Genomic DNA, 144,179 nt, shown 5'->3' on the forward strand with positions numbered 1-144,179 from the left:
TGGCGATGCTTTGCCTGATGCCCCCCCGGACACGGTTGGCCCTCCTGGCTGCCAGGGCACTGCTGACTCATAGTCAACTTGCCAGCGACCAGGACCCCCAGGTCCCTTTCCATGGCACTGCTTTCCAGCATCTCATTCCCCAGTCTGCAGAAACATCCAGGGATCCCAGGTGCAGAAGATGGCATTTTCTTTGTTGAACTTCATGTGGTTGATGATTGCCCAGCCCTGTAATTTGTCAAGGTCTCTCTGCAGGGCCTCCCTGCCTTTGAGGGAGTCAACAGCTCCTCTCAGTTTTGTGTCATCTGCAAACTTGCTCAGTATCCCTTCCAGTCCTGTGTCCAAGTCATTTATGAAGATGTTGAAGAGCACAGGGCCCAAGATGGAGCCCTGTGGAACCCCATTAGTGACGGGTCACCAGTTCGATGTTCCCCCATTCACTGTTACCCTCTGTGCTCGACCCGTGAGCCAATTGCTCAACCCCTACATGATGTGTTTATTCAGCTGTGCGCTGCACATTTTGTCCAGAAGGATCCTGTAAGAGACAGTATCAAAAGCTTTACTGAAATCCAAAAAGATTACATCATCTGGCTTCCCTTGATCAGTTAGGTGGGTTACCTTGTCATAAAAGGAAATCACGTTGGATAAGCAGGACTTTCCTCTCATGAAGCCGTGCTGGCTGTGACCAATGACTGTGTTGTCTTTCAGATGGTTTTCAGTAATTCCCAGAATAATCTTCTCCATAACTTTACTGGGCACTGAAGTGAGACTGACTGGCCTGTAGTTTCTGGGGTTCTCCTTCTTTCATTTCTTGAAAACTGGGACAACGTTCTCCAGCTTCCAGCCAACTGGGACCTCTCTGAATTACCAAGACTGATCAAAAATCATAAAGAGAGGTTTTGCGATGACATCAGCTAGTTCTTTGAGGAGTCTGTGATGAATCCCATCAGGGCACATAGATTTGTAGGGATCCAGCTGGAGCAGCAGATCCCACACAATTTAAGAGTTACCTAGGAGTTGATCATTCTCTCAGTCATGGCCCTCCCGCTCAGGTCACTAAGACCCCCTTGGTCCATCATCCATCTTGAAGACAGAGGCAAAGCAAGCATTAAATGCCTCTGCCTTGTCTCTGTCCCTGTTTGTGAGGTGACCATCCTCATCCTGTAAGGGGTCAAATGATATTTCTATACTCCCTACTGCCTTTAATATACTTGAAAAAAACTTTTTTTTATTGTCCCACACATTTCTGGGAGCTTCAACTACAGTTGAGCTCTGGCCACGTGCATTTTCTCTACAGTGGCAAGCAGAATCTCTGTGTTCTTCCCATGTCACTTGACCTTGCTTCCACTGGGCATACACCTTCTTTATTTCCAAGAGAAGATCCCTGCTCAGCCAAGCTGTTAGGGCTGTTCCACAGGTAGTGCAGTGGAAGCTTGTGATCACCTTCTGTTTGTGCAGAAAAGCTAATCCTGAACTCTGAATGGCAAATTATAAAGGTTGGTTAATGTTAGTGCCACATGTTCATCAATAAGCTATTTGTGACATGAATCAAGTTTTCAGTTTGTAACAGTTTAGTGCTTAGTGCAATGACGCTCTGGCTTTTAATGTCTGCTGCTACAATGCTACAGTAGTTAAACCCTATTGAGCCAAATTAATCCCTGATAAAATGCTACTAATCTCAACTGGATTTCAGCGCAGTCACAGGGTCTCTCTCTTGTCACACATAAACTGTGTGACAAAGTTACTCAAGAGTCCAGCTTCAAATAATGCGCTAGTGTGATTATATCACGTCTGGTGAGCAGCGAAGACATCATGAAGCATTCTGTATCTTTCAGTGATTAAGAATTGATGGTGTGTCGATTACAAAGAAGGAAAAAATATGTACGTATGCAGCTTTGTCTCTTAATTTCAAAATGGCAAATTTTGCCAAATGTTATTTATAAAACAGCCTGAAGTCAAGGACTCAGACATGAAGATGCTTGCCATTTTGTCAAGTTAAAAAAATCACTACACACAGCATACATATAAAAATCTATAAAAATATAGTATATTCCAGATGACATTATTTAGTATTTCTTTACTGCCTTAGTCCAAGTAGGTACATACTGATGACATTCCCTGATGTCATGAAGTTAAGATGTACAATTAATTAATGCAGGAATCAATTAGGATACCACACAGGAAGAAAGGATCACCTTAATGCTGAAAGATTAATAAAAATAGGTTATAATTCAGCAGCAACTGATGTGCAAGGTCATATGCCCCAGAATTAATAGCAGTTATGTCTATTGTCATCCAGGACTCTCCTTAGCTGGACAACACAAGCTGAATCATAGGATCTTACAATCATAGAAGAGTTTTTGTTGGAAGGGACCTTTAAAGGTCATCTAGTCCAACCTCCCTGCAATGAGCAGAGACATCTTCAAATAGATTAGGTTGCTCAGAGCCCTGTCCAACCTGACCTTGAATGTTCCCAGGAATGAGGCATCTACCACTTCTCTGGGCAATCTGTTCCATGCCTCACCACCCTCATCATAGAAGAATTCTTCCTTACAACTAGTCTAAATCTACCCTCTTTTAGTTTAAACCCATTATCTCTTGTCATACTGCAACAGACCCTGCCAAAAAGTTTGTCTTCATCTTTCTTACAGGCCTTCTTTAAGTATTGAAAAGCTGCAATAAGGTTCCCTGGAGCCCAGAAGAAAGATAACATACTTCCTGACAAAGGATAACTATGAGACATCAACCTAAAATGCCTGTGAACACATGTGATTCTAGGAGACTGTAGACAAATTATTTCCAGCAGCTGTGCCATTGTACAAGTTCTCATAAGGCAGCATTTAAATGCCTGCATATAATTCTCGGTGGAAAGATCACAAAAAAGACATTTGCATGGTACCACGTGGGGATATCTGAAATCCTGGGGAAAGGAGAAGCTGCCTGCTAAGAGATACCTTAAAGAGCTTGGCTAGGTGATCCTATTTATCAAAACTGAGACAAGAACATGGTGGTCATTTATGAAATCACACCATAGAGTCCAGTGGAGCGTGACCATGCTGGTCAGGGGCTGGAGCACACAATATACAAGGAAAGGCTGAAGGAACTGGTTTTACTCAGCCCAGAGGAGAGAAAGCACAGGGGAAACTTTATTACAGCCTACAGCTGCCTGATGGAAGCACAGAGAGAAGTGCTTGACTCTTCTAAAGGCTGCACAGTGATATAATGAAAAGCAATGGATTAGCCATGAAGAATTTTTATATTTTTATATTTTTTAACATTAAAGATTGCGCAGAGGAGTTGTGGGACATCTATCCTTGGAGGGTGTCCAATAAACAACTTGAAACAGCCTTGAGCAACCTGATCTGATTGGACCTGCTTTGAGCAAGGCTTGGACAAAATGAACTCCAGAGGACCCTTAAAATCCAAATTATTTTATGATTCCATGAAAATGCATTAAAAAGGAGAGGATGCCCTCCCTTCCCCCCCCCCCCCCCCCCCCCCAAAACACACACACGCACACTAGTTAAACCCCAAAAATATTACCACAAAAAAAAAAAAAAGGCCATGGTTAGCTTTAGGGAGCAAAAGGAGCATGTCTACAATCAGGAAAGCGCTAAAATAAAAGGACAACAACAATCTGCTTACCTTTGAATTAATTAGATCAGTTTTTGAAATGGAGTGGAATGAAATGGATTGGACTAGCAATGCTGAAAGCAACACATTCCTATGAACTATGTCAATGCTTAGCTGTGACAATCCTAAATTTATTTTTGGAACTTAATGGTTCCAAATCACTGATGACATTTTTATAAATTCAGAAAACAACCAAGGAATACGTACCAATACAACAATTCATCCTGTTTTTTCCCCCAGTATGAAACAGTCAAACCCCACAGTATTTGCAGCACCAGAGCAGCGCTCTGGTCCCACTCTCTGGGCTGCCAGAACGAGAGCACAAGTGTGAGTACCACACAGGGACAAGTTGTTGTCACCCACCAACAGTGTAATTCAGCCTACAGCCTACCTCTGAGCTGCCCTCCAGAGTGGGTCCATGTGCTAAGTGAATTGGTCTCAGAAACCAGATTTTTCTCCTATGGACAACAGATTAAGCTTCTGATACTGTGTTTCTGAAGCTGTTTCTCTGCAGTCTGAGGAAAATGCCTGTCTTGGTTTAATAGTGAAGTGAAAGAAAATATTTCCTTAATTTTGTTGGTTTAGTCTCTCTAGTTCAGCACAGAAAGCTTCATATGTGCTTCAACTGAACGGGTAAGTTTCCAAAATGGAGCAGTTATACTCTTTGTATGTGACAAACAGATGAAAATTACCTACATCGGCTTGGAGAATGGAGGTTGCTGCTCCTTGGTCACTGAAAAGTTTTACCAGACGCTCTTATGAAAGCCTATTTGCCACTTGGAACTGAGAGCTTTTGCTTTGGCTGCCTCTCAAACACAAGACTACAAAATGTTTTCCAGAAAGGTTCAGATGGGAGAGATTATTCACAGTTTGCCTTTGTCATCATTCAAGAGAAGAACTGTGTCTAGCTGGAAATATTTCAGAGATATTTATTGTATTCTGAAAACTTCATTTTATTTCTAACTTTTTTACAGTTAAACATTCAGAATCATAAAATATGAAGTATAAAATATTTAACAAAATAGATGCAGTTCATGTTGTTCCGATGCACCATAGGTATATGATGAAACAGTAAACAGCATATGAATTTCCTCATGGTCCTCCCTCTCTCATTTACCAGGGAAATGGGTGCATAGACCCGCTCCATACATTTTGGTCTGACCATTATGGCATCAACCTTTCATTTTAGAGAGAAAACCACAACCACTCTGGTTTCTGTGTCCTTAGTCTTCCGCAAGTACCTTCACTGTCTAAAATACCAACACTAATGTTCAATACATCAAATACCGTCTGAAGTTGGTATATTCAAGAGTTTGTTTTTTTCTTTTTTTTTTTTTTTTAAGTACAGAATTTCCTAGAAAAGAAGAATCAGGTAATTCAGTCCATATGAACAAAAGAGTCATTTATTATATATATATTCTCTAGTAAGTTATAATAGTCTCTTGGATTTTAAATGTCTTTTTGCTATTTTCAATGCTTAAAAATTATAATTTTAAAACATTAAATATTGTGTTATATACATTATGATTTAATTTATCATTTCTAAACATGGAGCATTCTCCAAGTGAAAACTTGGATGAAACAGAAAACAACTTCATTGACATAACAGGCTTTAGAAGTTCACTTCATACAACCATAAATTTGACTATATGAAAAATAGTCAAACATCAACTTGCTCCTATATGGGACTTTTTCTGTTTCTTTTTTTCTGGTCTTGGGTAGAGGGTTTTTTTTGGCTTTTGTTTTTGTATAAACAGAAGGACAGATCTACTAATTACTTTTGTCAGTGTTCAGTATTTTAACTTTTTTTTAATCTCATACCTATTTTATATAAAATAACAAAATATACAGAGAAAGCTGAGTTTGTTACACTAGTTCATACACATACAGTAAATAAAAGGTTTTTTTATGTATGGCTTTGCAAAGGTAGATTATGAAGTGATTTTTGAATTTTATTTGTTTAAAAGCATTTTAAGAGAACGTGTTAGTGTGCTTACAATAGCGGCCATGGTAGTCGAATGTCGAGCCAAGAGTTTAATGCTAGGATCACCGGAGGTCTTGCCTGACACTGCTTCTGCAGCCCTCAGAAGACAAATGTAGTTTATTACAACCTCATCTATCTTAGCTATAATTTCCTGCTGCTGTGTTTCAGAGTTCATTACTTTAACTAAACGCATGCAGGCTTCTGTTAAGCAACAGAGTACTTGAAAGCTGGAAGTCATAGCTAAAAGCATTTCCTCAGGGCTTTTATCAGCCATGGCCATTTTCCTGCAGGCACTTCCCAACTGTCTCGATTCCAAAGATAACAGTTGTTTGTACTTAGAAAGTTTAAGGTCATATGTTTCTGGATGTAAATCTTCTCTCTTGCCCATACTTGCTCGGACCAGTGAGAGTAGCTCACTGGCATCCTTTTGTGCTGCAATAAATCCATCAGGCATTGCATAAGTTTTCTCTTTCATCACATTTATTCGTGTGATTCGTGCATCAAAGGCCACATCATTGAGATTCACATCAATTTGGCCACCTTGGGTGTCGGCACTGCTCTTCTCATTGACTGCCTCATCTTGTGGGGGCTCAGCAGCTTTCGGAGACTCCAAGACTTTCTGCTCATTGTCACTGGACAACGACTGACCAGCTAGTTCTGTGAGCTCACAGGGGGTCTTATGTTCGAAGAGATGTGAGAGCTGATGGCTGTCTTGGTCATCTTCATCATCGTTGTCATTATTTCCTCTGCTTAGGAAGCAATAGCTAAAGGGGCCACGACACCTCCAGGTGCTGGTGTCCAGCTTTCGCAAAGGCAACGTTCGACATGGCTTGGAGTCCTTCTGACTGGCACCTGTGCCCGAACACTTCTTACTGTCCTTCCTATCAGTGCTGACGTACACACAACTCTGAGAATAACTTTTTGACAGCTTTTTGCCCAGGGAAAATTCCACTCTTCTCTCTGATTTGGATTCATCCTTTCGGGTGATGTCCAGGTATTTCAAACTGGCCGTGGCTGCCTTCTTTTCAAACAGCATCTCAATGCCTGCAGATCCTCCAATGATGCTGCTGCTGCGTCTCAGCACTTTCCTGCTCTGTGGCATCCTGAGGCTTCCTCCTATCATGTCATATGGCCGTAAACTAACTGTTGCCCCACAAGCCTGATTTACTTTGGGAATGTCACAAGAGTCTTGATTTTGACTTGGCACCTTTGATTCTGATAGCATGGATGATAGCATGATGGAGTCAGCTAGAGGCTGTCTAGGAAAAGCTGTAGGCATGCCTCCTTGTCTTCCCTTTTCAGGCTCTGTGAAAGCTACACTAGGGGTAGTAGAAGAGCAGACAGAATAATTAAGCATCACCCTGATAATATTTGGACACTGAACTTTTAAATATCTATTATCAGTCAGGAAAAATGGATTCCTGGTATTTCCCAATGGTTTACATTCCTCAAAATATTCCATAAAAAAATTCAATACTAGTCTTTTGTATTTCACTAAAATGCCTCTTAAAATCTATCAACAAATTATAAATTATGAATAATTAATTGTTCATTCCAGTACAGCAAATTTATTTTAAAAAAGGAATAGAAAATTATCTATAAAACATCCTAAATCTCCCTCAATATATGGATTTCATATTTTCTAGCATTAATTAGATGAATTCTTTCAGATTAAAATACCTCCTTTAACTACACCTGAGAGAGTATGGAAAGATGCGTTCATGGTAATTCTGGTTTGGTTACATGGGGGGGTTTTTTTGGCAGAGAAAGAGTATTTCTCATTCTAGCTCCTAGTTTGTTGCACTTTTGGATTCTTATGCGTTCGCACACAACTGCTACATGTGGGTTGCAACCACAGGAAGAGAGAAACATTTAAAATACAACTGAAAGAATTTCCAATGCTATCTCTGAAAAACTGTGCATTTTTTTAACTTTGAAGAAACACTTACTGTCAGATTGTGAAGTAAATACATGCTTAATAAAGTAGTGACATTTTCTCATCCTTACATTTAGAGCTTTTTATTCATACTGGCATGCTTTTGACAACCTGCTGAAATAGCATATAGGATACATAAAAAATGAATCACAGGTTTTTCTCTCCTACATTATTATACCTTCTGAAGTCATCTTATAATCTAGCAAGTATCCTGGAACTCAAGTGACTATGGATTTTGGAGAGGCTTCCAAAGAGTGGAAGAGGCCTCTCCATCAGTGTCCCTCCAAATATTTTTAACTGTAATGAGAGGGGTTTTTTAAAAGTCAATCTCTGTATGCAGCTCTTAAGAACATTTCAACACGTACAAGTAGAATGAATAGATAAATAAAGTTCTAACCCCATTATCTGCTACAACTTGAAGATATAGTTCAAGGTAAAGATAATAGAAATGTCTTACCTAGTCCTCAATGCTAACATATAGCTTTAAAAATAAACATAAGAAACCCTTTATTACTGCTGTACCTGTAGTTTCTTTTATCTTGGGGATCCGATGACATCCTTCTCTCAAAGTGCCGAACAGCGGTTCAGCATTAATTGCTGAATGCACAACAGGCACTGTCATTCTGTGACACACGGCTTCCGGCTGCTGGTGCAGGTCCTTGTATGTAGTTCCATGGTTTGGAAGAATGGCAGCTCTTTCATCTGCTGGAACATAGGAAATGCCCTTCACTGATGGGTCAGACATGATGTGCTTAACATCAGAGGTACAAAGAGGAGATTCAACAGGGGTAGCACACGTGCTACTGCCTGTGCTGCATCCTGCATCCACTGAAGAGCACTGAGAGCTCTGCAGTGAGAAATGGCCTTCACTTTGCAGAGATGACATGCGCTTAGCCAAGTGATATTCACAAAGCCTAGCCACACTCTGCTCTGCTTCTGGAAGCTTTGAAGGATGGTCATCTGCAGATAAATCGGTATCTTCTGCATCGTTTAGGTCTTTGGCTGAAGACACAGGAGTCATATCTGACAGGAAATTTTCACCTTGGCTAAGCCCTGAGGTATCATCCTGATCCACCTCAGGATCCACTTCATCCTTACAGTCAGTTTCTGCTTTACTGATGACAGGAACTCTTGGAAAAGTTTTCCCATTCACTGTTTCTGGGCTTGGCTTATCTGCTGCCCCATCATCAGCAGCATACCATCTTTGGCGAAAGGCAGTTCTCTCCACATTAAAAGTGCTTAGGCGTTGACTGTCTCTTGCTGAAAGAGTTCCAAATTTAGCTTTTAGATCTTCATCAGTCTCTGCTTTTTTATTTCCCTGTTGCTTTTTCACAGTAGCATTGCCATCAGAGGGTGCTTTTACTTCGCTATCTGTCATCTTATTTTTCCTTTTACTAGTACAAGAATATACCAAGGATCCCATGTGCAATTTGTTAAAATAATCAGTGACAGATTTTGTTTCCATGGTCTCTGGCTCCATTTCCATGTTATCAGAATGAAGAATCTGCTTTGAAGGCACAACTTTTGACTGTAGCTCTGCAGCCTGATGACCAGACAAAGGCTGTGAGGGCTTCATGCCTGGCCCTCCAGCCTGATTCTTTGCAATAGGAAATTCAGTCTGCTCTTCCACAAGGGGTTGGTAGCCTTCACTTGTGGTCAAAAACATACGCGCAGTGTTTTCTGACTGTTTCTGTGCTGCGGCTAGTTCAGAGCTTTCAGTCATTTCAGAGGAATTTGTTTCATTGCCAGAATCTGAAGATGACTCAGGGCTATATGCTCGCAGGATAGCTACACCTGCAAGCCACAAAAAATAAGACTCAATTAAATGACAGCAGCTGAAGCACCTGGATAAGTGAAAAGCAAAAGGGGGTGTATTAGAGACAAAAATATGCTTTGTAAGAATACTTTGACTTTATTGCACAGTTCCCGAAACAGGTAGTTTAATAACATAATGGTGCTCCATTAAATATGGAATACGATATATGCAAAATGATGGCAAAAAATAAAAGGAAAACTAAAAAAAAACAAACCAACCCTCATGAAATGGAGTATTTCCAAAGCTAAATGGATGAGATGGAATGATTTTCAATGAATAAATGTAACTATGGTGAAAGAACCTGAATTGTCATTCGTCTGCTGTTCCTCTGAAGCAGCCAAAGCTTCTAGTGCTTGAAGTGTAGAGACTACAGCATCATCTAGCCCCTTTTCACATTTCCCCTCTGTATTAGTAGGGACAGCATCGATAAGCGACACTGGAATGTCATCATTGCCTAGATTACTGTCTTGCTCCTTGTTGTCTCTAGGCTGCGTTGCTTGATTCTGAGTGTCTTCCTCATCTGAACTGTCCCTGAAGCCTGGTGGAGGAGCAGCAATGGCCATGTTTAAGGTATGCAATAGGAAATCATCTTCATTATCATCACCTTCTGGAGGTGGAAGTGAAGTCAAATCAATAATGTCATCACTAGAACCAGAAAGGCTGAGAAGAGCAGGCCTATTGATTTCTCCTACCATAATGTCTTCTTCACAGCTTACTTCATCTTCATCTTCAGCATCATCTGTGTTTTCTGCATAACAAATATCATGCAGCAAAGGCTCTTCTATCCCTTCCGCAGCTCCGAATATTTTGCCATCACTTATAGTTGCGTAAACAGAATTTGTAGCAAACTGAATGCTTTCAGTGTCTGGTGATAACTCCAGGCCTTTAATATCACTGGCATTACTAATATAAATGGCTCTTTGTTTTTCTAGTACTTCTGGACTTTCATCCAAAAGCCTTTCATAGCCAAGAGTCTGGGGACTGATACCATCCAAGTTGTGATCTCCAAATATAAATGAAACTTTTGCTCCCCTGGGGGAATCCTGTGCTTTCTTGCTAGATTCCAAACCTGAGAGTGACAACAGTGAAGGCTGGTTAAAATTTCTGCTTTCTTCTGTTTCAGCAGGGTCACTTTGCTTGGCCAGATGTTGATCAAATCCACCTGAATTATAAGTATTTTCTATGTACAGATGTCTGTGTTCTTTTTGACATAACAGACTTTCAGAAACATCTACAGTCTTCTGTTTTGAATCAGCAAAGCATATTTGAGTCTCCTGATCTCCTTCAGCCAGGAAAGTGGTAGTTTTTGGTATACAATTCCACTCAGAAGCAAGGATATTATGCTTTCCTCTGTTTTCAGGTCCTGTGGCACAGCAAAATAAAATCAACATTGTGAAATCAAAGAACAAAATCATGTAATTTTTAAACAATAATTTGTTAATGCTGAGCATTAAACATTCTGAATAGGACAGCTAAGCCACCAAAGACTTCAAAAAAACTCTTTTAAACTCACCTCTGTTCTAAGTGAAATACCTGTTGACTTAATGACCTAAAGTTTAACTGGTACTTTTCTACTCTGGAATAAAACTAAACCTCATCTAGGTACAAATACTATAGCAGGAAGAATAACACAAAATCAGCTGGTTTCTCCACATGTATTCTTACAAAAGATATATGCATATAAAATAATAACAATCACAGGGAGCATGCATCTATTTTACTAGTGTAGGAAAGAAATTCACCATTGGTTTATTTTACCATTAAGATGCTATCATAGGCTGGATATTAGAACATTATAAAGCTAAACTGATACACTGTGATGCTAGGTCTGAGCCAGCAATCAGATCTTATTGGCATAGCCTTCTATTTATCTGGAGGTGCTCTGGCTTAAGCTGGCTTCTTTATACATTGGACCATTGTTAATGTACTGTGAAATGAATACCTGTTTCTCGGCTCCCTGTATTTTTCTTGTTGGCCATGTTAAATATGGAACGCCTTGAGTCAACCAGCAGTCGGTAGTATCCAGCTGTTAGGCAAGCAAGATTCATTGCATCTGATGACTCCATCAGAAGAGTAATAGGCTAAGAAGAACACAATCAAGTTAAGGCCGTTCCTCCTCAATTTGTTTACCTGCTGACAATACTAGTACATTGAAGCAAAAGGAATTACATCACAAACACTACATTGAAAAATACACGAGAATTTATTTTCCTCACTACCAATATCAAACAGCATAAACAATCTAGAAAAGGTAGAACTCCAACTGGACATCTTAACAGCTGATTGCTCTCTTTCTGAATGAGCCTAACCATTTTAAGACTCTTGCTCCATCTTTTTCTTGCATAGATATTTATCCTTGCCAAACCACTATTTAATGTTACATTGAATCTGCCACGGATTAAGAACCTGGTACATTAGGCATTGGAGTCTTGTAGTAGTATGAGAATCCACAGATTCAGAAAATAAGGTGCACTAAGCATATGTAATGAAGCAAGACATGGGAAGCAAACACTCAGGGAAAGCTGAGGTTCAGAAAACACAGTGGCAGGTTGTAAAGCTGTCATTACAAAGCAGAGACAGTGCCAGGCTAAAAGATTTCAGTGTTTGTGGCCTGGCATTACTGAAAAGACAAACAGTGAAAAATAAGCAGATAAATAGAGACAAAGAGAATGGAGAAAGATCCTCAGAATGTAGAAAGATCCTCAGAAGGGAGATCGGCAAAGAAAACAAACACAAAGCACTGTAAAAAAAATCCAGACCAACAAAAATGAGAGACCTCAGAGCTCTGAAAAACTATGGCTGCCAGGCTAGCAAGCACAGAACCTGAGATATCCATATGAAATATATTTTCTTTAAATCCCTTTTCTTTTGCCATCATGTACACATTTCTTTTGTCTAAAATTTTGTTCATATGTCTGCAGCTTTTAATACCGAAAGCTGTTCCCCTCAAATTTATTTTAAGGTGTCTAGCCTCTATAATTCCTAGACAGGAAATAAAAATGAAGCCCTTACTATGATGCATAGATAGAAATTATACTGTAGACAACCCATCTTATCACTCACATTTTGTAGTGACTCATAGCTATGTGGACATTTGTGACAATTTATCATAATCTAGCATGCAGAGCCCACTGTCACAAGACATATGCAAGGACCTGCATCATTCTTTCCAGGAAGAACATTACATGCAACAAGGATGGGTCTCCAACCTACTCAGCCCCTTACTAGTAAAAAGACAACTGATTCTGGTAGAAGCTGTGGCCAAAACATAACTGATGATCATAGCTTACTACCAAACCCAGAATAGGTCTGATGAGTTTTTAAATGCCTGTGCTGTAGTATCTTAGGCCAAAATGTCCCGGCTGCCCTGAATGTTCTATAAACAGTTTTCAGGAATGCAGAAAAATTTATGTGGTTTTTTTCCTTTAACATATTTTTTGCTACAGCTTGAGCTTCCAATCAATACATGCTTCTTTCAAGATATTCAACTACAGCCATTAAAGTTACTCTAAATTATTAAACCCACATTAGGTCAATTAACCTCTGTTCTTTTGAGCGACTACTAAAAACTAAAACTTGAAATGATATATTAATCTCAAATTTTCTGCAGTGATTGGCAGAAATAGATGAACTCTACAAAAACCTCAAATTGCTGAAAAGTTATGTGAACCACTGTTAATCTGCTGAAAAGTCTTGTGACAGCTAAACTTTTTTGCCTTCTTCTGCCAAGTGACACATAATTAAAAATGTATTAAAAGAAACAAACAATAAAAATCAGAACTGTCCCTTCGTGAAGAAAATAATGGCATATACGACATATACTGGCATATTCAGAACCTGGATATATGAACCTGTTACCTTAGGGTAAGTTAAGGGATGAAAACATTAGTTGAGAATACCTACCTGTGTGTGTGCCTGCATCTGCTTCACAGGACATAGTGACAACCCCTATCCGTGCCCCATAGAGAGGTATTTTTTTTTCAAATTCCATCCAGAGCCTCCTAGATTTGTAACTTTAAGCCAATCTCACTGACTTTAAGACTAAATGTGTTGAAATGCAAGGAGATGTGGATATACACAATTTGCAATAAGACAGTAACAGTATTATAATATAAAGCAACATAAAACCATGGTAATAAAAAATACTATGGCATACTGTGCTGCATATGAGCAGATGGGAAGGATTTAATTTCTCCATCTGTAAAAGGGTGATAACAGCTTTCTTACAAGAGCTATGAGTTTAGCACAGCAGTGTTAACAGGTAAAGAAGCCTGAGATCCTCAAATGTCACCACTGCTAAGTAAGGTGAAAGATGCTATGTTTACCAACCTGTAAATTTCTCTTAGGTTGCTGTCAAAGAGCATCTCGATTAATTTAGAGCAATTTTTTTTCATTAATGTAAATACATGGAAACAGTTCCAGGTCAATATATATAAAACATTCAAAGCAAAAGCTTAGTAAAACATTCCTTGCGTATGCTTTTTCTGTATAGCTGGGTAAGCAGAAAAAAACTGTTAGGCTCTATTTATTTTAATCAAATACATACGTTTCAAGAACTATACCTTCAATCTCTAGTTATCCTTATTAATGTCCTAGAAAGTCCATGAAGCATTTCACTTCAAAACCAAATAGAAACCACACTAAGAAGAACCAGGACAATATAACATACAAAACTCCACTCATTTTGCCAGTAGATGCCACAGATGCAAAGTATTACGTGGGATTCAAGAGAAATTAAACTAGAGGTAGATGATGAGCATCTGCGAATACATTATGCAGGGCAAAGCACTGAACTAGAATTACAAAAGCTAAGAAGAAAACCCGTGCTTTTTTACAGTTTACCTAATTGGTAACTGCTATATGGTTGCTTGCAGTGAACTTTGCAGATGTAACACTGGATTACAGGGGACACTGGTTTGATGCAGCTGGTGATTCTCTGTATGTATGGCTAGTCTTCGCGAACGAAGATTTGGGAAGGGTCTTTACCCTTCGAGCCTGCGCAGTGGATTTTTTAGGTGAGACACAGTGTGCGCTGAGCTGAGCCCACCCTTTAATCCTGAGGTTCATCTGCCGGGGCCGAGCAAGCTTGGACAGTGGCAGTGAGGTCCTCAGGACGTAGGTTTTTGTTTAGAGTGACCTTCTCCTCGATGGATGGCCTTACAGGGCTAACGAGCTCCATCTACCCGGGGGGACTTTTCTCTGACCGGGAATCGAACCCGGGCCGCGGTGGTGAAAGCGCTAATGGTAATAATATTGTCTATTACACTTCCAGTGGTAATAATATTGTCTATTAGAAGGAGCTTCAAAAGAAGACCAATTTCATCATCATCTCTTCTAACCATGGAAATCCAGGAAGACAACAACAAAGCCAGTTGCCTGGGGTCAGCCAAGAGAAAAATCAAAATAGGATAGAAGTGCTGCAAAGTACCGGCCTGGTACGCTGTAGGGCCCTCAAATGCCCAAGCCATAGTATACATGCACTGTCCAAATAAAGAGCTAAAAATGCACCCTCAGAGTATTACTGGTATGAAAATATTCAGAACAGTATGGCTTGATATAATATTCAAATAAAGAGAAAAATATTATTTATAGATATTATATCAAAATAAATTAGTAACAAACTTACTTTTACATCTAAGACATGCAGCTCAACTCTAACATTGCTTTCATCTTCTGTAAACATCTCAATTCTGTTCACATGGCTGAAGTCTGCCAGGAGAGCCACAAGGTTTGTTTTGGTGTTTATCACATGGCTGATTCCGTACCGTGGCCCCACTAACAGCGTTACTTCTGAACGCTTTTCTCCCTGCTTCAGCAGAAGAAATGAAAAAAGCAGAAGTAAGAAACATGATAGCTATGGCATAGTGACAGAGATCACTTTCAGTGATAACTTGCAGTTACATAGGACTACATTTCCATGGCATTTCTACATTAAAGATTATTATGTTTTTTCTAAGAAGATACACAAGAGCATACTTGATTCATAATTAAAAACAAAGAGTAAAGGAATTTCCTGCTGGATGTTGATTGTACTCTAGTTTTTAGATGGGCAGTTAGATGGACAGACAGATGGATGGACTCTCCTTCTGTTGAAAGAAAAACGTTGTCATTAAGATTTTTCCAGAGTAATAATTTTAGCATTCGATAGTTAATTGGATGGTGTTATTTGCTAGAAAAGTGTTACCTATCTCCAAATTCCCAGTAAAGTTCAAATTATATCAGGTATGTTATTTTCAACATGAAAATTTAAAAAAAGTGATTTGATTCAATTAACAATGATTTTTAAGTGCATGAATAAAACCTAAACTTCTAAAGAAAATTATAATCCAGCTTTTGCAAAAAAAAAAAAAAAAGCATCGATGAAAAAATCAAGAGAAGAGAAAGACTATTTTAAGAGAAATGTTACCACTAGTGTTGCTTTGAAAACACGCCCTCCATATAATCGCAGATCACTGAGGAACTTTAGATAATGCACCTTGGCTTGCAGAGCAGAGAGCTGAGAAAGGAGAAACAGGTGTAAGAGGCAGTTGTGAAATTCATCACATTGCAAAATTCAGAAAGAAAACGTATTTGTGTAATATAAGGAGAATGGACTGCAAAAACCGCTCTTTGGAGCCTGAAACTAAATCTTTACATGCTTGAATTTCAGATGAGGAGAAACTGTTTCATTCTTAACATTAATATCTGGCGTGTTTAGTTAAAATGCACTGAGGACTTGAGAATGGGCAGATCAGAGCACTGCAGTAACATCATAACTGTTTCAATGAAAGGAAAATGTTAAAAGTGGTCAGATTAAACATCTGTTCATTGAGGGATTTCAAGGCTAAGCAGTTCTCCATTCATAAACTCCATCAGTTCTTTAATGTTTATGCACCTATATAGAGAAAAAGAACAAAGAATTTGCTTTTGTCAGTTATGTATATTACATCTTGCTAGGTACTTTTGGTACTTGGCATATTATTCCAACTCGTTACTGTATTTCCTACTTTGTAAAATGAAACTCTTCCACTATATTTAGTAGGTAATAAATCTGAAAGCTAAATACAGCACATCAATACATATGATCATATCATGTAATACATGTCATAATTTGTCTCCTTTTTTTCTCCTCTGAACTTAAACTCCCTACCTAGGAAATAAAACTTGGAAATACTTTATGAGACAGAATGGAAACAAGAAACAGTTCATTTCACCCAAACAGTCTGGATCCAAACCTTTTACCTCCCTGGTGGTGAAGTCCTTATATCTAGACTTTTGAAGGATAATATAAAACAGTCTCATCTCATTTGCTAGTCTCCTTTCAGCCACTGGAATTCTAATTCAAAAAATTATTTGATCTTGAACAACATTTTAAGAGCTCCTATCCTAAGTTTTTTCTAGACACCAAGAAGGAAATGGACCTGAAGCAGAGCAACTAGTGATAGTGCTTTCCCTTTTCCTTCACTATGTGTTCACTCAGTGGAGAAATACATAGGGGTTGTAAAAAACAGGAGAATCCTGAGAATGAGAAGCTTCCCTTCACGAGAAGGAAGAGAAGACCCCAGAAAGAAATCAGTTCCTGTGTTAGTACCTACAAGTGAGACAGAAGGTGATGATGAGCTCTGATGCTTTGTTTATGAGACCTACCTGGTAAAAAAAAAGCAGATCGGAAACAATATATTTCCAAAGGTCAAATCAAAAAGAAGTGAAGCAAACCCAGAAAGACTGCTTGCTGCAGGAAGGGACTGTTGCAATATCTCTCCTAACCAATAACTGATACTGTATGCCACTGTAAGGCATACCTTACACCTGCAAGGTCTCCAGCAGTGATGGCTTCCAAAATGAACCCAAATTTACTCTACCAGAATAAATAATAAACAATTGGCATAATTTAGCTTTAGTTTCAGCAGTATAGGAGACATGCAATGCTTCAGAGAGGTGACCTTTCTTCCTGAGCTTCGCAGGTCAAACATGTAGAGCTATGTTCACAGTCATGATGTGATCTGAAACCTCCGAGAAGGATTTCTGCTGATTGCAATGAACCTCAGCTCAGGCACCAGCTATTTTGAAGTTTTTTTGTTCAGAAAAAAAGTGTCATGAAGCAGGATTCAAATCATTTCATGTCTCAACTAGTCACTCTTAGATTCTTTTTACAGTCCATGAAGAGAAATAAGCATTTCTAGGACACAACTAATCTGACCTATTTTTGGTTCCTAATGTGGGATGGGATGAATCGCTCCCTCGAAGTGCCTGTTTCTCTCCATTGACTACAAAGACAGACTAGACGACCTGCATTAAGAAACCTCATTTCTGTGTCTAAAAGCAGACTTAGTTGTATGCATGTTACAAAGATATTTCTCAGAGATCTGTCTTCTCCATGTTTTTTTCCAGCTGAACTGAAAGCTTAGCGCTAAGAAAAGCATTTTACAACAGTAAAGAGGGTCATTTACTGTAAGGACCATCATCTATCCAGTGAGATCTCGGCCAGCAAAAAGTCCCTCTCTACAGTGTAACAGAAAACAATCTGAAAAACATTTATGTCCAGCACATAAGTTAATGTAATTCAGATGAGAGCATCATAGAGAGAACAATAACTTTCCTAACGAGTCTGCTATTCATAGAAAGCACTAAATTAATTTTTAAAATACATATCTTTATCATACATGATATATTAATAACCAGTTCTCTGTCATTCTCAAGATAAGAAGATAGTTTAGTTTGGGGCATAATTGATTATATATAATTGTTCTTGGCTATGTTGTACGAGCACCCGAAGTTAAATCTCTGAAAATATAATGACTAGGTGTTTCTCCGAAGGATTAGCCTTAAATGTTTCTCATATACGCAACCCTTTCTCTTCTTTAAAACATATTTTCCATTAAGATGCAAATTTAATACCTTTTTTCCTGGAGGAACTAGGTTTGATTTGCTTTGACAAGATGGGAAAGTGCTTTCTTTATGTTCTTTTCTTTCATGCTTGCAGCACAGCAGATGGAAGAAAAAGTCTCTAATCCCCATTCTTTTCTGCAATAAAAGGCATATATTTAATTTCACATTTCTGTGATGATTATTATCTAAAGACTGGTGACTATGATGTCAAGTGAACGATCACTTGAAAACAGAAGGAGAGTTGATCAAGTACAGGGTTCTGTAATAATGTATTATTTTTCTATAGATTCAAACGATATTTATTATGAAAAGATGTTTTAAATGATAAATAATCTCTCTTCTATCCCTACCACCTCTTCAATCATGCCATTCAGAAAAAATGTTTAAGTTTGATGTTTAAAGTCTATGTTAAACACCACTTAATTATATAGGCAGCACCATTACAGAATTAAATAGCAAATAATTTACAAGATAACGTCAGATGTAATTTATTTGTGAGGCTTCCTTTAGAACACGCAAACCATGAGAGTCATTTTCTTTACCACTTACACTTTTTTTTGGCGAGGGGAGAGGGTTCTCTCTCAAAAACAGTCTCCCTCCTTTTACCAATTTTTTTTCTGCTTGAAGCACCCCTTTTGATAGAAGACTGGTTTCTCACTTCTAAGTAATTATTTTTGCTGATTCATTAATAAGATAGAATATAACATGATCTTCAATACGGTGGATAAACTCTACAGACTGAGTGTGTAACAGTTACTTTTATTCTGCAAATAAACTATGCAACAGTAACAAAAGTTTTAGGTTTGGGTTTTTATTTTGTTATGGATTTTTGTTGCAGGTTTTTTGCTGCTTTGTGTTTTTTTTACTCCAAGTAGATGTACGCATTCGCACTCTGGATTTTTCTTTTCTTTGTAGATACATATACATGTTGGCTAACATAAGACAGGTTCCTGCTGGGATACTTTTGCATTAAGAAATATTACACAATGGAATCTATGACCCTACTGTCTTCTGAATCAAGCCATTATCTGAATTTTACTATAATATCTCTACTAAAACCTTTGGATTTAGACCACATAAACTTAGATCTTAAATCATTGAAAGCAAATAAGTTAATCTTACTTACATTTATAAGCTATTTATTTACATATATAGGCTACTTCATAGGCCTAAACAGATGAACAAAAGGTAAATGCACCAAAGGACCACATATGCTGCTCTTAACACACTTGAATCAATTTCAGTGACAAAGATAAACCTAAAATTGGTGCATACATACAGACATATTAAACGAAACAACCTTAAAGAATCTACTAGTTACTACTAATGTTTCACTTTTTAAGGATACACAGTATTCTCAACTTACTCTATGTATTTGAGGGAAATTTTCTGAGTTTGCTTGGTGGTCACAGTTGCAATATACATTTGTAACGCAGCCAACCGCAGGGCAATGTCATATTTCAGTTCTGGTCCAAATCTTTCCTGAACCACATCGTTACAGCTCTGACAAAAAACCAGTAGAGGGAGCATGAAGTTAAAAAATCTTGCACTAAAGATAAATTATTTGGGCTTTTTTTGTTGTTGCTGTTTTCGGGTTTTGGGTTTTGTTTTCATTAACATTGCATGTAGAGTAACTCCAAACCCAGAAGCAGGACCATGCTGAGGTAGGACTGTTGCTCTCAGATTGGTCAGATGCTCACCACAACATGGGTACTTAGGAAGAATACCAGTACGTTTTCCTGAGAGCAGAAGGCATGAGTATTTTGACCTTAGCTCTTCTTCAATCCTTCCTGAGGAGAAGAGTAATCCTGCATCACAAAGAGTGCATCTGGACTCAGGATAGCAGGATTCTACCTGGTGAGATACTCAGGAGAACCTCATTGCTTGTGCATCAGTTTTCCCATCCATCTTACTGGAAGTTCCTTTTCAGACATCATTTCTGTCTGATATTACAATACCATAAATAAGTATTAGCAATTAATTCATCTTTGCTCTTTTCTAAAGCCAAATATACTTTGAAAGATATCAAAGCATTACTGTTGAAGAGACTTATGAAGAAAGGAGACTTTGCAGATGATAAAGATTTGCACATTCCCCAAGTGCATTCATTGGCTTTATGCAGCAGAAAACAAAGCCAGGATTTACGGTAGCCACACTTTCTATGTGAAGATGTAAATTTATATATACTATAAGTCCATTTCTTTATTTCTCCTTTACATTAACAGTGGCTGTACTTTCACTTACCTGTACATAGAGATATTCAAAAGCAATGGATCTCTTCTTAAAAGATCAATGGGATCCTTTGGGACAAAGCTAATCCTGAAAAGACATCTCATCTTGTGCGAGCTTGGCCTTTGGGTCACCTAGGATAGTGTATAAAAATATTAGAGGTTGGCAACCCTAGTTTAGCCACGTGCTCTGTAGTCTCAGGCAATGTGACCTTGCTTCAGAGCCGTGTGGTAGCAAGAAAAATAATTCTATCCATCAAACAGCTGTGCCATGGGCTACTAAGTTCTTCACCTAAAAACATCATATTTATAATCTTTTGGAAAGACTTTTAGACTTGTATAGGCATGACTGCATGATACAACTTATCCTCAAAGCAACAGAATTCACTCAAAAACCAGAGTGAAAGGACAAAGAAAAACACCTTAATGAAAACCATCCAAGTGAAATACAAACTGAGTGAGCTTCAGCAGGACTAAAATGAGAAGGTTTTTGGGGAGAAGTCACATTTTATTTCTTAGACTCCCTGAGAACACAGGTAGGCCCAGTTTGAACACTTTCCTCACTTCCTCTTGCTTATTTTAACCCATTAGGCAATTTGCAAGAAATTGGGTCTTTTTCCTGGACTGAGAGATCTACTTCATGACTTCTGACTGAGGACCCAATACACTAAAAAATACAAAGACCGCTTTGCTTGTTGGTCAGCAAAACTTTGTAAAAATCTAACACTCTATTCTGGGTATATTCACAGGAGACCACCACATAGCTAATGAAAAAATGGATGAAAGGGTAACAATCCAATAACACCATTGTAAGTCATGGTCAGCAGGAACATCATAATGGCAAATAAAAGTATTTTGCTGATTTTACAGAAACTTCAAAGAAGACCCCCCCAGAATTAATGCAGTTTATCTAACTTATTCAATTAGGCTAATACAGTTAGAGAGTTAGGGTACTTTATAGCCTACAGCTTTACTTTATAAAACTATACTTTTAAAAATACCCAATGAATTCTCTGTCTTGCCCTAACAATTTTCAAAAGGTGTATTTATCTCATATTGTCTCTGACCTCATTCTTAAGCATCTAGACATACTCTGTATATATAAATAAAAGCTCGGGATGGGAGTTTTGAAAGCTCGCTGAGTTGGTTTATTCTGATCCTTCTGATTTCAATGAGAATTTTACCAATTACTTCAAAGGAGTGAGCTAGGCCAGGACAGCCAGTATTGAGTACTTTTGGATATTGTGCAATTATTGGGTAGCTTATATCCACAAGAAAAGAATGTTAACATGGCAAAAGCAAGTGCTTAAAGATTAGAAAATGCTAGAAAGACTGTTAGCTGCAAACTAAGCTCCATCATACCATTACATGGACTCTAGCTATAGGATCAAGGAGATTCTATAATTTCAATATTTTGCCCCATTTCATCTAAGAATCCATTTCTACTTTTTTTTCTTTTTCAAATTTATTTGAAATTAAAAATATGCTAATGTTTTCCTAGAACTGAGAAATACAAGGGAAAATTTCAGTCTTAACAATTTGGCAAAATGATAAGCAGCTAAAATCAGTGTACTCTGCTGGTCACTATGAAGCAGCTTCACCTTTAGTCACACCTCCCTGATCTAAAGAAGAAAGTCACACCACTGTTTTCTGGGTCACAATTCATCATCACTGAAAGAGACATAAGGTATTACCGTGTAAACGAGACAAACCCGACTTCCTCAGAAAGAGGAACATTATTCTCTGTCACCCAGATACAGATCTATATAATCAGGACTGGAACCAAAGATCAAAATAAGGTTTTAAAGAAATTTGGACAGACTGTGGTTCTCAGAACTTCTTAATACTTCCGAATGGCCCAATGAAGCAATGAAATATAGACGTTTGTAACAGAAAAAATATTTGCTTCCTGTGAGAACCTGATTCTTACAACCACATCTAAATGCCGTTGCTGTTTGATAGACAGGATCAAACTATAATCTTGTTGATAACTCAACTGAGTAACTAAAAAGATGGATAATTTACTGATTAATCCATCTCATTAATATCTGTTTCACATAGCATTACACAAACCTGAGTTAGAGTCTCCTGTTCATGTAGCAAAAGGAGTTTTGTTCCAGATCCTTCAACCCCTCTGCTCCAGCATCAGGGAAAAGTGTTCAATACATTGATGGAAAGCTTTTCTTGGAGTGTTAAGATGACATCCTAATTAACAAAGGATTCATAAAATGTACTTAAATTCACAAAATGCTTGGGACTGAGTTATTCAGTGCCCCCCACCCTGAATGTACCTGCACAGAGTGGAAGCCCAGGCTTCATGCCTGTTCTGTACAAGTGTACAGACATCACACCTGCTCACCCAGTGAAAAGTCAGCACCTTTACAATCAAACGCCCCCAAGATGGTACCAGACATGAACGTTAAAAGTATATATATGGGATTGCTCCGATGGACCACATTCTCTGTGGTTTAATATGCAGATTATACTGGTGTGGCCTTTAAACCGTATCCCTCTCTCTCCCTGGAAATAAAAACATCAGGAAAGGAGAGATGATCTTGCCACTAGTCTCTTCACTTCATTGGGGCAAGGTCATCAAGCAGTACAAACCAAACTTATATGTCAACAACAACAAATAAATAAATAAATTAATTAATGGCCTTTATTTGTTCTTATGACAAGGTTTTTAAGTCCACTTCTTGAGTTTAAATGCTCACAGAAAAGTCAATGATGATACCTGTGCAGAACAATAGTTTGTAAATTGATAGACCATATCAATTTATAGTACAAACCCCCAATTTTAGAGACTTCTGATTAGTTTTCTTTCACAGTGGATTATGCCTAAGGGTAGTTAACTTGAGAAGACTGTTTCTAAAACACAGCTAAACAAACCTCTTCACAAAACCACTCAATTAATCCCTACTTTACTTTCATATAACACTTTGTAAATCTATGCAGATTATTAATATCATCTGACAAGGTATCTTTGCTTTAGTGAATGCTGTAGGAAGAAGAAATACATAATAGGCATCACTTAGAAATATTTTCACATTATGTTGGTGACAAGATTAAAACAGTTCTATCCCTCAAAAAAATTTTAGGTACACATAAGTATCCAGATGGATAGGACTTAACTAAGGAGATCATGATGAATTGTAATCCAAGAGTTTTAACCTAATTGAGGAAGATTAATTAATCAATTACAGTGTGCTTATGGAAAATCAAGACCAAGTTGGTGGAAGGACAAAAAAAATGTATGTGGGAGGATGGGACAACTTTGCAATGTAAAGAATATGAGAGTATTAGTGAATTGCAAGCAATCACTCTAAATAATGGAACCTAATATTATACTATTCTGACTAGTGGGGAATTTATTGCTTACACATTAAATCTACTTTTATTATACTCCTAAACTATGCTATAAAGACAAGGGGCATAACAGTAACATGAAGAAGCATAATATTAAATGTAACCTTTTAAGAGGGAGTAATAATAGCACTGTTTTCCACTAGCTGTCTTGAACCTTTTAAAATATGAAGTAAAGGCACATAGTGCTGAATTAGTGCACCAATTTTTTTGCTAGATATCCTCTCATCCAGTAACTTAAGAATCAGCCCAGGTGCTACCTTCCAGCAATAAGGAAAGTGAGAACTGCAGGTTAGGTGTTGCTTGCACCCTCCTTAATAAGTAGTGTACTACTGGCCTGCTAGGCATGGAAAAAAACTGCATTTACCTTGACTTGACTGGGGCATGTCTACTTCACCTCAGTTAAGCAAAGAAGCAACAATCCACACCCACCCATACACACACATGCAAGGCCTCAAATTATATAATTGCCTGAATTAGATGCAAAGGATATTATTCCTACAAATAGTCAAAATGACTAAGGTCAGAGCAGGTTTACAACATCAATACAGCTACATAGCTGAGCCCACATGGGTACCTGTGCAAATGACTTCAGATTTGACATACGGTCTTACAGTAAATGACACATCCATGACAGAACTACTAATGCAATGTGATGGCTAAAGACTGATCTTCAGGGTCAAAACATCCTGGAACAGGTTGGTTGTCTTTATGTTCATAACAGAAAATACTGGAAAGTCAGTTCGTGGGCCTTAGAAAGGTATGAGACTTCATTATCTACATGAATCATGCCTCCTATTTCTTCACCTAAACAAATTCTCAGATGGACTGAAGAAATTTAGTATCTCATGGATGTGGAGTGGAGGCTTGTATCCATTACCTGCACTTAACTTATGCCTAAGGTATATGTATGAACTATTAACAAATACTGCATTTTTAAGTGTGACTTCAGTATCTGTTTTACCATCATAGTGGAGTGAATTTCCTCTTGTCTACCTCAGCAAATCACTCTCTTTGCTATTCTAATTGATTGAGCATGTTGCTGTATCACAGTGAGCACAAAGGTAGCCTTTCTTCAAATATGCATAGTTTTAAAATCCCTTAAAACTAGCAAAAGCTGACAATGTAGCTGAGAATTGCATCCTCAGTCTCCACTGATCATTCCCACTCATGCATCTCTCATGTCTTGGTCTCCCAACCATGCACACTCCATGCAGTGAACTAGATTTGGTAACCAATCTGTGTTAAAACTAGTTTATCCAAACAGTAAGGCTTAGGAGACTAGCAGCATGCCCAACAGCTCTAGTCGTGTTGCTTACTATACTACTCCAAGGCTCTCACAGACACTGATGATGCCTCTGATTTGGGAACTTACACTGAACAGTGTCACAGACACTCCCTAGCAGCCTCAGTTGTGTGCCAGGGTTTCACTTTTCATTGTCTGTATGTGAAATGCGTTATGGAAAGCATAAAGTGCATTACACTGAAGTGAGCAATTCATCACTGACATAAACCTAAGATATTCCATCCTATTTCACTGGATGATAAGTTAGATGATATTCAATTAGCAACCAACATCTTAATCTTCTCAGCTCCTGACTTTTGCTGACAAATCATGCTTGTGTTTGGTAGCATATCAAACGATAGGACTACGCAATATTATTTGTTCTCCAGGCACATTACAATCATTACTCCTTCTTCATTGAAAATAAATATGTTTTAGCAGTAGAAAAACAAACCAAATCCTCATTATTTCTGAACTACGACTTTAGCCCCAACTGAGCACACCATTGTTCTTAAAGCATTCCAAGTAAATTATAATTACTGAAGGTCTCATACCAAGGTATATCCAGCCTACCTTTATTGAAGTGCTGCAGTCAAAACGGAAAGATTTGGTTTGTCCATTTTCAAGATACACCTTTAGAACATTTGGCATGAAAAGAAGCGAGTTGTCCTTAACTGTTTCCTGTCAAGCAAATTAGTGAATCAGATTACAACATGCAACAAGAGAAACCTAAACACTGTTCTATAGAGAAGTACATAAATCAGATGGAAAGGAAAGAACTGAAAAGGAAGGTGTTGGCCCAAACTGAATGCAGAAATATCAATGTTCTCCAAGGGTCTAGGCATGCTCATTACAGCTGCCCTCTATAAGTCTGTGTCGGGAAAAATAAAACCTTTCACATACATTTTATGTCTGGCTTATAGTATTGTCTTTCCCTATATACTATCTCTCTGACAATGAACGTTATCTCTGAAATTAAAACATTTTCAATAAAACAGAAAAATGGATTAGAGAGTTGCATAAGATATCAGAGTGGAATGATGCTCTGGGAAATTATGAAAATTATCTGGGAGTTCATGTTTAAGGAGGAGTTCAGTGCCTCTCAAAGGGAGGCTGACTTTGCCTAAGGCTTGGAAACAACAAGTTCAAGTAGATAAAACAGGTTTCAAAGAAGTCTGTAAGGTTATGTTTTCCTAATATGGTACTTCTCCTGAGCTTAGGGGTTCTAGTGATACAAAACTGGTCTGAAAAAACAAACAAATAACAAACAACAAGCAAGCACTATCAAGGACTATAAAGACAGATGCATATGCATTATCACCATAAAATGCATTCACTAGCATTTTAATTTTATTTTAAGAGACGAATTTTTCACAAAATTATGGGCCCAATGGACTTAAAAAAAGGTCTTTGGAAAACTTCAGAAACAAAAAACCCCTTTCCTTGCAAGTCTATCACTGTTATTTCTACCATATAATTCCCTCCCTTTCCAGCTATGAGCCATACCTTTGGATGAAATGCTCAGTCCTTTCTGAGGCTAAATAGCTAAATACTCACCGACACCTGGCCATTGATAATTACTTCTTCTGAGAAGCGCACTTTGACAGGATTGGACTTCAATCTTGCCTTTTTTGCAGCACTAATAAAAGCTGATTTAGGAGACTGGAAGAAAAGATGATGACAAGATATATCATATAATTTCAAATTAAACCCTTTCTTTCCATTTTCAGTTATTGACTGTTTCTCACACACTGGGAACTCCATGTATACTGCAATACTTTGCATGATGTTCACTGCAGAAGAGAAATACAGTCAAACCATAATGCATCCTCGGATAATACATATGTACATACACATAAGGAATCACCAATGCATACCGCAGTTACTGCAAGTTATCCTACTGTCAGACTGGAGTGATGAGGAGGGCTCTCAGTGTACACACAAATTCCTTGTAGTGCTTCCACAATGACTGCTGTCAGCAAAACTTGTCTGCAAGAATGTTCACTGACCAGTGACCTACCAGTGACCCTTCATCAAACACTGAATGGAAAATTTTTGATAATCTGTGATCCACTAGAGAGATATACACATTATTTTTGCCAAAAAAAGTGTCTGAGACCTCTCCAAATATAGTGGCATCTCACTGTATTAGTCCATTTCAAAACACAGGTGAAAAGCACCAAGAGGCACCTTGTAGGCCAGCAGGCTTCCCCAGAAGGTATCCCCTAAACACACCTTGTGCAGGGCTTGCCTTCAATAGGTCAGACACTTTGTAGGGCTTCATGGTTAGAAGTCTAGAAGCATTCCTAATTTTCTTCTTGGACCTGCTTGACTTTTACCTACTTTATTATACAATAGATTCTCCTGTGATGAAGTGTTCAGCCCTTGGAAGAAAAGAGTCGCTCCATTTGTGGAGTTTAGATAACAACTCTTTTTAGCAACAAATTAAATATTCATATCAATCAGGTCAGCTACAAATACAGCATTGCCTAACTCCATAACCTTGATAATAGTCAATGGAAGAAATTCCGGCTTTGTTTGAAAATCACTAGTCTCCTTTGGGCCAGGCTTTGACCCTTTATTTTCCAGTAAAATATGAATTAAGGTTTTCATAATCTAACTCCTTAGAAGTGGCCTGACTAGTTTTGGATAATGAAAAGACTAACTTATGTTGGTTTGCTCGGGAGAAATAAGGGCAGGCATCACTGGTGATGATCAATGCAGCACGACAGCAGTCCCTGTAAACACAGGAAGTCTTGTCGCTATCACTCAAATTTTGACTGAACTAACAATCTGCAGGAGTGATGGAGTAGTTCAAGGCCACATGCTCTTGTTGTCTCTGATCTCTGCTGAAACTGTTATAAAAGTTATTTTCTTGTGATGCAGAGGCCTTGTATTTAGTAAGTAGCTGGAAGAAGTCTCAAGCTCATTTCTCTATGCCTCTGATTTATTGTCACATTGAGAACATGGTAACTACTAACCATAGGCTCAGTATCAACAAGGAACAAACGATGTCACGTTCTCCTAGGAAATATCAGAAACATGCAATAATTCCTGGAGATCTGAAACAACCACCAAAACCAAAGTAAGTTAAAAAAAAAAAAAGAATAAAAAAAATAAAGGTCAGTATCTCAGGGTGAAGGACCCTGTTGACTTCTGCAGCAAGAGGGGACAAGGAAATGGCTGAAGCAGCTTACCTATTGTACTCCAGAGCTGATTCCTAGAATGACATAGTATACAACAGTGCCATGACTAATATAACAACTCTACAGATGTCTTCTCTAATTTCCCTCCTCTCCATGTATTCCCCCTCTGCAGTGTGGAAGGGGGATGGTCATGGTACCCAAGTGATGGACTGCAACCTGTTGTTTCCCACTGCCACAGGGCAGCATTGCTATAGGACCAGGTTACCAGCTTTCCCTTGCAAGGACACAGGGGAAAGAGTTGCTTTCACTTAATGTTCTTGCTGGAAGAAGCTTTGTACAGTTGTTTGCTCTTATTGCAGATGAGTCACCAGTCTGGGCACTCTTAATAGGCAGACTGCCAAATGCTCTCCGGATTCTGGCAAGGTTATTCCCACACAGCAAATCTGGCAAACTGCTATGTGTCTGTTGCTCTCTACAACCTCTCTTTTCCTCTCTACAACCTCAAAAGTCACTTGCAGGGGGCATAAATACTTAAATTATGCTATTGCAAAAATGCAATAGGGGAGTCAAAGACAACTGAAAGATTTGAACATATGTGAGTTCCCAAGAGCTCCTTCAGAACATGGAGTTTAATGTATATATTGCACAGTTACGCAAGCACACCATGGTCTATCATAAAAAAAGGGGCTCCCTTCCATTTCCATTTCTCCTGCAGCAATATGGGCAGGACTCTGGCCCTTTTCCAGACACTCTGGGTGAGCTTGGAAGCAGATTGCTTTCCAAAAGGCTTCAAACTATAAACCAGGGGTGTAAGAAAAACTAAAACAGCTGCGCTACGCATTTGGGGGAACGTTCTTTGCTGGTTAAAAGTTTGAGTAATAGCACAGATTTTGCATTTAATTGCACAATCTCATTGTTTCTACCTCTGCATCAACTTCGCACTTGAAGTTTTCTCTTTGAGAAAAGAAGGATTTCCAAAGAATGCAGCAAATACCTAGGAAAACAGTCGGGTTTGATTGTCGAAACTTGTTTGTCTAACAAAGCCTCAGCAAGATGATATGCTGCTCTATTCTATTTTAATGTCTTTAGGTTTGTAGAAGAATGTTATCAATTAATGATTTTCAGAGTGTCAGGTTCATTTGTTTCTAATGCTCTGTCTTTTAGCCAAATGGAAGCCATTATCCTCAGTTAATGACCTTAAGCAGGAGGTGTTTACACTAATGCGGAACATTTATCACTGCAAGTAAAGTATTTGCAATGTCACAGATAAAAAACAGCTTAATTTGAGTGACTTTTGCAAAACGAGGGCACACTTTTTAACAAGGAGTCAAAATAATTCAAAAACCTTCAAACTGCACTCTGTGTGACCTAAGCACTGTTTCCTATTAAAAGCTCAAAGTTATCAGGATTTTAAATAATTTTTACTTGTTTACACAGAATTCAGGAAAAAAAAACCCCAGCTAATCGTTTAAACAGTAGAGAAACTGCTAACAAGAAAAATGAAGCATTGTGCAGAGATTTGCCTGAAGGAAATGCCAGTGAAGATCAAGACCCTACTTTGAATCCTACTTACTACGGACTGCAATAAATGGGCATCCCATCAGCAGGGTCAAAACACAAGAGATTGCTATAACCAGAGGAGACTTTCTACAAAATGTGATTTTCTAATTTTCTGGACTCCTCAAAATTAGATACTATTTTTGTCAGCAGCATTATAGCAGGTCATTTTTCGATAGATCTTAGAAAAAAAAAAATCCTACATTTTGTGAGAAACTTTTCTGATGAAAATAGCAACATCTAGTACTTTGTGCACTTTTGCAGGTAGACTAAAATTTGGGGGAGAGTCTAAGGGAAGTGGTTTTTATTTGCTGAAAAAGCCCCTTTGAGTGCTCTTGCCAGTAGAAGTGCTGCAACAACAAAATCTTTATTCATGCTCAAGAAAAAGAAGGATTTAGTATTTAGAAGAGCACAGTGTAGTACTGAGCTACTACAAAGAAGTAAAATTATAGCACTATAGGACAGTCACAAGGTGAAAAGAAAACCTGCTCTGTGACAGTAAGTATCAAAATCAGAAATACTACATTTAAAACTACAGAAAATGTAGTTTTTAAATAGACACAGAGTGTAAATATACAATAACTTTTAAGCTTGTTACTCAAAAATAGTCATTAGTTTAATATAAAATACGTTTGCCAGGAAATAAGGAAAAAAATGCATGACTGCAAAAATGTGTTGACTTTTTGGTCCACTTCTAACAGCAATTATATAAGCCAAAATTTAAAAAGCAAATAAAATGTGAATAAGAGGAAGAATTAAATTTATTAAATGAAAAAGGACATAATGCCCAAAGGCAAACTAAATATGGTAATTCATAGCTCTGAATGAGGCTGAAACAACTACATTGGCTCACAAGAGCATTGCAGAAGAGCAGGTAGGGACATGGAAGATATAAAACAGAGAAGTTTTATAAAACAGTAATTTTTTATAACCACATGGCACTGACAGATCATCATCAGGAGTATTTCTTTGTTAAACGCTTGGCACAAATTTAATTGCTGAATTAGTGACCAGATCTGGGTTTTCTCTTAAAACCCAATGATCTATCATAGACAATTGTATTTTACTATTTGCATTACTTATATTTTACAATTTTTAGATAGCAATCATAGTCTGATCATTAGTCCCATAGACTCTCAGTAAGATTGTTGCCACAATCATTATGATCCATAAATGTTACTTATTGTAGTTTTTCTGCAAAGGTTCTGTCTCAGACATATAAGCATGTTATAACATGAAGCATGTCTTTCAAAACAGAAAAAGATCCTATCTTTTTCCCGTTGCAGAATTTAAAGCACAACAAAATTGCCATAGATCTCAGCTGGTTCTGGACTTCATCCAAGGAGCTTAAGAGATTAATCATGAAAGCAAGCTATCAAATGATCTCTGCACATAAAATCTGAAGAGATATCAAATAGGCAAGTTATTTGATTTGAGTAATGCTTAAAACTTAATAAGGCAACAGTCAGAATGATGGTTCATTCACAGAATAAAATGGTCAGAAATTATAATCAAATGCTACACTTCCAGAAATCTAAACTTTGAGCTGCTTCAACTGCTCAGTGACCTTCTTATAAACAATGGTGATAAGAACCCAGCAGAGATTTGTAGATTGATGGAAAGAAAAAGATGGCCTAATGCTTTGGTTTGGCCATAATTAAAATGAAATTTTAATGAGTTTCAGCATTAAACAAAACAATGCATGTAAGCAAAAATGATCTGTGAAAGCTTTCAAAGAGTACTGAGTGAACTACAGAGTACTATAAATCTAGATCATGTCTACTTTCACCTGCAATCTCAAAGCATGTTTAGCTGAATGCAAAACCAAAACACACTCTAAATAGCGCTAATAAAAACATTTAAGAAACAGTACTCTTGTAATTCATCTGGGTAGATATTTTTCATGCAATGGTAGAAGGAAAGTCACCATCAAGAAGAGAGATTGACGAAATGTTTGTAAAGACGTATTCCTGCCAAGAATGGGGAAAAAATTCAGTCTTTACTTAAAAGTTCTTACTTTTCCTTTGTCTGGTTTCTACTCCATCATTCCTGTTTCATTGGCAAAATAGTAAAAGGAAACACGGAGGAGGCAATATTAAAGAGATGGGGAAAATACATTGTAATTTTTGAAGACATATTGTTTCCAAACTGTAAGACAAACTGTATTTGTCAGAGGACCCCCTGTGCAGAAGACCAGGACAGGTACACAGTTGGAGTGCAGCAACACCCAGGACTTCAGAGCTGAAAGGGATGCGACCCAATAGGCTCAGGCACTACTGACAGCAATGTTGTGGCAGCATGAGGACCAGCGTGGACCAGATGTTCGAGATGAGTCAGGAATACCCAGGAGACTTTGCATCCCAAGCTTTGCACAAACTTGCATTGCTTCAAGGCCCAAACCCGGCTGCACACACTGGCAGCATCCCAACTACTCCACATCCCTATGCACACCTTTGTTTTCACTGCAGAAAAACTAGGAGTGAAATGTGGTAAGGGAAGGACGCTACGAATCAATAAAACACTGGTTTAGACAGGTAGGGAGGTAAAATAATACTGCACAAACAGATGAGATGTGCAGGGTGCAACAATACTGTGGTTGAGGCTCTCCCAACTAGCTCATTCCACTGAAGCATCCAGACTCTGGGGAAAAAATGGGTCAATCAAAGCTAGCATCAATATGCATACACCAATCTCGTCTTCTAACTGCTCTGTGCACATTCTTGGGGAGACAATCTTCATGCCTACATGAGATAAAATGTCCATCCTCCCCAAATACAAGAGTTCTTTGTCTGTTAAGGTAGAGCTGGGTGACTCTGACAGACATACCAGAGTGGAACAACACAAATATATGTATAAAATGGGTACATCAGTCCAAATGGTTGACTGGACAGTAAAGTGTTTCAGTGCCATCCTTAGCTCAGTGACATCTAGAGGAGATTCAGTTATTTTTTAGTTTTTGGTGCTACATAATGAGAGGAGCAGATTCTGCCTTGTCAGGCCTCACACAGAGCTTGGACCCAAAGAGCTGGGAATCATAGAATCATAGAATTATAGAATCATACAATGGAAGAGACCATAAAGACCATCTAGTTCCAATCACTCTGCCATGGACAGGGACACCTTTAACTAGACCAGGTTGCTCAGAGCTCCATCCAACCTGGCCCTGAACACCTCCAGGGATGGGGCATCCATAACTTCTCTGCACAACCTGTGCCAGTACCTCATCATCCTCAAAGTGAAGAACTTCTCCTAATATCTAATCTAAACCTACTTTCTTTTGGTTTGAAGCCATTCCCCCTTGCTCTGTCATTACATGCCCTAGTAAAATGTCTCTTTCTCCATCTTTCTTGGTACTGGAAGGCTGCAATTAAGTTGCTCCAAAGCCTTCTCTTCTCTAGGCTAAACAATCCAAATTCTGTCAGTCTTTCCTTATAGGAGAGGTGCTCCATCCCTCTAATCATCTTGGTGTCCCTCCTCTGGACTCACTCCAACAGGTCCATGTCCTTTTCGTGCTGGGGTGCTGAGGACCCCAGAACTGGATACAGTACTCCAGGTGGTGTCTCACCAGAGAGGAGCATGGCAGAATCACCTCCCTCACCCTGCTTGCCACACTGCTTTTGATGAAGCCAGGATATATTTGGCTTTCTGGGCTACAAGCACATGCTGCCAGCTCACATCCAGCCTCTCATCCACCAGCACCTCCAAGTCCTTCTCAGCAGGGCTGCTCTTGATGCGTTCATCCCCCAGCCTGTATTGATACCAGGAATTGCCCTGACTTAGGTGTAGCATCTTGCACTTGGTCTTGTTAAACCTCAGGAGATTCCCATGGGCCCACTTCTCAAGCTTGTCCAGGTCCCTCTGGATGGCATACCATCCTTCAGGAGTGTCAACCACACCATTCAGCTTGGTGTCATCTGCAAATCTGCTGAGGATGCACTTTGTCTATGTCACTAATGAAGATATTATATAACACTGGTCTCAACACGGACCTTTGAGGAACACCACTTGCCACCAATGTCCACTGAGACTCTGAGCCATTGACCACTACCCTCTGGATGCTACCATCCAACCAATTCCTTATCCACCTAACAGTCCACGAATCAAATCTCTCATCAATTTTTGGAGAAGGATATTGTGTGGGACTGTGTAAAAGGCTTTATAGAAATCTAGATAGATGACATGTATAGCCCTTCTCTTGTTCACTGATGTAGTCACTCCATCACAGAAAGTCACTAAGTTGGTTAGGCAGGACTTGCCCTTGGTGAAGATACCAGTCATGACTTTCCTTCTTCTCCAGGTTAAAGGTTGGAGCAGGACTGTAGCTGTGCTGTAAGGTCTTCCATTGAACATAGAGTGCACAGTTTATTTGGGTTTTAGCTTCCCTTACATTCAGTACATACAGCCTTGCTCTCAGACCAGCAGTGTAGTGATAACAGGCCACAGCACCTCATAGACATGTAACACCACACTTTACTGTCCACTTTAAAGGACTACACATAGCTGCACTAAAGCATATGCCCTTTCTTCACCTGACATTTAAAGAAAAGAATGAAGTCTGTCAATGGTTGAAACATGCATAAAAAAGAAAAGCGGGTGAGGATCTCTTTTCCCCCATATAATATATATGTTCACTGTGATCGAAACCACTGACTGTAAACCAGCAAGCTTTAAAGGCAGTTAATAAGACCATGTCTGCATTTTCATTTAAGGTGGCTAATGTTGCCCAGATCCCAGCTCACTTTCCTGACAGTAGCCTTATAGCAGAGTGGCAGCCCCTGCCTGTTTTTGCTGAGGAATGCATGCTTTTTCCCCATTAATTAGTTGCAGTGCAGACTGGCTTCTAGAAAGGGTGCAGGACCAGCAGAACTACATGGCCACCTCAAAACTAACCAGAAAGGCTAATGACTAGTACAAAGGCACACAGCACTGGCCAAGTTGCATTAGCAAGATGTACATTTTGGCAGCTTCATCAGATAAACTTGTTTTCACATCTTTGTGCCAAATTCATCTCCTATTCTTGGGTGAAAAGGTTGCAATTATTCCTTGCTAATAAAAACTACTGTTTATCAGGCTAGCCAACAGGTAGCTGAATGGACCTGCTGAATCTGAATCTCCTGATGCATGACTGAAGCCCCTCAGCAGCCCACAACATATGCATGGTTGTGCCTGGATGTATGGCAAAAGACGTATGTGCTTCCTCCCCTAGCTTGGCTTCTCTCCTTTTCTCATGGGAGATGGGTTTGAGCTGACAGGCCACGAATCCACTCCCACAAACCACAGAGGCACGTCACATAACCCAGCTCCAAAGTGGGCTGCAGTTTGTCCCAGTCCCTTCAAGCCAATCTCACACAAACGCCTGTCTGTCTCTTCTCTCCCCTCATCTCCACAAGTTCTGCACTGGAGATGCAGACAGAGCCCTCCCTCACACAGGGTACAGCTGGTTTGTTACAGCAGCATAACTCTGTGGGACCAAGGCAGAACCAAGAAAAACCCAGAAGCCGCAACAAATCAGAAACTGAAGCAAAACTCGGCATCCTGCTCTATTGATCTCCCTGGTATGAGTTTAAAGACACTACTGTTATTTAACTTACTAATACAGCCCTTGAGTGCAGGACACGGTAACACTGTCTTAAACATCACCTTTAAGAGATACAGCCCTTATTGCACTTATTTCTTTTTATTGCACTGATAAGGTAGAGACATGGACAGAATATAGGCAGAAAAAGAAGGTGATATGTTGCTAGGAAACTAATTGAGAAAACACTGACAATACTTACAGGGTAAGGTTGAACAACAGTAAGGAGGATTGATTCTTTGCAGCTTCTATAAAAAGAAAAAAAGTAAAATCAAGTAAAGATTCATACTTTTATTCACTACAGATAACCAGCTTTTCTTTTTAATGGAAAAAACTGCAGTAATATGGCAAAATTTTTATTACAATGACATAGCAGAGAATTCCAGAGATTAATAATAGACCAAAATAATAATGGATATTAAGAAATAAGTTTCTTCCAATCTAGAAAATCGAATTGACTTTACAGTCTATGCTACAAACTTTTTGCTTCATCAGAGACCTTCATGCTGCAATAATGGTTGTCTCTAGCAAGAATGAAATAACCTTTGATATAATCATACTAGTTCAGTATCTACAGACTACAAATTTCTTTCACCTAATTTACAAATACAAGTCACTTTTTATACCATCTAGCTCTTGTACGCCTAAAGCCAAATCTATTTGAAGACAGTAGTGGTTTTTTCAAAACAAAAATGTGGACAAAATTTAGTCCCCATTTCTTCTCTAGCTCACCTTTTTAAATGGGTGGAAAAGGACTAATGTTCACTGAATACCCCCATTAGAATGTTTACATTTTTACAAGATTGCTAAGGAAAGGTTTTTCTTTCATTTTAAAAAGCTCCTCCTTAGGATGAAATTAGTAAATGGAAAACATATGAGCAGCTCTAAAAAAGCCCAACTGATTTACAGGATAAAGAGAAGAAATTATTAGGAATCTTGATATGATCAAGAGATCTAGACAAATGGCACATGTATATTTTGACTACTGGTGGGTACTTGGGGGTGGTGGATAAGTGGGGAAAAGTAAAGTGGAAGAAGATGGAAGAAAAGCCAATACGAGTCAGTATCTTTTGAATTACCTTGTTGGTCAGATGGCTCCTGAGGGCAATATCAGCTAAGAAAAGTCAGTTGCCATTTTGTTGAGATGGAATTGAATTTCCGTTGGTTCTACTACTTTCAAACACGAATTGGTTATGTGACTTATTGCCTGGCTAACTGACAGGAAACTGATTTGGAATGTCTGACCTGTTCAGCAGAACTAAAAAAATCACGCTGTATTGGTATTATACAGTGTCACCTTATATGCATATTCACATCTCTGATATGCAAATTTAAAAGCCAAAAAGCAAAGAAAATAGAGGGGAGACAGAAGGCCCAGTCAGAACCTGGTCTGGAAGGCCAGGCTATACTTGATGAAGCCAACATATCACTGAATACCAACAGGGATAGCAAATTCGACTTTTGTCAAAGCCATCAGTCATGCAAGGGACAAGGTCTCACCAAATATGCCCTGCCTAAAGAAAAAATTTGCTAAGCTTCAATTTTTACTTGTCTTATTAGATATTTGTAGCATTACACTAAAAGATTATAGACAGACTTTTCAAAAGGTGAGACTGATGGTTTTGGCTGCCTGTCTGGCTCTGGAACAACTGAAATAAAAGTAATTTAGAAAGTTAAAAAAAATTAATGAGGAGCTATATGTGGTGAAAATTATATGTTCTGCCACAAAACAGTATAATTTTGTCCCCTTGAGATATAATTACAACTACTTTCAGGAATTTCCCACAATTATTTTTCATTTCAATAAAACATGTTCCAAAGTTAAATTCTAGACATTATTTATTCAATCACGAAACAGGTTTCATATACAGTGTTCATAATTCTGAAAATTTATTGTTCAATTTTAAGGTCCGCAAGCTAAAGTTTTGGAAATATTCACAATTATTCTTTATAATTCTGCATTGTTTTTTCTCTAAGATTTTATAGCTTAAAAAGAAAGTAACGCTCTTTCTGTTTTGGGTAACAACAGTCTACTGTCTACTTTATTGCCATTCTGCCTACCATATTTTTTGGGAATCTAAAAATGCATGATAGGAAATGCAATTTATTTCAAGAATCTCACAACCACACCTATGCTATCCACATCTATCCAACTGTGACTGCTATATTAACCTAGGCATACAAGTAGACAAAAAGCCCACAGTTAGTTATGGGATGAACTGCAGCCCTGGGATAACTACGCCATGCCCAGTTGACCTTTTCAATTACTTTCAACCCACTAATTTATGCTTCTCATGCAGCATAAGATTACCACCACCTCTGCCTCCTGTAGTTCAGCTACCTTAGAAAGTTGCCTTAAAAAATTAAAAGCAGCTTCTCCTGAAAATGTTTTACAGTTCTTCATTATTCTTAGATTAAAACTGTCCAGGTGCCCAGTGTAGGCAAGATTCATTCTAGATTAACAAATGCTTTTTTTTTAATGAAAGGTGAAAAGAATATATTTTGTGGACAAGACTTTCCTACAGGATAATCACTTGCATTGGAAGGATGTTAGACCCTGGACCATTCATTTAACATTTGAGGCTATAAGGCCCTTTGGAGTATCAGGACATATGAATGTTACACATACATAAAGTTGGTGTCAAGCACTACATACAGAACCCTCATCAATAGAGTAAACATTTTCTATAAAAGTCATGCTACAGGCAAAACACAGCACAGTTACAGAAGAAATAAACATTTAATTAGCAGTTTTTTTGATCTGCAGTACTGGGTCAAGACTTCCCCACTCGTTTTAAAACTTCCTCAACTAATGATGGCAAAACTCCACAGGACAGCACATCTTTTCTACTTCCAGTATGGTTAGCAAATCCTATAAATCTATATTATAAATCTTGCACAGCACTGGAGATGGTCAATTGTACCATGTACTGTAAATGTCACAATAATGAAAAAGCAATGGAATCACTGACCATGTGATCTATGAGTTTTGTAGCTTAAATGTACGTGGACATAGGCATGTCTGCATGACAGCAGAACATATAGACAGTACAGATTACATAAACTAGGTATGTTACCATACTTGAATGTGAGCTACTTCTTTTAAACAACTTCTGAAACCTAGTGGCAAAGGCTAAAAGAAACCCAATTGCAGTCTTAATTTCCTCCTGAAATGTCTTTTCTCCTCTAAAATGCGACTGAATCTTTTTTAAAAAATATATATATTATAGTTATTTTATTACCTTTCATACTCACTTTACAACTGCCTAATTATTTCTATCTTAAATCTATTCACACTTTTAGAGTCACTCAAGACAAAAAATCTGCAACTCCAAGCTTGGACAACAAGCTGAGGACTTTTTGGGTGCTCTGTCATCTGACCAGATAACAGTAAAATATCATCACATTCTTTTCATTTCCTGACATTACAATCAGACAGTGAGAAGGCAGCTAAAATCTGAAAACTCTGATGGGAATTTGTGATTCATCTCTCTGTCCTTCTCCGTGTCCCACGTGGTGATTATATTTGTCTGTTCTCTCTACTCCTTACATCTACCTAGGCTGTAACAAGGAGAGAATATAGATGGTTTGAGAATCAAATTATGTCATATTATAAAGGTTAAAGTTGTATTACTAAGTATCATGCATCTGGAGCTACATGAGGCGTTAACATTCAGCTGCAATGCGAGCCATTGACTTTATCTGTGAACTTGAGGTTGGAAATCACTGTCTCTCTTCTGTTTCTCGTGAGCTGGAAGAGAGGAAGGGCAAGGGACGTGGGGTAATCCCAGTGGCTGAGACAAATGGAGTAAGTGGGTCTGTTCTTTGTATGCATCCTACAGCAAATATAGTAAATGAATAAAGAGAAAGTGTGCATATATTGCCCTTAAGAAGGGAGAATGAAAAATTATTTTTTATGCTAATTTAAAAGCTTTCAGCAGTTTTACATACAAGAGGAGTACTCGATTTCTCTCAATTACATATCAATTTAAGAATTGATATGTAATAAATAATAATATGATATACAGGGAATGCAATTCAGAAAGATCTTTCTCTTAACTATAATTACTCTGTTTCACTTACAACGAACATCAAATTCTGAAAATCGTTTTGAAATGCTTTGTTCTCTGCTATTTTAGGATCATCTGTTTCACTTGGTTCTCACTATTAATGAGAAAGGTCTGAATTTCGCAATTGTGGAGTTTGATGCCATGACCTGCAGTATGTTTCGCACTACATTTTTGAAGTAAGGAAATGGAAATCAGTGGGTCAAAAACTAACTACAAAATGTAACAGGTTACTTCAAATGCCCTATTCAGAGCTGTGGAAATTATCTTCAAATTCTAAAATCTAGGCTAGAGAAAAATCATTCAATGTTTGAATGTCTTTCAATATTATGAAGATTAATGCAGGAATAATGAACAAAGATTTTGCAAAGTCACTCTATTGTATCACATTTCTAATTACTTCATAGAATGAATTACAGAATCATAGAAATTTTGGGTCTGAAAGGACCTTAAAATCATCTAGTTCCAACTAAGGATCATTTTGATTTGAGCTCTATATATACATTTTTACATAAAACCTGTTCTACAGTATTTATCTTCACCTAGGGAAGGTATAAATTTCATTTCTCCAGGCTTCTATCATGGCCAATAGTTCCTGTGGAAAAGAACAGTTTTCCCTAGAGATCCACGTAGATTTATTTCCAGGGCTGGAGACATCTGGTAGGACCTTGGTGGCACAGAGTAGACACATCTTAACCCAGAGCTTCCTCATTCTCAGCTGTTATCACACAGCACAAACACACACACAAACTAACAAGCACAACAGATTACACCATGCTGGAAGCTATGCTACTGTGGGCAAATCGCTTTTGTCCTCTTGGTTACACCTACCCATGGATAATCACTGTTTCAGCAGCAGGTGAAGCATCAGACCTCTCCAAGCCTAGGATGAGGATATTTTCCGGACAATTTTTAGGGGAACACAGAAAATTATCCTTTCTCAAGGGGTTGCCAATACCTGGCACAACAAACTGCTTGAAGAGTGTCAGTGGGATTTCAGTCTCTGCTTGTCCAGTTGGCTGCACTGACCTCTGTAGTCTCTCTGAAGATCCTGTACACAGCTAGAGATGGGAGTTCCTGACATCATGCTATGCAGGCAAGGCAAGGTATGCTACACATGGCATTACATCCCCAACTCCACCTCAGAAGACAGTTGCAGGAGTGCAGCAGGCACGAAGTGTAGCAAGAGGCTCATGAAATAAGGTAGGCCACCAGAAGAGAGATCTGGGGTCCCACTTTGGGGAGGAGGGGAAAGAGTGCATGGCATATAGATATAGAAGATGGGGACATGAGGCCAGAGTGCCAAGCTTTGGGTTCAGACACATGAGGAACAACTTAAGAGATGAAAGGGAGCATCAGTTTGGATGATGTTTTTTTTGGGGGGGATGACAGAGCACAGAACACAAAGATCATGGAGTTCAGGTGTTATTTTTGGAGATAGAGAGGGTGCATTGTAATCCTTAGTATCAGAAGGTAGAAAGAACACAACCACATTTGAAAACCTGTGGCTGCTCTGTCTACTGATGTTAATGGTATTACCTGTCCTTAGCCTAGTTGTCAATGCAGTGAAATACTCTTGACATCCAAGAAAATTCAACTTGTGAACTCCTGAACCCTTCAGCTTAATTTGCATAGTCTGCTGCTTTACAAGGTCCTTAAAATTTAAGTTTGCCATCGAGTATGTGAGGGCTTGCAGCAGCAAAAGCAATAACCTGGGAATTTTGCAAGATTCCTGTTTGAATGTCTGAGCCCTAAAAACTATGCAAGTAATGGATGTTTGAAATGACCACTGCCACATTAAGTATAAAACAAGATAAGCATGGGATTATTACAGCACTGCAGAATCAAACAGCAGCAGAAACACAGATGAGTGAAAAGATGCTCTGATTCCAACATAAATAACTTCAATAATAGCATACTGAAAATTTCTGTCAAAGCAAATTGTGTTTTGTATAAATGTTCTTCCTTATTTTAAAGGCCTGGTATAGCGTGAAAGTCAGTCTTTAAAATTGTCACAGTCTGCAGCTCACACTAATTGGAACCTTTGTTGGTAGTCTCCACAAGGGGTCGAGGAGAGAATGTGTCTGCAGGCTGAATTATGCTTGCTTCCTCTGAAAGAAGTGGTCCCTTCAGATCAGGGCCGTGGCACACTGGTGGGCTTTCATGCAGGAGATGCCACCGCAGATATCTCTGCAAATAAAGGCTTTGAGAATAAAAAAGCCTCCCATTCTCTAAGGCTGTCCATCTGTCAAGCTTTCACATGTACCAAATTCAGTCTGTTTTCTCCTTTATTAGCACTGTGACAAGATGAGCCCTATAAAGTTGTTGTTCTTGGAATTTTAGTGTTATATGAAGACCTGTATTTACCTCATCAACATAACCCTCCTCCAAACAAATACTCAGAGTTGTCCAGTTGCTTATATTCTCAACTTTAGAGTACTACCTTTATAGTTAAGGCTATTACTTTGCATTACCTTTGAGTTACCAAAATGTTGGTCAAACAGTTAATACTTGTACGTGCTGTACAAAAGTGTACAAGAACAAAACTACTTGAATAGCAACAGCAGCATTACACTGATATCTAACTGATGAGCAATGTTACCTGCTCCTTACTACACTGGCCTTCAATCAATTTTTGAGTGCACTTCTTAATATCAGCAATATGCAGAAAACTCAACATTGACTGAGGCACCTTCCTTAGACAACCATTTTCCTACTTACACAAATCTATGACAGCCTCATTCGGTTCCTGAGATCACTTGGGGTTAAACTTCAAGATGGAATAGAGGTACAAATACTGGAGTTGTCTGATCCAACATAATCAGTATTTGCTCATTTTGGCCAGCATAAAAAAACCCACAAGAGTCAGATGAGCATGTGTGTATATCTGATGGACTGAGACTTTCATCAAGTCAACTATGAGCATGCCACTGCTGCACCATCACAGCATTAATTACTTCATGCTGCATGAAGATGCCATACAGCCAAGGAAAAAATGTAGTGCTTACTCCCCTATTAATTAATTGTTCAGCTGTCTTCTTCTAATTAGACTTTCTGCACATTAGTTTTAAAGGATCAAAGATAGATAAAATGGGATAATATTGGTCTCTCAGGTCACTCATCCAGGCCAATGTTTCAGTGCTAGTTTTCCTATCATTAACTGCCAAAGTCTCAAAAGCTCTGAGGAAAAGTTAATTTTCAAAGTGTAATGAACAAAATGTAATATAAGCCAGTCTCAAGATGTCTATTGATGACACATCTTTAGAAATGGTGCTATGAAGCTATTATTCAATACTATCAAAGTAAAATATTTACAGAACAGGTTGATCTCACCATGGAAAGGTCAGTTGTACTCCCCTGAAAATTTCCTTTCTTTATTTGTCACACTACACTCCTTCCATCAGACTGTAATGACTTTTAAATGGTATTTTCATGGGCATTTTCTGTAAGCCCTTTCAGACAGTTTCTACATGAGCTAAGTTGTTCTCAAATTTAGTGCTCCCACCGAAACCCCACCAGCACTCACTTCCCCCCTGTCCCCTCCCTGCCTCCATCTAGAAACACAAAATGCAAAGATTATGGGTTAAGATAACAACAATTTACTGGAAATAGCAATGAGATAAGAAAATGAACAGTAACAGCAACAATACTAATCACAAAAGTGTACAAAGAGAGGTGATTTACACGCAAAATGCTCATCAAGCCCAGGACAATGAAAAACAATGGCAGACAGACCCTCCCCTTGGCACACTTTCCCCCAACTGTAAACTGTAAACTTCAGAAAAGCCAGTCCCTCACTTCCAACGCCCAGTAATGATGTGAGGTGATATAGAATAAGACAGACACAACCACACAGCTCCAGGTTCTGCCCCCTCACAGCTATTGCAAAAAATTAACTCTGTCCTGGCCAAAACCAGGACATGAGTGCAATTCTGTTTTCCCATTCTGCAGCTGTCCATACACAAAATCTGACAGGCCCACAACAGCTGCCCACTGCCCACACTGAGTACTACTCTGCTCAGGTAAGTTAAACCAATGCAATTACTTTGGGATCACTCATTCTTTGTGCTAACATTCTTATATGGGACATCCAGGAACTTGGACTGTACTGAAACACAAAGGCTGCAGAACAAATTGCACAACATGTTAATTCCTAACCACCCCTCAAAATCCAACCCAATGCTGACATGACAGATTATGCTTTGAAACAGTGGCATGAACCAATTCTCTGATGCAGCCACCACAGACTCAGCAATGGTTATGAAACCTATCCCAATTACTCCATCATTTTTTATCTTCAGTCTTCAAAAATGGAGCCATTATGATTTCACTACAGTAGTATTCATGGGCATACAAAATTTAATTTGAAAAATGCTAAATGTCATTACAACATTCTTCTATTTTCTAGAACAATTTCTAAATTTTTGTAAATACATCCGGATGGTCAAACTGAATTCACAGTTCACTTACCAGGGAGAAAGAAATGACTACAACACCTCAAGTACTTTTCTGTACAGGTCCCATATATTCCTCTATATTATCTGAATTAGATTACAAGAAGCTTTCTTATGCTGTACTGAATTTCCAGCAGCTGTTTAGACATCTTGATGCAGTCACATATTCACTTGAGTTTTTATTTCAAGTGTGGAAACAGACAAAATAATAAAGCTTAAAGACTGAAGGAAATGATGAGGCAACTTTCCAAACTCTGGAAATTGGTGTTATTCCATTCACTTATCTCAGCGTAAAAGAGAGATTAACAATATGATCTAGCAATTGAAAAAGATGTTTCAGGGAGTAAGTGTAAGTGTATTCTAATGTTCACATAATGAAGCCTTGTTGGCTTCCTTTTTTTTTCTTTCAAAGAGACACAATGTAAATTTTCACTTAGAAAATAAATTCTGTCTTCTAATGGTTTATTTTTAATGTCTGGTTTTGCTGACACTGTGTTAGAAAGTAACAATCATTGCTTTACTCTATAATTTTTTTCTCTAGTCTGGCTGCAGCAGATCTCTCATGCCCCATGAAAAGTGAAAGTTTTCATTTAATTGATGTTTGGTTACTTCTCTTTGTTTTAAGTGACAGAGCAGCATAAAGTTATCCCAGAAGTCAAAAACTTCACAGCATGTCTAATGGCTATTTTTACAGAGATGTGACTCTGTGCCCAGGTTAAAACTGCACCAGTGATTGAGTGAGGAACATGCAGCTCCGCTACGGCAAACCATCAATCCAAAGCTAGACTGGCAAGTGACTGCTTATGGATTTGAAGGAACCATTTGCTTGCTGGGATGGTCACAGCATCTTCTGGCAGCAGGAAAAGCAACACTGCTGTCTTCCACAATGAAACTCTGCCTCTAGCAGAGCTTGTTTGCCTTCCTAGTCTTGACAAAAGTTAGGCACTTGATATACTGATATTAAGATAATGCAAATATTGCTTGATTACTGTTTCTATTCTCCCAGCAGTTTCCTGCATTACTCTGATTTTTGTCATAGGAGGGCATACTTTGGTCAGAGAAGATCTACAGTATATGCTTATGCAGATTTTTGTATAGTGAAGTTTGGTCATTCTAGGTAGTATGGCAGATAATAAAAAGAGTCTTTCAATAAAATGCATTATCTAATGCCAAACACTTTGAATAAATAATTACAACAATGAATTAAAATAAACACTAGTGTTTCCTTGTCAAGAAACAAGGAAATCATGTGCTCTAAAATTATATTTTAAATTGGAAATAAGGAAGTTAAAGAAAAGATAGTTGAACATTTCAGAAACTGTAGAGAAGCAATGTCGGTATCTGTACTATTGCAAAAGAGATTTATGGCAGTTACATATTAAAGAGGATGAAAGATCACTAAAGATGAGAAAATCTTAAAGATATTTTTATTATAGGACAAATTAACCATAATCTTTTATGTTCAGAGTTTCATTTTCATTTCACTGAAGCATTAGAAATCATTACAGCTGCTATTCATAATCTTACAGCACTGGCATTTTCATTTTCAGGTTGGGGCATTGTGTACGTAGTAATGAAAGGTCAGGCATTCACATACATCCTTCATTCCTACAGTTATTAATTTTTTTTCTTTTCCTTGACGCTTTCCAAAAGCAGAACATGAGATAAATTTTGCTGATTAAATGTTAAATGCTTTAGGATCATCTTGTTTTAGAGAGTTATCTGAGTTTTTATTAATAATGCATAACATTCACTTAGGGCTATTTTGTATCAGAAGTCCTTCACAGCATTATCTTAGCTCTAAGTAACTCAGCCAATAAAGAAAAAAAGTTAAGAAGAGGAAGATGCATTCAGAAATGAGATGAAGCTCTTGAATTCTGAAGATTATTGTATTTTCAAGTACTATATTATATACTGTTCTCAGTTCAATATTATTGGCTTTATTATCATTCCTTAAGAAAAACACATTCATTTAAAGAGTAATGGTATTTTTCTTTCAGATGTCTGAACACTATTACTTTTGCTTTCCAGTCTTATCTGCTTTTTTGGAACTAGACTATCTGATCCAATCTATGAGCATCTCTGTTCCTTGTTATGGAACATAATGCTACTATTATGTTTTAAATAATTAGAGATTGATGAAATTGTTTTAAGAAATAAATGTTCCAACAAAGATTCACTCATTTCCTCATTAAGAAAAGTTTCTGCAGCCAGTGGCTTGAGATTTGTGGGGTTTATTATTAGTATTACTGTAATTATTATTATATCTGCAAGGTTAGACAATTGATGGATACTGAGCTGCACAGACTAATGCAGAATGATTTTTGCTTACTGTGTCTGGAATAGAAAATTGATTGGTCAGATGCCAAAGACATATCCATGTGCCACTGGAACAGTATAAGTGATGGCAGATGTGATTTTATAATGATTTGGATGGGTGGCCAAAGAGGCTACTCTTCTTAAGGTACTGTGCATCCAGCACAGTAATTCAGACAGCAGCAGTCCCAAAGTGCAGACTGTTTGGCTATATTTGTGTCCTCACACATTATTTAATATATTTAAGAAATAGACTGATAGGAGAAGAAATTGAGTCAGAACTTCTGCCAGACAATTAACCACTTGCTTCTGTAAAATTGCATTAGTTATTAAAAAGTCCTGCCAGGAATATATACCATATATCCAGAATGTTTCAAATTCAAAGGTTCGTGCCCTTTTTTTATTTATTTAAAGGAAGAATATATTTAGTGTGGTAAAATCAGTAAAATATGACTTTAAAAATCTTTTCTATTTAAAGCTCTGTCCAATCTTTCAAGATCATGTTGTTAATTGTCATTTAATACATCTAAATATTTATGTTGGTTAACCACATAATGCATTTATGCTGCTATAGCATTTATTTTTTCCCTTTTTTGTATCACTAGAACAATTTAATTTGTTTTAGATTTTCCTTGGGACAAAGAAACACTAATATGAGTCTCACTGAAAAGTTACAAAGCAAATGTATGCTGCTAATAAACATGGTCCTTAAGATAAAACTTAAATTACACTTAAGCAGAAATTCCTCCTCAATAAATGCAAAAATATCGTAAATTATAAGGGGGAAAAGAATGTTTGAAAAGGGGAGAAGAAAATTACGCAGCAGAAACAAACCAAGCATAAAATGCTGAACAGTTGCATTCTTCTATCCACATAGAAAATGAAGACATAATTGCAGTGCAGTTGGACGTAGAGATGTGAGCTCTGGTCTAGATACGATGGGTAACATCAGCAGTAAAAATACGATGACACTCTCTTCAGCATCAGTTATATTCCCCCCTCCAAAAACGCCCACACTTGCAGAGCCAAGCCGATGTTTTGGTATCCGTACCAGCCAGATTAAAGTTCGCCTGGGGACATGATTCACACATGTACTGCGTCCCGGCGGGCCCCAGCCCACCGCCTCTGCAGCACCACCACGCAGCAAAAAAAAAGGTGAAAATTAACCAGTTTATCACTGTCCTCTCCTGCTCCTCAGATGCTACCGGTAACAAGCAGGACTAAAGGGAAGGACAGTAAGACATCTCTGCTTTTCAGGAAAACAGTGAGGGGGAGGAGGGAAGCTGTTCATGAGGGTGGTGAATACATAACTCACCGTATAGTTGCAGCCAGAAGGTTGTAGGAGGGAAGATGGATATTGGTAAGGGGGAAAAAGAAGAAAGGACTGACTTAATATGACTTGCTAGATTAATTTTATAGGTATTTTGCAAATAATTTATTTGGAATACTTGTATTTTTTCAACTAGATTTATGTGCCCTGTGCCCTGACCGGGTGCTCCTGTTCCCCCAGAGAGCCCCGACTGCCCCTGCTACAGCTGACAGGCCATGCCAGAGCCATGCTGCCCTGCACAGGGGGACTCGAGACTGATGGTGCTGGGGAGAGAGTACCCATGCTCTGGCACAGACACTGTCACAGCCTCTGCTTCTGGCATAGCTGCTCTACTGAATCGAGCAATTATTTGACACAAAACAGTAAAGCAAGCAGAGTCGTCTTAGCAAGCCCCCTCTCAGCACAAGCCATGGTATCAAAGGGATGAGGGCACACAACCAGTGCTGCTTCTGACCGTGGCTCTGAATCAACCTGTCAATAACCATCTCCTCTGGGCAGAGGCCGGCACTGCCAGCATGGGCTGCGCTCACTGCCGGCAGATCTCTGGGATGGAGCTCTGAGACTTCATCTCTGAATTGCAAATGGGCCAAGGTGAGAGACTGCAGCCGAGAGGCTCCATCACTCCAGCCAGCATAGCCAGCCACCCCTGACACCTATCCAAAGAGGAGACTCACCTCGAGCTGTCTCAGGGCATGAGGTATCACAGCACAAAATACGTCTCTAGATGCTTTCTGAAATCAGAGGAACAGTTGCAAATAGCTCCTCCCACCCTCAGCATGGCTACAGGCAACTAGTTTGGGCTAAATTAGTTGAAGCTAAACAGGTGGGGGTCACAGAGGTGAATTTTCAGCCAGGTATGGGAGCAGTTTTATTGTTCAGAAATTACCCTGGCTTGTCACACACACAAACAGACCAACAGGCTCTGTGTGCCACACACGGGGTTTTAGGCGCCTTGACTCTACTATCTGGGCTTTGGATGCTGTAGGACTTGCTCTTGTAGTCTGACCCAACTCAGATACGCTGCATAAAAATGTCTCCTATATCAGCCATGTAAAAATTTCACCAAGTTCGAAAAGTATGTAATAGTAAGGTTTCCCTTCTACTGAATAACTCCTATAAAGAATAATCTTTGGAGTCTGCAGTTTTCTTCTCTTGGGTGACCATTCCATTCTCCTCTTGAACAGTTTGTACTTCTCTTTCATCCTCAGTATGTTGAGGACTTTCATTTAAAGCTAGTTCATGAACTTTATAGGTATCACAGATATCCCCCACTTCAGCTGCAATCATAAGATAAGCACAAAAATAAGCGCACATCAAAAGTCTTATCCTCATTTGTACACACTGACAACGATCTATCTGTGTAAGAATAAATTCCTTGTTCCAAGGACGTGCATTAAAATTCAGTTCTCAAAGGGACACAGCAGAGGATTTAGTATGCAAGGATATATGTTCTTTAAAGGCCATATGTCAAAATGCAAGATTAAAAATAGACTTGTCAAAATTGAGTCTGACAGAAATCACTGTAACATCTCTACATTCCAATGGACATAATATTCTTCATTATGTAGTCACATAGTAATACTTTTAGTAACCTGGAGACTTCTCTGGAGTCTAATTAGACTGCAAATGTGATTTTAAAAAAGTCAATTAAATGATTATTTTTAAAATTAGTTTACTGCTTATGCAAAGTGCTAGATTATGAGTATTGGCTGGCAGTTTCTTCACATCTACAGGTCAGTGGTTTTTTGCATACATGTAAGTGAGATGCATGCATGTAAGAACATGCATAATTTTGGCATTTAGGTGGAACCTGTCAGAAAAAAAAGTAGGTGAGAGCAAGAGCAAGAAACCCAAATTAGACACAAAACTGCCGCTGTGTATTTCATTAATTCCTCATGAAAAATAGTTCAAAATTAATAATCTGTAATTCTACCAAAAATGAATCAACTATTAAAAATCTTTTAAACCTTGCAAATCCTTTTTTTTAAACTTTTTTTTCACGGTATACTTTTAATTCCCTAATTCTTTCCTATCCTAACAAAAAGATAATCTCAGGGCAAAAGCTCTTAGTCTACAAAGGATCAACAGCCATAAAAGTGTATAAAAAAAAGAGGCAGGGGAGAGAAGCATCCTTATAGAAACAGATTCACAAAGCTAATCACTAAAAAGAAAAGTGGAGGAAGGAGATCAGGGAGGTTCAAGGGGATTTATTTGGTTTACTTTCCTCCCTCTATCCTCTCCCCAGCTGCAGCTTCCCAAAAAATGTTCGAAGTTCATACCTTCTATGTGGCTCTTCTGAAGATCCAATCTCCAAAAGGGAAGTTTCAGAAAGGTCATCTGTGAAGGGGATCTTTGCCCCTCAAAATCCATAAGTTAGCCATCTGAACAATGTACTATTCACATTTTTAAAGGCAATAATAAATCATACACTCTCCTAGTTCTTTGCTTCATTTGGTGAGACTGAATATCTAACCCTTGCTTTGCTGTTCTGCATGCTGCTGTTGTCAATATCATTGACCTATTTAGTCAGCCTGATGCACCTCAACCTTCTGCAACACATGGTGGTGACTTTGTACTTCACTCACAGTGCTGCTGCTGCCGCCGCCTTCTTATACATCCAGGCAGTGTCCCTGCACAAGCAGAAGCCTAAATATCTCTTCCTGTTCTGGCCATGGGCAAAAAATTCCAGGTGTTCCAAAGGCCATGCGGATTTCTATGGCTTGTACAACAAAGTCATTGGTTACACAAAGCCAGCCCCTGGAGATGCTTACAGACCCCTACAGCTATGTGGCACTGACTTTAGAGCTGCTGCTCTTTTTGTCTCACTCCCAAAGGGCTGGCTCTTGGAGAGGGCAATGAAAGGAATGGCAGACTACCGCAGCTGCCCCCGGCAAGCTTCCTACAAGGAACACGGGCAGAACGGATGACTCCTCTCCGAGCTGCAATCTTTTCTTCTTATGTCCTAGGCTGGGAATTATTCCAGCTCCTTCAGATGCCACTTACCAACTCTCAGTCTACAAATTATTAAAAAGTAATTTGGAAAATTATACTATTCCAGAAACATGGGAGTCCTTTCCCTTTGCAGAATAAGAGTAAGATACACACAGAGACTCATTCCCATTTACTACAGTGGGTAAGGTGGAAGGGAAAGGGAAAGACAACCATCAGTCTATGGTTTTCACTTGAAGAATCCCTATTATACATATTCATTAACGAGATCTTTGATTATGCATGTAGCCAATGACAGGAAGACAGAAAGGAAGAACCTACAGAACCTCTAGGTTCTTATTGTGCTGCTTTTTAAGGAAAAAAAAAAGACCAGAAGTTATCAGTAATATTCAAGACTGTTAGGGAAAGTGTAGTGAAATGAAGGGAAGAAAAAAAGAGCACTTATGTTTTTTCTAATTAAAAGGGTTGTAGAAATAAATCTTCCCCAAGAAAGAATATTTTGTAAACAACTGATCATGTGGTCTCTCTGACCTTTCTCTGAAACAACTGGAAACAGGCCTATCAGATACAAAATGCAGCAATAAATGGACATTGGATCTGATTTGGTGTGGTGGTTTCTAAGTTGGTGTATTCCCCTTCCAAGTGATTAATTTTTTCTCATAAAAGCTTGTGATAACGCTCACATTCAGAGGTTATCCAGTACAGACAGTATTGACATTTTTCATTGACATTTACTACTCAGCAAAGTTCTCCTGAACTTCAGCAACCACCACTGAGGTATCTGTTATATGGAGTGCAATTCTAAGTCCTGAATATAATGAACTTTCTCTGCACAAAATGCTTAGTTCAGGAAAGAAAATTACTTCACTGAAAACCACATTACAATATACGCTGTAAAGAAGGGTGCTATCAATTAACCACATATTTGAATCTTAACAGGTCAGAATTTGAAATAGAGAGACATTTCTGATTTAGCCTACTTTGGATTTCCATCTGTAACACTATACTGAAATCTGGAAAATTCAACCAACTAACTTAAGGAAAGTAAAAACAGAAACATGAAAGGCGATGAAATTTAATTTCAAAAAATTTCCCTTTATTACTGAAAAGATGGTAGTGATGATGCAGATAAAAGTACTTATTACAATCCACCAGATAAATGGTAAATTGCATCTAACACTTGTGAGGAAGAGGATGAAGATAGAAGTAGCAGAGGAGTTGTGGAAAAGCAGTGTTCCTTGGGCACAGTTACCCTTTCCTCCCCCTCTTACCTCTTTTCACAGTAAAATAGCCTCAGGGAGAAGAAGATGAACTGATTTATATCAGAAACTTTATCTCAGTGTTGTCAAACTCATGCATTAAATAATGGTGTATCAAAGCCTCCCATGACTTAAAAGCCATGATGCCAGCTATGATAAACCTCTATCTTCTGTTCTTGCATTTTTGGTCTTTCTGAGCTCATGATTTTATGCTTTCTGTAGTCAACAAGACTGGTCTCTTCCATTTAAACAACACTGCGACTTCCATTCATTCACATGAATACCATGACTCATAGCAAAACACCAAACAGTTTAATTTAGACTCATGAGAGAAATATAGGGAAAGGACTTCAAACTGCCTGCTATTGTTCAGTACCTACATAAAAACATCCACTGATTTTTTCAGTTGTAATAAGCAAGTGATGTTGAAGGCTGTTGCTGCAAGCTATGATAGCCCCCTGATGCGCCTCATGGCCCTGTCCCAGAGATGCTGATATGAAATTGGTTCAGACATAAGGTGATGCAGTGAAAAAACGGTTGGAACGTAAGTACACAGATCATTTTACTGAGGCACAAAACAACCACAAATATTTGAAATCTCTGTATGTTTTCATTTATAGGCTGGGGGATGAACAGATCAACAGCAGCCCTTCGAGAAAGACCTGCAGGTGCTGGTGGATGAGAGGCTGTACATGAGTTGGCAGCGTAAGCTTGCAGCCCAGAAAGTCAATTATGTCCTGGGCTGCATCAAAAGCAGTGGCCAACAGGTCAAGGGAGGTGATTCTGACCTCTACTCTGCTCTTGTGAGACCCCACTTGCAGTGCTGCATCCTGTTCTGGGGTCTCCAGCACAGGCAGGACATTGACCTGTTGGAGCAAGTCCAGACGAGGGACATCAAGATGATTAGAGGGATGGAGCAGCTCTCTGATGAGGAAAGGCTGAGAGAGTTGGGATTGTTCAGCCTAGAGAAGAGAAGGCTTTGGGGTGACTTAATTGCAGCCTTCCAGTACCTGAAGGAAGTCTACAAAAAAGATAGACAGAGACTTTCCACAGGAGCGTGTAGTGAGGGGGGAATGGCTTCAAACCAAAAGAAAGTAGGTTTAGATTAGATATTAGGAAGAAATTCTCTACTATGTGAGGGTGGCGAGGCACTAGCACAGGTTGTCTAGAGAAGTGGATACCCCATCCCTGGAAATGTTCAAGGCCAGGTTGGATGGAGCTCTGAGCAACCTGGTCTAGTGAAAAGTGTCCCTGTCTACAGTGGGGGTGGTTGGGACTAGATGATTTTTAAGGTCCCTTCCAACCCAGGCCATTATATGATTCTATGATTTATTTATAATTGTCATTTGTTGTCATTTCTATAGTCATAAAACGTAATGCACTAAAAAATCCTCCAGTGTCTCTCTCCTCTATGGTTTTGTTTAGCAATATATAGTGTAACCTTAAAATGGGTCTGGTCTCCTTGAAATATCTAATTTTCAAGTCAAGAAAACACATGTCTTCGTAGGCAGACAGTTTCAGAGAAGGGACAGGGATGGGAAAGTGAAGGGAGAGAATTAGGGTGAGTGATGGCAAAGGGACTTGTAGAGGTTGGCATGGGTTGTCACCAGGAATGGTATGTCACAAAACCACACTTTGAATTACCCTAGGTCAAATAGGGGAATGCTTTATTGAACCATGTTATTCTGCCTTTTGACAGCTATATCTTAAACAAATTAGCAGGCTATAAAGTACAGCTACTACAAGCAATCCGTGGGGTAATCAATAAACAGTCTGATCCAAACCCCACTGAAATCCATCAAAAGACAACTACCATCTTCAGTAGGCTTTGGGTCATACTCATTTTGGTGGAGGATGCACATTTCTTCATAATCACCAAGAAAACTAAGCACAAGTGAAAAAACAACACCGTTCCTGTCACTTTTAAAACACCTTTATCAAATTTTTCCTTTAACATAGCCTTAAACAAGGTTTCTTCCTAGAAAGCAAAAGGTAAGTACTTCTAGAAGCAAGCAGTATGTATTTTAGCATTCATCATTATGGACATGTTATTTATAGGTTCAACATACAATATATTCATCCTGTTCAGAGCTGTCCCTAAACAAAAAATAAAACAGGCATTAATCTTTGTGCCTAAAAAATAAAAATAAAAAAAAAATCCACCATCTATCTTTATTAAGCAAAAAATAATTAATTTACAAAGCTGTGCTTTATTTGCACTTGACTGTTTAATGTACAAGACTGTTAAAAGAGCTGGCACTGGCAGGATAGGGTGAAACAGCACTACTACTGTATCATGTTTAATAATTGTAAAATGCTGCAGTTTATTGCTCTATTTACAATAATAACAGTATTGTTAAACAGCTATCATAACAAATGTGGTTTTGACCAAAGAATCACTGATGTCTGTCTTTATAAACTAAGCTAGGAACCAAAGTCCGTGCTTATAATGGTATTACCTTCTTTGAAATAACAAAATAGTCCATTGGTGGTGCACCATAAGCACCTATTGGGAAATTTATGTTATCCTGCCTCATGCATCAGATATCTAAATCAATAGCCTTGACAAGAGCATTTTTTCCCCTCATTGTTAATGACATAAATGCAAAAGCACTATAATTATTGTAAAGCACCAGCTGAAGGAAAAACTCTCATGGAGATACTGGTAATGTGTCATGAATAGAGTACCATGAAGACAGCAGGCAATTCAAAATCCAAATATTCTTTGCTAGAGACAATTTAACTGTTCAAAAGCATCTATCAAACACTTACACAAGCACATATTGGAATAGTTTCCTAAATTTACTATTTACTCAATAGGCTATGATTTCTGTGGAATATATACGGATTGTAAGATATGAATACATCTTAAAAATGTACAAGTAAAGTAGCTATTTAAAGAAGGTACTGCAAACTGCTCTTCAGTAAATGTCATCTTTCTAATCAAGGCATTAGGAGTAATAAATCCCTACTGCAAGTAAATTGTTGCTTGAATTAAAAACTAAGTTTTAGATTAGTAAATCCTATCAGATTCAGACAGTTATGTCATAATCTTCACCACAGTACAATCAAACCAAATTACTACTTTTTCTTACTGTTTCTGACATTTAAGCTATAATTGCCAAAACTGAACTTCAGTGCAGAAAAAAAAATAAAAAAATAGTACTAAAAGCTAAAGGAAACACACTGTAAACTATGTATGTTCAGCACTGTGTACCAGAAAAGTAACTCCTTGTCATCCTGTATTTGACTTCCACTCAAAAATCAGCTCCAGTGAAATAACACACAACTCAAAAAAAAACCCCAAAAAACCCAAACCAACCAGACCCCAAACAAAACATCAATCACATAAAAGAAAAAAGGTTAAAAAAAAAAAGGAGTCATGTCCTTCATAGCATCATATCTGGTGAGGCTGAAAGGCAGGAGAAGATATCCAGCTGTGGGCTTTGAATTACACCGTGTAAAAATAACTGCAAGTACACAAAACATGGGCATGGGTGACTGTGAGCAAGAGCCCAAGAGCAGAAATTTACTGCTGTAACAGGAGGGTACTCACTTTACCACCTTCCTGGAAAAGTCACATCTTCCCAGAAAGGGCTGATTATCCCACATGGAGTTAGCACAGCTTTTTGAACTGCTCACAGTCTGGATTCAGGTATGAGATAGGGCAGTCTTACTATTCCAATAGACTCAGATATCCTAAGACAAACATACAACTTATATCTGACTTCATCAAAACACAAACTTCTCTGCTGAGGATTGTTGGTAGATGTTTTGTGAAGGCCTTATCTTATGCTTGAGCTAAGCACATCTTTCCAAACAGATACAAGATCACAATTTAAAGACTTAAAATGGTGGAGAATGACCACCACTTGCTCCCTCTCATCTCTCTGTGTTATTAGTTGTAGTTTCTTAGGAGTTGACTGTACTTTTCTACCAAGCTGAAGAGGTACTTGCTATCACAATTTGTCCTTGTTCAGCTACACCTCTCTGGACCTATCCTGCAGTAACCCAACTAGGCTGAGCTTCTCATGTCTCTCATAAAAGGGGAAACTTGTGGCTAATTTCTGCTGCTCTTCCCAAACTACGTTCAATTGCCAGCACACTTTCAGGATCAGACGGTGCTGCAGACCTTCTATGGTTATATATAAAATTTATATTGCCTCCTTACTCCCACTTGATATTCTTATCCTTTTTATATCCATTTTATATTCATTCTATTAGCTACAATGTACTGTTCTGAAAGGTCGAAATCAATGAATTATTTAATGCAATGGCAAGCTTAGACATGAAATGCTGCATCTTAACAGTCTCTGGTAGTTTCACCTTAGGCTGAGCTTCAGTTTTGTGAACCAAGGGGATCTAGACAGGAATGCTCACGATACCAGCTTTAATCCACTTGCTCTGAGCAACAGGCACATCCACCCTGTGCTTCACCTTGGCCAGGTTTCTTCTGAAGCAAATTTTTACTACCAGAGGCCATATTCAACACACTGCACTGGGAGATAGCACCTGCCTTGTAATGCCGGCACATGACTTCCAAAGCTCCTTTTCCCTAAATTTCTGAACTTCTGGAATTTGTTCAGCTATTGCCACATGACAGTGGTGCCATCAGGTAGAGATGGGAAGGTCACAAAAATGATCAGAGGGATGGAGCATCTTTCCAGTCATGACAGAATGGGAGAGTTGGGACTATTCAGCTCGGAGAAGAGAAAACTCTGGGGAGACCTTATAGCACCCTCCACTACCTAAAGCAGGTCTATGAGAAAGATGAAAAGAAACTTATTAGCAGGGCCTGCTGCAATAGGACAAGAGGTAATGGTTTTAAACTAAAACAAGGTATGTGTAGAGTACAAGGAAGAAATTCTTTACAGTGAGGGTGGTGAGGCACTGGCACACGTTGCCCAGAGAATCTGTGGATGCCCCATCCCTGGGAGTGTTCAAGGTCAAGTTGGAAGGGGCTCTAAGCAACCTGATCTAGTTGCAGGGAGGTTGGAACTAGATGATCTCTAAAGTCTCTTCCAACAAAAACTGATAAAATATTGACATGCTTATTTCGTCATCCTGAAGAACCAGTGTTGCTGTGGATCACTGTGACCTCTAGCTCTGCCCTCCTGAACTTCTCATCACCTCACAGGTGATGAGTCATGTAGTTCCTGATGTTGCTACCTGACTTACAAAAGCCTCATGGCTTTTGTGGGTGTGTGACACCCACACCTCTCCTGCAGATGAGAAAACCTCCAAAGGGATTAAATTAAGTGTATTAGGTATCTTTGGCAAAATGTATGCAGCATATATATATCTCCATAGCTAACCTGTATACTCTATGAACACTAATATTCTAATAAAACCCCCATAAAACTGGTAATACTCATAAAATGACAACGGTTATAAAAAATCCCCTATGTCCACATCTTTCTCTATTTTAACGTGTATTTTCCTAGCAAAACAGAAATGAAACATGAGTTTCTACTACTGGAGAGAATCACAATTACATGACAGAGTTTGCACCTTTTATTTATCACTTTTAAGTAGAGATAAAGGAAATGTTTCAAAGAAATATTTTGGCACTGTCTAACAACTCTCCTTGTAACAGGTTGACTATACAAACTACGTATAATTTCATGATAAGATTTTGGGTTAAATGAGATGCAGAATCTCGGGTTCTCGTTTCTAAGTAACGCACACATCCCAAATCTATTATAATAGAGCTTTATGAATCATATTCCTCTCTCTCTCTACACATCATACAAATGTGCAAATGCATGCATAAAAATGTAGAAGACATACTGCATGCTTATGATATGTTATTTGTCCAATAAACATCCATAATACTTACATTAGCAAACTGTATCCTCAGTCTATGCACCTCAGAGCATAAATTATGCAATCTCCTCTTTCCCTAACAAAATACGGTTGCAAAATTTTGTGTTGAATGTTCTTTCCCTCCCATATGTCAATATGTGGTATAGTACCTTCCTTAAACCCATGGCAATTCATATGAATTATTATGAACTCAAGAAGACTGCTGGACATCGCAACATAATTGGTGTGGAACACTAAGAAATTGTTCCAATACTTTTTAAGGAAAAAAGGAAGTGGTGTCTTTACTAACACAGTTCTAATATTTAATTAAAGACTTCGAACACAAATAGAATTTCAGATAAAATGCAGAACAAAAGGTATTTCTGGTCAAAAAAATATAATTTTCAGGTAAAATTGAGCAGTAAGAAGAATGACGCAAGATAAATAATTTAAAAGAAACTGGACTGCAAACTTAATTAATGAATAGTTTTAATTTTTTGTTGTCTCTCAATATGGAGAGTTTTTGCTGTTACTCTTGATAAACTCTTAGGCAGATGATATTTTCCTTTTAAGTCTCAGGAACACTGTAATGATACATAGAAAATTATATTGAGCAGAAAAGACAATGTATAGAACAAAGATTTCAGTTCAATGACTAAACCGCATGACTCCTATGGTTTAATGAAATACAGATGACCTCAAGGATTTTAAACTGCTATAGCAACCAATTTTCTTCTCCAGAAGAACTGCCTTTTTCACGTAGTGCTTTCTGAGTAACAGACCTGCTGAAAAGCTGAAGTGATCATCGTAAAATGGGTAAGTTGTATGATACAAGACAAGACCTTTGCCTCTCCTGGAGTCTTGTTTGATTCATAAGCTGAACAAATTTGGTTTTAACTAAACCTCCAAGAAAGCTGAATTACTTTATTTAACAATATAGACAGTGCACTGCAGGGATCTTCCCCTGTGCAGTAAGTAAAATATACGAAGCTTTAGTCTGCATGAGGAGGAATAAGAGCTAAAAGAACAATTAACATTTCAGCACATGATATATAAGAAATATGCCTTTGGGGAAACGTAGGCTGACAGCAATCTGGGTTTATCTCTGCAGTCTCTTTTGGTATTTGCAGGCCCTATTTTGACATTATTACTTCTTGGTTTCTAGATCCAGCTTCTCTTGGTTTCTCAAACAAAGCCAAAGTAAGACTAAGAGCAACATAATTTGGAAGTCATCTGCTGTGAAATACACGTGATTTGTCTTTCCCTTATTCCTGTTGCTGCTTTCAGGAAGTCTGTGAAGACTTGGATCTTACAAGTCAAGCAAAAAATCAGAAAATGGTGTCCATGGGAAAAAGCCTAAAAAAAGATAAGCAGAAGCATAAGTGCTTCTCCTATACTATTTTTCATGTGTTGCCTGTAATAAATTACAGATGATCAATTGTCACATCAGAAATCAAGAAAAAACTGACTAATAAATCCCAGAGAAATCTATCACATTAAGCTGCCTTTTGAAGAACTCAGTATTTTTAAAGGTGAATGTGCTGGTTTAAAGGTAAACCAGCAGGGGAAATGAACCCAACCCAAAAGAGAGATTATAAATCAGAATAACAATTTAATAAAATAATACAAGAAGTACAATTATACAGACAAACAATTGGTTTTAACCCACAAAACCCAAATGTATAACCCAGCACCCTGGGGCATGAACAGAGTGGTGTTCTTTGGGCCCCCGAGTGCAAAGTAAAAGGAGAGGGGAAAACCCATCGGTGAGAGTGCTGTTGCAGTCTGGTCAGGAGTGGTGATTGCAGTTCGGTCAAGAGTGATGGTTGCAGTCCAGTTGAAAAGTGGTGGTTGCAGTCCAGTCGAGAGTGGTGGTCTGCAGTCTGGTTGAGAGTGGTGGTCTGCAGTCTTCCTCTGGATCCCACGAGTAGTTAAAAAATGTTCCAAGACTCCGAGATTATATATTCTCCAGTTCAGGTAGGAATACCCAGTACTTCCCTCAGGGCGGGGAGTTCCACAATGGGTGTGAGGACAAGAGCACCCTCCTATCTCGCAGGCCTCTTAACACCCAGTTTATAGCCTGAGGAGTCAGGCTGCTCTGGGCAGATGGTGTAAATACTCTACTGATAACAGTTTCTGTGAAATGGCACGGAAGGCTATAGAATACACAGTTTTGAGTTACACCCATACAGTGATGAACTGGTCCCAGCTGTTCTAATTAGGACAGTGAATTTATTTTTAGCCATTTTTATTTTCTACTAGTTTTTGTCTCAGATTCTTTGTTTAATGAGAAACTGTTTTCCTCCTTTGACGATCCACTGTGACCCAGAGTCATCTCAATCAGTGGTAATACTTAACTGAAGAATCTCACTTTGGGGACTAATGAGTCAGAATATGTAAAACTGTTCTCCTTCCCTTTTAACTAACCTTCTGATTGGGCATATCAGATAAAGTTAGATGTAGATACTTAATCTCTTGGCAATTTTGGGAGTCCTTATTGGCTGCACTACTGCTAAATTGAAAGTATGATCTAATTCTGTGTTCTAAGTTTTCTAGTCCATCAACCAACACAGAAGTCTCTACAACATTTCTATTCTAATTACATTAAACTACCAACTGCTAAGAGAGACTGTGAATCACAAAATTATTCTTACTGGGGGGAAGCAGGAAAGAGAAAGGACTCGCTAATGACAGTCTTAAGCCTTTTGATCTTATTTCTCAGTATTTTTGAAAAAGCATCCAAAAAAACTCAACAAACACAACAGGCCTTGTCAACACAAAAAAAAGTTAGAAAAATTTAAAGTCAACTGCACCGAGAGCCGGATTCGATTTTTTTACAATACAATTAAGTCTCTCAATCAAAAAGAAGTTTGGTTTGAGAGAGTTTTATCGGACTGGTTCACAGAATCATAGAATATCCTGAGTTGGAAGGGACTCTCAAGGATCATCAAGTGCAGCTCCTGGTCCTGAACAGGACACACCAAGAATCACACCATGTGCCCAAAGGCATTGTCCAAATGCTTCTTGAACTCAGACAGGCTTGGTGCTGAGACTACCTCCCTAGGGAATCTGCTCCTGTGCTCAACCACCCTTTGGGTGAAAAGCCTTTTCCTAATATCCAACCTAAACCTTCCCTGAATTCGCCTTGGGTCCTGGCCAGGCCCAAGAGGAAAACCAATGGGAGAATAAAGCCAGGTATTGTTGTTCCACACCAGTCGAGTGCTGTAAGCTGGTTTGTTTAACATTATATAAGCTTGACCCTCTCACAGCAAAGATGGAGGCCTCAAGTGGATGCACTGCATAGGATTTCTGAGTTAGTGGGAAGGGGTTCTCCAGACCTTCCCTGTGATCAGAGGCCTGTCCAGCTGAAGTGCACTCTGGATGACGATTATGGTAATGTATTCAGGATAACTGGTGATGAATCTCTCTCTTAATCACTATCAGACTTTCTTTGTAATAATGATTAGATGCATTGCTAAGTGTATCCTTTCATAAGCCACTGCTTATTTTGTAATTTTTTACCATTTTGCACTATAGTAAACTTATATACTTATTGTTTAAAGTTGGTGTCCATGTTCCTTAAATCCATCCTCGTTACTGAGGAAGGGAGGGGGCAAACAGATCAGCAGAACACTGGGCCAAAGTTTTGAGCTCTTCTTGCTTGTTCCTCATGGTGTGCTGTATTGGTACAGAAACATTTTAAGTGTGCTTCATTGTAGCCAACAACTCATGGAGCAAATTGAGGGATCTCTCTAGTGCTCAGTTCCTCAAGTTTTGGCGTGCCACCCCTTTGCTTATCACTGGCAAGCATGGTTTTGTCCCTTTCCCCCTTCAAATTTAGTTTACATGTTAAGTATTCAAGTTAGGTGCTTTCTCATTTCTACTATTTTTTGTGATTTTCCAGCTCCTTGAACAAACTACAGATTACAGGTTTCAAGCACTGTCACTCCTACACATCTTAGGCTGACTGAAAGGCACAACACTGCTATCAGAGCAGGAATATGAAATCAAAGTGTAGAGATAATCCATTGGATCCAGACTCTAATGTTAATAGGGACAGCCACCTTGTGGACACACACAGTTTCAGGAGGCACCGTTCTTCATTTTATTTTGCTTTATAAGCTAAATATCATCTGTGAAGTAAATGGAATTATAATACTAAAAACTAACTCTGAGAATCAGGAAAACAGAAAGACACAGCATCAGCATGCCACAGAGCCAAAGAAAGATCTTGTCATCTTCAGGAGCTCCTGAGTCAGCTTTCCATTGTACAATTCATTAAAATTACACTTTTACAGCAATGGACCATGAACTACTAAGATATCTGGGTGACACTTTGCTCTGAATAGGATTTTACTAATTTCTCACTCACTCTCCTTATCTCCTTCCCACCTCATGGAATGCTGCTTCCACCTTGTCAGGAGAAAAAACCTAACAACTAAAGACAACCAGTATTTCAAATTAATGGAACTATACAAGACATTATAAATTGATCACAGTCCTTTCACTCTTCTCTCTAAACAGTTTAAATTATGTTTTACCTCCTATGAGCACTGGTGCATATAAAACTGCCACCCCCAAAACAGCGTTCCTTAAAAACAGGTGATTAAAATCTTTCTGCCTTTCCCTTGTACAAGGTACCAGCAGCTGACAGAGACCTCCAAGGGTCAACTTACAAAACCATAAAAATATCATGTTTGCCTCTCAGCTCTAGACATCACCATTGCTATCTTTCTATCAAAATACAGCATTTTGATATAATTCATAGCAACCACAAGCCATTTTATTGACACTGCCATCTAACTTTCAGTCTTTTAATGAACTACTCTTTTATCCTGAAGCTATTTAGGTAGCAGACAAAACCCAGTTCATTGCTATGATTCAGATGTCCAGCACTGACTCAGGATAAAACAGAATGCTGATGCCACCACTGTGAAAGACACATTGTGAAAGCCATCCCAAAGCATCACAGGCACGTAACTATCATGTCTTTCAAAAATGGCTGGTTTTCCATTACAGTAGTTTCATTAGCTGATGTGTATGTGCTGAATCAGTCAGCAACTGACTGGCTGGATAAGGGAGTTGTAAACTTCCCAGTGAGGGCAGACACATGCTTCTGGAAGGACAGAGTTGCATTCCGAGTCCTGTACATGCAGTGGTGAAGGCATCTCTGTCATCTTTATACTTCACAGTCACTCCATGCTGGCAGCCCCAAATGCATGGCACAATCCTCTCCTGTCAGCCTATACTGTTTCTCTAGTCCCAGAAACTGTTGCACACAGACTGGTGCTTCCCAACCAAGCTCCTGAAGCTGTGTCTGTCTTATCTTTCTCCCAGGTTTCTGCTTTCTGCTGATTAAATTTCATAGTGCATGCACTTGTATAAGTGTAGCTGTCCTTTTGTAATGTCTTCCAGGCACCCAAAGAACATTCAAGTACAAACAACACAATGTAAAGGGCTGCCTTGCCCAACATCGTCTTTTATGATTTGGAAATGTCATTCCAAAAGAGACATATAATGCAGTTGGAAAAGAGAAACCATGAGATTTCGGTAGTTTGACACATCCTCTCTAACCCTCCCCACCTCAAACACAAGACATGAGATTTTTAGGTACGTCCTGCTACATATTCCAACACCAAGTAATCCTTTGATGTATGGGGCTTGCATAAACAGCACAAAGAAGGATAAACATCTATTGCTGAGCATGCAATATAGAGGAAATTTGTCATGTGGAAAGGTTAATTCATAATAAACTCAAAGCTGGGTGTTCATTTGTATAACTTTACATGGAAACAACTACTTTGAAACATTCACATCAGTGCATCTGGCTTTAAAGTAAATCTTCATTCAGACAAGCCAATGCTTCTGTTTAGTTGGATGAGAGGCAATAAGCCTGCTTGCCAGAACAAGCTAATGAGAGCAATATTTGCTGGTTCACATCTGAAGGCATTCAATATAGTTACTTGAGTTTTGGGTACAGCTGTCCCAAATCTCCATTTATACCCTTGCATTCAGTTACCATAAAGCAACTTGTTAGGGAACAGCTGACTTGAAATTCATCACTGCTGACTCCTTTTTCTAGAGGACAACAGAGTAAGATGATGACCAGATGACAACATCAAGCGTTGAAATTTCAAAAAGGCCCCAGACTTCCCAGCTCTGGGAGCCATTCACCATGGTTAACATAAAAAGAAACTTAAGTTTACATGTTAAATTAAGTTCTCAGCATTCCAAACATCTGACTTATTGAGGTCAAACCTTTCTAAACCATATCAGTCAACTTTCTGCTAAGAATAAGCAAAGATATGAGACTGTACGCTTTCACAGATACAACGGATTTAAAAGAGAACAATGTTCATAGTTGGTACTGATTTTAACAATAACAAGTAATATCTCCATACAGTTTTCAACTCAGCTTAACTCTTATAGGCCTTTGAAAAAGTGGGCGGGCATTTCTGAAATCATATTGCAGATTAATACTTTAAATCTGCAGAGACATGAATTAGTTCTCAATACATTAGCTCAAGAACAAGAAGCACCTTATCACAACAGCCAAGAAAAAAAGGTAAATGAGACAATACTAAATCTGTGCTTTCACAGATTCAGAGCTAATTTTAAATGTGACTCAATTATCTCTGATATTATGTTGCAGAAACACCTCAAAAGGTAGAAGATATGTATCTAGCAACACCCCTCATGACAGACGGGAACTGAGTTCTCGTATCCTGACTCCAAGCTCCACGGATGGGCTTGCTGATCAGAAGTAGCTAATCAAATGCCCTGGCAGAAAGCTCATCTCCATTGATGCCACTTGTAAAATTCCTACAGACCATTTGGTCCAGCGTTTTGTCCCTGTATTCACCATTACGTGTTTAAAACCCAAAACAGTAGCAATTCATCAATCGGGGCCTGAAACTAAGTGGATATAGCCTCTAGATTTATATATTGAACTGGGAGTATAATAAAGTGCCTTCAGATTGAAAGGTCTGCATGACCGGTTTTTCAGAAAAAGCAGTTTTCACGATTCTTGGTTGCTAAGCAGTATCAGAGCTAATAGCTTAATATGCTTGATTTTTTTCTCTATGATGTTGATGAAGGAAGAATATCTTTAATACTAAGTCCACCAAAATTACTTGATTCAGTATATGAAGGAGTCTAAGCCTAGAGCCAGAAATTACATTTGAAAAGTGGTCTTTTCAGCTGCTGTGAGACGATGATGACAGGCACTGTCTCAGAGCTCCCTTTTACACTTGTGTTTAACTGTGAGGATGCAGACCAGGAAAACTGGTCCCCTAACATACACAGAGTCAAACGGCAGCAACAGAATCCTCATCCATTTCATGACGATGGTGAAGAGGGTCAGTATTGATTAAATTCACGTTAGCACTTAAAATGCAACACACCGAGTAAAATCCTGGACTGTTCCTTCTCTCCAGTCTTACAGCAATACAAAATTAAAACATAAATTCTACTGCAGAATTGAAAGAATCCTCTAGATCCTCTTGATGAAAACTTGCTGTGACATTAACTTGCCAAAGCAAGAGTTATTTCAGAAAGGTTTTTGAGTCATTTCTCTTAAATAGAAAATAGAGCCAACAAGAAAGAAAAGCCTTTAATGAATTTCACCTTTTTCAGTTCTCACTTTGCAAATAAAGCCTTTTAGTGGAATTCCAGAGGACATCAAATACTAATTTACTCCTCTTACAGTTTCAAGAAATGGACTAATCTAGCCTAATTTAGTAACCTAGAAGTAAGGTTTCTACTCTAAAATACTTTCCTGTTCCCTTTTTTGAGCCAATACAAAAATAAAGCTTTCTGCAACTAGGTAGTTTTTTCCAAAACAAGTATCTCAGATGGATCACCCTCTTCAGGTGCCCACTTCTCCTTACAAGTTGTCTCGATAACCATTTTAATTGAAGTGTGAACAAAATACCACTACTGTACCCTACTCACTGTTGGTTTTATGGCGTAAGCAATACTTAAAATTTCAGTAAAATACCTTACTAAATAAAACGACACTTTACACATATTGGGATCCTTGTAAACTAATGCATACTCAGCACAAGCTAAGATAAATAAGCCATTCATGTTACAGAAATTGCCTATAAACATCTAATAAGGAAAATATTTGTTAGATATACTTCTTTAAGTGTTTTTTTTAAAAAAAAGGTTGGTTAAACTGATCCTTAAAAAGATACAAATGTAACATTAACCAATGATAATTAAATATATGTACCTGTGAGGACCCATTAATTGATACTGTACATTAATACACCTTCTAACACATTAGTTTTACATTCTCGCTCACTTTCAAATAAGGAAAAAATTGCTCCATTGTGCAATGACTTTAATGTTATCTCAAAGTACTTATTGTTAAGTATGTGTGAAAAGCTCAAAGTACCTGTTTCAGCAGTAAAATAAAACCAAGATAAGTAGCTCCTGATACAGTTTTGAACTGACTGCACTGCAAATACATCTTCTTTCTTAAGTATTCTGTTCACTTGGTCCTTGTCTGGAGTTTGGCCTTACATTTAGAAAACTGAGTTTGTTTCTTCCCTTTTTGAATTTCTGTAACTTTCTGCCTTGAATGAAACACATATTGATCACAGAGATAAGTGACAATCATAAAGCTTGACCTCTCTTTGTAAGTGAAACCATAAACATGTCTTTTGAGCTTGTGCTCTAAAAAAAAATCAGGAGAATATAATATTGTGCAAAAGCCATTGAACATCACCCAGAAATAATGAGTCCAAATGTCTGCAAACCATACTGTATTCATATTTCTGCAACCCTGGCTTTCAAAGAATGACTTGAACACTAATTAAGTGTTGCCAGCAAAGCAGAGCCAAAAGAATTCAATGGATCAGAATGACCTACAGGGGATATTTATAATGAATATCCCCAATAATCTCCAGACCTGAGACCTCCTAGGATACAACAGTATCCCTCAATTCTTAAAAAACAAACCAAAATCTTTCACCAGGTTCCTGCTCAATACCCCCTGGAATAAGCAAAAGTGGCTTTAACACAGCTTTTTACTTAAGGAAGATTATTTTCAGTAATTAATGTTTAGAAAGCACACACATAATTAAAATATTAAAATGCAATAAAATGGGAACATTTCTGTATTATGCACTCCATTTAATTTCTTGCATTTTCCTGTAGAAAAACCATTACACAAAATGGACTTGTTTAAAATACAAGTCTACTTATTTCTAATCCTGTAGAAGTAAAGAGTAGACCATGAGTTTGGCACTGATAGGATAAGGGCTGAAGAAAAACAAATGATCTGACAGAAATTACTCTGAGTTATTTTGTGGGAAATTTAGAAATACAGCAAATTTATTGATTAGGATATGCTTTACCTTAGTGAAAAAAGATTTAATAGATGTTTTTTAGATAGCCTTTTTGGTGAACATTTTGAATTTTCTTTTTTTTTTATTTAAGATAGATTGGAGCAGAAATTATCTTTACTGTTTTCTTTTCCTTCAATTGCATAACTCTTTTCATAAGTTTCACATAAGTTTTGTGGAAAATAACATTGCATTACATGAAAAACTCTAACATTCAGGGTTGACACAACATCTAACCTTTGTGCATATTTTCGCTCAGAAGTTTTGTGTTTTCCTAAGCCTGTTAAAGTATGACACTCATCTGTTTGTGAAACCTGTCTTTTTTTTTTCTCACGCAATTTTGTTTTTTTTCTGTTTGACATACTGTGATCTTTAGGCCAGTATTTTGAAAGCAGACTATTTTTTTCCACACTCTCTGTAATTATATTAAGACAAATTGTTTCTGTACTTTACAAAAATCTTTGAGGGAGAGCTGCATAAAAATAGCCATGGAGTTTCATAGCATGAATATAAAATATTCTCAGCAAGAGACCACGTAAGCACAGAAAAACTACAGTGTTGGAGTATCAATTTTTCATGTGCTGCAGTGACCACAAGATGGTACAGTGTAAGATCCTGAAGGAAAAGAGGAAGAGGAGGCCAATCTAAAGTCAGACTTCGGCTTATCCAGGGCACCATTAAGCAGGGTCCTGTTGGATGCAGCTCTGAAAGGCCCAGAGCCCAGCAGAGCTGGGTGATGATCACAGAGTACCTCCTCCAACTGCCAGAGTGGTCTGCTTCAATCTTCAGGAAAGTAGGCAGGCACAGCAGGACACCAGTCTGGCTCCACAGGGAAAGCCTGATGGAGACCAGTGCAAAATGGAAGCAACCCAGAGATGGACATGAAGAGAGGCTACCCAGGACAAACACAAAAGCCCTACCCTGGCCAGGCAGGGATAGGATTTACAAAGCTCAGCTGGCACTGAAAGTATTCCAGGATGTGAAGGGTAACAAGAAGGGTCTCTACAACTACAACAGCAGTGAAAGCCATAGAAAATATGAACTCACAGCTAAATGGAGTGGGTAACCTGATGAAGGACACAGAAAAACCTGAGGTGCTCAATGCTTTCTTGGCTCTGGTCTTCAGTGGCAAGGTCTGCTACCCTGGTCCCCAAGACCAGTGACAGAATTTAGGGAACAAAGGTAGACAAAGACAGAATAAGGGATTGCTTAGGTAAGAGGGACCCTCATAAGTCCATGGGCCTAGATGGGATGCATCTAAGGCTACTGAGGAAGTTGGCACATGTTCTCTTGAAAGGCCACTGGTCAAGAACAAAAACATCTGTCCAGTGTAGTTGTGAAATCTCCATATTTGGAGATATTAAAAACTTGATTTGACAAGCGCTGAGCAGCCACATTTAACTTTGACACTACCTTGCCTGGAGCAAGAGGTTAGACTGGATGACCTCCAGAAATCTCCTCTCACTTCCTCTATGAATTTAAAACACACTCATTGTTGACTACTGACATGCTACTGCCAGCAGGAAAATAAGATTTCAAAACTTCTACCATGCACATTCAAAAATGTAGATGCATTTAAAAGTTGCAGATGTATCTAACCCATATGAAAACCTTCAATTATACAGAAGAGATTCATTATTTCATTGATGTAAAGAATTGCTTCTGCTATGGTGTCAGGACTATACACTGACAGTGTCTAATCATTCCAGATGTCCCCACTGGCATGAAAAGAAAGCTCTTAATTTCAAATACTGTAACATACAACCCCAATACAGTTCACTCTGAGTCTCTCCAAAGAATTAGTCTCTGTCAAAATTCCAACAGCAGGCAGATTTTAAAAGCAAACATAGAATTACAGTGTAAGGAAAGTGCCACTGAAAGCTTTCCCTGGAATGCAACAATACTCAATTTGACACTACCTATGTAGTCAAATGTAATTGGGAAGGGTGACATTCTACCGAGTTTCTCATTTGAAGGCAGACAGAGAATCAGACACACAATAAATTCAGTTTGTCTCAGGTCTAATCAGTCTATTTCCTTGCTGTTATTACTACATATTGCTGATAGCAGAGAACTGAGATAGAGATCCTAACTCCCCCTAAATATCAAAGAATCAGGAAAAAATGAAGAAGGTAATATGATCGCTTTATGAAGAAATAAAGACATCAAAAATGAGTATAAGACCCATTTTTGAGGCTTATGCTGGTGGTCAACACAGAGCACAGGACAGACATTAATTAGGAACAGGATAGCTCTTGCAGTTCATGGGGTCTACTCATCACAAGAAGCTCTTGGCAAACTGTGTTTGTTAGTTGACTGGCAGGTTAGTACTTTTGAAAAAAATCTGAAAATATATTTTGTGTAATCCCACTAACACATATAGAGGCATCAGCATTGTCTGCATTTTAATACCATTTCTGTATCTTCTTTGGAAGTTTTGTTCACAGTTGAATCCCCAGCAAATGAGCACTTGTTTGCTCAAATTGTCATCTACAGGAGGAGTACAACTATCATGGCACCTCCTGCCCAAATTTCTGTAAAGCAAGTATGACTTCTCAAAATTGCATGAGTAACACTGAAAACACTGCACAGGTACTGGTTTTGAGAAGAGGCACTTGCATCATTAAAATCTGAGTATCCCTCAGAAATCAAGTAGACCCACCAATGACAAAGGGAATACAGAAACAAAACTGGAGTACAGCAACCAGGCTATTGGAATTTAAATTATTATTTTTTATGTTTAACTTTTTAATTACTTGCCATTTTGCTTTTCAGTGCAGTAACATTTCTTGTTACTCCAAATGCGAAAATTATTATGTGAACCGCAACACATCTTTTTCTACATCCTTAGCATTTGACAGCCACTGTCCTTTCTTTCCTTCTACATCCCATTACAAATATTGACATTTCCCCTTTCTGGACTATCCACCATCACTTTTTTGTCTGATTTTCTGTGTTCTATCTACACATCCCTGCCTGTTTTTTTCACACAAACTCACCTACCTGCAATCCACTCAAACACTCCTTGAGCTTCTCTACATATTCACATGCACTCATTCACCCTCAAAAATCAGCCCACCAAATTTTCTTTCCTTTTCATATTAGACAAACCCGACTTTTCTCATGTAAAAAATGAACAATAATACATCAGTGACTGGCACTTCCTTGCTCCAGGAATTATCTTTTCAACAACCTATACCAAAAATGGATACCAGGAGAAAACTATTCCTCTTTTGATAACCCAAGTACTTTGGAGCTGTTGCAGGATTTTATTATACCTTTCTCAGATACCCAGATGACATTTTAAGAGGACACTTCATTTCAGTAATAAAATAATTCGCCATTCTTCGTTATGACATTATTTTCTCTTTTCTCAGCTGTGAGAAGGCAAGACTTGCTGTACTACTGAATGACTGCACAGGCAATAAGCCACTGGGTTCATTGTTTAAGTGACAGGACATCAACTACCTGACAAGGTCGATGACTCTCTCCCTCGGAGCAGTGCTGACTGGCTCATCATTAATCATTATGATCTGATCCCCCGGTATAAGCTTTCCTTCAGAGGGCCCGCCTGCAGAGGAATGAGAAAAAAAAGCACAGGTTAGCAGACCATTGTAAATGCATAGACACACTCTGTTGTTCTCATACTACAGGTGGTTTTTTCCTTCAACTAATGCCATGTTTAACACCAACATTATTTCTGACATTACCAGTACTTCCTCACCAGGACAATCTTGAAAGCTAGTGACTTAGCAGCTTCTACTGAAGTTCCTCAAGTTCCAAACCCATATATAACCATGTAAAATAAGGGCTTGATTTTTGGGAGGGCCAAAAGAACCCATAAGGGGTCGACTAAGGTACCCTTTAAGGTATGATCAACCATACTTTACCCATGCCTGATCAATGTTTGCCTGATATTTTGTAAGACCACCCTGAGAAGGATTACTTTTCCCGCAAATAAATGATCCCATTTATCTACTGTTAAGATCAGGAAATCTTTTTCCATGGTGTCTATGCCAGACCTTCCTCATCGCAACACACTGTTTCCTGTCCCAGGCAAAGTAACACTAGAGAATGCCTTATTCCTCTTTCCTACGAAACATCACTTACGTATTTGAACGTCACTCACGGGTGTCTCCTCTGAATTTTCTGTTCTGGGCAAAACAAACCTGCTTTCTTCAGTTGAAGACAGTAAGTTTTTATACCTCCAACCTCTGAGTCTCTTTTCCTCTGGATTCCTACCACTTGATGAACACAGGTACATCCAAAAGCATTGCCACTTTCAGTTAGACATGGATATTTTGCATTTATCTGAATAGACAATCAGTCATGTATGTCTACGTGTTTTGGATTCCAACATTGCTGAAATGCACATTGAGTTTATGCTTTATAATATGCACATTCAACTTCTCAGCACAATTACATGCCCAGAAGGTGGTGTGACATCACAATTCCTAATGAAAAGATATATCCTCTCTAGTCTCTGCGTTTAAACTCTGCAATGATGATAAATAAACCCCAGAATATTACAAATAGGAAGATAAAGTCTTAAAAGAAAACATTTCTGTATCAAATCCAATTGAGCTAATGCCGTCCCTTTCCTTTGCTTTGAAAACTTTACTCCACTTCTATATCCAGCATAAATGAACACAAATCCATATAGGAGAATGTTGTCCTGAGCTTGTATTTCCTCCTATTCACTTGAAACAGAATATAATAAACACATCCTCCAACTTTAACATAAAACTACATTAATAATGCCAAGTTGAGAGAAACAAACTGTATGAATCTAGTTCAAATATTAGTTACACTGCTCACTTCATGTGAAAGCAATACAAATGAAATCAATGCACACACGGGGGTAAATGACATCAGAACTTGACAGATCAATTTTGCCTCTCCTCTGCTCTCTATGGGGGTTCTGGAGAATATATTGAACAAGAGTAAAGTCAAATCCCTGCCCTTGGCTTCATAGCATTTTTATATAACAACTGAACTTTTAAGCATTGAGAGCTTTTGGGGAGACTGCTATTCAGAAGACTGATCAGTCCCAGGCCTGATCCCTCATAATTTTTTGATTTATTTTGACCTGGCTTTTAACCACATAGCTATACAGATATATTCACTAAAAAAAACCACCACCAACAACAACCTCCCCCCCCCAAAAAAACCCCAAACGAAACCAAACAAACAAAAAACAAAAACAAACAAAAAAAGATGCAAAACACAACAAAAAACCCCCAAACCAAGCAAAAAACCAAAACAAAACCAAACCAACCAACCAAACAAACAAAAAAAACAAAAACAAAAACCCAACCAAACCAAATCCAAAACAAACATCCCCAAAACCAACAACCAAATAAAACCAACCAACCAACAAAAAAACCCAAAAAGAGCTAGCAATAACATCCTCTTTTACAAAAAAAAATACTGTTTTTAGAAACCTAGTTCTCCTTGGTAAGGTGATAATGAAAAGAATGAAAAATATTTAAGTTTTAATCTCACTACTCAACATACCTCTTGGAAATACTGATTCAATGTCAATGAAGGTGATAGCAAGCCGATATAAAGATAAGAGTGAGAAGACCTTCTTTCCTTGAATGAAATGAGTTAACTTTTTTCAGGCAAACAATAGTGATGGTTCAGGGCATTAATTCCAAACTGGCTTTTTGTTAACACATTTACATAATGTTCAATAATGAGTGTGAGGAAGGAAACCAGTGGATAATAAAAGGCTTAAAATCCTACCTAGTATTTGCGATTACTTTGTCTGCCTGAATATTTCAACAGTACTCAAATTTGTAACTGCATTTCATCTCAGTAGACTGAGTTTTCTTCCAGGGTCAGGTGGGGAAAACATACCTGGTGTTACTGAGCGTACAACAACTGGCTTTTCACTACCAGCCACAAACCCAAATCCTAGCACAGGATCCCTCCTCATTTCCACTTTCCGAGGGGCTGGAGGGGTTATTTGGCAGCTCTCTATTCGAGGGTCTTCAAATGTGGCTGATTGTGTCATGTGACTGTGGGGAAAAAAAAAAGATGGAAAAAGCAAAAAAAAATCATTAAAACATGATTTTGTGGTATCTACTTGAGCCAAGCAATTTGTGCAACGATATGAGATGAATATCTGAAACGTTCTCACTAGAGGAACTAAAATATCAACTTAATAATTTTCTATTATATTTTCTTATGCGTAAAGTAATAATGCTGCTGGCAGGTTTCAAATACTAATCAATAGTATCAGGCTATAAAGAGGGCTCTTTTTGACAGCACACATTTAATCATACCCCATATATGAAAGAAAAATTACTCGACAATAAAGCCTTTGTCATCTGTGCTTGAATTTTTCATCCTTCATTTTTTGGAAGAGAAAAATAATGGTAGTGATCTATTCATAAAGTAAAAGACAACAATTAGAGTCCACCAGCCATTTTATAAAGAGTACACACATTTAAATCTGGTTTTCTAAAATGCTAAGCAAGTTTCTGAGGTGAGTCCTCTCAGACTACCTAAAGCACAGGTAGCAGCTCTGTATTTACTACTTGTGTAAACTTTCTGAAGTCACTTCAAACTATTCCAGACACAAACAAAAAAAGATATTAAGAAAACATATTTATCTGGAATTACTAAAATACTTTCATCTACAGCATTATGACAAAGCTTATTTATTGTACCTAGAAGAAACAGTCCTCATGGATGGAGGGAAAGATCTTGATTTTTCACGCAGAAAATAGAAAGGATGAAAACTATCCAACATCATATATCCATGAAAGAGGTAATGGTTTAAAAGCATAGAGATTTAAAATTAACATTAATAAGCACTAAAATATGGCTGATGCTGTATGTAGTCAGAACCAAAACATACTTTGCATTTTCCACCCAATGCCTGGAGCTCCCCACTGAATCACAATGTCCAATTCCCAGTGCCAATTAGACAGACAGACTGTTCCGGTGTTACACCCTTCCAAAGGCCATCAACTGAACTCATGATTCAGGAAACATAGTCACCACTGCAGGCAACAAGCAATACCTGGTCAGCATAGCATGAAGACAGATAACAGCTCATGGCATCAAGTTATTGCAGTATTGACAGAGCTCAGATAGCATTTGTTTGAAGTTGCCTAGCCAAAAGTTAACTCCTTTTTTATCTTCAACAGATTGTAAGTCTGCAAGTAACTCTAGCTCCTGGCGGATAAATGCAGTAGACAAATGGAGCCAAGTCCCAACCCCGCCTGCAGAGAGGCTACAGGCTCTGAGAAAGGTAACAACCAGGTGCCCAATCTAAGCACACCAAAATGCACATCAGAGAGGCAGATATCCCTATAGCAGTACATGGTTTGAAAGTTGGCATCCTCATAATTAATTAACAATAAGAATGTCAAGTAATTTTCCCATATCTTTGATATATATAATATGTTATAATATGAGAATTAAGGGGCATACCATGCAACCAGCATTGTTGCTCTCACCTCCTGTCCCTTTTTCATCCGCAAATACAATTCCCTGAAGAACTCCAAACAGGAGTCCAAAAGGAGAAAAGCATCATTCAGAGATCTATTTTCAGCATCAATGACACACAAAAACTGCTCTGATCTTTCCCCAGTACATACACCTTCGGTGTGACATCAGTTTCCATTCTCTTCATGGTCTGCTTCATTATTGATATACAGAAGAGCAAAATCTCAGTAAACTCTCACTGGGAGTCTATTTCTGTTACTGGATTTTTCTAGGGCTTTTCTTCAAAGAAACTCTCTATCCCCATCACTAGATTCAGTCTGCCTAAGAGTAACATGCTGCTTTTTTATGCATATGATCAGAGGCAGAAGAAGCTACTTTCTTACAAAAATAGGAAAGCAAGAGAATATCTCTGTGCTCTACTACTATCTGCATAAAGTGAAGTCAGCAAAGAAAATGTACTTTTTTTACTAGCTGGTGCATCACATCTGGTACTTTATTCTCCTCCTGTTCTTCCAGTTTTTGTCAGTTTCTTTTACATAATTTTCTATTGTTGATTTCAAACAAACTGTTAGAAAACCCAGAGAACTTTATGCAGACTCTTTAAGAAATCTATCTTTAAGACCTCCGAGGCACCTTGTCCCAAAAAGATTCCTATTTATGATTTGTGCTGCTAGACATTCAAACATTTTGTCTTTCTAATGTAACAATTTCTGAGGCGTCACTATTTCAACTTGTGAGCTTTGTTTCAGTAGAGAACATGAAACTCTGCATTTGTTACCTCTTTTAGATGACAGCCTTACTAAACTTCCCAAAAAGTTAAGATGTTCTATTTAGTCATTTCTTCCTAACAGTTGTTTCCATTTTTGTAACCAGAGCATTACAAGCCCAAACAGAAAGAGTCTTCCGTCTCCAAAGAGAAAATGCCATATTTACAAGCAATTCAAAAATACTGTTTGAGCCTTTGAAAACTAATTTCCTGCCATCGTACATCCTCTCTCTTCAAGCACTTGTGTAGTCTGGTTTAAAAACTAAATCATGATGGAAAGAAACCCAAACCAACCCCCAAAACATCCACCAACAGCTGCACCTCAGATAACAAACTGTAAGAGGAGACACAGAGAGTTGCTCTAAAGAGCAGCCCTGCTATGGATGCCTTGCTCCAGCCCTTGCATCAGCTGGTACTGAGAATTTGCAGCAGCGCAGCATCAGTTATTCAAAGCCTAAGCAAGAGGATCAGCGAGGAACAGTCCATCATGATTCTGAGTGGTGCAGCAGACACTATTGATTTTTAAGGTTATCCACCTTGAAATACATCAAGTAAAAAGACTTTGCAGCTCACGCTCCCACAGCTTGCTGCATCAGATATTCTTGTGTCATTCAGTACACTGGAAGTGTATTTCAAGAGAGCAGCAAGATATATGAATATGATCCCAGAAGAGATTAGATGAATACTCAAAGCTTTGTGTGATGGTACATTGACAAACCTGCTTCCTCCTGTGGCTAGTTCATTATTGAGATGCCAGTTGTAGTACCACAGTTCAAGACTAATTTGAATTTTGCATTAATTGGAAGTATTTGATCTCCACCTCAGCTATGAAAAATATTGGCATCTGCAGAATAACTATGCTAGAGTTCTAAACCAGAATATAATAAACTTGAACTCAAAACAGTCACTTTAGGGAAAACTACACAGAACATCATTTATACTGTGTAATATAAGAATAACTGCAACACTGCAAACTTCATGTTTGCTTCAAACACAGTAAAAAAATGTGTTTAGATGCCACAGTTCTTATACTATACCTAAAGATTCACTTTTCTGAAGGAAAAACAGAAGAAAAGGAAAAACCCTGAGATTTTAAGCATGAACTGTTCTTTCCACATACACAAATGCAAGCTGCCCTCAGATTGCCTTTTCAAAGAGAGATACCTATTTCCTAGCATTTTCAATGGCTGAGCTGAGTTCCTGCTTTACAAAAGGCTATCTTCTCTGACGCACTCATATTGCAAGCAGCAGGAGACAGCTGCCAGTATTAGGGAAAGTAATTCTTAGAGAATTTCTGGAACAGAGATTTTATACACCAGACTCTTCCGAGACATAAACTACCAGCTATGGAAAATCATAACAGAAGTGTAATTCCAAGCACTTACTCTCAAAAACTGTCTGTGGCAACTGCTCTGCTCAAAAGAGAAGTTAACAGAGGAAGAGAGAGAAGGCATCTGAGCATGCATGCACCAACATACAGAGAATGGAGACATTGCAGGGTGGCATAAAATTCATGTGCACACTTACTCCCAAAGGGGCCTACAGTGAGCAAAGAGGAAGAAAATTAAGGAAAGAAAAACATCTTGGGGAACACTATCAGCTGCAACACAACAACTAGCACTTACAAACACAATTCAGCTGCCCAGGACATTAAGAGGAACCTAATGTAGCATGTGTATACCCAAATTCATGCTTAGCTTAAGTCAGAGGTGTGGTTTAAGGCTGGTACTTTGAATCTTCACATTATTAGCTTCAGAATTATTAACTTGGTAATATTTTCCATGGAAAACTTCTTAGCATTTTCCTCACTCAAATTACAGGTTGAATAATGCAAGGAATATCTAAACAAAGACTACAGTGAAGAGTTTGATTTAATAATGAATACTAGCGATTAAATGCAAAGTATCTGAGTACAATGCTTTTTCAGCTTTTGGATTTTGATATGTCATTCCCTGACACTGAGGGATTGGTGGGCTAATTCTGAGAGTTTTGTCTATGGCAGCTAAGAAAGCTTGTGCTGAGCAGGCAGGAGTTTGCATTTCCACAGGAAAATGCTTAGGGCTCTAACTCTTCTAAGAAACTGAAAGCTATGTCATGAACGCAGCAACCCTGGTTATGACGAGCAGTATTTTGGAAATATATAACAAAGACACCGGAACAACTTTAAATCCATTCTGCAAAGACATCCAAAAAAAGAGCAGAAAAAGTGATACCTCAAGCTGAGTTGAATACAGCTGCACAGCCACAAACTCTAAAACAACAGCAATCAAATGGCTGTTGCCATTTTGACAGGGTGGAGAGAGGCTACTTTTTGGTGTTTCATTTCATATTCTCTTATTACAATTTGTTTCAATTACTTCACGGGTTAACACCAACTCGCAATTTTGAGGAGTTTAATCCTTAGCTTTTAAACAGCTACAATATCTCTGCTATACAGGTTGATTTACCTACAAAATAGACTCTGTTTTTACTTGAGACACAGCAGGTGTAATACTGGTCAATGATGGAGAGGAGTATGTGGAAATGTCAAACCACTCATGGGCTGATGAGTGGAAGTAGGCGAGGAGGATGGAGATAAGGACTTTTTTTATCAAAGCTTTAATTCAGAAATAGCAAAGCCAGTTCATATTGAGCACTGTTAAAATCCTGTCTGATTAAGATTAATTTGGAGGAGGTGGAGGATCTGCTCTCTTTTGCAGTTGTGATTTTCAACCTTCATTGACAACTCTCCATCTGAATCCCTGAGACCATGAGCCTCTGCCCATCCTGCTCCGCAAGTACATCTTGGTTCATATTCTATTCAGAGTCTTGGGTCATGCACTGAAAATTTCCTGGGAGTTCCAAAAGCTATTGCTGCAAGCACTAGAAAGCAAATTGGATTCTCATTCAATGTCTCTTCTTCAGGAATAAACACTAGGCAAAATGGCTTGAGACTTGAGACAGTATTATGGAGACTGATAATAACATGAGGCTATTTTACATTTTTCTGTCTAATAATCTTGAAAGACTACCAAAACAACAATGACAGTTCAAAGGCAACTGTCATAGGTGAGATTAAATATGCAAACCTTCCAGAAAATGAAAAACATCTTCATTTATTTATCTTAACTAGTAGTTAAATATGAAAAATAATTTCCTTCCTTCCTTCCTTCCTGGCATCTCTCAGTATACCCCAAGTTAATTTATTTTCTCCAATAAATCCCTCAAGAATTATTAAGAACTAGGACACAAGTGTCAAAATCATGCATCAACTTTGTCTGCCTTCTACTTGAAAATGATATTTCAAGAAAAAAATGCCCAAGTAGTTATTACATTACTAAGTAAAACTACTGCTCCTACAGAGAATCTGGTGGCTCAACAAAATCTTTTTTGCTCCATTTTGCAGGAAACCAGAATGTCGCTCATAGCTCCAGAATTTTTTTAGACATACTCAACAGACAAAAATGTTATTTTCAGCAGTTCAAAAAGGAGTCAACTTTCCCTATATTTCCACTGTTTTCATGCAGGTGTGTATACTGAGAATTCAGTATCACAGGCACAAAATATAACTGGAAAGATTTATCAGATTTTTTTTTCTTTCTTTCTTTCTAGGACTACTTTTCTGCCCCAGTGTCAATTTTATTTTTTTTATAAGCTTCTTCAAGTTAAATCCTCTAAAGTCAGGTCATTTTATAACACCCTAGGAATGTTTGGCATATGCCATCTGGATGAACATATGGTAAAAATGTAATTAGAAAGAAAAAGGTTTTCTGGTTTCAGAAGAAGTTGGTGACAGTTTTTTTGATAAAATTGGATACAGGGAAATCTGACACGTAAAAAAATTTCAAAATCCACTCTTCCACTGTTAGGCATGATCTGCAACCTAAAGTAAGGCAAAGTGAAGCAAAGTTGCAGTGAATAAAACTGACATGACTACAAATTTAAAGGACTAAAAAGATTTATGTTCAGCTTCAGGCAGGCACAGGGAAAAATACACTGAAAATGTAATTCACTATGACAATTAGCACTCAAATTATTACATGTGTAATATGTGAATGCTTCTGCATTCTGCCTATATTATATATGATTGTTATAAGCAGGAAGAAAAGAATTCTCTACTTGAATTCCACAGAGACATGGAAATAAGCCACAAGCCCTAACTGCAGACTAGCAGTTGTTTGCTTTGAGTTTTGTATCTACAGATTGCCAGACAGGTTCTCTTTTATTTTTCTTCTCTCAGGATAGCCACAAACATTTCAAGAGCTCCGTTCATGATGCACATTGGATTTCCTACCATCTATTGGGATGGGACTTCACAGGCACCAGCCAAATAGCAGAAATTGCATAGAAACACCTCAGTGAAAATTGGTGTAGAAAGAGACAGAGAAACAATGAGAAGGAAAGAAAGGAAGGGAGCCTGCAGAGATGAGCTATGAATATTTTGAGTTACACAACCAAAAATTAGGCAAAAAGGAAAATAAATACAGTTTTCAACAAGTAAATATGTTAGAAAAAAAAATCTCAAAGGGGAACCTCTCCCTAAGGAAGAAAATAGGAAGTCCAGCAACACTGGCCACCTGAATGTTGCCACTTCCTCCCCTGTAAGCAGAGCATGATGCCAGCCTCTGCCTGACTCACTGCCTGAAATGCACAGACAACACAGGTGTGCCAATGGTGAGTATGTCTAAATTGCAGCCATGCACATGCAGCATATAATGCACACTGATAATCCACCTCCTTAATGTGCAATTACGCTTCCACACACTGTGCTGAACGGCACTTTTGCATTCAGTTTCTGTCCCAGCAATCTTTTACCACCTGGGTGACACCGGCTTCATCAGAAATACTCTTGATTTCAAGGACTTTAAGTGGAAGGAGATTCAGGGGCCCAGTCCTGAGCAGGTTTTCATAGCCAAAGGAAACTCACAAATTATTAATATGTACTAGACTGCTTGGGTGAAATTATGGATGAAAGGTGAACTACTTCCCACAAGCAATTCCAGGGCAAGCCCTGTGCTGGAGCTGTACAAACACAGAGTAATCCAATTGTGGGAGGGAGCAAGACAGTAGAAATGGCCAAGGGCTAACATTAGCTGGTTTCACCACCAATTAGGCCTTGCTTTTTCCTGGAATAGAGATTTAGGACCCCACGAAATCACTGACATTTCCTTCCTTAAAGGAGCCTTTCCACAAGTCAGGTCTTGCATATGCAGCATGGGCTGGTGGTACAGCACAGGGAGGCAGGGTGTTTGGCCACTAGCCTGGCCCAGGTCCTTTAAGAAGGAAATTGTGCAAGATGATTTTGTTAGAAATTAGAATTACCGGCTTTCCTCTAGGGCAGGAATTTCTTACTGGCTTAGGAACTGAAGTACATCTCATTTTTTTCCCCACAAAAAGCATTTTTCTTAATGTGATCTGAGCAACTCCATTTAGGATAGCAAACTACGTTGAGGCCCATAAAGATGAGCTGAAATGTAGCTTTTCATTATCTTCTGCACATGCATCAATAAACCCTGTCACAACTACAGACATAGGAAAGGGGAAAAAAAAAAGATTTACTGAACTGCAAATACACAATAAATCCATTTGGGCTGAAAGTGTCCTCTGGAAAACAGAGTGAGCAATTCCTATTCATCCTGCTTTAGAGAGGTTGCATGCTAACTCCATCAATAGCAATCTGTTGGCTCCTGCCTGGCCCAGCTCTTCAGCAAACAGCACAGACCTCTGTGGAGGGCCGCCAGCATCTCTCATTCAGCTAGGAAAAGGAGCCGCCATCTCCAACTCAACATGTACAGTTTGTCCAACTGAAATGTTATAAAAAGAATGAGGGAGGAGAAACGGCATGGAAATAACTTTTAAGGTGCTGATTAGATTAGGAAAGCTACTAACTAAAAAAATATCTGGTCTGGTGCAATGCTAGAGGCTTCCTCCAACATGCACATGTCACTCTCTGTAAACACTAAGTGTGGGTAACCTGATAATGTGGCAAGAAGACAGAATCTAGATTTAATTCTGTACCACTGTAACCCCCTGGTGCAGCTGAGTTTGGCATGAGCAAAGAGCTGAAATATGAAAGCCCCTACTTCAGCAGCTCTGTACCTGCCTAGGTCCTGGGAACTCAGTAGTGTTATGAGCATATGGAGACAAGCAGTTAAAACAGAAGTAAAACCCCTGTGTTTCTCCTTTTGAACTTAATCTTCCACACTCCTTCAGCAATTGAATGGGTGAGAAGGTCACAGAAAGCACTTTGAATCATCTACTCATTTCCTTCCTTTTCACAGTTTACACTGGAGGGCTCCTGAACCAAAACCATCCCTTCTGGTACCACATCAGTCCAGTATTTCACCTATTGCCTCTTCGGCAAAGTGCAGCCTTTCTCGGGTGGAAACTGAACATCAGCTGGAAGCAGCAAATCAGGTGAAATAGCAACATCTGGGTAAGTAGGTACACAGTGGGTACTCAATACTGCAGCTGCTTGGTTTATCCACAGTCAAGTATTTAAAGATTTAGGGACATAAACTACTATATCATTCTTGTTGGTACAGCTCTCTGCACTCAGAAGTAGGCTGGAGAGTTGACTTGAGCAAAGGGCAACACAGCAACCCAGTCAGAAACGTGAGTTTGCCCAAGTTCAGGGTTATACAGGGAAGCAGTCTGTACATCAGTACAATAAGCTGTCTCCAGTGTCCCATGATGGGTATGAGTTCTCTTCACTGCAAATTCGAGCAAAAGAAAGGTTAGAAAGGTGCTTTTATAAAGACGTGCAACTTTTTCACTGATGCAATGAATGCTTTCCATTTTCCAGCTATTAAACAGAAGTGAATTATGGAAAGTGAAGGGGATCTGCAAGCAACCAAGGTGTATGGCTGAACTTAAAAGATTTCCATAATAACTCCTAGAAGTCCCAAAATCAAGCCTTCATGTTTCGTAACTAAGTCTTCAAAGTCAGTCTTCAAAGCAAATCCTTTAATTCTGGAGAAGGTCTTCAAGACAGAGAGGAAACAGAGAAGCCATCTCTTTCTTTCCCCTTTCTTTTAACAAATACAAATAGAGAGGATTGCTCTTCTTGACTGCTGATTTGGGAGCACATCATTATGACTCCTAAGCAAATGCAAAACAAGAAAGAAAACCTACTTGAAGTAACAGAATGACAGATTGCACTGATGGGAGGTTAGCCTGCCAGATAGAGCTGTCATGCAAGAATTAAGCACAGGATATTGAAAGGAGAAAAAATCAGGTGTGTTCGATCTTTGTTTTTTTCCTGATAGATTATTCTGTATACTTCAGCACAACATGGCTGAATAATTTTTCTGAGCTTACTTTTTCATTCCAGAGTAAGTTGCTAACCTTTCTAAATGAGAGCATTTCTAGTAACCACAGGATATTTTATATACCTTATAAATAGGGACGCTGCAGATCATATTGCAGCTTCATTATATCCAAGAAGCTTTCACTAAAGCCTGTGGGTAATTTCTATTTACCTATGTATAAAAAAATGCCCAACTACCAATCCATTATGTTTGACAGTATCTATATAAATATTATTAAAGACAGTATGCATGTTAATGATGTACAAGAATCATTACTTCCTTGCATTCAGCAATATTCAACATTTCAGAATGCGTTGGGATTAAACTGGATTGACAGCTGCTCTAGAGAAGTGTATTAATTTAGAAACCCCCTATTTACAGGTAAATAAAAAGGTGAAACACAAGTGTGATTTACAGTAACCTTGATATAAAAAAATAAATTATGATGAAAGTTGCAGCCAGGCTGATCAGCACATCAAATCTCCCTGTTCATCTCTAGAAGTCCCAATTCACTGTAAACTGATAGTGGAAGCTCTTAATAAGGCAAGCAAACTAAACATGCTAGAATGGGAGTTCAGACACTGTGGAATGAAGGTCATGGATTTTAGTGAAACAATCTAATTTCAAAGCCTAAGAAAGTGAAAGAAAATGCTAAGTTAGAGTCTCAAAAAATAAAAGGATGTATATTCAGGTGAAGCTGGAATGTTTTATCCCAGCCAGTGGTTGAGTCAGTAGAACAGAACAACATACACTGACCACAAAATCCTACATGTAAAGCACAGGAATTTATTCAGCAAGTTAATAATCAGCCAATTCTTAACCCAACATTAGCAATATTACTATTATACCAAATATTTATAAGATTATTGATACATTTTCATATAAATCCCAGAATGGTTTGGGTTGGGACTGACCTCAAAGAGGACCTAGTTCTAATCCTCCCTGCCATTGGAGGTTGCTCAAAGCCCCATCCAACCTGGCCTTGAACACTTCCAAGGATGGGGCATCCACAACTTCTCTGGACAACCTGTTCCAGTGCCTCACCACCCTTTCCGTAAAGAGTATCTTTCTAATATCTAGTCTAAACCCACCCTTCCTCAGTTTAAGGCCATTACCCTGTGTCCTGTCAGTATACGCCCTTACAAAAAGTCCCTCTCCAGCTCTCTTGTAGCCTCCTATAGGTACTGTAAGGCTGCTCTACTGTCTGCCTGGAGCCTCCTCTTCCAAAGGACTCCCTCAGCCTGTCCTCATAGGAGAGGTGCTCCAGTTCTCCGATCATCTTTGTGGTCCTCCTCTGGATTTAGTCCAGCAAGTCCATACTATTTATTATGTATGTAATCTGTCAACATTGTCAACATTTTTGTTCATTTTAGCAGTTTCTTACAGGAATCATAATTTTACATGAAGTTCCTGTGAAGTTTAAGACTCTAGGACTGTACTCTTTTTCCACAGAGAAAACAACTTACAAACTTTACAACTTACAAAATGAAAGAGGAAATGAATAGGCAGTGAGCTGTGTAACTCTTGTCTACGGAGCGACAGTCACAGACCAATGTTTCATCAGCAGAGCAAAATGATAAAAGCAGAGAAGAAATTTATTTAGACATATTTTCTCTTTTAATACTGCATTTTGCTCTTCTACTATTCTTCCCCTATTGCAATTTTTTTTTTTTAATTTTTAAGAGAAATTTAAATTTTTGAGAAAAATATAACAAATTACTGAGTTAAGGAAGGAAATTTCTTTTGCAATATATGCAGAATATCTTCCCATTTTTCTATTGTAACAGTACAGACTAGAGATTTGCAAGGTTTCTAAATAGGCATCTTAATTTTGATGAGGCAGAAATAAAAAGATTTTAATACAGCATTTTTGCATTTTAAAAAGAACACGTAAAATTCAAGTTTAATTAACATCACTTTAGAATTGTCACAATCATGAAAAATGCAGTCTTTATACATGTAATAATCTCAACAAGTAACATAAACATGATTAATGCCAGAACATTCTAAAAAGTATTTCTGCTGATAGATGGTTGAGTTTTATAAGCTCCACCTTTGAAATCTGATCAACATCTTTGAAACATTCATGAAAATAACATGCAATTCTGCAATTAAGAACTCACTTTTCCCTTTAATCTCCACTGAGGGCACCAAAAAAAGAGAAAGCTTTTGTCACAATCAGCCGCATCAACTCTGACTGGAGCATATATACAGACCATGACCACAGCCCATGTTACTGACACCTGCAACAGCTCCAGTGGTCTAGAAACGCTGCCTCTCCTGCAAATCAGGGAGAATTTATCATTAACTTCTATCAGGCCTAGTGTTTCCCATTAATTCCTACTATGACAACCCTCACTTTAGAGTTCAGAAAAATTCTGCTTTTCGGTTAAGCCAAAGACATATCACTCTTTTCTGAAATCTAAAAGCTGATGAACTGCAAAGCCCCATCTCATGAAAAACATAATTAAAGGCCTTCAAATTTTCAGAACTGAAAAAGTACAAAAATTATTTTGGAATATGTTTTGGAGGTTTTTTTAAAAAACAACACTGGTGCAATTTTGATGTTAAATACAGTCCTGATACAAAGACTTCAAAGATTCAGACATTCAAAAACTCAAGTGCAATTAAAACAAAATCTGCACTGATACTATACACACTTTCAGCCTACAAACTGTCATCTCTCTTTCTGTACATATACAGGTCAGATTGACAGAACAGGCCAAACTTGAAGAAAACAATGCGTAAGTACTGTTCTGAAATATAGTCATTTTTCATTTCTTACTTATCTTCTGAAACTCATAAGGATGGATTTACATCATTAGCAGTAAATGTAAATTGCTTTATCTTATGTTGGTCAGCCTAGGCTCAGGCTGCTCCAGGGTTTAGGGCTACAGAGAAGGAGTGCTATTTGGTAGCCATTCAAAAGCAAGGGGTTTTTTTGTTGTTTTGTTTTGGTTGTTTTGTTTGTTTGTTTTTTAATAAAACCACCACAAAACCAAAATAAGTGCTGAACTAAACACTTATTTGTACATCATTCGTGACATGATCTGATTACATAGCAGTAGCTCAATTTAGGCCAATACTATTCTCCCACTAAGATGCAGAATCTACCATGAGGATAAATCAATTTTGCAGGAAACATTCCAGTGACGAAGTCCTCAATTTAGTATGTAAATTACTACCACTACATAGAGCATTCTACGTCTTTCTGGTTAGATAACACTTCTTGGTTTTCACAAAGCATTATCGAACCATAGTGGTCTTTAAAACACAAGGTAGAATTTAAACTGCATGACATAGCACATGGGAAGGAAAAAAAAACCAACAAGGGAAACATCTGCCTAATTATATCAGTTAAAGCCTTGACTCTTTAGAAAATATATTGTGGCTTCATTTTAGTGCCCACACGAAGCATATTGAACTTTGGTTTTAAAAGTCGGCTATAAAAATTAATGTAAAGAGCATTTCTACCAAGGAATGAAAAGCCAAGCCAAACTGTCTGACTTTGGTCTGAGCCTACTGTTACATTGGGATCAGGGGCCTGTGTTGTCATTTACACAGCATATAAACTGATGTCAGAGCAGCCTAATGCACTTTGGCTGAAACAGGAGTCAGGCCTTCAGAAGCAGCTGTTTAAATCATGCTCTGCCAGAAAAGCTGCTCTAAGCTTGTGGTCTCTGAAGGACCCTTACATTAAAGCATCTGCATGACCAGCAACTCCATCTCCAGGAAATCCCCTATTTTCAGAGCACAGCCACCAGCCTGAGGTCATAATGCCTTCATGCCACCCTCTGCCCTAACTCTGGGGATGTGCATGGACTCAACAAGCCTCCTGCCCCCCTGTTCCACCATCTCCTCAGTAGCTCCTGCTGGCCAACACTTTCCCAAATCACACAGTGGTCACCACCTCCTTCAGCTTCAGGATGTTAAACACCACAAACTTGGCAATGTACATGTACACACACACAAGATGGTGAGTGTGACCAGAGAAGGTCAAAGGTCTAGAGCACAAGTTTTAAGAGGAGCAGCTGAGGGAGCTGGGGCTGTTTAGTCTGGGGAAGACTCAAAGGAGACCACATTGTTGTCACTCTCTACAACTATCTGAAAGGAGGTTGTAGCGAGGTGGGGACTGGTCTCTTCTCCCAAGTAACAAGCAATAGAACAAGAGGAAATGGTGTCAAGTTGGGCCAGGGGAGATTTAGATTGAATACTGGAAAAATCTTAACCAAAAGGTTTGTCAAGCATTGGAACAGGTTGCACAGGGAACTAATCCTGGAGGTATTTAAAAGACATGTAAATGTGGCACTTGAGGACATGATTTAGTGGTGGACTTGGCAGTGCTAGGTTAATGGTTGGACTTGATAATCTTAGAGGTCTTTTTCAATCTAAATGATTCTATGATTCTATTCTACATATAATATCTTTGCTGACATATCCAGGAATTATGCACTTCTTGGTTATGTCACAGCCTACAAAGTGAAGGTAGGAAATCACTTTCTGGAAATTTAGTAGATCAATTTTTAGCAGGATAAGAGGTCAGTCTACACAGGAAGTACAAATTCCTCAAAAGCAAAACAGTTCTTTACATCACTAGTTACTCAACCAACCAGCCTTTATATTTTCAGATCACATAGAGCCTATAAATGGAACACACTTTCATCATTTAATCATATAGCATTTTTATTTAACAAAATATGCAACTCAAACTGTTATTCCAGAAATCAAGAACTCAGAAAGTTTAATTTGAGAAGTTTTATTTATTTCCGCTAAGCAGTTTAACTTTAAAAACTACATAATTCACATTTGGGGGTAGGAGAGAAAAAATATATCTGGAAATTAAATTACTCTCTAAATTCTGTTTTGAAACATGAGTCATACATTCTCATAATTGGTTTAAAACAACTGCAACAAAAAAAAAGCATGGCTCACTCTACTATTTTCTACAATTAATTAAAACATCTGGCAAGAGAAAACAACAAGTCTTCTTTAGCGGTGGGTAAGTAACCTACTCACTGTTCTACTAAACTCTACCACTGTACTGCTTAGGTTCATAAACATAAGAAACAGGTGTTGGAAAAGTTTTAACATTTTCAATCAGATTCCTTATAGAACATGGTTTACAATCTACTCTCTATTGTGGAAAGAATAAGATCCACTCAAGCACCAGCAATTCAGGGGACATTATGTCTGACCACTGTAGTTTTGCTATAAGTGAAATAGTAGGAACAAAATAACGCATTTTAGTAGAAGTCTCATTTAAACTTCTGCACCCACATTCTGTAGAGTTATGTAGGTTATTCCACTGCCAGTTGTATTTCTACCTCCAGATTATGATCTGATTCAAATACAAAAAGCTTTAAAAAAAAAAACAAACACAAAAAAAAAGCATTGCAACTGCAGAAAAAATAGAAAATGTTCTGCAATAAATTTTTTACAGTTCTTCAATGAATTTTTTTCCTAAGACAGAAGGACAGAAAAATTAAACAACTTTTTAGATAAACATTAAGTTTTTCTCCTTAAAATATTGTTAGATGCCTGACAACAATTCAGAGTACCCAGGTGTGAAAGAAAAATCCCATCCTCACTAGCATCCTCCTGGGGGGAGAAAACAAGGGCCAAAACCCAAGCACCAACTAAACCCCAGACCATACATACAATCTTTGAAGAGTAAAGATGGGAGAGAAAAAACAAAGTCCAAGGAATGTGAGTACACCAAGTGCTGGGTGAATTTTTTCATATTCAAATCATGCAACAGAAGGAGGAATGGGAAGGCAAGGACAGTTGGTAGAGATGACATCAGAGGAGGAGCCACTCATCAGCAAACCCCTCTATTCCTCTTAATTGTGTACAGCATGGGAAAAGTGTTGCTACTGCCAAGACGAAATTCACAGTCAATCTTCTGGACTGCTGGGAACACTCTACATTATACCTGTGACATTACAGACTCTCAGTGCAGGAAAAAATTACAAGGAAAACTTTCTAGAAGCCTTTGTAATTTCCATAACTTACTTCCAGCTCCCTCCCAGAGACTGACAAAAAACCCCAACTTGTTTTTCTCCTACCAGGATGCTTTCTTACAGCTTAGCACAAACATCAATCAACATTTAATTCCTTTCTGAATCCACAGGCAGCCTGACTTAGAGTAACACCTGTGTAAAACTTAGCCCAGGCAAGACAGAGGTGGTCTTTGAGGAAAACAGATAAACATTGGAAAGTCTTGGCAACATTATTATCTCCCCATCCATCAAACACTGCATGGCTATCCTCAGTGTACTTCATCAACCTGCATTCTCTGTACTTCTGGCCACGCTGAAAGGATATTTCCCACTAAAATGGGAAATGTGAGGCACTGTAAATTCACAGTAACGAGACTAAAATAACTAATTACTCCAGCACACACAAGCCCAGTTACAGCCTATTTGTATGAATCCCAGGGAATGGCCACTGGCACCCTCTTTTCTCACAGTTACAATGACTACACTACTTGCAAAATCTTCTACAGTAGAGCCTAGATCCTTGGAGGAAAAGCCGTCACTAATCCAACCCTGAAGCTGTGTACATGTTGCCAGATGAAATAAAACATGAGCATGAGCTGAACGCTTTCTGCAAGAACAAAACCTGTCTCTTCCTCTTAGATCTCCTCGTAGCTGCAACTGAGGGCAATCAGAAGGCTGGATTTTCATTTCCATTTTGCACAGCTCTTGTAAAATTGAGGCTGCAACGCAGCTTCCATATTGAACAGCTGGGCACAAAGCTGCATTTTATGTGCTGTTAGGGTAGGATCAATCCCTTAGATTGAAACAATATGGCACAATCCAGTTGGGAAAATCTGCATATCCAGGTCCTCTGCAGCACTGTATCTTCCTTTGCCTTTTTATGTTCTTTCCTTTATGGATCTTCAGTCAAGACTACACTTGCAGTGTAATCCTTAGGAGAAATTTAAATCGGTCATACTGGAAGTATTTTAACTTACTTTCTAAATCATGATTCAGATCCTCTTTTAGTGAAAGTTGCAGAGGTGGGGAGAGAAAAAAAAAAAGGAAGTTTGGAACAATTAATCCCTTCTACCAGTGAAAGGCTGCTACAGTGGTTTGACCGGGCTCCTGGAGTTATAAAATATGGAGCATTTGGGATTCAGAGCAGACAACTCTCTGCAGCAAAATTAGCTATTCATCTCCATTCTCCTGTATATAAATGAGCAAACAAGTTACAGCCAAAGTGTCTGTCTGCATGGTCTGCTTAGTAATTTTGAATGCAGGACTATCCAATGCACAGACACCCGGAATTAATGTTGAAAATACCCTGGCAGTCAGTTATTACTACTGATAAATATTAAATTGGATGGCAGACTGTACTATAAAAACTGAAACTAAAGAAATGAAATGGTTGTGTTTTTAGCCAGAAAGACACATCCTCTAAAAGATAAAAAGAGAATTCTTCAGTAGGTATAGATATGCTAATGATTGATCAGAAGAAACTTCAAAGCAGATGAGTCTACAAAGCAAGGAGATCCATCATATAAATCTGAATTCATTAATAAAGCTTATCTTGTATAATTGTTGCATCCTATGAATGATGCTGGTGGGTCGAGCACGAAGCAACATGGGCAGTATTTACTAAATATGGTAAAGTGTCGTCCTACAGTCACCATAACTGTACTCTTAAAAAAGTAATATTTGGGGGTTTTGCATACTAATAATCTTGTGTAAGTACATTCTGTGCTTAGATCAGAAGGCAGCAAGGTTTGATGCAATACTTTGTCCTTCCTAATTTTGGACTAGCCTCTGAAAGCTCAGCTTTGGTACAAGTATGCTAAGCATTGCGGTACACATTTCTGTGCCAAAAAAAGTGAAATCACAGACAAATGATCTGATCCCTGGAAAGAAAATTATCTCCATCCCAAATTATTTTTAGTCTTAGAAGAATGTGAAGAAGACTTACTTCATGGTATCTTCAAAGGCCATAAACAGCAAATGGAGATCCAACATGCTGCTCTCATCATCACCTGCTCCATACAAACTTTCATATTTCTCGTAGTTCCATGATGAGAAAGACGGTGGTCCTGCAGGAGGGAATGAACTCATGCTGATGAGCTCAGAGCACCATTCCAATGTTTAAATTCAGCTGTCCAGGAGATGACAAGGCAGACAGCTGCCTTGAGGGCTGCCTTTATCAGTTTGAAGGCCTAGGTACAGCACGCACTGCATTCAGAGTCAAGTTTGAACCCCCAGTGCATGGTGTTCTTTCTCCAAGCCTGAGTAGTAAGTCTGGTATGGCAGGGATTTGATGTCTTTGGCTCTAGCAGCAAGCTCTCAGTCTTTTCAAGTTAGGGCTGAGATTTTACTGACTGGACGCAAGGTCCTCAAGTTGTGCGGAAGCACATCCACTGAGGAGACACTGTAAGACAAGCACCTTCTGACTCCTAAAATTATTTTTTCATCTATCTGGATACAGTCCAGTAAAACAGGTTCCCAGTCCTGCCAGCTCCAGGAGCAAAGCTCAGCTGCATCAATGGCAACACCAGAAGCACATTCCCCAGCATGTGCCTGTCCCCTGAGCAAGTATACAGGAAACCAGACCCCAAGTCCAACAGCAACTGCCTGAGGAGCACTTCTAGGGAGTGCTCACATCCTTATGATCTTAATCAATGCTCTATAAAGAATGATATAATAAGTTCAGGCACACTGGAAGGCATACTGTTGTTCAGCAACGCTGTACAGAACCTATTTATTTAGGCAGCAATGGTATTTTTGTAAGAATGGCAGTAAATGAAAAAAAGATAAAAATTTACTTTGACTACCAGTTTGCCTAATTACTAGAGCAAATTATTAGAGCAACTTTCGTACCTGGAAAAACAGGTAAGCTTTTAACCACAGCTTGTTGCCCAAAAGCATGGATTTGGTTTTGTTTGATTTGTTGGGTTTTTTCCCCAAACTATCTGTCATCCCAGTAAAAAGTACTATATCTGTTAAGAAGCACTACCTCACTTCTATTTCTAGATCCATCACAATTACAAAAATAATACCAGCATAAATTTTTTCCCTGTTTCTCAGGGAGGGCTTTTCTGACTCTGTTTTTAATGTACTGCACACTGGATAATATACTGGCTATATGCTTATCTTACCTTATCTTAGATCAGACTAAATTCAACCATAAATATAGGAACATATCAGCTTGAAAGTATTGCTTGGCTGCTCTGTTCAGTAAGTCAGCTACAGATCATGATAAATCATACATAGAAAGTAGATGAAGAATTCTGTACACCCCTCTGAAGCTTCTGGATGCATGAAGTTTCTGCACCTCTTTGCTTGGCAACCTGCAGTGCTATAAATGCTCTGATGACTTTCACATATAAAAAGTCTAAAATGCCACAACCTTGCTCACAACAATCAAAACCAGACAGACATATTTTGGATCTCCTCCTTAATACAACTGACAGGCAACCAGAAGGCATTTTCTGCCTCAATGACAACATTAACTTCCATGGAAAAGTCCTGCTACTTTGCTTGTTTACTAAAGGTATCCTATAACTAATTGTGAGACTAAATACAGAGTCAACATGTTGCCTGCGTATCTCAAAGGAGTTTCTAAGGCCTTCTAAGCAATTATAAAGGAATAATCCTTTATAACAATAAGATGCCAAGCAAGATACAGTGGCACATAAATCAAGCTTGAGAACAAACCCACTCACTGACTCCCTCTGCCATTCAGATGATTAATCTCTCCTTAAAGCATACCTGCTCCTGTCAGCACTGTTGCTCTTACCTGCCAAAGCCTGCCATTGACAGGCACTGCCTTTGCTGATGGCCACAGTGGCTGTGGGGTACCATCAATTTTTAACCAATGCAAAGCCTCAAGCAGCTTGGTAATAACATTACACTTCATGTATTTTGTAAGATTCAGTGACAACACAGTGCACCTTTTCAAATTTACACAGCACGTGTTTAAAGTACCCTTTATCAAGCCTTGAAGGGAAAGAATTTCTTTAACCTGGGTTCTCTAGGAAAAAAAAATTCTCCTTTGGCAAAAAATAACTTCAGCCAGCTGGATAACTGACAAAAATGGATATTCATATATAATGAAAACTGAAAATGTAGCTTTACTAAGATAGAAGTGTTCTCCAAGCAATTCCTCATTTATCATTCCCCAGGTACTTCTCAATAGATAACCAGTCCTGTTCTGCAAAAGGACTATCCCCCACCTCCCTATTATCTATTTCCAAGTAATATGGAAGCACTATTAGCCTAGACTATTTCTGTCACTATAGCAATACCAATAGATTAATTATGCCAGACGCTGTTCACCGTCTCTGAGAGCAAGTGGCCTGGAACAGCTTGTGCCAACATTATTACTGCACTGTACTTCTCACTGTAGTTATTCTCTTAACCTCCACAACAGAAGTTAAGAGGTCCAAAAAGTCTTGTGAGGACTACAAGACCCCTACAGCCTCTGCTAAACCCCAACTTATGACCATGGTTTGTTTGGAAAGTGTTAAGTAGCACATGCAGGAGCATATCAAAGACCATTCTAATAGTTCAGCTGTATGGCCTCATCAAATTCTCATCCCTGAAAACTTCATACAGTACTGCTTAATTTACAGAGGCTTCTAACTCAATGGTGTCTAAAACAATAGGATCTCTTTGAGAAGGTCTGTAGCAGCTTTAGTGTAAATTAATTGATAAAAGCAATAAAGGCTTTAATAACAGAAGTTTTGGAGCATTAAGTGCATCAGCATCATAGGTTTCATTCTACACACATTAATAGAAATATCATGTGCAGAAAGATTCACAGATATGGCCCTCTAAATACATCTAACAACACCCAAGCAATTTCTGGTCAAAATGCAAACATATTCTTTAAGCACAACTTCTGCACAGGAAGCAGTAACAATCTAACTAGATTGCTTGAAGATGAGAAGGTGTATCAGAGAAGCTACGGAGTCACAGAGCAATTAAAGCTGTAAACAACCTCTTAAAATCATGTAGTCCAGACCCTTCTCAAGCAGGGCCACTTAGAGCAGATTGTCCAAAATTGTGTTCAGATAAGTTTTGAATATCTCTGACAATGAAGGCTCCACAACCTCTCTGGGGAACTGAACCTAGGATTCCAGATGCAGCCTCACTAGTGCTGAGCAGGGAGGAATGATCACATTCCTTGACCCGCCAGCAATACATGTCATAGTCTAGGATGCTGTTGGCTGCCATTGTCATAAAGGCACATTTCTAGCTTATGGTCAGCTTGGAGTACAGCAGGAACCACAGGTCTTCTTTTGCCAAGTAGCTTTCCAGCTGATTAGGCCCCAGCCTATACTCATGCATGGGGTTGTCCCTCCCTCAATCCCTGCCCTTTTCTCCAGCCTGTCAAGGTCTCTCTAAACAGCATCACACCCAACCAGGGTATCAACCATTCCTCCCAGTTCTTTTTTTTACGTTCTGTAACCTCATTGAGAGTGCGCTCTGCTCCACCCTTCGCGTCATTAATGCAGATGTGTAAAGTATTGAGCTTAGTATCGACCCCTGGGGTACCACATTAGTGCCTGGCCTCCAAGTGGACTTTGACCCACTGACCACAACCCTCTTGACTCAGCCATTCAGCCACTTTTCCATCCACCTCACTTGCTGCACCATTACTTCATCTGCTTGTCTTTGAGGATGTTATGGAAGACTGTTAAAAGCCTCACTAAAGTAAAAGTAAACAACATCCACTGCTCTCCCTTCAAGTCAGCCACATCATTTTAGAAGGCTGTCAGATTGCTTAAGCATAATTTACTCTTTGTAAATCCACAATGACTATTCTGGGTCACCTTCCTGTCCCTCCAGAGTATGGAAATAATTTCTGAGATTAGTTACTCCATCACCTTCCCAGGATCAAGGTGAGGCTGACTAGCCTGTAGTTCCCCATATCCCACTCCTTACCCTTCTGGAAGAGAGGCATGGTATTTGCTTTTTTCTCACTTTCAGGAACTTCCCTTGATTGCCACAACCTTCTGAAGATAACTGAGTGGCCTCACAATGACATAAGCAAGTTTCCTCAACACCCACGGATGCAACCTATCAGGCCCTATGGACTTGTTTACATCCAATTTAAGTGTTCCTTAACATGATCACCCTCCACTAAGGACAAGACTTTGCTCCAGACTTTCCCTCTGATCTCAGAGGTCTGGGATTCCTAAAGGCCAGAAAGGACTGAAGCAAAGGTGCCACTGAGTACATCAGCATTTTCTGTGTCCTCTGTCAGCAGCGACCCTGAGCCATTTAGCAGATGTACTTGTAAAATCCTTTCTTATTGTCCTTCACATCCCTTGCCAGATTCAACTTACCATGGGCTTTGGCTTACCTGACCCCACCCTGGCACAATTGGACAGTATCTCTATTCCTCCTGGGTCACCCGTCCCTGCTTCCAAGTTGCCTGCTTGTTGGATGGACCAAACTATATCTTGGAGAAGATCACAGAATCACAGAATATCCTGAGTTCAAAAGGACTCAGAAGGATCATCGAAGTCCAACTGCTGGCTCAGCACAAGATAGCTCCAGGAACCACACAATGTGCCTGAGAGCGTTGTCCAAACACTTCTTGAACTCTGTCAGCCTTGGTGCTGTGACCACTTCCCTGGGCAGCCTGTTCCAGTACTCAACCACCCTCTGGCTGAAGAACTTTTTCCTAAAATCTAGTCTAATTCTCCCCTACACAGCTTCATGCCATTCCCTTGGGTCCTGTCAGTGATCACCAGAGAAAAGAGATCACTGTTTGCCCCTATGCTTTGCCTCGTGAGGAAGCTGTAGACTGTGGTGATGTTTCCCTTCAGTCTCCTCCAGGCAGCAATCCCAGCAGTTCCTCCTATGTCTTCCCCTCTAGACCCTTCACCACCTTTGTAGCTCTCCTTTGGATTGTCTCTAATAGCTTTATATCTTTCTTCCTGTGGTGCCCAAAACTGCTCACAGGACTCAGTGTGAGGCTGCACCACTGCAGAGTGGAGTGGGACAGTATACTCCATCAACCAGCTCAAGACACTTCTTGAAGATCAGTCTTGGACTGCTCTTCAATCCAGGGTCATGGGATACCATGGGATACCATGTGATTCTTCCAAGCAGATACCTAAACAAGCCAAAGCCTGCTTTCCTGAAGTCTAAGGCTGTGATCCTGTTTCTTGTCCTGCTCCCTCCTCTCATGCTCCTGAACTCCACTGTATCATGGCCGTTGCAGCCAAGGTTCCTCCTGACCTTCATCTCCCCAACTGGCCTTTCTCTGTACGTATGACATCCAGCAAATCTTCTCCTCTTGTTGGCTCTGTAATCATCTGTGCCACAAAGCTATTGTTTTGTGTTGCACACCAGCAGTTATGAGAGTGGTTTCACATCCCCCTTGGGGACCAATGTGTGTGAATGAGAGGCTACTTCCAGTTGTCTGAAGGTCTCATCTACTTCTTCCTGATCACGTGACCTATAGTAGACTCACTACATGTTGGTAGTATCACCCATGTTGGTTTACCTGCCATTCCATCCCCACAGCAGAGCTCCTTGCTTCCCAACTGCTGTTTCACTTAAGAGATGATTTCTCTTTCTTGCCTTCCCAGTCTGTCCTTCCCAGAGAGCCTGTAACCCTCAATTTCTAAATACAGCTTTACTGCAAATGCAAAGCATTATAGTATCTAATAATATTTTAATCTCTAACCTTAGATAAACATTTTTAAAATAGCTTGCTTTATTCTGTATATGCCAAATCATACAGGCTAAAGTACTTCCAGAAAATAAACCAAACTGAATGGAACAAACCACATAATACTGATAAAATACAAAGCAGGGTATTAGTAAAGCACTACTGCTCATTATAGAACAAATAAGGAATTGTAGTAAGTCAGTTTTATAGTTAATTACCTCAAAGGAAGGCCATGCTTTTTGTATACATACATACATAAGTATATGAACATAAACCACATAGAGAATATATTACTTAATTTCCCAAAAATTATACTCCCTAAGGAAAGATATGATAATGGCAACAAAAAGTAATGGTGTGTGTTAGCCATTAGCTATATAATTGGATCAAGAATAAGAAAAAAAACCACTATTATTACTATTATTCACGTTCACATTTATTAAGCTATGCTTGACCATATATAAGATTTTTCAGATGCCTAGGAATGAGTGCTGCTTTTCTTAGGATAAACATTAAACACTTCACATTTTCACAACCTCTGAACCACTGTCTTTGACACTTATAGCACACCTGCAAAATTAGTGGCTACTTTAAAAAAATACCTTGTCAAATGGGGAAAAGGAAGAACTAATAGAGTGGGGTAAAAAGACTTATAAAACATTAATTTTGAAAAAATTGTTTTGAGGATATATGTAGACTAAATCATCAAATTTTAAGTGATTTTGTAAGAGAAATTAAAAATAAGATCTTTTAATGTGACTCACTTGAAGGTTTTTTAAAATAAAATTATGGGCATCAAGCAAGCTCCCACTGCACTGAAGGATGACTGACTGTTACCTGCTCAGCATAAGGCTGCATTGCAAAGTCCATCAGTTAAATCTCATCAAAACATTACCCACAGGCAAGCTGAAGCAAGGCCAAATGAGTCATCTGACAAGTGTCATACTTGGTCCCTCCTCTGCTTCAGTGAGCATTTCATTCACGTTTATGCAACATGAAGCTGTACCGTCATGGCCAGGAATGCTGAGTGCTGAATGATCTTCTGTGGGGAACAGGAATCATGAGCTTACCTCACCAAGAAGAAGACATAATTGGCCAACATAAAGGCATGAATTACTTTGAAAAGCAAATGCAGCTTCCAATCATCAAGCAGTTTTGTGAACCTAGCTCTGAATGGGCCATTTTGTGGAGAAAAAATGAATTACTGAAGAAGTGGAGTACTTTTTGTTCCAGTCAGGGAACAACCAGGAAGAAAAGCAACAGTGACACACATGACACTTTATTTGATCCAAAATAGCAACGAAGCTGAAAAAAAAAATATTCACAGAATAAAGCTGCAAGTTCTCATAGAATCATAGAATGATTTAGGTTGGAAAAAGCCTGTAACATTATTGAGCCCAACCATTAACCCAGAACTGCCAAATCCAACACTAAACCATGTCCGTAAGTGCCACATCTACACACCTTTCAGATACCTCCAGGGTTGCTTACACAATCACTGTCCTGGGCAGCCTGTTCCAGTGCTTGATGATGCTCTCCATGAAAGAATTTTTCCTAACATCCAACCTAAATCTTCCTGGCGTAACTTTGAGGCCATTTCCTCTCATCCAGTCACTTGTTACCTGGGAGAAGAGACCGACTCCCACCTTGTTCTAACCCTCTCTCAGGTAGTTGTAGAGAGCAGTAATGTCTCCCATCAGCCTCCCTTCCTCCAGGCTAAACAACCCCAGTTTTCTCAGCCGCTCCTCATGAGTCTTGTGCTTCAGACCTTTCAACAGATTTGTTGCTCTTCTCTGGATCTGCTCCAGCATCTCAGTGTCTTTCCTGTAGTGAGGGGCCCAAAACTGAACACAAGATTCAAGGTTTGGCCTCGCCACTGCTGATCACTGCCTAGTTCTGCTGACCACACTATTGCTGATGCAAGCCAGGAGTACAAGAAGGAGCCTGTTAACTGCAGCAAAATATATGAGATTCTCCCATGCAGAAAAGACTACTACACCCCTAGAGAGCGTTTCCATCAGAAGATAGGTCAGGCTGAAAATCTGAATCCATCACTAACGACAACTCTCTATAAAAGTGAATACTTGAGTAGTGAGCTGTGAGAAGTCTGAAATACAGTTTTCAGCCAGTCCACTTGGGTGTCATGGGAAGCCCAGCTGCTGCAATGCAGAGCACAGTACAGGTTTAATCTGCTCAACTTCACATCAGCCTAAACTTGAGGCTGCCATAGTAAGATTTGTACTGGTATCCACGCCAGCTCATTCAAGGCTGACTGGGATGCACTGATCACAGGATTCACAGCAACTGTTCCCGTGACAGCAGCGCAGAAAGAAACCTGTTTCTTAAGTAGGTCTTTTTTTCTTCCTGAGTCACAGCTGAGACTATGTTCTAACAAAATGACCCCATAACACACCTAGCTAAGGGATGTGCATCATGGTCCCCATAATGAACTAAGTAGGCCTAATCAAGCGCAGTAGGTGCTCAATTATTTGCAGTTTGGGTGCTACTATGGGGCTGACAGGACATCCACTCACATCCATAAACATTTATGTGCCGACGATTGCAGAACGAAGACAGAAAAGCTACAGGCAGACAGCTTCCCATTCACAAAAGGCCAAAGCATTGTTGCATAAACTTTGACTATTATCTCTAATGAAAAAGTAAAAATTAAAATGCCTCCTAAATAGCTATGGACAAACACCACAAAATCAAACACTTTTCTACGCTACTCAAACTAGGGAAGGATATTTTTGATCTCAAGTGGCTGACAAAAAAGTGAAAGCACAGAGAGGAAAAGGTGGGGGAAAAAAAAGAACTGTAATTCCAGGAGTCATGAAAGTCATGAAATACTGCGGTAGCACAACTCATAGGAGAAGTAGTAAAATATAATAAGTGTTTTTGTGTAATTTCTGTTGGTGTAAATCAGTAGGACTCTGCTGACATTAATGAAACCAACTCGACTTATGGCAGAGAATCTGGCTCTTTATTTGCTATGATGATGACTAATGTCTAAATTCAACTGCAGATTTTATAGAATTATAATTAAAGGTCTACAATAACATAGAACAAATGTAATCTGTGCAGAAGAGCTTTATTGTATTCATCTTGTAGCCTTATATTGACAATGGCACTGATATACATAAATAAAATATTAATAACACCTCTGTGACAGGCAGCAACACAGCATGAAATGAATACTTTAGAACTAACTACTAGCAGTCACATATTAGGATAACTAAATAATATCATTTTATAAGACAAATTTTGATCCAGTTAGCAAGAATTGCAATATTTAACTCATGACACTCCTGAACTCTCAAAATGTTTTAATAATGTAGACTATACACATATATATATGCACATAACACATGGCTAAGTGTTTGGGGCATTTGACAAAGTGAAATATTAACATTCATGTTGCAGGCCTCATGCTCCTTGTCAGACCACTTCTTCTCCACATAATCATCCTCCTCTCCTATTTTCTAATGACTGTCCTGTACTCAGATAAACCAAGTGATGCCATTCACTCTAATTCCTCTTCAAATTGTATTGTCCGTATTTTTACCTAGCTTCCTTCTCAGCTCTCCATTCTGACGCCCAGCAGTCATTATCGGCATAATTCTTTTTAGTCATGCAATTTCTGGACACATTGCATAGATGGTCCTTTGGAGATTCCAGTTTCTGCATTCTACTCAGCATGGCAATTTCCAAAATTTTCAAAAGGCTCTTAACATGAGAGAACTTCACAGCAACAACAGAAATTAAATCCCTGGCTGAAAGGTGATATGTGGGTCACCTTTTAGACATCTGTCTCAAACACTGGGAACCAAGCTTTTTAATGCACTTTAGCAAAACAACTTCTGTTTCTGCAGGAATGGGAAGACATTTTTCAAAATACCAATTAAGTCTCAGAAAAGAGAGGGGAACAAAATTTTTCATCTCAGTCTAGAAAGGCATGGTAAAGTTACAAATAGCTAAAAAGGGTCTGCCGGTCAGAGGTATTCAGCAGCCCTTGTACAGGGAATGAGATCATGAAAAGCTGATAGTTTCACTCTAGTTTTTCCAAGATTTTGTAGATGCATAAAGCCGTATTTTTTAAAAAAATCTACAATATCCGGTTTAGATAACAATCCTCATTTACTGCAAAGAAAGCACATAAACTAAAAATAATAGAGTTCCTGAAGTACTGTTGGAAAGGATTAAAATGCAATAAGTGTAATGCAAAATTACAATGCAAACATCACTGAAAAATGGAGAGCAAAACCCTTCTTCTAACTTGTGGCTGATTGACAGAATTTGGAATTGACACTTCTTGGGACTACGTAGTAAACACAGCAATTTCTGTTTTCATAATGGATCATTTTTCTTTTCTTTTTTTTTTTTTTTGATGGACACAGATTAAGGTTCAGCTAATCAACCATGAAAAACTACAAAGCGCATCAAGAGAAACAGCAGAGAGAGAAGTGCAACAAGTTGCAGGGAGTACAGTGAGGGCTGGCTGGGTTTCATGGGAAGATGAGGGGGAGCCATGTGCAAGTTCACCACATTGGAGAGCAGCTGTGCCAATCCTTGGGAAACGGAACTCGCAAGGCAAAGAGTGCCAAGGAGACTGTATTGGTCATACTATGTAAGGCTAATGGCATCTAGGTGAAGGTGTCACAAACACCAAATTGAGGTGCAGATGTTACAGAAGTGGAACCGATGGGCAAAAGTAATCTGAGGTATGACACTGGAGTGACCAGGGACAAGGGTCTGCTGTGGGGAAGACCACAGGTGTGGATAAGCTACTGGTGAGACCCATACCTGCACAAACACAGGGAGGTTGTGTGTGCATGTGTATGCATGACCCAATTGCAAGCACCTAACATGCAAGACCAAACTGTTGATGCATAAGAACAGGATCAGGCTGCTTGTACTGGCCTTGTTTATGGGTGTGCTGTTTGTGTTGATATGGTGCCTGCAAAAGCACTGGTTGCCTGTACGCATGATGCATTATTTCAGTTGTGCTACTTTAATTGAAACCATAACATATAAAATACATGCCTGACAATTCACAAAGAGCATTAGCAATAGGATATACATTAGGATAAGGAGGGAAAGAAGACATCGGTTTAGTCAGAAAGGAGGTCTGATGAAGCATGTAGAATATACACCAGAACATGTTGACCATATGCAGCCAGTTATCTTGCTCCAATGCCATCACTTGTTTGACACTACATTTATATTTCCTTGAAATATGCTCTGACTACAGCTCTGCCTTGGGTTGTTGGGGTAGGTACTGCTGGGTCTGTGCTGCAACACTTCAAGTTGTTGATATGCCTCTTCAAGAAAACTCTTATCTGTAACTACCAGGAAAAGTGTGCTTGTGATATCAAACACTGAAAACAAGTCAGTCTTCAAAACAATCAAAAAAAACCCGCTACAAAACCCCAAAAGTAACAACCTGTCTGAAGGTAACTTGTAGCGTTAGGTTAAAGAAGTTTATTACTTCACAGGATGCCTGAGCTATGGAGGCTTTGGCAACTTGTGCCATACGCATGCCAAATGAATTCAAATTGTTGAGTTTTAAGTCTCTGAAGAGTTGTCAAACTATCATGTTTCCAAAGCACTATCATTTATGTTATTGGTAGTAAAAGTCTACTCATTCAAAAATATCACACATATTCACCATAGTTATGCAGATGTTCACACGAGCAAGTGGATTCCCCTAATGGTATTTCAAAAAAATTATATGAGATACTAGCAATTACTTTTTTTATATAGGCAGGTAGAGACAGCCAACATAGCCTGATGAAATTATAACTAATCCTGGTTGTTATCAGACAACTCAAAACTGCCAGCAAGAAATACTCCTTTAACTTGTCCTTATATTTGCAGACTAATTCCATGTTTTATACTTTAATAAGATTGATGATAATGTCCATTTTCCAGAAAAAGAAAAGCATTTTGCTGATATGGTGTATAAACACTTCAGGAAAAACTATTTCCTCTCCTATCTTTCAATGAAAGCAGTTTTTAAAATAGACTTATTCATCATTCTGTGACAGCATTTAGAAAAGAGCATTTATCCAGTTATCCAAAAGCCTGGTCAAATGATATCATCTCCTTGAATATCATCCCATTTGAGTATTTTTATTACCCATATGCTTACTAAAAACACTGATCTTTATTCCACTTTTTATGTGACAATCTAAATTGCCTTGAGTAATCTGTCTAACAGAGATAATTAAATTTATTTCATTAATATTTGCAAAAGGTTCCAAGGGCATATAGTGGATTAAGTCTGTTTTTCAAACATGTTGCTTAGATTTCATGTTCTACATGCTAAAGAAAGAAGTGAAGTGTCATTTGACTCACAGGAAAACAGGAATGGAAATGATCTCCAATCCCTTGGTTTTTTAAACTGTATCATATAAACTGTGTTTTATATCCTCCTTTAAATATCTACCAATAAACAGTGTAAACATATTTTGGATTATTCAATCCAATGCTATGACTGAAAACTTGGAAATTAACTCAGTTGCTCTAATCTTTAAGGGTCTTCTCCCTTGCAATCTAAATGTAGAGTGCCTTTAGTTTTTTTGCGACAAATTATTTTTTGTTTTAAACATTTCTCATTTCTTTCTGGTGTTTATTCCCTCTTGATCTTACTTTTGCTGTATTAGGCAAATCTATGTGTTCCAGTGTCCCCTGAATTTTCCCTCTCCAACCATCCTAACAGCACTTTCTGCATTTGCTACAGTTTGAATCCCCCCTCTGAAACGTGCATAGCTGTAATTATTAATACTTCTCTATCTCTGCAATGGCATTTGCCAGTGGCATACCAAAATGTCAAGACTTAGATGTCTCTTGGCAAATCAGCCAATAAATCAAGATTTCTCTCCTCAGTCATTTGAACACTTATTTTTAGATCATTGGGAAGATTTTGTTATAAATCCTCAACCATGTCTGTGAATTTTACTGTGTTTGCCTGTGTTCTTTATACGGAGGTCCCCCATTCCTCTTTTATATGAAAAAAAGCCACTATAAGTGTTTTAACATTTTCCTGTAAGAACCAACTTGGCCTGCACTTCTACAAACCTCACTACAGCCCTGTAGTCTTTGCTTTTCAAGAAGCTTCCTACGTTCATCACTCCTTTCAACCTTTCCTTACACACTGGTTGCTTTTTTTGCAATGTCTTTATGGATGTGATTATTCAGCTAATTATCCCTCTCTTATATCAGGTGCATGCACATCACTGAAAGATATGAGACTTTATAAACTAAAATATAAATCCAGATGATTAAAAATTTCTTCTCTAAATATGTAAAACACTTCTTACAATTCTTTTCATCAGCAAGAATCACTGTACAAGTGCAGGAGATATATCTATGTGTGTATATACACACATATATGTGTGTGTGCATCTCTCTCGCATATTCACACACTACTTTATACCTTCATGCTGAATCTTGAAACTGGTACTTTCATAAGGGATGAAACACTTCTCCCTTTCTCTGCCTCTCCCTACAAGTTTCTTCCCTGAGAATCCCCCTTAGTCTCATACATATCCACATTCAGCTCTCCAGTAAAAACAATGATTTTAGGATTTATTGAAGGCAGTAGTCTTCTATAATGTACCCATTAGACCACTAGCAAAGTGCTGTCTTGCAAAACTCTCCGAAAATAATTTTAAAGTAGCAAAGTCAGGTACCAGTAGCAGCTCGGGTACAATGGTAGGAAGATCAGTCAGAGTTGTAAAACCTGCCTGAGAAGAGCAATAAATTTTCAGATAGTCCATGCTAAGCTTTAAGATAGCCTAAGAGTGGCAGACAGTCCAAAGAACTTAAAAGCTCATTAGGGAATATGACAGTGGTTGATCGCTGCAAACACATATAAGTTTTCTCTTCCATGTAGCAGGAGCATTTAGCATTTGTGCTGTATTCTATGCAAATCTAGCCAAAAACTCAACAGAAAATCACTTTCTATCATTAATATTTACATTAAAACATCATTATGACTTTCACATATGGTACAACACTTAGCCTGGCAACATGTGGATCACTTAGCTTTTTATTTGTCACTAAACAGCAGTTATGAAAAAATTCACATTCAGTTCTCAATCTTTGACACAGATTTGTGGAGGAGAGACTGACAGCAAATCTCTCCTTAAAAAATTCATCTAATCTTGCCATGCTTCAGCTTTGCAACCTAACTTGAGAATTAAGTCAATGTATTTCTAGCATCTGCTAATTAAAATATAACCCCTAGTATATGAGAATCCCAATTTTATGTGGTAGACTTCCCATGTACCTGTATTATAAACAAAAACAAACAAATAGACAGACAAATAAAAAAAACCCAGTGGCCAAAACCAAAATTTTTTGAGCAAATTTGTCTGGGGGTTCAGCTGGTCAATTCTTTAAATTTGAGCACAAAGCCAAAAAACAGTAACAGTAAGGTGAGTGCTGCGTGGCCAACTGTTTCAGGCTGCCAGATTCTAAGCATGGGCAGCCATGACATCCTTTCTTTCTAAGGATGTTCAGGAAATGTCAGCTGACTCTGAGTACAGCTTGCTGGAGAAGCAGCTTATGGAAAAAAAGCAAGCCATCCAACCAAACCCCCTCCGAGCAGCTCTATAAAGCCTTGTCCTGTCACTCTCCCTAATGGTGCCCAAGCTTTCAGTGCAGGGCTCAATTGCCTATGCAAGTCACAGAGGCAAGGCTGAGAAAGCAGCTGTGCAGCTATTACACATTATGTTCAGGTGATAGGGTTCCTCCTCCAGGATCCGTGTTCCTGAAGGCTCACGCCATGAAAGCAGCTGTTTCTATGATCTGCCCATTAGCTTTGACTTGCTTTAATTAATTCTAGTTGGGGAAACTAGCAGGACTGTTCTCAAATAGAATTTGAGGATACTGATGTTTGGATTTCTCTGACTGGGCATCATTCAGTGCCTTTTGGAAACTTCTGGCTAGTCACAATGTGACACTCTGTGGAACCAGGTCCTTTTCAAGACCTAGCCACAATTTTGGCCCATGTCTGAAGACATGGAAACCCCTATTTTTTATATGTATGTTTTAACTAAAAAGATGTGCATCTGGAAAGCTGTGACTTGTCAGTATGCAACACCAATTCTATGTTCTTAGTTTCCTTCTTGAAGGTAGGCCATTAACTCATACTTCCCAAGGACACTGTTAAAATGGTGGAACTGCATTTCCATATATGTTGGCAACAGGAATCTTGTAAAAAAACCTCTAAATGTCATTACTATGAGCTGCCAGAATCAGACCCTCATGCCCAAAACAAAATGTCTTTTATCAAGATGGCTTTTTGCCAAGTCTTTTCTTGTCCAGCTCAAGGCGCTGACTGGATTAACAAAACCAATAAAAACAGCAACAAGAAGAAAATGCTGCACAAAAGGGATTATAAGCAGGAACAGAAACATGAAGTACTTCTTTAGACTACAAGTAAAACTATTGTTCCCACCTGATCAAGCCCAGGAACAGCACTATCTAATATAGCACTCCTCAGAAACTGTCTCTTTATCATTTAAGTAATTTCTTAAGAAACGTCCTCCATACATCCCTGACTTTCCAGTTTTACCTTAAGTTTCATCAACATTTCACTGTTTTTTTCTTCTTTCATTTGCTGTATGCTTATGGCAGGAGCTAACTTTTACATAAGGTTCTGCTTTTTTTGAATGGCAAAAGACTGACAGCATTAACAGACTCTCTACACTCATTTCTACAAAATGTGCCCAGTATTCATCTCCTCCTTTACGAACTCACCAGATACAATTATTTTTAGATATATATGCTGTATTTATCATGCATCTTTAACAAAGGCTTTTTATCCCAAGATGTAAAAAAAAGATTAACCTGCATCTAAACATGCAAGGAAAGACACTTTAACAGAAAGCTGACAAAACTTAATGTCAGACAACTAATAGAATTGAAGCAATGTTTCTTCACAAGAGCAGAGCTAAAAAAAACTGTTTAAACACAGAGACCTAAGCTTATGCTTGAAATGAATAGGGAACCAAAGACATCAAAGACTGTATAAACTTCCATAATCAAAACCACTGGCAGGTTTGGTAAATTCTGATTCCCACTGAAAAGGTGCGGTTGTGGGTCCATCTACCACCCAGTCTCATAAAATGTTCTTCAAGTGTCTTATCTACAAGGGTGGAAAGTCTCTCCTACCACAAAGAATGAGAACAGCATGATTCCAAGACTAATCTCACACTAGTAAGGACTAGTGGGAAGCATATACCTTGACCTCAACATACTGGGAGCTTGAAATAGACAGAACATTCAGATTAATCTGATCGCAGAAGCGCTACAGAGTCTACATCTGCCTAATACAGGATGAGCTGCAGATTGTTTGCACATTGAGGCCGACTCTCTTCCACTTCTCACAGGATGACAGAAAAGTGACTGGAGCACCTCTCCTAGAGCTCAGACAGGCTGGGAGAGATGGGGTTGTTCAGCCTGGAGAAGAAAGGCTGCAGGGAGACCTTAGAGCAGCCTTCTGGTCCCCAAAGGGAGCCTACAAGAGAGCTGGAAAAAAACTTCTGGCAAAGGTGTTCAGTGATGGGACAAGAAGCAATGGTTTTAAACTGAAAGAGGCTAGGTTTAGATTAGATATTCACTGTGGGGGTGGTGAGGCACTGGAACAAGTTGCCCAGAGAAGCTGTGGATGCCCCATGCCTGGAAGTGTCCAAGGCCAGGCTGGATGGGGCTTTGAGCAACCTGGCCTAGTGAAAGGTGTCCTTGTCCTGGTAGGGGGGTTGGAAGTAGATGATCTCCCTTCCAATCCAAACCATTCTATGATCCTATGAACCGAACCAAAAGCCAATCTGAGAAATAAAAAAACAAAAACAAAAATAAACCAACCACATTACTAAAAGTCGGAAACTATATATGCCAGCATATCTGCATCTCCAGTAGTTTTCACAAATACATAGGAAAAAGCTAGGAGCAGAGCCAGAGAGAAGTAGAAACATTAGGACTGACTAATGTATCCTCCTATGGCTTCACTGAACATCATTTATACTCTGCAGTATAACTTTATATGTATATTTCACATTAGAAATGTAACTTGATTGCAGACTGCAAATAACCGTCTTTCCTAAGTGAACCTGAGATCACTTAAGAATTAAAAGCAAAACAGTTATTATGCTGTTAAATTTTTTTAAATATGACAAAATTTTTCCATGCTATTTGTATCCTAAATAATATGTCTCTCCAGGTTTTAATTATGAAAGGCTAAATAAATCCCATGAGGAAATGCTTATTTGTATCTATCTGCTAAATTCCTATTTGTAATTCCAGCTAATTACTTCCTCTGTCAGAAAAATACTGTCTGAAGTCCCAAGATGCCACAGAAGTACCTCAATCTCTTTCATTTCACATCTCCCAGTGTTCGATACAGAAAATGTAAATTCATTTGTCTACTGCTGGAAGAGTCAGAAACTTGAAATAATCTCTGCACTGTCAGCAGGTCTTTACCTCATGTGCTTAATCCCTGTTGCCATGGAGATATTTAATTGTGCAGCCACACAGTTTGATTGGTTTATTTTAAATTGAAGTTTTTCTGTGGAATGGTTCAGGATTCCAAGCGAACATGAGATAAACGGCTTTCAAAGTATTGCAGTGAGTCATAATGTTGTCAGTGACTAGATTAATTTGAGCTCTGTTAAACTGTTTCTTTACCTTAATCTTATGCATTTATGTCAACATACCTAATACGAGGATTTTTAGCATTATATTTGGAAGCTGAGCATTTTGTGTATAATTAAGCACTATGTTATTGTAAGAAGGGCAATTAAAAACTAAATGAGAATTAAAATTCAGTAAGCTTTTGTTGGTAGTATCGTCTTTCTAAAACAAATTTTCTTCCTGTCCTACAATATCAATCCAGATCAGAACCTTTTACAGTAGGCTTATACTTGATTTTCTTTATAGAAAACTGTAAATATATTAATATGAGAGAAATAAAGCCAAAAGGATAAATTAGGCTTCTTCAGTGTTGGCTTCCATATACCTCAGTATGCAGTTCCTTAGTATAGGAATGTCTATTGGAAAAATATCATCAATATGGTATTTCCTGGTACAGCATAACACATTAGATAACTAATTTTAAATTCTGTACATATACTACAATCAACTGGTGAACTCAACAGTGCTATTTAAACAGCAGCAATATACTGTGCTAATTCTCATACTTTTTCTTTTTTCTCTATAACCTAGCTCTAGCACATTTTTTTCTCAATGTCATAACAGAAGCTCTAGGGAAAATTTTCACCTAGCCTTTGCTGTGAAAGATCTCAATTCTATCACCAAGTATCAGACAGCTTTCCTTTAATTAATTTTTCAAGCTATTATGGCCACTAAGGCCCCAGTGTGTAGGCTGCAGGAAACACCTTTTAGGTGTTTCAGGTGCTGTATTCCTCTCTCTATTTTTAAGGACTATCAAGGAGCCTGGCTTTATTTCATATGCAGAGCCTCTGTGTTTGCATCACTGGGGTTACCAGCATGTGATCCAAGATAAGACCTAGCTTCTTAGAAAGCACTACCACTCTTCCAGCCACCTGCATGGCTTTGTAGAACCAGAACTTCACACTTTTAATCCAAATTCTTTAGGGAACACGCTATTTTACAAGAGAGGTGCTTGGAAAAGCAGACTCTGACTGGGGCTGTCATTCCCACACAAGTTGTTTATAAGAATTGATTTGTTTTACACTTCCGGGAACGGTAGCTTGGTGTACCAAAGCAATGCTTCCACAGAAGCATTTACATGCTGCAATGCACAGATGAGATGCTGCTATTCCATACAAAACAGCTACCTAGAAGTATATGTTCTCCAACAATAATGAGGATTTAATCTTTGCACCTCTCTATGATAATGTACACTATGATTCTGGGTTAGGATACTTTGATTTTTTTTTCTATACAGGTTTTGCTCCAGAAGTTTTATTCTGCTTCCTAATCCACCTTCAAGCACACAAGAGTAACAGTGTTCTGGATGCAATACTTTCAATTTCATGGCATCCCCATTCAGTTCATGTTTGAAAAAAACACAGAGGACTAGCTCAGGAACACTGATTTGCTGTAGCAGAGGCCCACAGTATGATTCCCTGTACTACGCTTAGGTATAATTACATCCAGGCAACCCAAAGCAAATGATTGAGCAAAAACTTCTTCTCTTCTGAGTAGTCTCACCCATGTTCATACCTTCTTGTATAACTCCCCTCACCTTTCCAGTGAGAAATCCTCTCGGTCCAGCAAGGGAGAGCTCTGTGTGCGTGCAGAGGGGACTCAAAAAGGGCAAGCCAGAAAGAAGATCGAGAAGGAACCAGGTTGCTGTGACTAGCCCCTGAGTTACTGCACACTAACCAGCTTAGGTACAACTGCCTTACAGTGCAATGAACTATCCCTTTTTCCATGCTCTAGTTAAAATAAAATAACCCCACAAACCATCACCTCCTTGCTAGCATTCCCTCCATTATAGCAATGATTTATCCCAGTCAGTATTAACATCACTTTGTCTGTGATATTTATGACTGCGATATTTATGGCTAGAGGAACAACTCTGTGAAGGACAGACAATTGTTAAATCATTGTTTCTTTTCAGGAGGTTGGGTTGATTTAGCAATACTTTCTTTTTCACCATATGCCCGAGTAGTCTCTAGGCGAACCACTGACATAAACAGGTTGCTATATAATTTTCCTTCTTCCCCTTTCTAATTATTCAGGTTTGCTTTAAACAGTCACTTGCATTTGTGCATCCCTGCTGCTGCTCATGTCTTCTAGCCCCACTCCCCCTTCCACCATACGATCCTGTCCTTGAGCAGGTCAAACCCTTAGTAACAGAAAGCAAATTTGTATGCAGTCTGAAAGGAGCAGAGTAGCACTCTTTCTCTAGTAGCACACTATTCATAACAACACTCCATATTAGAGACAAGGGAATTTAAAATAAAACATAGAAGAGACAGAAAAAATCAAGAATTGCCATACCAATCAGACCTGTTGTCCTCCTGGTCCAGTATCCTTTCTCTGACAGCACTCAATACCCGCTTCAGAGGAAGGTGCAAGAAACCTTGTAATTATAGAATAACCTGATTAATACAGGAAGTTTCGTCCTAGCCCTAGGCAGTCAGCAGCTGACTCACCCGCTTGTCTGAAACATAAGATTTTATATCTGCTCTAATTTTTTTCAAATCCTATGTAATTTAATAGTGAATGTCTCATTACAAATGTACTTTGCAAATACACATTTGAATCTTATAAAACATTTTAGGCTTTACTGTAACCTGTAGCTGAGAGTTCTATTTGCTAATTATATAGGTTGTACTATTTTTATCACTGTTAAAGTGCCTGCCATTCAATCTCATTGGATGTCCCTTTTAGGGACTCGGGAATAAGTGGGCCAGAGAGTGTGATTCCACTGCCTTTTCTCTTGGCATCTCACCTGGGAGCAGAGATGCCCAAAGAGGCATACAGCAGTCAGCCTCTGGACTGAGGCATTAAACCAGCGCACAGCTGCTTCCATTCACATCCCTCACCTGAGGGGGATGGCACCCTGCACAAGTCACAAGTGCTCTTGTGGACGGAACATCAGCAGCCATGTTCCTCATATTTTTGCGAATGCCACATAAATCTCCCAGTGAATCTAGTCGACATTGTTTCTGTACTTAGTGATGAAGGAATGGAATGCACTCAATAAAGTGCAATAAATCATACCTACAGGGTAGAAGGTGGCTCCTGTGACTTCAAACTTTCATTATGGCCTTATGTACTGTGGCAGTCTTAAGGTATAAATAACAGCAGTCTTTTCAAAACCTAGGAAGATGAACAACACAGTAACAACAATCACGGTTTTCACTATATTTTATTTATATCCTTTGATGGTTTTCAGAACCTTCCAACAGAGCAAACCCCAGATAAATATTCTAAGACAGGACTAAACTACCAACAGGCATGTACAACGTACAAACCTCCAAGATCAACAAGTCCAACCTTTGACCAATCACCACCTTGTTAACTAGACCATAGCCCTAAGGGCCACATACAGTCATTTTTTGGATACCTGCAGGGATGGTGACTCCACCTGGGCAGCCTGTTCCAATGCTTAACAACTCTTTCCCTGAAGAAATTCTTCCTGATGTCCAGCCTGAACTTCCCCTGGTGCAGCTTGAGGCTTGGTCCTCTCATCCTGTCACTAGCTGCCTGGGAGAAGAGGTCAAGCCCCACCTTGCTACAACCTCCTTTCAGGGAGTTGAGGGATAAGGTCTCCCCTGAGTCTCCTCTTCTCCAGGTTAAACAAATCGAGCTCCCTCAGCCTCTTCTCTTATAACTTAGTCTCTAGACCCTTCACCAGCTTCACTGCCCTTCTCTGGACATGCTCCAGCACCTGAATGTCTTTCTTGTAGTGAGGGGCCCAGAACTGAACACAGGGTTTGAGATGCAGCCTCACCAGTGCTGAGTGCAGGGGACAATCACTACCCTGGTCCTGCTGGCCACACTGTTTCTGATATAAGCCAGGATTTACCTTCTTGGCCACCTGGGCACACTGCTGGCTCATGTTCAGCAAGCTGTCAAACAGCATCCCCAGGTCCTTTTCCACTGGTGTGCATTCCAGCCACTGTCCCTAAGCCTGTAGTGCTGCATAGGGGTTGTTGTGACCCAAGTGCAGGATGCAGAAACTTGGACTTGTTAAACTGTTAAGGAAACTTCTCTCTTCAGCCATTCAGGAGTCACTCCGACAATCACACCACCTAAGCTGGGACTAAGGCCCCTTTACAGCTACATACACCACACTCACACAGTCAGACCATTTTTCCTTACCAGCTGGACCCCAGGTTTCCTATAGCAGAGTCTCAGACATCTGGATCCTTAAAATAATTTAATCATGATGCAAAAACAAAATAGCAGCTCAAGCCTGTGCCTCCCAGGAGGGACCCCGAACAAAGGAAACCCTGGGCTTTTATACCCTTACAGTCTACCAAGCTATCTGCACTGAATGTATTTCTTAACAGAACCTCCTACTGTTGGCCTCAGCCCATTGATCAATCCAGCCTGTCCAGATCCCTCTGCAGAGCCCTCCTATCCTCCAGCAGATCAACACTCCCGCCCAACTTGGTGTCATCTGCAAACTTACTGACGGTTCACTCGATCTCCTCATGTCATATCAATCTTCAATAAAGATACTAAACAGGACTGGCCCCAATACTAAGTCTTGAGGAACCCCACTAGCGACTGGACATCAGCTGGATGTGACACCACTCACCACTGTTCTCTGGGCCTGGCTATTCAGTTGGGTTTTTAACCCGGCCAAGAGTGCACCTGTCCAAGCCATGGCGGCTGCCATCTCTTTCATGAGAATGCTATGGCATCGAAGGGTTTGCTGAAGTCCAGGTAGACTGCATCCACAGACTTTCCCTCATCCACTAAGTGGGTCGCCTGGTCATTTCAACCGTTGTAGCAACCGTGTCATACTGAAACAACAAGGTTCAGAAAGATATGTGACAAGTGGTTCTCTCCCAGCTCTACTGTGCACTCTGGAGACTGACCTGTGGTTTCAAGCCAAGCGGTAATAATGCTGCAGGCTTTGATCTCTGGGTGTGCTTCCTTTAATTTCTTGCCTAGAATCCCAGCTGTTTGCTCAGTTTGGTCCAAACTGAAGCACAGAAGCAAGATAATATGCACAAAGTACAGATGGTCAGGGTCCTTGGAGTGAAATAGGGAGCAAACTAAAGTGGTAACACAGATAGCTCCCATCATCCTCCCGCAGGCAGTAGCAAGAGTACGTAAACATAACCAGTGAAAAGAGTAAAGTAAAATAAACACAGCCAATAGCATCTCTTGCAAACAAGGATATGGCAATAAGCTGACCTAACAGATCCCTCTGTCTTGAGAGCCTAATAACTAACTACATTTTAGTGGAATCAGTGTTGCTTTGAGTCCACATGAGAAGGGCTACACTTTCTTTCACCTAAACTGATTTTGCATTCTCTGTTTTTTATTTGAATGACAGAAACTAGATCCACAAAAATACCAAAGTATCTTATTCCCTAAGAATTAAACAACAATAGGAATCCAAAAGGTATGACTTTTCAAGACAGCAAATGTTATTTCAACTCACACCTTAAAGTGCAGTTGCAGGGAAGTTTAAGCCAGCACAACTCTGTTGCAACTCTGTTCCAAAATCAATCAGACATTTCAGCGTGGCAGCAACGCTGCTCATCGCCTGGCATTAGCCATGCTCTGAGCAGAAGGCTGGACAGGCTGACCTTCAGAGGATTCTTCCATACTAAACTATGGTGCAACTTCAGACCATGCAAAGGACTAGCTCAGGGAGCTAGGCTGACATAAAATTCCTTGTTTTCTCCATAAGATTGACTGTTTGTTAGCTTTTGCCAGTTTATTTGCCTCTGTCAACTTATTTCCAGGTCTGACAAGCAGCAAGACTGACACAAAGGAAAGGACAAAAATGTACAGATCCAAGAACCAATAAGATCATAGCTCCTAAAATTAGGAGCCAAAATTGCCATGAGGCTAAACCTTTTGTGGACAAAATCAGTCAAAACCTTCTGCTTCGCACGCTATCTCCCTGAAGCCCTATATTCACACCAAAACCATTTTTAATAAGTGTAATGTTTTTATTCAAATTAACATTACAGAATTTCTCATAATCATATATTACACAATGTATATAATAAATGCAAGTAAAAAAGGCCTTTAAAGTGGTTAAATGTACCATTTTCAAATTATTTCATATTAAAGGTCCAGTTTAATACAGCTTGTGCAGTACAGAAACATGCTGAAAGAATACTAGATGATTGCCACCCTCCCATACTGAAATTTATTACTTTTCTCATAAGGCTATTTCAAGTGAAAGTGGTAAGCTAAAAGGGAATGGGTGAAGTTCTGAAACTTTAATTTACCATGGTCTAAACTTAAGAAAAAGTATTTTAGAGGTTTGCAAAATGACCCTGGTTGTGCCATCTGTACAGGAGAGATAATGAATTGATAGTAACATCTGAAAATATTTTGATAAGAGGCTCTTTTCACACTTTTACAAAAGCACTGCCTGGCAATGGAAGCTGGCCCTGATTAGCTCATGTCATAAGAGCTTTCAGAGATTTCAAAGAAATCAAATTTGCTTCAGGAGAAAGAATAAACATCTCTTCCCATTCACGCCTTAAAGCATTTGCACCGACACTATATAATTGCTTTTCATTTCCCCAAAAGATTCTCCTGGATTCTCTATTCCTCCCACAATTTCAAAATTACAGTATGTCTGCTTGCAGTTGAATGGAAATGTACATATGGCCCAAAGTAAATTATTTAACTAAAAAGCAGTTAATGTTGCTATGAATTATGTTACTTCCTTGTAACTTCCTTGTAACAGAATCCATGCATTGCATTGTGGTAATACCTGGTTTATACATCTCTAATCAAAACCAAGCAAAGTATTTGAATTGCTTTTTAAGTGTGATGCAATTCATTAATCTGCATGGCTATAAAAAGCTTTGGAGACAATAAGAAATGCTCTCTTGCTGATCTCTCTCCTGCCTTTATAGGCATAACTGTCAACAACCACCTCACTACGTCATTCCCAAAATCCAGGGGTAAAAAAATGAAGGAAAGAAAATTAAATTTTGTTTTCGTGTAGTATTTGCAAAAGCAGTTGTTCTGAAAGCCAGAGAGAGCTTCTCCTCAGACAAACAGCAGTGAGGACAAGTATTATAAACCTCCACAGAGGAATCGCTGGCGAAGTCACGGGGTCTATTCAGGTTTGCTCATTCTTCTAAAACCAAGATATATATATATATATATACCCAGTCACACTGTAGTAGCTACCTGGGCTGATGTTCGCTAGTAAAGGTGGACGGCTGGTGATTTGCTGCAGCAGTACGTGGCTCCAAATGGTTTCCTGATTTCATTCTGTTTCCAAAAGCACTGGCTTTTAATGTACCCCAGGGGACTGTCATTTAACGTAAGATGCATTACTACCCCAGAAGCATGCCTGGTGCACACACTATAGCCAATGCTGTTGCTTTAAAACATTTGATATAGGAATATGTACTATAAATCAATCACACAATGTGCAGGTATGTAGTGGTGTTCAACTTGCACCTAAAACTGCTCAGAGAATTCTGATGGGTTAGAAAGTCTGGCACAAAATATCAAAGGCCTCTACAGATCAGCTTCCTCAGAGGCCTCATTCTCTTCACCCCTTAAAGCAGATTATATTTTTCCACATGGTCTGCTATCCACATACAGAGAAAAATGGAAGAAAGACTAGAGCCCAAAAGATAATGGAAAACAAGCACCTTGTAAGAGCATGGAACAAACAAAAAATGCCCAACAACAAAACAACCACAAGCCTAATATTACTTAAGGCATAATTTGGCACACTCTGACTTGGATTTTTGTTCCTAGATGCAGTTTTCACAATTTAAGAGAGGGATATGACACTTTAAGGTACTAAAATGAATTAAAAAAAAATAAACAAAATAATCATTAGCTACTGAGAGCTAGAAAACATTCTCAAATTGCAAAATAAATGAGTACTAACGCACTGCATTTTGTAAGCCACAGCTGTTTACAGCTACACAACAAGTGCAGTGTTGTGACCAGTGAGAAAAAAGGAAGAATCAAATGTGGTGCCTGTCCTCAGAAGCGGGACATTAGTTCTTTAAATGAATCTCATTCACACAGAGGAGAACATAGCAACAGTCTGCAGAAAACATGGACATCCAAGGTGTGCAGGTCCCTTCACTACCTTGAATAAACAAAGCATCAATCTCACATTTGCACAGTACTTTGGAGGCTCGCCTACACTTATTGACAAGCCTAACTAGCTCAGGCAGAAAACCTGTGTTAATACACATATTCTGCCTGGCATTCAGCTACAGCTTGTTCAGCATTATAGCCAGAGTCTTACAGACATCCAAAGTGTGACAAACACCTGATGAAGCAAGAAAACTACGTTTCAGAGTCAGCTTCTGAGCCCTCATTAACCCAGACAACTTGTTCCAACTTGGACAGGTCTGAAATTGCTCTAAATCTTGAAAGCCTGCAGGTCACCAGACTGCTACAAATCTTATTTTGGCTCCAAAACCAAATGCCTCCTAGGAAGCTGAGGCACGCTCCCTGGGCAAAAGGGGTATGAGGAGAAAGCACAGTAACAGGGAACCTTTCTTATGCTGTACAATTCTTTTTTTGCAGATGAAGGACCTTAAGAGAATTAAGGACTTTTAACTGTCAATTAAAAACAAGTCTGATCCTTCTACTCTGTGGTAAAAGAAAGAATTGTAATTCTCATCCATGATTTTTCCAAGCACCTGCAAGTTTCTAAATAGGCTGATAAAGACAAAAATTAAATAATAATTAAAAAAAAAAACCTTCATGGGAACAATATAAAAATTCTAACCTTAAAAATGGGATGATTGCAAATCAGCCAATTGTTCTGCTAACTCACTACCATTACCCTTTTTTAGTGATTATGTTCCAAAGCCACATAAGAGTACATTTGCTAGAACAGCAAATTGTATTGTATCCAAGCCATCTCAGTGATTTTAAAGAATAATTATGCACAGTTTTCAATGGGAAAAGAAAAGTCAATTGTGTTTAAAATTACATCATTCACAATGACATTTTTTTTGCAAACCTTTAAATTCAGAGCTAAAGGACTATGGGAAAGCTAAGAATTTGAATACTTACTACACAGGATCAAAATATACACTTTCTCAGTACCAGTATAATGAATATAATAAACAAATCAAAAGACTTCACATGGCAGAGATGGAGAAGTGTAAGTATCAGTCATTGAATCAGAACTGATCAATCAAAATTGATCTTCTGTCTCGTTCTTTAATCATGGTTGGTTTTTTTTTTTAATGACCTTTGTTGTAATTCCTCAAAGAATTACAGGTCCTTATATTATCAGCATTCTCTTGAGTAAATGAAATAACTAAGTACTAAAGCAAGGCACAGTAAAGTACAGTCTAAGCTATCCCTGTGCCATAAATTAAAGCTGTTAAACATTAACCACGTAGGTCTGAAACAGAAATTAGGATTCCAAAGCAATACAGTCAAGAGCAGGGCTGCAGTGCTGTGCTACACACTGCACAGTTCACACTGCCCACTTACCTGATGAAGTAATCTCTTCCATCTCTGTTTGCCGTCATCTCCCACCCATAAGGTGTCCCCTGGTTCAAGCTCCAGGTCCCTGAAGGATGAGGCCAGCCTGAAGACTTATTCCTGTGGCTGCAATTTTGGGAAAGGTAGGGAGGAAGAGAGAGTGGGACAAAAGGTTATTTGTCTCTTGTACTTCACATGATTCACTTGACAGCCAAATACTTTCACAGTTGTGAAATATAGAGCCAAAACCCAGGGAAGGGAAAAGAGGTTATAGTAGGTCTATTTACATTTGTAATATTCTTCCAGTCAGTGGAAAAATACACTATCATTTCTAAATGTTTAAGCCTTTGGTTGGTGCATTTGTCATTTCCCTTCAGTCTCACATCCACAATACTAATTTTCAATAGTTTTTAGTAAAAGGGATGGAGAGCATTTCCATTCATCACCATCTCTAGCTCGAATGCCAGCTCTCAGTACAGTTTTAGCAAAAAAAACCCAACCAAACCCAAAACAAAAAACTAACAAACCAAACCACCCACCACATGGCTACAGATCACACACATGGTGCAACACTTGGCATGAGAAGGAACATCAACACGCATTCTCACTGCTAGCAAACCATTTTTTGTTTCTTATGCTGGAATGAAGGAAGGCCATGACACTGCTGCACAACGTGCTAAATTGATTCAATATGCAGACGTTGTTGCACTTGATCGTTATCCATTAAATTCTTCCACCAAATAACCTTGAGAAGGCTGCAGCATCTCTGAGCACACACACTGTTATATCACTGCTCCAGCACTCTCTGCTGGTATTTCCACTCCTGGGGAAGGGCCCAGTACCACTCCCAAGTGACTGTTTTCCCACTCCATACAGAAAATAGATTCAGCTAGCAAGAATCATCATATTTTCCCACAGAAAGCCCCAACACTTGCATTGATATTTTTCCCCTCACTTGCAGGAATTAAGCTAGGTGTTACCACACCTTCCCACTTTCTGCTGTGGGACTTAAAAGGTTCAGAAGACAACAAATAGGTCTTCCAACAAAATTTATCAAGTCATTAGTATCTATGTACAATTTGAAAAAGGGAAAGAGCAGGAAAAGCAGGCAGGGTAACCAGCAGTGCTAAAGACAGGCTAAGGGCATGTGACAGACAGGCGAACAGAGCACACAACACTGAACACAATCTGAAATTTTGACATGCAAACCAAAACCACATAAAATAAGAGCATGTTTTGTGTTAGTTGTCTTCTCCCTCTCTTTTCTCCACTTATCAAACATATTACAGCTTTGTTTTACATGCTAGATTTATTTAAGTTCAAATAATACCAAGGAACTTACTATCTCTTGCCACAGATAGAGACATAAGAACTTCTTTCCTTTAAAGAAAGAGATCACAATGTAACCTGACAAACACCCTTCTGAAGGAATAGAATTGGTCTCCACAGACAACTCAACAATTCATTGCAAATCGCTAAACTCAACGAAGTTGTATATAGTTAATCTTTCCCAAAGGAGGAATTTATCATTAAAAAGAAACTAGCTACTTCCCCCTCCCCCTTTATTTCAAGGATTAATCACAACTGGGAAAAAATATGGTACTTCAAAATATAATTTACATGTAAAGTAGAGCATTACAATGGAGTACTAGGTATCATCTGATTTACCAATTACATTAAGTACTCTATCTTCAAGGAGTAGAAAAACATTTCTGTTAGCATATTCAAACACTGGTATTTGCCATAAGACAGGGCTTAAGTCTAATATTGAACATGCTAGGACTCTTATTAAAATTACAGTTATTCATGGCTAATCAAACAAATAAATGTCAGATATGCTACATTACCCCAGATAAATACAACTAACACATTTCTGATCCAAGGAATTGAAAAAACAGTCATCCAAAGCAAAAAACCAAAATACTTTCAATACTGTTTCATGCAGTTTCTTGTTAAGCTGAGTGTAAACATTCATTTTTCTCCATAAGCTTGACAGAAGAAGAAAGGGCAGTCCCTTCTTTTAGACAGGAGCCATTCTACAACGTAAGAATGACAGCTTAACAACATCTACAGACTTCAAATTACACTTTAGAGTACTTGGAATCCCAAATACTGCAGTTTAACTAAATAAAGTAGGAAGTAACCTTTTTTATCAAGACTATATAAAGGGATACCCACTCATTTAACTTTTCAGTTTAATTAGATGTGTTTCACAAACTCTCTGCTATAGTTTCACCATCTGTAAAATGGGTACAGTGACATTTAAATTCCCAAGTAAATCACATCAAACTCCTATTATCAGTAAATTTGTAGAAGCATAGGACAGTGATAATGATCAATATTATTACTCTCTGCATTCAAACTGCAGGCTCATCTTGGTATGGATTATAACATTAGTGGATTTTAAGGTAAATTTAATTCCCTTGAAAGCTTTCTTTGAGCCATTAAAACATTAATGATGTCAGAACCTATCATATATGATGAGTAATAACTGTCCTACTTAACTATAGATATATCTATATATGATCTACTCCTCCAGACTTTCTTATAATCAGTGGGACACAAATTATCACTTGAGACACTGTATACACCTACATTAGATGTGTGCAAATTCGACAAAGTGGCCGCACAGGAAAAAATAAATACAGAACTTTTCCTATAGTTATTGTACAATTCAATGATAAACAGTCACGTCATAACAGTAAGACGTCTTTACACTCAGAGGTGATTAGCATTGGGGATTCCAAGCTGCCTGTACAGTCTGAAAAAACAAGAGAATGAACTGCATGTCTTATACACCTCCTTCCACCTGTTGAATATCATTCTACTTGTCTGCAAGGATTCTGCTCAACGGCTGCTATGAAGGGATGGCAAAGATGAGAAAAATGCCAGAAAGAATACCAAAGGCTCTGGAGGCAACTACAAGTGGATCTGGCATTTCACCTGGGGGAAGGACAAAGCCATCTTGGCAGTCTTTAAGTCAGGAGGATGTCTCAGTGGTGAGGAAGATCATCGGGACCGGGAGATCCCAGTCCAAATCCTATATCCCTGCAGGTGATCTTGGATAAATCCCTCAGCTCGCTGATCAACATTTGCCATTTCGTTCCTGCACAGGTAAAGGAGGAGGAGCACACCAAGACTGCTCAGATTTCTGGAAGACTTGCACGCTTCCAAAGATGAGAAAGACAAAGAAAACGCACCTTCTATCTCAGCAAGTCTGCCTGCACAGGCAGCACTGGCACTGCCGCTACCCACTCTTTGCTGTCCATCACTGTCTCTGCTTATTCACAGCAGTGGGACTTGCTGCTGGAGCACCTGTTGGAGCACAGCTCTTAGGTGTCAAATTTCAAATTTCATTGCGAAACCCTGGGCCAATATCATGCCAGCAGAGATCTGAAAACAAGGCAGATTGGCTAGAATGTTCCCTCAACAGGCTTTTGACATTCTTGCTGCAGAAGTACAAAACCTGATCTCTCCAAATTGCTTCACATTGAACAATCGGTTCATTAAATCATGACAGCAGTGATCACTGAAGTGGTATGTAAGGAACCATTGTTCCCTATGGAGGGACCTTCTGACCGATAATCCAATAATTGTCCCACAGTGAATATCTTCAGGTCAGCCTTTTTTCTGTCAGTGCTTGAGGAATGGCTGAAACATGAGATCATATGTGAAGTCTCACATGCTGGATCAGTGGTATGCTACTTACATGATATGTAGAACATAGCATAAACCACGGCACACACAAGAAGTGCAGGTCCATAGTAGTACCCATGTCTTTTACAAAGATCAAAACCAGAACAGTTTGAATTTTTAAAGCATACTATTAGAGTTTAATGTCCACAGCAGTTCAGATAGTGTTAATGATGAAAGCAGAAAACAACATTATTCATTCTTTAAAACATAGAAAAATCAAACATTTAAATAGGCTGGAAATTTCAATTTTTTTAAAAATAGCATCTACAGAGTCAGACAAGAGGCATGTAATATTGCCCTAAACTTACTTTTCTAACTAGCAACTTGAAATTCCTTCTAGTAAGTCTTTGCTCTAGAAATCTTGATGGACTTTTAAACTGTGCCACCTCTATAGCCCAAGCCTATAAATTTTGTTACAAATGTAGTTCTTCCAAAACTAGTGGAAACTAAGCTCTTAGGCTGTCATTTTAAAACAGCATAAACTGGCATGGACACAAAAGCAGCATTCCCATCCTACCAGTATCAGACAGACCTGCTTCACATCACAGATGCTCGTGTGCCAGTGAAAGTAAACTGGTACACCTTAAAATTAGCAGCTATTTTTTGCCACTCTGATTCATCTCTGCCTACTCCATTGGCCTCACAGATGGCCACACGGCAGCAAAAATGAAGTGTAAGACAAAAACTGCCAGCTTCAAATAGTCCTTTGGCAAAGACAAGACAGAAGGCACTCAATTAAAATTCAATGCCCCAAATGTATTTCATGTATTTAGTGTCTAATGGGGCACAACACTCAGTATACAGGATTAGTGTGTCTACTCACCCCAAAGATGGACATCATGTTTACGATGACCCTTCTCCATGGACAAGGGACACCATTCCTTAGGAATTATATTGGACATGGAGCTGGGAGACCTGTCATATCACTAGGGCAGTCTTTACTGCCTTGCCCAGGAATTCCAATTTGCAGTCTGCTGACAGATTTAAAACAGCAATAAAAAGTAGTAGCAACCCTGAAAACCTCCATTTCTCTTTTTTCCCCCCTGTAATTTGAAGAAGGCAGAGACCTGGTTAGTCTTGGTCATAGTGACCTTCATTCTCGCTTCTTGCATTCCTCTACTGGGCGGGAAGGGGAAGAATTTTATTTATGTATTAGGTTTTTAGTAGCTCTCATTCCATGACTATCACTTTCCCTGATTGGCACTGGTGTAAAAAAGGTATCCATCTGTATTCTCACGGCTGCCTGCCACTTTTTGTTCAATGCCCTCTCACACTTGCAGTGGTGAACCATGTCTCCCTTTTTACCCTCTCCTCTATGTCGGTTATAATCCAGGAGATCTCTAATATATCCCACCATCAACCTTCATGGAACAGTCTTCACTGCAGGCTAAGGAGTCCTAACCTGTGAAGCTATTTCTTGTACAAAGGTTTGCACAGGCTTGATCATTCTCATTGTCTTTCTCCAAAATCCCTCCAGTTCTATGCTTCTGTTGAGACAGTTTGGGCTTTCATTCAGGTTATAGCTTATATTGATGGGCTGCCTCTTTGGCAGAAATCCAGCAGAAAGTACCTCAAGATGTAGTTGAAGACTATCTCTGTGTCTAGGGTCTTAGTGAAGGGCTAGAGGTTCATCTCTGTTCTAAAGTTGGCCTCTGAATTTGCAAGCTTTCTACACCAATTGACTAGCTCTCCACTAGGTGTAATTTGGAGCTCCAACATTTCACTCTGTGTACACACCAAAATTTTTATTTCAAGCATATGAATCTGGAGATGAATTCTGTATCACTCGCAGATCACCCTGTATCACTCTGTATCACCCTTGCCACAAATAGTGAGCCCTTATTTTAAAACTGCTGCATAATGTAATACAATCGGCAATTTTTTAAATCTTATTATTTATTCCCTATTCTATCGCCCCTTTCAAAACACCTACGAGCACCAAAACAAGTGCAAACAGCTTCCAAGCTCCCAGCACCATTAGTTTTAAGCCAGAAATTTTACACTACATTTATCAAATGAGCTCATTTAACATAAAAAGCTTTAAAATTTTGGGCTGGATACCATCTATCAACTTGTTATCATTCGCTTCAGTGATCTGATCTCTAACATCATTTGCAAACTTTTCCAGCTGGGACATGTCTTCCAAAAAGTTCCCATCAAAGCAGCTCCCTTTAAAAACTCCCCTCCAACACAAGGCTAGAAAAACCCTCTTAGCTTTCTTTGTCCTATGACTTATTTTCTCCCAGAGTTGCTTTTAGTTAAAAGTGCTAGATCATGGACTAGCAAAAACTGAAGTTACCCAAGGAGTTTCTGACAGAAATCATCATAATTGTGTAAAATCTCAGTATGTGGTGCCATGTGGAGCCATATGATTTCCCTAAATATAAATAATTTAAAATATTAATATTCTATGCCTATTTTCTCTTCAGTTATGAGTAACTTTTTAAGCATCTACCTATTTCCTCTGTTGGATTAAAAGAGTGGAAGGATTATGTTCTAATCTTTTACAGCAATCCCTTGGACTGCTGCAACTGCAGTGGATGGCTAAAGTTACAGAACCTGGACTATGAATATTCACAGTATAGTGCTGTGTTTACCATTTAGATATTTAATATCTTGGAATCATTTTGTTTAACATCTGGATGTTTCTCATAGTACTTTCTTATTTACAAGAATTATTTTATTACTGAAAGCACTATGAGCAGGGGCATCAGTGACTCACACAAGGCTGACCATCTAACACAAGTAACTAAGCACTCCTATCAGACTAATAGTGTTGATACATTGGCTTCCTTTATGTTACCATACTGAGAAAAAACTTCTAAATTTTGAGTCTGGGCATGTAGCCTGGCTTCGTTTCAATTCTCCGCTGGTACAAAAGCCAGTTCTCTGCCTCCTACATTCCAATATATAAGTCAGTCCTTCTCTCACCCATCGTAAAAGAAAGACATCCTGAACAAAAGCTACATTACACTCCCAAAAGTTCCTTATGAAGGAAGCAGAGTCTAGCCAGAGAGGTACTTCCCAAGGAGGTACCGTGAGGAACACTAGAGATAAAACATTTTGTATTATTAGCTTTTAAAAGTAAGAACACCACTCCTGAAGTATCTGCAGGGCATGTCTATCTGGGAATAGGAGAAATTACTGTGACTCAAGTGGAGTTCAGTAACCGTCTTTCTATGATATTTAATCTTCCACTGCCTCAGGAACAAAACTCTGCTTTCTCAATCCAGGTGCCACCCTCTCCTGTGCCAGAAGACTACCACAGTGAGTTTACTTCTGTCCTACCGTTTTAACTTGAAAAAATGAGAAATGGAAGTTTTAAAGACTTTGTAGAGGTACTATCAAAATCAATCATTGTACCCTGCTATCAAAACTCTCCTGAGGGGTACACAGACATGTTGGAAAATAATATCTGGATCCAAGACCAAGGACATGGAAAAGCTTGTTGTCTGTGCAGAGAAGTAGTTCTACCAGAAGCACAAAAGGAGAAAATTAACTGCCTCAGATGCACTCTGCTGTACTAAAAAAAAATTGATACTTCTTTTACCAAATCATGCAAGTACAGAAGGGAACCCTAATGACTTCAGATATTCTTCATCTTCTGAAACCTGCACACTTTCAAATCTTTTTTGGGGTAAGAAAGTTAATCCTGAGGTTTAATTCTCATCTAAATGTGTGCTATCTTTGAGCTTGTGGAAACTCTGTGTCAGCTAAGAGAAATTTGAGGAGTATCACCCCACAAGTGATTTAATCATAAGAACATAATGCTAGAAAAATATTTTTGCCCTGTGACACCTGTCCATCTCAGTAATCTTGCAACACATCCGTGCTCTGGGCAAAGGTAGAATAATGATACTGTACCCTTCAGGCTTGTCTGGAATTTTCTCCCAGCATCATGCATCATCAGATAAACACAAATGCTATTCACAAAATAAAGACATCCCCCTTTCTTATACCTCCTAGTACTTTTTTCTACTTATTTAGTAAGGTCTATGCCTTGCGCCAGTTGTTCAGAGTCTCCAGCTCAGAGTTTTGCTTTCTTAGGCACTAACTACTCCTCAAACTCTGGATGAAGCAAATAACTCCACACCTTTTTTCCCCTTTCCTCATCTTCAACCACAGATGCTCTGGATTATTCACAATTTCACCAAGTAACACTCATTCTTACTCCAAATAAAAAATTATGCTAAGGGCTTCACTCAACCTGTAAATCCTTCGGTGGAGCAGAAAAAACCTCAAGTACAATTCAAAACTTCATATTGAACTCCCCTATGCCAAATCACAACACAGTATAGGAGCCACATTTCTAGAAAATCCTGCCAGACTATTTTTGTCACAAATTACATTAGCTTCCATCTCCTCGGTGCCTAAAACAGATTTCAAAATGGCAGCATATGCCTGGATTGAGAACAGAAGACACTCTGATGAATTCCTCCTTCAGAAGTCATTGCTACTGCTGCCAGTCATGAGACAATGAGGGCCCATGGCCCTGTAGCTGTTCGGAAAAGTAAGGGATCTCTTTTACCAGGGATTCCATGGATGCCACTCCACTATGGCTCCTCTGCCACACAAGTAGGGAAATACAGCAGCAGGTGCCCATTACTTTGTGAGGGGAGAAAAGGGCAATTCCACATAATCAGAAAAGTCCACTCATGGACTTTTGGAGCCACTCATAGGCTCGAAACACTTCAGCATCAATTCCAGACTCCTGTCTGTATCACAGGTAGGACAGAGCGATGAAGAACATGGAAACCACTGGCTGTTCAAAATGTACACTGTATCCATTACACAACATTATACGAGAAATGGTTCCTCTCAGTCTGAAACTACAACATAATGTTACTTCCTCACAAGCTTTGTTCTAGTGGTCTATGTGTAGAACATTTTGCACCATATATCTTCTCTACCTGATCTGTCCAGATGCACGTACCCAAACAGCACAGCAAAGAAGTACCTATGGAACATGGGGTTTGTCTTCAGTTAGATAGAAAGCTACTCAGCATTAAATGGCAGTTCCCCAAAGAGCCACTGTTATCCACTATGGCCCCAGAACTAACAAAGTTCAAAAGTGTAGGAAGCACATTGGGCCAAGGGAAAAAAGAAACCTTGTGAGGCAATGGTGGTCTGTTCCAGGTGCTAAAAACCTCCACATGCCTTGGAGAGGGGACAGTGTAAAGCCCTTGTCATTCCCTTCCCTGGAATGCTTCCTTTCTTGTCTCTGATTCACAAAAAGTTTTAACCTCTTCATCACTGATGTAGCTGTTGCTTGCACTGTCCTGTTCAATGTAAGCTGAGTTTTTAATTCTTGCAAAAAAATGTGGATGTATTCTGATTCTCTACAGTCATTGCTGTCCAGTGAATGCACTTTCATGTCTATTGTTTTTTTGTTCTAGGATTTTTTTAGATGGTTGGTTTTGTGGGTTTTTTTAAATATCTGATACAGGTCACATTTTCATTTCCCTGTCTTCTTCCTCCATGTTATACATCCATTATCATTAAAGATGTGCCCCTATTACATAGAAAACAAAAGTCTCCATTATAGTTCCTTTTAGACGGCCAGGACTTTTAATTTAGAGCACACTGACCCCATCAAACATCCAAGTCCTGAAGGAATTGCTTTCACCTTCAGAATTTTTTATTGCTAAAGCCAGAAAGTACTCAAAGTAGCAAATAATGGTTGGGACTTGGATGCTTGTGAAAGGCTCTTTGACATTCTGCTCTATAAGATGCTTTAGCTTCCCTCTGATGTGCGCTAGAAAGTCTCTAAAAACTGATCTGTGCGAGATGTTTTTCTCTGTTTTAATGGGGATTTTGACCTTAGGCTTTCTCAGGTTTACTCAGTATTTCAGGAACAAAACAAACAACCAACCAAAAGTATATGAAGCATAGTTGTCTCTTTCTCATTTAGTGAATGGATTATTGGTATTTCTTTCTAAATCTTCAGAAAAACCTCTTTAATTTTTTTTTTTTCCTCAACCTAGTACATGCTGGAAAACCTTACCATATGATACCCATCATCCCCCTAGAGCAGGTACAAAACTCATTTTTCATACAATGCAATCCCTGAAAAATTCACAACTGTTATCAGATGCTGAATTTTATCCCAAATAAGATTTTTAGGGGTTTTTTTTTGCTTTAAAGTCTTGTTACCTCTGCTCTCAATGAATTCTGCTCTCCTCTTACTAGTTTTTCAGTAAAGTGAAGCCATGACTCACTGGTAAGTTTCAGTGAGAAGTTCAGGAGTTTTACCATTTCTGTCTTACGGAAAAAAGTCCCATAAAGTCTGTGATAGAAATGCTGTCTAGCTCATTGAGTGCAGTGTTACTAATAATGAGAGTTTATTGTAGTATAGAGTAGAGCACTGGAAATGCAATGGTGTAAAGTTGCATCATATTTTATATAAGAGTAACAGTACAGTGTATCATTTTATTACACAACTGTCCATTTTATGCCATAAAAATTTGAGGTGTATGTATTCATTAAAATTTAATTATGTGCACTGTATTTGGAAAAGCAAAAGGAAATCTCATTTTTACGCATAGTGAATTTTGCATTTTTTTCAGTACCCTGATATGAATACAACCTGCCTGCTGGGAGCCAATAGATGTATAATCATACACTAAAAAAAGCAGCTCAGAAGACTTTCAAGCACTTCCTGGGAGACTAGTTCTGTAAAGATGTTACCCATGTTTCAGGCCTGTGGTCACCTGAAAATTCTTCAGGACAAGCTCTTGCTGTAAGGTGACATTTTAGCCTGTAGGAGAGTAACGTTGCATTAGAAGGATTTCGGATGCGGTGAATTGCCAAAAAAGAAACAAAGTTGCTCTTCTAAAGCGGAATTAAAGCCTAAATTCCTATTGCTTAGATTTGGTAGCAACTCTTTCTACATCTCAAGATGAATTCCATCAATAAAACAGTAGAACAAAAAATCTACCTGGATCTTAGTTAAGAGCAGAGTATTGCAGAGAAGAGGGAAAACACCCACATAGTAGTTCTTCAGATTTCAACTATGACTTAGTCTCTTCCCTTTCAATTTCCTGGTCAATAAATTAAATAATGTTAGCCTGTCTTAAACATATTTTGTAAATGAAATTAAAGTAATACTATCCTCTTAATTTTGGAGATGAAAGAAAAAACTATTTAAAATATTTTCCCTACACAGAAATTAAATAATAAGAAGCATCGCCGAGCAGTGATTCCAGAAGTTCCAAGAGCCCAAGAGTCATTTCCTTATAAGACACATTTAATGACCTTGAAATGAGATACAGCCACTGATCCCTGACTAAGTTTGTTTTCCATAAACCTTTAAAATCATTACTTAGAAAAGTTATATCTTTTCACAGGAGAAGAATAAGGAATGTATCTGCCAATACCAGAATTAGTCTTTAAAATTCAATTCATCAAAAATCTCAGTACCAAAGTAATCAGTCTGTTAGGCTTAAAGTCTACTTCAAGTACTATATATATATAAGCACATAATTGTAGTTCAAGGTATTTTGATCTACTTTCTGGATTTAAAAAAAACTCAATATTCCACTTGGTTTTAAAATAAAATTCTCAAAACTGTGAATATATAATAAAATATCCATCCTACTATTTAAAGGCTAATGGCACTATGTACTTTTCTATACTTCATTCCCAGACAAAAGTTACAAAAAACTTCAGAAAAGGATCACATAAAACCTGTGCTGGGCAATTTGTTTACATTCTCAAAACATCTGCAAAGAAGCCTGTGTTTCTACTACTACTGTGGTACAAGATTGAGATTTTTTTTTCCTTCTTTTATTTTGAGTTCCTTTGTATTTTTCCATTAAGAAAATTATGGTTTATATGGCAACATACTGAGAAATAATGTAAGTAAAGGATATTTTGAGTAATAGTCAGAAGTTTTCACCAGTGGTAAGAAGCCTTCATCCAAATAGGAGGTTATTTAAAGCACTATAAACATAAACCCAAGCAAATTTGAAGCAGTAGCATTCTCAGGAAATCACCAACACTTGGCATGTTCTGTCACAGAATTATGTGACACATGTAAAACCTTAACAAATCAGAAAGAATAAATTTTAAACTTTTTTCCTTAGCCTTAACTCCACATGACTCCACAAAGTGCGAGCCAACAAAATGGAACCAAAGTCTCGGGTTTCAAATATATTTTAGGACTTATATACTTAAGGGCCAAGTGCAAAACTTAACTAGATGCATAAATAGAATATAAGAATATAAGGTGTCTTGAAAACTAACTCATGTAACTGATTGAAGATTTGAACAGAAGATATGCAAATGCAGTTCAAAACTGGAGACAAATGATCTCGGAGTACTAGTCCTTTCAACACATCCCAGGCCATACTATAGTGGAACTCAGAACGAGGTGGGCAAAACATCCATCCATAAGTGACAGGCCCAGTTTCCTGTGACATTTGACACATATTCAGGAATGATTTTCAAAATATTTTTCTTTTTTTTGCCTTCGCCACTGGTCAACATAAGTGTAGTTTCCTGAAATTCCAAGGAAATTACTGATTTCCAGACAAGGAACTACAAAAGTGTAGGGTTGCAAAAGAAAGACAAGAGGTAAAGGAAGACATTTCTTGTTTACAAGTGGTCTTGAAAGAAAGAAAACCAAAAACAGGGTCAACTGTAATGAGTGACAAGAACCCCATCTGCCCATGAATACCACCACAAGGAGCACCAGCAACACTGACCTCCGTCAACCTAGAATCACTTTTTACCCATTATTTAGACTTTACATATACACTGCAGCCACACACTTCCTGCTGATGGGTTTAAATTACTGCTTCGCTAAAGGGAAACAAAAATGTGTATTTTTAAGTGAATTCACATGACTGCACCATTTCCTTTAGTTTGCCTTTTAGATTAGCAGCAAGACTTAGAGTTAATTTGAATGTCGCTTCTTATACCAGCTGCCCAAAAACCAATGGGCCCTCTTCCCATCTTCGTCTTACACAATCTTCGTCTTACACAATCAACAGCAAAAGCTCTTGCTGAGCACTGAGGTAGCTGTGCTCACGCTCCATCAGCAGGTGTCACAGGATCACAGGACAACTCTGTTTGGAAGGGACTTCAGGAGGCCAGCTACTCAAGCTTCCTGCTCAGAGCATTTCGGCATGCTTCACATAAAACAATATGAAAAATAGGCATTACACCAAAAACTTAGTTGCCTGGAGTTATATACTTGAACTCTCTGTGTCTATCCTATTAATCATTAAGCAAAAGACACAAATATACTTATTCTATTCTTTGCTGTTTTTTGGTCTATATCCTTGCTCTTTCTCTATCAGTATTTCCTAACCCAGTAATTTCTAAAGATAAAATCTGGAAACAAAAACATGTAATGCAAAATGCATTTTTTTTTCTTTAATTTATCACCTGAAAAACATCATCATGGCTGGGCTTCGCGAACGAAGATTTGGGAAGGCTTTATCCACATTTGTTACAGGCACGTTGGTGACTTATGAGGCCAATACGTGACAGACATATCCGGTTGCAAAAGGCACAACAGAAAGACTCCTTAGATGAAGTATTCAGCAAGACACGGTTCTTCCTGCGTTGCCTTTTCTCCTCGAGAGAGATCCTGCGTGTGTTCTCAAAGGCTTCCGCTGCGTTATAGATGCTGTGTCTCCAAGCCTCCCGATTTGAGGCCAGAGTGGACCAATTATGGTGATCAATATGGCCAAGGCTGAGATGTTGTTTCAGGGAGTCCTTGTATCTTTTCTTCGGGGCTCCTCTCTTGCGGCAGCCAGTGGCAAGTTCACCATAGAGCAAGATCTTAGGGAGGCGGTGGTCCTTCATCCTTGAGACGTGCCCTGCCCAACGCAGCTGTGTTCTCATCAGCATGGCCTCTACACTTGTGACTGCTGCTTGCTCAAGAACAGATGTATTGGTCACATAATCTGACCAGTGGATGTTTAAGATTGTACGGAGGCAGCGCTGATGGAAGCGTTCTAGGAGACGCAGGTGGTGGCGGTAGATGACCCATGATTCGGAACCATACAAGAGAGTAGACAGCACTATGGCTTTGTAAACACTGATCTTGGTGCTTTTCTTCAAGTGTTTATTACGCCATACTCTTTTGTGGAGTTTTCCGAAAGCACTGTATGCCTTTGCCAACCTGTTGTCTATCTCCCCGTCAATCTTGCCATCCGAGGAGATGAGGCTACCTAGGTAATTAAACTGTTGGACTGATTTGAGCTCTGATTCGCCAATGGTGATATGGGGATGATGGAAGACTTCCTGAGGTGCAGGTTGATGGAGAACTTCTGTCTTCTTTAGGCTGACTTCCAGCCCAAAGAGCTCAGCAGCATCTGCAAAGCAGGATGTTAAATGTTGCAGAGCTGCTTCTGTGTGGGCAACAAGGGCGGCATCATCAGCATAAAGCAGCTCCCGGACAAGATGGTTTAGGGTCTTGGTGTGGGCCTTCAGACGCCTTAGATTGAACAGGCTTCCATCAGTACGATATCGAATGTAGATACCGTCCTGATCGTCGAGGTCTGCTGTGGCCCTTTGGAGCATCATGCTAAAAAAGATTGTGAATAAGGTAGGAGCGAGAACGCAGCCTTGTTTCACACCATTCTTAATTAAAAAGGGCTCAGAAAGTGTGTTGCCATACCTGACTTGGCCGTGCTGATCCTCATGAAGTGAGATGATCATTTTAAGGAACTTGGGGGGACAACCTAAACGTTCCAAAATCTGCCATAGACCTTTTCTGCTCACAGTATCAAAAGCCTTGGTGAGGTCGACAAAGGTTACATAAAGACCTTTGTTCTGTTCCCTACATTTCTCTTGCAGTTGTCTGAGAACAAATACCATGTCTGTGGTGCTTCTGTTGGCTCTGAAACCACACTGACTTTCAGGTAGGATCCCTTCAGCTATAGTGGGTATTAGTCTGTTCAAGAGTATTCTTGCCAGGATTTTGCCAGCAATGGAGAGCAGAGTAATACCACGGTAGTTTGAGCAGTCTGATTTAATACCTTTCTTCTTATACAAAGTGATGATGACAGCATCACGAAGGTCTGATGGTAGTTCACCGAGCTCCCAGCAGCGCACCACAAACTCGTGAAATTTGGTGTGGAGTGCAAGGCCCCCATGTTTCCAGACTTCAGGTGGAATTCCATCAACCCCAGCTGCCTTGCCGATTTTTACCTGCTGTATGGCCTTGAGGGTTTCTTCTAAAGTGGGGGCTGTATCCAATTCATACTTTACTGGTTGTTGTGTGATGGACTGAATTGCTGAGTCTTGGACCACACGGTTGGTACTGAAAAGAGTTTGAAAGTGTTCAGACCATCGATTCAGAATGGAGGTTTTATCTGTTAGAAGCGTTTGGCCATCAGCACTGAGTAGAGGGCTTTGAACCTGGTATGTAGGCCCGTATGCTGTCTTCAAGGCTTCATAGAAACCTTTGTGATCACCCATATCTGCGCATAATTGAGTTTTTTCAGCTAGATCGATCCACCACTTGTTCTGGATGTCACGGAGTTTCTGTTGGAGCTTGCTGCATGCGAGACGAAAGGCTGTTTTTCTTGCGTGACAGGATGGCAGTGCAAGGTGTGCTTGGTGGGCGGTTCTCTTCTTCCTCAACAAGTCCTGGATTTCTTGATTGTTTTCGTCAAACCAGTCCTTGTTCTTCTTGAGGGAGAACCCTAAGGATTCTTCGGAGGATTGCAGAATGCTGTTTTTAATATGCTGCCAGGTAGTTTCAGGAGAGGAATCTGCAGAAACTGTGGAACGGTCTTCAAGCCTAGTTTGAAGGTTTGCCTGGAATCTCTCTCTTACTGTGGCTGATTGGAGATTGTTAACTTGGAGTTTTCTCCTTGTGATGTTGCCCATTTTGGGTTTGAATTTAAGATTGAAGCTGAGTTTGCAGCGCACAAGCCGATGGTCTGTCTGGCATTCTGCACTGGGCATCACGCGGGTATGGAGGACATCGCGAACATCTCTCCGTCGCACCAGGACATAATCGATGAGATGCCAATGCTTAGATCTGGGGTGCATCCAGGTTGTCTTCAGACTATCTTTCTGCTGAAAGATAGTATTAGTGATGGTGAGCTGTTGCTCTGCACAGAATTCTAGCAGGAGTCGACCATTATCGTTGCAGTTACCAACACCATGTTTGCCTAATATTCCTTTCCAGGCATCAAAATTCTTACCTACTCTGGCGTTGAAATCACCAAGGATAATGATCTTATCATCTGCGGGCACTTTTTGGGTAAGGTGGCGCAGGTCAGCATAAAATTTGTCCTTTTCGGCAGGGTCAGCTTGGAGAGTTGGGGCATATATACTAAAGAGGACGACGTGTTGGTTGTTGTGGAGTGGAAGGCGTAGGGAGATAATGCGGTCAGAGTGACCTGTTGGCAGATTTTCGAGTTTGGGAAGAATAGAGTTTTTGATCATGAAGCCGACACCTGAGAGATGTTTTTCGGTTCTGGGCTTACCTGACCAGAAGAGTGTGTAACCAGCACCATGTTCTCTGAGGCTTCCTTCCTCGTGAAGGCGAACTTCACTGAGGGCAGCTATGTCGATGTTGAGACGAGCCAGCTCATGGGCAATTAGGGCAGAACGCCGCTCAGGACGTCCACTATCCGTAGAATCAAGCATGGTTCTGATGTTCCAACATGCTATAGTTAATTTAGGTACACCTTTGGAGGCAGGTGCATGCCTTTGTCTTTTACTCTTTGTGCGACCGCATTTGAGGAAGATGCCCGTTGGTCTGCGGTTAACCAACCGGGTGAAAGTGGAGATGAGCTTTGTTTAGGCCACCTTTTCTAGGCCCCTCTCCGAGTGGAGCAAGCAGTGCTGTCCTTGAAAAGGCTGCTTGGTCGTTCAGGGTGCTGCCCCAAGAGACTGTCATCTCCGGTCAGTCTCAAATGACCAATATCCTGAACCGCCTGCATGCGGAGTTGAGTCTGCGGCTCCCAGTGCATCTTTCACCTGCCGTTTCGACCCTCGTCCGTCGCTACAGGACTTTTTGCATGTGGGTAAAGCCTTCAAGCCTGCGCAATGGATTTTTTAGGTGAGATGCAGTATGCGCGGAACTGAACCCACCCTTTAATCCTGAGGTTCATCTACCAGGGCCGAGCGAGCTTGGACGGTGGCAGCGAAATCCTCAGGACGTAGGTTTGGTTAGAGTGACCTTCTCTTAGATGGATGGCCTTACAGGGCTAAGCGAGCTCCATCTGCCCGGGTTTGAGATTAGAGTTGTCCTTCTCCTAGGATGACTGCCAGGAGGCTAACGAGCTCATCATGACCAGAAGAGAAAATTTAAGTGTGAGATCTTTTTGCAATGCATAAAAGGCTCTTGAACTACTAAGGCTCCAGCTATCTAAATCCCTAATATCTTATGATATTAAGTCATTTAGTTATGTGTCTAGGTAAATGGACTCATAAATTTCCTGTAATAACAGGTTCTTAGAAACAAAATGACACACACACAAAAAGAAAACCCCACCAAAACCATAACCCAAATCTTTCCTCCTTCAATTTTCATCAGTCCTTGGTTATATACCGTGATAGGAATTTGGGTACATGCGTTTGCATATATCCTGGCAAGCTGCGACTGCATCGCCACTGTGACAGCTACTGTGACAGAAAGTCCCATAAAAACTCTCCCAGCTCTCTGCAGGTGATAGCTAAGGGAAATGATAGAGACGGAGGTACAGCCAGTTCAGCTAACCTACTTACAGCCACTGACAAGCAGCTTCCTAAAGCTCTTGCAGCCAAAAATGAAAGTTTCCCTGCAGTCAGAAAACTGGAGGGACTCTGGGACTTACACAAGTTTAATACTGTTCTCTGACACAAAGGTTGCAGTGCTTCTGCCTGTTTTCCTACAGCAATACTGATGAATCTGCAGATTTTAACTGCATGTTCCAACCACGAAGCACACGTACACACATATTTAGATAGAATTCAGCTCTTTGAAATTATCTTTTTGCTACACGTACAGTTCTTAGAGCTTGCTATTAATTGCACTGTTAAGAGGAATTAAATGAGGCACAGGATCAATAGAGGAAAATGTGCACAAGAGCACAGAGAAACACAAGAGTTTAATAGTCAACACAATTCTGAGATAAACTTCCATGTTTTCAGTGCAAAAATTCCTACTGCAAATCTTGGAGTCACCTTGCCAGCTCCACCTTTCATTTTATTTCCTTTTTGCTGTTAAAAGAGTGCCACACCTGTAGGTTTAATCCATTTAAGGGATGATTCATGCATTGTTTCAGCTACTATTGTATTGTTCCTCAATAACTTCATAACACAGTATGTAAACTGGGTCCCTTCATACTAACTGGAAATGCCAGGGACACTGTTCAATTGAACTAGCCCCAACCTCACCAACAGGTGTATCATGTCAGGCTTTCATGAGACAGTCTCAGCACAAGAGGTATTCTGGAACAAGTGAGCTTTAAATTTAAAGATTATTCAACAAGAATGTGTGATTTGCACAATAAAACAACATGTCATCTTCCTGAGTTGAAAGAAAGAAAAAGGAAAAAAAAAATTAATTAGTACGTTACCCTTCACTTTAAGAAATATGATGAACACAAAACCCAGGAAAATTTGCAAAGAGGGAGTAAACAAAATGGCTCTTCTCTTGCTGCCCTGTGCCACAGAACAAAGGGTGAAGACCTGACAGAAGAAGGACAAGAAAGTGTACGTCAGGCTAGAGGAAGGTTGGGGTGACCAGGGGAGGTCGCAGGGGCTTATTTCAGCAGGGAAGATGGAAAAATGACCTTAAGAATGGGCATTGACGGCAAGACCCAGATTGGCTTGAGCCCTCCTTTCTTGTCATGTCCCTTACAGAGGGGAGCATCTAAATTTAGGGAAGAAGTAACTAGCATTTCAAACCAACTTTTCTCCCAGCTGTGATTATTAAATTACTTAATCTCGTCTTTTACAGAAGCCATTAGATAGCAGATCATTCTTGTAATCCTTTCATTTTTGTCTTGCACAAACATATCTTACTTGAGACAGTGACTGCAGGCAGAAGCAACCGAGAAAACCCTTGCCAAGTTTGTTTTTGAGAGTCACACAGCTGTTGACTTTTATCCTTTTGTGCTCCTGCCTCCATATCTGCAAATTTGTTTAGAAATAGATTTTTTTCCTTGACAGGATAAAGTAAGCCTTTTCTGCTAGCATAAAGACTTGGCTGGCGGTAAGATAAATGCAAAGGGACCTGGCAGACACCGAGCTCTCTGCTGCTTTGGGCACAGGGATGCACTACTGGACCAGTAGTCAGCCTCAGGATTCTCAGCCACCTAGCCAGTCACAGAGCCCTGCACCCCATGGAGCAGTCCAGGAGGACGCCAGAGCCTACTTGGGATGGGTACTAAGTGTTGCTGTTCCACGAAGAACAGCTTTTGCTGGCAAGCTTTAGCCCAAGCAACAGGTCAGCAGGCTGATTTTATCACCCACCACTCCATTATACTTCACAGAGCTATTTTTATATCTTCAATGTATTAATTCTCCCACCCATTTTCTGAAGCACAGAGCCAGAACTTGACAGCTTACTTTCCGTAAAGACATTCAGAAATGCTACTGTGTTCATAAGGGCCCAGTTATTTATAAAACAGTCAAAAAAGTGCCTGGTAACAGGAGCTATTCACTGTGCCATTTTCTAGATTTCTATGGAGCCCACTTGAACCTTTAGATGCTTCAATATCCTTAAAAACCTCGTTGAAATGATTTACAAAGACAAATCTAAGTTCAAAACAGCACAGGTTCAGGTTTTATAAACATGTTATCAAGTTTAAGTAACTTTAGACCGAGTAAGCCATTAATAAAGTACATTAGTATGCCAACAAGTACACTGTTGATGGATTATTTAGATAATTTTATTTTAAAGGTCATACCTTTAGACATTTAAATCTTCCGTTTATCACCAACCCCAACAAAAAAATAGATTTAGATATGCCTAGCTCTTTGAAATTAAAGTTGTTATTCTAATTTATAATTTAAATAAGAGAATAATATTTTGTTCTCAAATTACAATATGCTGGTTTTAAAAATTCACTTTGGAGGACAGTACTTACACATGGGGGCTATGGCTTTACAACACTGTTACTGAAGATAGCTGGAAATTCTAATCCCATCTAATGTGGTGGAACTTTTACTACTAATTTCAGTGGGGTCCGGTTTTTATCCCAGGAGTATGATCAACAACAAACCCTAGTACTTAACTCAGTGGAGCTGCTGAACTCCACGGCACACAACTGGTCTCCTCATTTTCCCCAGTAGGCAAGTTTCTGAAGCTCTCCACAGGTATGTGTGCAGATGGCAGGCACTGGAGTGCAGCACATGCCCAGAAATGTTGCCATCTACATTAGCATTTCACCCAGCATAAAATTAGCTCCACAGAGCTGACAGCACAAAGAAACAATACAGGGTGGTTTGGATGGTAAATATTTACAGTCTGCCAACTTGGATTGTAACAGCTTTTAACTTTGCTGCTGGGTGAAACATAGTTGATTTAGAGCCCTGAAGACAAGTTGGTTTACTTACTGTATAAAAAGGATGCTCATTCCTTAACAGGTAAACGGACATATATCTGGGAGGATATACTTCCTGCCCCCAGCCCCCAAATGTAAATATTTAAGAGAAAGTTTAGAAAATAAACTTGTTTTCTTAAAAGTCACCACAAGGAAGTTTTTTCCTTTCATCAGCTCTGTCAGGGCAGGCAGACACGTAGGCATATTTGAAATCCAAGTAGGCAGTAAACAATCTTTCTTAAACTGGTCTTTGTGACTGACTGTGGCATTAATACCGACATTTTGATGCTGATAAGTTTACAGGACAGGACACTGTGACATTATGCTCCTGCCAAAATAAGCATGATTTATTTACCTCTTTTTCTATCAAATACTATATTTGCACAATCAGTTTAAATTCTTTACACATTTTATGATCAACTGAGGAGCAGCATATCTAGCTACAAGTAAAAAGGAGAAAAAGGAGACATGCAAAAATATAATATATACACACATGCAATGTATGCTTGAAGCATTACAAACATACATCTTGCAAAGTACTTTGTTTTCCCACCATGTTTTATTTCATCTTGTAGCTTTTTTTTCTTCTTCTCAATTTTGTTATTTTAGAATTGAGACCTCTGATTTTATTAAAAGTTTCGTTATTTTGTCTACTAATAAAACTTCCTGGAATCTTGCTTTTTTATGATAACTTACATTCTGATATTAAAAACAGTTTCCTGGACTCAAAGAGGGGAATGAAAATTTTTAACTATGAAATGCCAAGGCAGAAGAGATATTGCATAATAACTTTCATACAAGTCCTATTGTCCTGATTTGTCTGGGACAGACTTACTTTTCTTCTTAGACACCTATTAATGAGAGATCTGACAGACCATTAATTGTCCTTCCATATTTATCCTTAACCACATTTTTTAAAAATCTTCTTCACCTGCCCCAAATCACAAACTATAAAAAAAAACCTTCCGCAATTTGTTTACAGAGGAACAGAAAATGAAATATGCTGCTCCTTTTCCTTAAAGCTGCAAGGGGCTTAGCAACAATTTCAGAGAAGACATACAATTTAAAGTATACACAGAAGTCCAAATACTGCATCACTTACATGGCAAAAAAATATAAAGACAGAATAAAACTGAAGGAAGAATAAGTCATATTAATAAGTCTGCGTAATCTCTTCTTTTAACATGTTTCCAAAGGCTCCACTTCTTCCAACACATACAAAGAGCCACTGTGTAACTGAGTACCTTGCTTCCAGAATCCTTGCTAGTGCTATACATCAGCCTTCTCTAGTATATAGTGGCAAAATACAAGCTACTTTGAAATTCAAGCAAGATCCCTGCCCCTCTTAAGTTGTGATATTTTCTCTATCTTACCCTTTAAAGTGTAACTTTTTAAAGAAACTATTCCTGTCTACTTCTTTTGCAAATCTCCATGGACTCTCCTTCATTCCCCTGTAGCATACATCTTACAGTTGCTCCCTTTGGTTCCTATTCAAAGCAACACTTTGATTTCTTTTCAGACTCCAAAGCAGACACTAATAAGTTTCTACTTTCTGAATCAACTACAGACAACAGGATTCAAAGAGCAAAGTAGATCAGCTCTTGCAGCACGGGATGGCAACTTGGTATGATCCACCCTCAGTTTAAAACCTAGATCTCAAAATTTGACATCTAGAATAACTTCTTTTTCAGATTCAGACATTATTTTTATATCTTATGCCAGTCAATCTCCCTGGTAATAACAAGGGATTTCTAAAAGATATAGTTTGTAATGACTGTGCAATTAAATTGCTAAAATGTAAGTGACATGAGAGTCCTTCATTTAAACAGAAACAACTTTTGTAGTTGGGCTCTGTTTATTTGTGTTACTGTGACACCCCATTGTTCCATCAAGAGAAAATGCTGACTCAAAGAGTCAAGGAGACAAAAAGCATCACCATTCTGAAACAGGTAACCTTTGCAATCACACCTCAAAGAAGTAACTCAATGCTCAGAATGCACTTTTTTGCTGATAGTTTGTAATGGCTGCAGAGCTACACAGTTTCTCCGCTGTCATTCCTCTGTGCCCTCGCCACGGCCTGCCACAGAGAAACACAGCACAGCTGTTGACAGCCTTCCTTCGGCTGCGTCCTTCTGAGGCTCCCAACAGCCTGACTCCAGGGTAGCACATGCCATGACTTTCCTTCAAACCTCTCCCCTCCTCCTTCAGCAGGATTAGCAAAGGCTCCCCTGCCACAAGCCCTGTGAGGTGACAAGAGTCATGGGAGACACTCAGACAACTCTGAGCCCCATCTCAGAGTGGGAAAGAAGCCCTCTGAGGCATAAATGGGAAGTTTCAGCCTTGCTCTGAAAGTGAAAGAGCTTCACGTCAGTGGTAAGAATGTTCCCCCACACAAAAGACAAACACGAGCTTGCATTTGGCAGCATTGGGTTTAAATTAAATTAAACCCTAAAATGCCTCACAGCCAGCTCTGTTCTCTGGCTCATCATTTTCTGTTAAAGACTTGTGCATTAGGCATTTGGCCATAAGCAGGAGGAAATGCCAAGCTGAAATGTTTGCTGTCCTTGACATCTGGCCCTGAGTCCCATTAGTAAGTTTTGAGCTATCTTTCCCATGGCAAAAACTGTTCCCTTGCTGCCAGCCCTCAGGGCCTGCCTCCCTGTGGTAAGATGCTGTAGTTAGACCTACAGCCCCATACAGCTTGCGCATAGGGACTGCCCTAAATCAATCACAAAAATGTCACCAGCAAAGAGATCAAACCTCCATATTGCTTGTTACTGCACATTCCTTTTTATCTGTTAAGAGGATGCTGCTCACTTCCCTTCAGTCTCATCTCTCAATTTCTGAGGAGTTTATAAAACCCTGTTATGATTTTCCTTCGTCATTGCTGCTGTTGCATTTTCCTCCACCTTCCCCCCACCGAAAACCTCTGAGAAGGCAGCCATCACGCTCTTCCAGAGTTCGCTTTTTATAACTGCTCTACTTCCTCTTATATTTTCTTCTGAGCGTCTCTGAGCACCACCTGTATGTTCATTAATATTTCCTCTCTGTTGAGGAGGAAGGCGCTTCTCAGTTTACTGGCATATTTGGTTCATGTGCTTTGTTGCATGTGGAGTCATAAAACATAAAACATTTTCTGCATTCAAACAATACAAACTTAGTCTGACACCAAATTTCCCTTGCCACCCCCCTACATCTTTCGTTACTCGCTCAGTGCACAAAACAATTTGCAGTTGCACAGATGCATAACACAATGATCCTTGAATATATTTCTTGGCTCCCGTGCCCAACTTCCCTCTCCCTCCCCCACCCTGTAGCTTGACTACCATGAGCTTTGAAGAGCTGTCCAGCTCAGTGCTCAGTGCTCCTTCCCTCCTCACTAACAGATGACTTTGAGACCTGCAAAGTGGTGAGCAGAAGCAGCGAGTCAGGGAGCAAGGGCAACCTCCACACCACTCCTCTCTCTGTGGGGAAGTGCAGTCCCTTCCCTTGAGAGGCAGTAGCAAAGGGCAATGAGCAGGGAAAAGGCAGATTAGTTCCAAGGCACAACTCTTTCCCTAACACTGCCCAAGGCACTGGAGCTAAACACTTCCACTAAATACAAGCAAATGCCTGCAGGCACAGTCTTGCTCTGTTTATGTGCTTTATGAAGCTCTTTTTCCTACTGCAATCTTGGATTATTTGATAATGTTTTCAGTTGGTTTTATTTAAAGCAATTTCTCCCCTTTTGCCATGCTAATCATGTTTGACTCCTAATCTCTTCTACTGACTCCTCAGACAGCAGGAACCAGGCGTGCATTCCTTTCACCATGCTCTACTTCTTTGCGGAGTGTTCTGTGGAAACCATCCATCATCCTTCTCCACTGCTCCACTCAATTCACTCGCACACCACACCCCTCTCACCTCCTAGTTACGTTCAGCTGGATAAGGCTATTGATTATTTAGTCTAAGTACTCATCTACAAAGCACCAGTCTAATCTGTAATTGAGAAACAAGCAAAACAGGGCAAAAATGATTGCAAGGTAGGCAGATAACAAGGATAATTGTCCTCACTTTTTATTATAACATATTGAGTCAGTAGGTTTTTTTACCTTGTAAGTAAACACGTGAGATGCATAAGCAAAGCAAATTCCAGGAATGGAAATCAACTGCTTTGGGTTCATAACAACCAGCTCGAGTCCTAAAAAGGTCAGTAGGGTGAAATCCCAGTGCTCGTTCTAAGTATGCCATTGGTTGTATCACTGGGCCACATTTCATCCCATATATTCTTAAGCAAAAAACTGAATATTATCAGCTGCTAAGATACCTGTCAGAGCATACACTGCACCTACCAAGACTATCCCAGTTAAAATGTTTTTAACTCATTTACCTGGAAACACTGAGCAGAAAAGGGAAACTAAACCCTCTATTAGCATAGGAAAAAGCAGAAAAACAGCTTCTGCCATAAAAATATCCAATTTATACCTTCACTGAATTCAACACATTAGAAATGTCTTCCTGCTTCCCAGCACCAACTTGGGTAATCTTATTTGTTTAAAATCATTGGACCAAAGCTAATTAGAGAGAAAGAAAGAGGTGGAGAGAATACAGAGGTGTATCCTTTATCCCTCCACTTATATAGGAATGGATGTGAAGCAAAATCCAAGAAAACTAATCCAAAATCTGGGAAACTCCAAGCTCAGTCCGGGTCCCTGTTATGAAGAGGCATGTTATTTTGTGTCTCATGATTGTGAGACACCTAGATCCATTTTTCACAGCATTATCATAAGGGTTACGATTTCACTCCCAAATGCAACAAAATCCTGGGAGCAGGCACTGACTGGTCAGGCGAGGAGCTGTCAGGTGAGAACCTGTCCAGTGAACCAGTTCCCTGACACAAAGTGCCACTGACAATCCCTGGAGCATGGACACAAGCAAGCCCCATGACGCGGGATCAGGAGTCACGGCTTGGATTCAGAGGAATCTCAAGAAAAAGCCTGAAGCTACTGATTTTAAAAGTACCAGGAAAGATTATTCTTTAATTTATTTCCATTGTGGCTAAATGTCATTCTTTCAGGGTTAATTTTCTTAATACCCTGAAATTGTGTGATCTATTGGAACAGATTATTAACCATTTTTTAATCCTGCTTGGCAATAAAGAGCAACAAATGATACTTGCATCCCACAAGGACGAAGTATAAGGTGGCCTCCTTTATAGAGGCCACCCAGTCATAGAATCATAGAATATGCTGAGTTGGAAGGGACCCATGAGAATCATCAAGTCCAACTCCTGGCCTTACATAGAGCACCCCAAGAATCACACCATGTTCCTGCAAGTGTTGTTGAAATGCTTCTTGAACTCAGTCATATTTCTGAGATTTCTACTCATGCAGTTTTAAAAGCTCCCTGAAGCTGAAGAATGCACTTTATTTACATCTAGCAAAAGGGCTTAGTGACAGCAGACTGGCACCAACAGTGACTTCCCTTCATGATGGCCACACACCAGTAGCCTGTTAAAGCTACTGGCAAGCCATGAGAGGTGTAGGGATCACAACAGGGGACGGGGCATGCCCTGGACATGTACTGTTTAGGGCCAGAAAGCAAATAACTAGATGCAAATATTTCAATTCTGCATTAAAACAAATAAACATACACAAATAAAACAAAAACACCCCCTGTGGAGTACAAACTTCTTCCCTGACTGCCCACAGAGATATTTCCACAAATAAAACAGTACTGAAGTACAGTATTGCATTTGTAATTTTCTCTCCTATAATCTACCTTGAGATAAGGATAATTTGTCTCATACTGGATGAAACATTTATATTTGCAGATATGTCTTTTGACGCTTTCATCTGTCAGTTTACTGGGTAGAAGATCAGAAGTCCAATTTAAACAGTACCAGGCCATATCAAATACAGCAGAATCACTGTATTACTTTCCAAAAAGGTACACGATTGAAGTCCTTAAATCAATTCTCTATCGATTACTTAAAAAAGGCAGCTGCTTTATTATAAAAGCACTTTGGATAGTCTTCATTTTTCTCTAAACAGATATATACTTTTCTAATTGAGATTTTTAAAGCTTTCTCTTCCCAAACTCATCTTTCATCTGAAAATGATACCTAAAGCACACCTAAGATGCATCAAGCCCCCCCAGCACCATTCTGCAGCCCCATATTCAGCTGCTGCCTTGAGCTGCATGAAGTCATGCAGAGATGCTGCACAAAAAAGAAGCAGTGCAAGCACAAAATATCATCAGCAAATTTTTCATTTCTAAGGGAAACGGTTGGATGATGCACCAGAAGACATATTAATCTTAGGCATTCTGTAATCTTCTCTTTTCTCAGAGTAGTAGTAAAGCAAGGAGACATTTTTCCTTGGAAAGGAATGACAAGCTGAAATATTCCTTCAGGCACCACATTCCTCATTTCACTTTTTATCCGACAGTAGGATTTATTTGGTTTAGCTGGGCCTAAACTTGTTATAGTGGCATCAATGAAAGAAATGAGAGGCAGACAGTGGAAGAGAAATTACAAAACCCCTTCGCATAATAAAATAAGTTGACTTATAATGTATGTCCAACATCTTCCATAGGAGGTGAGGGTGGCAAGTGTTGTGAACTTTGGTAAATAGATGCATCTCAGATAAAATAAGCAAAACATAACAAAATAAGCACTTATAAGAACTGCACAAGTTCTAAGGCACCTTATTATTTTGCATCCTACCAGATACCTTCTTATGTTTAAAATGAAAACTGAAAGGAGACAGATTT

General features: G+C 39.1%; 1 protein-coding gene across 1 annotated transcript; it reads right to left on the minus strand.

Moving 5' to 3' along the window:
• Nucleotides 1-4,558: 4,558 nt before the first annotated feature.
• Nucleotides 4,559-117,350, minus strand: FRMPD4 (FERM and PDZ domain containing 4). Its single transcript, XM_032679964.1, is given in 21 exon segments — nucleotides 4,559-6,928; nucleotides 8,073-9,344; nucleotides 9,668-10,729; nucleotides 11,309-11,447; nucleotides 14,993-15,175; nucleotides 15,773-15,862; nucleotides 18,244-18,269; nucleotides 18,272-18,369; nucleotides 19,601-19,737; nucleotides 20,479-20,504; nucleotides 20,507-20,597; nucleotides 22,536-22,592; nucleotides 22,594-22,628; nucleotides 22,631-22,667; nucleotides 25,684-25,791; nucleotides 26,668-26,772; nucleotides 35,591-35,636; nucleotides 70,390-70,492; nucleotides 72,784-72,944; nucleotides 90,382-90,502; nucleotides 117,238-117,350. Coding segments are annotated over 21 exon segments (5,265 nt in total). The 5' UTR covers nucleotides 117,260-117,350; the 3' UTR covers nucleotides 4,559-5,582.
• Nucleotides 117,351-144,179: the final 26,829 nt, after the last annotated feature.

Source organism: Chiroxiphia lanceolata, chromosome 2 (genome assembly GCF_009829145.1).
Source record: "Chiroxiphia lanceolata isolate bChiLan1 chromosome 2, bChiLan1.pri, whole genome shotgun sequence".
Lineage (NCBI taxonomy): Eukaryota > Metazoa > Chordata > Aves > Passeriformes > Pipridae > Chiroxiphia > Chiroxiphia lanceolata.